Source organism: Pan paniscus, chromosome 4 (assembly GCF_029289425.2).
Source record: "Pan paniscus chromosome 4, NHGRI_mPanPan1-v2.0_pri, whole genome shotgun sequence".
NCBI lineage: Eukaryota > Metazoa > Chordata > Mammalia > Primates > Hominidae > Pan > Pan paniscus.
In genome coordinates this window covers 146,251,937-146,392,863 of record NC_073253.2, presented here as the reverse complement: position 1 = coordinate 146,392,863, position 140,927 = coordinate 146,251,937, and the positions used below count along the sequence as shown (strand labels likewise).

General features: G+C 49.7%; 3 protein-coding genes across 17 annotated transcripts; 2 read left to right on the top strand and 1 right to left on the bottom strand.

Moving 5' to 3' along the window:
• The first annotated feature begins 3,250 nt into the window (after positions 1-3,250).
• On the top strand, positions 3,251-60,028 carry ANXA6 (annexin A6). Of its 4 annotated transcripts, none has more exons than XM_003828996.6 (26): positions 3,294-3,456; positions 13,172-13,215; positions 20,865-20,955; positions 21,658-21,752; positions 22,314-22,427; positions 23,782-23,872; positions 24,769-24,848; positions 26,624-26,680; positions 27,972-28,065; positions 28,590-28,685; positions 29,873-29,931; positions 31,631-31,753; positions 32,921-32,979; positions 34,679-34,757; positions 36,774-36,855; positions 38,125-38,219; positions 38,876-38,989; positions 41,751-41,841; positions 43,304-43,383; positions 43,961-44,014; positions 50,490-50,507; positions 51,288-51,381; positions 52,584-52,679; positions 55,828-55,886; positions 57,441-57,563; positions 59,626-60,028. In XM_003828996.6, exons 2-26 carry the CDS (start codon positions 13,198-13,200, stop codon positions 59,683-59,685), a joined length of 2,022 nt encoding a protein of 673 aa, XP_003829044.1. In that variant the 5' UTR covers positions 3,294-3,456; positions 13,172-13,197; the 3' UTR covers positions 59,686-60,028. The 4 variants fall into 4 exon arrangements, with proteins under 4 accessions (XP_008952680.1, XP_003829044.1, XP_054968781.1 ...); XM_055112806.2 differs by having other exon boundaries at positions 3,456-3,613; XM_008954432.4 differs by lacking the exon at positions 50,490-50,507 and having other exon boundaries at positions 3,251-3,456.
• Positions 60,029-76,503: 16,475 nt separating this feature from the next.
• TNIP1 (TNFAIP3 interacting protein 1) lies at positions 76,504-131,142 on the top strand. 12 transcript variants are annotated; one of them, XM_055112797.2, is made up of 19 exons: positions 76,504-80,248; positions 96,007-96,178; positions 97,392-97,526; positions 98,941-99,026; positions 100,763-100,840; positions 104,185-104,376; positions 108,878-108,972; positions 111,181-111,304; positions 115,204-115,293; positions 118,175-118,240; positions 118,465-118,596; positions 121,920-122,048; positions 124,222-124,353; positions 125,436-125,561; positions 126,076-126,141; positions 127,303-127,494; positions 127,970-128,112; positions 128,694-128,807; positions 130,415-131,142. In XM_055112797.2, the coding sequence occupies exons 2-19, from the start codon at positions 96,043-96,045 to the stop codon at positions 130,422-130,424; spliced, it is 2,046 nt and encodes a 681-aa protein (XP_054968772.1). In that variant the 5' UTR covers positions 76,504-80,248; positions 96,007-96,042; the 3' UTR covers positions 130,425-131,142. The 12 variants fall into 12 exon arrangements, with proteins under 12 accessions (XP_054968772.1, XP_054968773.1, XP_054968774.1 ...); XM_055112798.2 differs by having other exon boundaries at positions 76,505-80,248; positions 127,970-128,045; XM_055112799.3 differs by lacking the exon at positions 130,415-131,142 and adding an exon at positions 130,341-130,392 and having other exon boundaries at positions 76,505-80,248; positions 128,711-128,807.
• An 873-nt stretch (positions 131,143-132,015) lies between these two features.
• On the bottom strand, positions 132,016-140,571 carry GPX3 (glutathione peroxidase 3). The gene is made up of 5 exons (XM_008954436.5): positions 140,255-140,571; positions 135,507-135,660; positions 133,982-134,099; positions 133,468-133,567; positions 132,016-133,084 (listed from the first exon to the last, which is right to left on the bottom strand). Exons 1-5 carry the CDS (start codon positions 140,339-140,341, stop codon positions 132,863-132,865), a joined length of 681 nt encoding a protein of 226 aa, XP_008952684.2. The 5' UTR covers positions 140,342-140,571; the 3' UTR covers positions 132,016-132,862.
• Between the last annotated feature and the right edge of the window lie 356 nt (positions 140,572-140,927).

The window sequence follows — 140,927 nt, the reverse complement described above, 5'->3', positions numbered from 1 at the left end:
CTGCAGTCTTGCTCATTTCAGTTGATGGTAACTCCATCCTTCCAGTGGCTCAGGCCAGGATCCCTGAAGCCATTCTTGACTCTTTCTCATCTCCCAACTGATCCTTCGGAAATCATGTTCAACCTTCAAATACATCCCATCTCCAACCACTTCCCCCACCTGCATTTATACCAGCCTGTCTCTTGCCTGGATTACTGCAAAATCTCCTAGCAGATCCCCTTCTTCTACTCTTCCCCCAACAGTATTCAGTATTTCCAACACAGGAGACTTCAGTGACCCTTTAAAAAATATGTCTTGGCCAGGTGCGGTGGCTCACACCTGTAATCCCAGCACTTTGGGAGGCCAAGGCAGGTGGATCACCTGAGGTCAGGAGTTCAAGACCAACCTGGCCAACATGGTGAATCCCCGTCTCTACTAAAAAAATACAAAAATTAACTGGGCATGGTAGCAGGTGCCTGTAATCCCAGCTATTTGGGAGGCTGAGGCAGAAAGAATTGCTTGAACCCACGAGGCGAAGGTTGCAGTGAGCCGACATGGCACCACTGCACTCCAGCCTGGGCAACAGAACGAGCCTCTGTCTCAAACAAACACAAAAGTCTTATCCAGAATATAAAAAGAACTCATATAACTTAACAACAAAAAAGACAAAAAATCCAATTTAAAAATGAGCAAAAAGCATGATTAGATATTTTTCCAAAGAAGATGTACAAATAGTGGCCAATGAGCACACAAAAAAGATACTCCACATCATTAGTCAGAAGGGAAATGCAAATCAAAAACACAATTATAGATGCCATTTCATAATGACTAGAGCACAAGTTTTTTGTACTTTTGTTTTTTTGAGACAAGTTCTCACTCTGTCGCCCAGGCTGGAGTGCAGTGGTGCAATCACGGCTCACTGCAGCCTCGACCTTCCAGCTTCAAGGGATCATCCCACCTCAGCCTCTCCAGTAGCTGGGATTGCAGGCATGTGCCACTACCCCTGGCTAATTTTTTGTAGAGATGCGGTTTCGTCATGTTGTCCAGGCTGGTCTCAAACTCGTGGGCTCAAGCAATTCACCCACCTCGGCCCTCCCAAAGTACTGGCATTACAGGCGTGAGCCACTGTGCCTGGCCGGGTACAAATTTTTAAAAAATAAAATACAAGTGTTGGCAAGGACATGGAGAAATTAAAAGCCTCATACATGACATGGCTGATGGGAATATAAAATGTTGCAGCCACTCTGAAAAAATGTTTGGCAGTTCCTCAAAAACTTAAATGTAGAATTACTATATGACCCAGCAGTTTCATTCCTAGGTAAATACACAGCGACAATTGAAAACAGGTACTCAAATAAGTATTTGTATGCAAATGTTCATTAGCAGCACTATTCACAATCAGCAAAAGGGGGAAACAATGCACTATCCATCAACGGATGGATAAACAAATTATAGTGTACTTATACAACGGAAAATTATTCAGCCATTAAAAGGAATGGAGTGCTGGACCGGACACCGTGGCGCATGCCTGTAATCCCAGCACTTTGGGAGGCAAAGGCGGGTGGATCACCTGAGGTCAGGAGTTCGAGACCAGCCTAACTAACATGGTAAAACCCCATCTCTACTAAATACAAAAATAAATTAGCCACACGTGGTGGTGCATGCCTGTAATCCCAGCTGCTCGGGAGGCTAAGGCAGGAGAATTCCTTGAATCTGAGAGGTGGAGGTTGCAGTGAGCCGAGATCACGCCATTGCACTCCAGCCTTGGCAACAAGAGCAAAACTCCAACTGAAACTAAAAAAAAAAAAAAAAAAAAAAAAAAGTAATGGAGTGCTGATACATGCTACAGTGTGGATGAACTTCAAAAACATGCCACATGAGGCCAGGCATGGTGGCTCACGCCTGTAATCCCAGCACTTTGGGAGGCCGAGGCAGGTGGATCACCTGAGGTCGGGAGTTCAAGACCAGCCTGACCAACATGGAAAAACCCCGTCTCTACTAAAAATACAGAATTAGCTGGGTGTGGTGGCGCATGCCTGTAATCCCAACTACTCGGGAGGCTGAGGCAGGAGAATCGCTTGAACCCAGGAGGCGGAAGTTGTGGTGAGCAGAGATCACGCCACTGCACTCCAGCCTGGGCGACAAGAGTGAAAAAACAACAACAACAACAAACAAACAAAATGCCACATGAAAGAAGTCAGACAAGAAAGGTTGCATCTCATGTGATTCCATGTATATGAAATATCCAGAATAGGCACATCTGCAGAAGCAGAAAGCAAATTGGTGGTTGCCAGAGACGAGGGGTAAGGGAAAGTTAGGAGTGACTGCTCAGTGGGTATACTGTTTTACTTTTCCGTGAAGAGAATATTTTGGAACTAGAGAGCGGTGGTGGATACACAACATTGTGTCTGTACAAAATGCCACTGAATTGTTGACTTTAAAATGGTTAATTTTATGTTGTGTGGATTTCATCTACCCAAAAATAATACCCTTTCTTTGCTCAATATCCTGCAATGGACCCAGTTGACTCAGAGTAAAAGACAGCGTGCCTTCAAGGGCCCCGGAGGTCCCACCTGATTGGGTCCCTCTTATCTCTCCTCTCCCTCCCACTCACTCCATTCCAGCCACACTGGCCCCCCTGCTGATCCTCGGAGGCGTCAGGTGGTCTCCTGCTAGGAGCATTTGCTCCAGCAGTTTCCTCTGCCTGGAACACTTTCCACAGGTATCTGTCCAATTCTTCTAACTTCCTCATCTTCTCCTTACCAATCCCCTGGGGACAATAATTCTGTTTCCTCCGTATTCTCAGTTTATCAATTTTTCCTGTTCTAGCGCTGGATTACAACTGTTGGTCTCCCTGCCTCCCTTCCCCTGCTTCCCAGAGCACGAAGAAGCTTGCCTCCGCAACCCACTATTTGTGTGACCTTGGTCCAGGAACTGGACTGGGCTCTCCTCCTGAAAGTGGGTAAATAATGTCACCGACCTAATGAGGCTGTTGAGGCATGGAATCTGATCAGGCAGATAAAGTGCCCCTGGCAAACCTCAATTTTCTGTTTCTCAACAAAGCTTTGGCGAGTTATAAGGATTTGCGGGAAAGTGTCCAGAACCGGGAGTCAGGAGCCCTGACTTCTAGCCCTGAAGGGCCGCGTGACCTTGGCCAAAGCCCCTAATCCTTCTCAGTCTCAGATCCGGGGGCTGGAAACTGAGGAGGTTCTCCCGGCAAGCCCCTCGGGCTAGTGACATTCTAAGATTCCAAGAGCTAAGGAGCTAGAGGGGTGGGGTGGAGGAGGGAGGCGGGCGCGCCGGATTGGCCTCTGCGCGCCACGTGTCCGGCTCGGAGCCCACGGCTGTCCTCCCGGTCCGCCCCGCGCTGCGGTTGCTGCTGGGCTAACGGGCTCCGATCCAGCGAGCGCTGCGTCCTCGAGTCCCTGCGCCCGTGCGTCCGTGCGTCCGTCTGCGACCCGAGGCCTCCGCTGCGCGGTGAGTGGGCTGAGGCTGGAGAGGGGAGTCGCTCTGGGAACCCCTTCCCGGGGGCTGCAGGGACACAAGAAATAAGCGCCCAGTCATCGGCTGATGGGTACCCCCCGCCAGGAGCAGGGACGGGAGGGCGCGGTAACCCGAGAGTGTCGCAGACTGGGTGTGTCTGGGGAGCGCAGCGGAGCAAATCTGGGGTCGGGGCGGAGAGGCGCGGGCGGAGGGCGCCCTGGCTAGGGGGAGGGGAGGGAGTCCCGGCGCTGCAGAGGGTCTGGTTGAGGGTCCTGGGCGCCGGAGCTGAGCCAGGGGCTGGTCCTGCCGGCCTTAATTTGGGGGGCTCAAGAGACTTTGAAGGTCCGGGGTTGGGGTCAGCTGGACGCCAGTCAAAGGACCCGCAGAGAAGGGTGTGGCTGAGGCCCAAGACTGAGAGCAGGAGCGTTGGACCCTCCAGCTGCTTATAAAATGGCTTGTGTGTGGTGTCGGGGGAGGGCTGTCTGCGTGCAGAGAGCTGAATGTCCGGTAGTACATACCTCAGGGCCTCATTGGACCCCATCCCCTTTGGGCCACTGCTTGTCTATGAATGCAGTCTCCCAACGGGGCTCCGAGGCCTCCTATGGTGAGGCAGGGGCACTAGGCTTCTTTCTGCTTCCCCTAAGCGGTCTAGGCCTTCCCAAAGTTTCGGGGCTTCAGATAATTCCCCATATACCAGCATGGGAGCAAAATACCCTGAATCGGAATCCCAGCCCCTGTTGCAGTGTGACTTTGGGCGGTGGCTTTCCCTCTCTGAGCCTGGATTTCCTTCCTCAAGTCCATAGTTGAGAAACTCAGTCTCTTTCAAAGGAAACAATGGCTTTGAAAACTGATTTATTTGTCAGCTGTATGGAATGATTGCAGGTTTGGGAGTCTTGATTATAGATTTGGGAAGCCTGGCACAACCCTTGTAGGCCCTACAAGGGGAAAGGACAGGAGGTCCTTTGGGACAACTCATCTGGCCACGGCTTCCTGCCTCCTCCTTCCTTTCCCTAGATTCTAGTGGGTCTTCTCTGACAATTCCAAATTTGGACATATGGCTCCCGGGTTTGTGAAAGGACTCTGGTTTCCCCCCAAGAGTCCGCCCTTTTCCCTCCATTATTCCTTCCCCCTTGCCCAAAACATGCTTGGGATTGCTTCCACTGACCCAGATGGCATATCCTGACCTGCGTAGCCCTTCATGGTGAAGTGAATGACCGCCCCAGTTTCAGCCCCTGTGGACCCTGACCTTCTAGCAGGCAGGCCCTGAGCCATGCCGAGGGCACTGGCCTGGGGTCAGAGGAAAGCTCGGTTACAGTCCGGATGTGCTGGGGCTTCTTGAGCAAGCCCTTTCTCTAAGCCTTTGTGCCCCATCTGGAGCAAAGTCTGCTGAACTGGCTGCCACTGCCAGTGCAGACATTCTAGGATTCAACTGTTATAAGATTTAGGATTCTGGGAGTTGGATGGGACTGGGGAGGGCAGGAGGCAGAGGCTTTCATCCCCCTCTGCAGCTGTGACAATCACTCATCCATCTTTCTTTGCCTTATCTACCCTTTGTTCCTAAGGCAGCATCTGCTGAGATACAGAAAATATTTGCAGTTTCTGGATAAGGGCCACAGCTGTTGCTGGGGCAAAATGTAGATGTGAGTGTGCAGAGGAGGGGCCAGGGAAGCCCAAGGCCTGGCCTCTTGAGACTGACTCCTGGGATGAAGTGGGGGAGACTGCAGTGCTGGATAGCTGCCAGTGACTGGCACATCCGCACTGCAGCATCCAGAGGGAGCACTGGGCCACCAGGATCCAGCCTCAGACCCAGCCCCTGCCCTGCCACTAATCAGCTAGGCGCCCTGGGCACACCTACTACCCCTCTGGGGCTTAGCCCCTTCCTCTCTACAGGGATAGGACATATACCCAGGACACCCCACTGGTATTAATAAAATGGGTTGGGTCTGAATGGCTTTTGCTCTACCATTCTAGGATTTTCTGGGGAGGCCCAGTGGAATCACCAGCCTCACCCCACCCAGCCTCTCCGATATACTTCCTGGGTGGCGACAAAGCACAGGATGTGGTCTCTACCATGATTCCTGAGCATGCATGCACCCCTTCTCCTGCCAATAGAGGGGAGGAAGTCGGAGGGGTGTCTTTATGCCTATAAACTTGCCTTGGAATCCAGCCTCATTCCCTTTCCTCCTGGAGTTGAGAAGCCCCCACAGAGACTGGCTATGGAGGAGTGACTGTCTGTAGTTTCCTTGGATGTCCTGCCTATCTGCAAAATGAGAATGAGATTGATACCTTCATGAGGCTGTAAGATGGCAGATATGAAAGTGCTGTGTTATCTCAAAAGGGTGTGGTGCTTGAGAAGGCAGGTGACCTGAGCCTCAAGTTCCTCTTCTGAAAAATCCCTGTCCTGGTGGTCCTTAAATAATAGCAATAAAATGGTAACCACTATTACCTCTCGAACCCTTAAATTTGCCAGGCCCCGGCTGAAGCCTTGCTATGTTAGACGCTGTTATTAATGCCTATTTTGCAGACATGGAAACTCCAGCCCTTAACAGTTTAAGGAAGAAATAATAATGACAAATGCTTATAAAATATAGTGCTTCCTGTGTGCCAGGTCTTCTTCTAAGCTCTAGACTTGTCTTAATTTTTTTTATCCTCATCATAACTCCTATGAGGGAGGTGCTATTTTTATCCCATTATTTTTTTAAAAAAAATATGAAACAGGCACAGAGAGGCTCAATACTTGCACAACACCACACAGCTACTAAATATCACCCTCAGGCTTCAATCTCAGGCAGTCTGGCTCCAGTGTCTATACTGTGAGACACTACTTTGCTGCCTCTCACAAAAGTGACCCACGCTGGGGTTCAAACCTAGGCTAGACTAGTTCCAATCCTGAGGCAGAGAGATGATCTCCTGAGGCCTCGTCCAGTCCTAGGATCAATGGTTCTGGGTCAGGAGAGGAAAAGACACTGCTCTCTAAGAAACCCCAGTGCGTCAAGCTGGGGGGTGTGCCCATGCACAGAGCCGGGGATGGCATTTACCCCAGCTTCATCAGAATCAAGGCTCCTGGAGGGTTATGGAGCGGGTCCTGGGTGTCTTCCTGCAGACCGGGGGAGAAGCCAGCAAGAAAGGGCAAAGAGGGAAGGATCTAGATTTTATAGGCCAGGGGCCTTCTAAGTGGGATGGATATACCCCAGGACGCACTGAAGATGATCTTTTGGGGGTACAGGAAGAAACTATTGGACTCCTTATTAAATGTACTTTTAATGTCATATTTTAAAGGTATATTTCTGTTTATCATGGTAAATACTCAATTTTTCTTTGGTTATGGGTTGTGTATGGGATCAAAATATATATATATATACTGCAAACTGCCATATGACATCACCTTATCACCAGCTTTGTGGGGCCAGGAGCCTTGTCTCATTTTCTGTTCAACCCCCAACTTCTACCAGTGGGCCTAGTTTGTAGGAGGTGCTCAAATAAATGTTTATGGAAAAACACGCCCCTGCTTGATGACTGATTTTCTTCTGATGTTGGGTAAGTGACTTAACCTCTCTAGTTTATCTCCTGGCTATAGAAAGAGGAGTAAAGCACAGTTTGAAAACCAATAGTAGATGGTTCCATTTGCTGAGGTCACTAAAGAAAGCATGAAAGCCACTTAGTGCACTTTACCCCCAACCATCCATAGGAGCCACGCCCTATGGGAGGGGGTGCAGGAAAGAGGCATATGCAGTAATTTTCTAAAAAGTGTAAAATTATGACTCATACAGATACAAAAATGATCATGTGCTGTTCTACTTATTAATCAATGACCACACCAGGCCGATGTTATAACCAGCTCAAAAGACACATTTGTATTGAAAGAACTGTGCAATTAGAGACAAAACTCTTTTTTTACCTGAGGGGGTGGGAAATCAATTGGACCTTTACAAAATAGGGCAAGGAGTATATATTAGAATTACTTTGTGTTACCATCAATTATTTGCAACTTACTGACCTGTAAAATCACTCAAAGACAATGAAAGTCTCGAGTCAGACAACCTGGAGGGTTTTCCTTTGAAGTACAGATTCTTTCCCATAATACCTTGGAGGCTAGCAGCCCTTACCTAATGGAGAAATGATAAATCCACAGCGGTTGACCAAAGCCAGTCAAATCAAGGTGGTTTCAGAGCACCCTAGGGGGGAATACCTTCTGGCTTGTTAGAAAAGGCGGCATTTGAATCCAGCAGATAACAGTGGTTCTCAGCCTCCTTGGCTGCCATTAAAATCACCTAGGAAAGTTTTTAGAAATTACCAAAGGCCAGGCCTCACCCCAGCAGCTGAGTCAGATTCTCTAAGGGCTGACCTTAAATCTTTGGTAGTTTTGAAAAATTCCCCAGGTTCTGTTTGTGAAGCTAGAATTGAAAAGCACTGGTATAGATTCTGGAAAGCTGGATTAAAAATGTTGGTGGAAGGCGTTCCTGGTTTAGCAGGGAAGACAGGGCAAAGAGGAAAGTGGTGATGGCAAAGAAGTCAGGAAGGAGAACGAATGGCCTCAACTGCTGAGCTTAGAGGCCCAGTATTAAGGGGCACCATTGGAGACTTCTCAGCAGAGGAGTGCTGTGGCTCAGGCTGTAGCCCCTCAGGCACTCCCCTGAGGCAGAGGTCTGGCTGGGTTTTTTTGCATGATTTTCCATATTATTTCTTTTTTCTTAAATCACCCTCCCACCACACCTGGTTTCACCCCCTTACGCTCAACATCTCCTTTCCCTCAAAAGTGCACTCTGTTCCTCCACAGCCCAAGCTACCTTTCGATGACAGAAATGCTTTTTCTTACCCTGGTGTTACTATTCTTCCCGGCATGCCCCTGCCTCCATTCCATTGAATCCAGATTTTGATTGTGCACCTCTATCAGCCTGCACCCCTAATATTTTCTTTAACTTTATACATGTATAACAAATAAAAATGGGACATAAAAGGGCAAGATTAAAACATTTGGAAAGTGGTGATACTCTTGTCCTGCACCCCAGTGGATTGTCATACCCATTACCCCACTTTGGAGACTACTGCTGTAATAATGACAATTGTGGCAACAGAAGTCACCGTTTATTAAACATTTAATCTGTACCTGGCCATGCTAAGTATTTTACCTGCCTTATTTCATTGAATCTTCACAAAAACCTTACAAGAGGGTCATTTCAGGATGAAGAAACTGAGGCAGAGAAATTCCATAACTTGCCCAAGTTACTGAGCTCAGAATTTTCATGGTCAGGATTTGAACTTGGGCATCGACCACAAAGCCTGCATTGATTCTAATGCCACATTGCCTCCATTGTAAATGTTTGGGCTTATCATAATAAAAGCCACGATTTATTGAGACTTTACTGTGTGCCACGCACTGTGCTAAGTGTTTTCCCCCCATTACTTCATTTATTTCTCAGTACCTATAGGTATTTCTATCTGCATTTTGCAGATGTGGAAATTGAGATTTAGTTTAAGTAACTTACTTTCATCACAAACTGCTGGGCAACATCTGTGCCTGAAGGCCCATGCCTTCACATGACTTGGACAAAACCCTTCCCCTATCCACATCTCTGTGGTTGGGCAGTGGTGAGCCGTTCCTTCTAGAGTCAGCCTGGAGCTCTCGAAGGGGAAGGAGGAAAACGTGATTGATTGCAGGCAAAAGGATGAGGCAAGGGGTGGCCACAGCAGCACAAAGCCACCCCGGCCATTCATTCTGCTCCTGTGTGGGTTTCAGGAGTGATCAGTCATGATAAGTCGTCACAGTGTATCTCATCTAGATCTGAGAGAATCAGGGTTCCTGGGAGGAAAGAGGCACAGGTCTGGAATGACCCTGTTTACTAGTCTTGAACAGCTCTTTCAACCAAGATGATGAATGTTGCATATTGGCGGGTGGAGATGGGGAGGAATCCTGTGGCCTGGGAGATGACCCTCCTAGGACTGATATTCTGCTGTGAAAATCCTGGGTTGAAGTCTCTAAAAGCCTCTAACTATAGATCCTACCAAAGAGGGAGTGATGTATTGTCCCACTTTAGAGATGAAGAAACTAAGGCTGAGAGAGGGATCTGGCTTGCCTGAGGTTACATGGGGGCAGACTGGGAACCAGAACCAGGGTCTTATTCTTTGGACTCTTCCTGGTGTCCCATTGCAGCCAAGACTCACAGTTGTGTGGGGGCTTGTTATGATCAAGGGCTGCTAGGCAGAGATGTTGGCTGCTTCCTGGGCCCTGGCAAGACACTTTCTCTTTCTGAGATGCCTTTACCCCGTCTAGAAAATGAGGGACTTGGAGTCATGGATTATTAAGGGCCCTTCTGGGATTCTGAAACATTAGATGTAAAATATTCAGCCAATTTGAGCAGTATGGTCTAGGTTGCTCTGGGAGGGATCAGAAGCCATCTTAAAGCCAGGGTAAATGGTGTGTTTATGATTAGCTCAGGAGCTTCCCAGAACCCTCAGAGGCGGGGCTGTGGAATCAGCAGGGGGACTGGCCCTCAGAACTGCAGTCTGAACATCTAGTTCTGGAAGGAGCTTGCTTTTTACATATGAACCGTGCACTCACACAAGGCACACAGAAACTGCTCTCAGAGCTGAGAATATTTTCCCAAACAGTAAGAGGCCCCTCCGTGGAGCCATCTCTCCTTGGAAAGGGGAGCTCCTCCAGATGGGCCTGGGCTGCAGCCAGCAGCTGAAATTGCCAGCAACAAGCCCAGAGGAAAGTGCTTCAAGGCTGGAGATGCAGGTGACAGGCCTCAGCCTTCCCTGTCTGTGTCAACTAACTTCCTGGGTCTCATTCAGTCCCTGGTTCTCTGCTAGCCTTGGCCTTCCTTCACTGTCTCCCCCTACTATCCCCCAGGTCAGAGGAAACCGAGAGCTGGCCTCCAGCCTCATCCCGGGGTAGATGTGGGCCCCCTCCTCCCCCCAACACACACTGGAAAGGGGGTACAGTTTCCATTTCCTGGTGAGAGCTGCACAGTTGTACCAAGGGGCCCCTGGTTGCCAGGGAAACAGCAAGGTTTCCTGAAGCTGAGCTGAGCTGAGCTGCATTTGCAGGCAGATCCGTCCTCTGCCTTCCACTCCCAACCCCATATGATGACTGTCCTCTGCTGACTGCAGCTTGGGGAACTCATAATCAGCCAGTGAAGACACAGAGGCAAACACGACAGAGGCCCTGTCCTCAACTTCCCACCAGCACAGTGAATATCACCATTTACTAAGAACAGGTCTCGTGCCTGGCCTCTTACGTGCTGCCTTTGACATAACTTAGGTCTTATCCTTCAACAACCCTACAAAGCAGAAAAGGGAAAGCTTCAGTTTTGTGCTTGAGATCACCTTGAACTCAAAAATGAGCAATAAGCCCACGGTCACATGGCTAAGATTTTCCCTAAGTCTTGGGGGAACAGGGAATATGTGGAGAACTGGAAGGCATTGAGCTGAAATGTCTCCATGATTTCTACTCTCCTAGTTCTGTTCCTTTTAGGTCTTACTGGGTAAATCTGATTGACTTTGTTATGTTTACTTTTTTTTTTTTTGAGTCAGAGTCTCACTCTGTTGCCTAGCCTGGAGTGCAGTGGTGCCATCTCTGCTCACTGCAACCTCTGCCTCCCAGCTCAAGCGATTCACCTGCCTCGGCCTCCTAACTAGCTGGGACTACAGGCACACACCATCACACCTGGCTAATTTTTGTATTTTTTCGTAGAGACGGGGTTTCGCATGTTGGCCAGGCTAGTCTCAAACTTCTGGCCCCAGGTGGTCCTCGCCGCTTGGCCTCCCAAAGTGCTGGGATTACAGGCATAAGCCACTGCTCCTGGCTTCTGTTATGTTCACTTTTAAAAAGCAATACATAGACATTGTTAAAAGAGATCAGGCCGGGCTTGGTGGCTCATGCCTATAATCCCAGCACTTTGAGAGACTGAGGCGGGCAGATCACAAGGGCAGGAGTTTGAGACCAGCCTGGCCAACATGGTGAAACCCGTCTCTACTAAAAATACGAAAATTAGCCAGGTGTGGTGCCATGCACCTGTAATACCAGCTACTCAGGAGGCTGAGGCAGGAGAATCGCTTGAACCCGGGAGGTGGAGGTTGCAGGGAGCTGAGATTGCGCCACTGCACTCCAGCCTGGGTGACAGAGCGAGACTCCATCTCAAAAAAAAGAGATCAAATTGCCCAGACCTGCTTAAAGTGGAAAGTAGTGGTCCTTTGTTTCTCTTCTCCTTCTCTTAAGAAGATTGTTAAACTTTCATCTGTTGCCCTCCTGAGTGCTCATTAGCCAGCTCCCTACCTGCTTCTCTTATACTTCCCAAATCAGTTACATCTCTTTTTGCATTTATTTTTACGTATCATATCTTTGTTCCTTCACTGTAGACCCTGTCTCCTGATATCCTCCACCCACATTCCTTATCCATTTTCAGTGAGATATGTGTCCTGTTTTTCTGTGTGTTCCTGTCTTTTTTTTTTTTTTTTTTTTTGAGACAGGGCTTGCCCTGTCACCCAGGCTGGAGTGCAGTGGTGCAACCTTGGCTCACTGCAGCCTCCACCTCCTGAATTCAAGCAATCCTCTCGCCTCGGCCTCCCAAGTAGCTCGGACTATAGGCATGTGCCACCATGTCCAGCTATTTTTTTTTAAATAGAGATCGGGTCTCACTATGTTACCTAGGCTGGTCTCGAACTCCTGGGCTCAAATTATCCTCCCACCTCAGCTTCCCAAAGTGCCAGAATTATAGGCATGAGCTACCACGACCAGCCTGAAAAATCCAGTCTTTACAGTGGCCTCAGACACTAGTCCCAGATCCTACATCCTACCACACCACTCCCTGCTACCACATCAGCCACACTGAGCTCGTGGTGTTTCCTCACTTGCACTGCCCCGCGGTGTGCCCCAGTTGCATTCGTGAGATCCTCTGACCCCTCCACCTGGGACTACACCCCTTGTCACTTTCCTGACCAAGCCTTGTCTTTTCTCTGTAGTTCTTATCTCAGCCTGATGAGTGCATTTGTTATTCATTCCCATTACAGCATAAGCTCTAGAGAAACAGAATTTTAAAAATCGCTCATATTTCTGCATGCACAGTGCCCAGAGCAATGCCTGACTAGGAGTAGGTGCTAAATGAGTACATACTCACTTGTTCAGGAATGACAGTCCTTCAGATATTGCAGCAGGTGGTTGGAAGCACTTTGAGTCCTATCTGCAGGCGGTCAAGCTCTGGGTTCTGAAGCCATCCTTGTTGACTTGAAAAGGGGGCATGCATGGTGCAGATAGTGTAGACTCTGGGATCTAGAAATTGTTGAATTCAGTTCTAAGCTGTGTGATCTTGGCTCATTTATTGTGATGCTCCAGCCTCAGTTTCCTCTCTATAAAAAAGGAGAATCTGATGTGTGGAAGGATTTCTGAGAGTATTAACTGAGACGGTGCTGAGACAGGTACCCTGCCTAGTCTGGAGGAGTCAAGGGGTCAGTGGTGGGTCAGTGCCATGCCCGCCCTCCCTTGGGGATCCGCGTCCCTTTCCCATACTGCCGTGAATGTCTGGACACCATCTAGTCTGTCCATTGTCTTCTGAAAAAAATGTGATTGGCCTTGAGCTGGGTCATTGGGTCTGATTTAACCTGAAGGGCTGGGGTCAGCTGGAAAACAGCAGAGGGAGGAAATGTAAGGGAAAGAAAGGGGATAGTTAGAGTTGGGGGGAATCTCACATGCTGTCTTTCTTCTCTACAGTGGATTCTGCTGCAGAACCGGAGACCATGGCCAAACCAGCACAGGTAAGGGGCCTCTCTTTCCTGAAGGTGGTACTCAGCTTTCTCTGGGCCTGGGATCCTCCTGGAGTCACTAGGCCTGCTACAGAGACCCCTGGTACCTTCAGCTTGAAAAAAGGAGGAAAGGTTCTTAGGCTTTGCTTGCTCCTGTTACAAGTCATGGCTCTTCAGATGCAGGTCACCATAATGTAATATAACCCACAATATCCTAAGCAGAAAAGGATGTGTATTGGCTTATCTGACAGAGAGGCCCAGGGCTTCAGGTCTGGTTGAATCCAGAGGTTTCCAAATGATAGTGTCAAGATTCTGCCTGTGTGAGCTGGGCTTCTTCCGGTGGCTTCATTCTTGGGTAGGTTCTTCCTTGCATTGGCATGGTAGTCATCAGCAGCTCCAGACTTCCATTCTGCTGTCTTGGCAGCCCAGGGAGAAAACAACATAACTCATGCCCAGTGATTCCAGGGGAAGGCCCAGGTCTGGTTCTCATTTGCTGTGCCTGAGTAACCTGTTCTTTCTTGGAGCAAGGAGGTGGAGTTGGTCCCACCTGAACTGTTTGGCCTGACGAAGGGAAATGGATACTTGAGAGGCAAAAAGACATCCTTGTTGACTCCTCTGCTCTGGATATAGAAATGTTCTCTGTCACACCCATTTGGGATTGAATTTCCTTGGCTTGGGAGACTCTAACCTCAGTCTCTCATGTCTGACCACTCTGCCGGGCAATAGAATTGGAGGCACCTGAGAACTTTTACTCCCATGTGGCTGAGACTGGGTTCTGGCCATGGTCAGAGGTAGGATTCTGACCTCGACTCTGCTCTGTTGAGGCTGGGCACGGTGACTCTCACCTATAATCCCAGCACTTTGGGAGGCTGAAGTGAGCAGATCACTTGAGCGCAGGATTTCGACACCAGCCTGGACAATATGGCAGAACCCCATCTCTAGAAAAAATACAAAGGTGGCATGTACTTGTAGTCCCAGCTGCTTAGGAGGCTAAGGTGGGAAACTCACCTGATCCCAGGAGATTGAGGTTGTGATGAGCTGAGATCATGCCACTGCACTCCAGCCTGGGCTACAGAGCAAGTCTCGAAAAACAAAAAACCCCACTCTACTCTGTTGGGGTTTGCCTGAGGGTGCTGTCTGTTGGCTGGCGTTGGAGAAAGCCATGCAGTCAGTGTGACGATGGGATTGGCAGGGAGAAGAAACTTGGGGATCTTGAAGAAAATCATGGGACTGGGCCCCGTTGTCCCTTACTCCAACCCAGAACTACTGGCCACAGAATGCACAGACAGAAGCTGTCTGTGAGGTCTTTGGGCCTCATGTTCCCCTTACGGAATGGTTGAATTCAGTAATAACAAAACTCCATCCATCCTTGACATCATGACTGCCCCCAGTGAACCTGGGCTTATAGGATATTCACAGTTTCTGAAGAGCACAGGATGTTATAGGATCAGTACCCTCAGAGAAGTCCTAGCTGTGGCCTTCCTCACAGCCACTGAGGAGTATACTGTGTGTACAAGTGGCCTCTCTGACCAGGAGGAGAAAATGTTACTGATTATGGGCAAAAATCCAAGGTGGAACTTTCACTGTTCTCCATTTCCTATGTGTAGTCATACTAGAGCTACTTCCTGAAAGGCATTTGAACTGCAGGATTCTAGATGATCCAAGTGGACAGGCCAGGCCCTGGAAGATCAGAGAGGCCAGGACCTAGGGTGCAGATCTTTGGACCTTGGTCCAGTGCTCCTGGGCCATGCCTTCTGCCTGGCTGATCTGTGGTTTCTTGTTGCCATGGACTAGGGTTCAGTAGACCTCCTGCAAGTGAGTCCCAGGGTGGCAGGGCCTTAGGGAACCCTCCTCCTATGGGATGAGTTGGCACCCTACATGCACAGTGTTCTGGTGGGGCAGTAAAGGAGCTCTGGGGCATGCAGGAGGGCACCCCACCTAGGTTGAGGAGAGAGGGGAGGCTGCCTAGGGAGAGCTACTCAGGGGAGGAACAAGGGGGCTGAGAGTGGTCTAGGCAGGGACAACTGGGACAGAGGCTAGAGGGAGAGCAAATGCAGCGTGCTCAGGGGAGTAAAAGTAATTTGGTATGCTTGGGGTGCAGTGGTCTGGGGGAGAGGTGAGGGTTGCAGAAGACAATAACAGAGAAATGTGAAAAAAGCCTCCCTGCCGTTGAGCTGAAGTTGTTGCTTCCAGTTATTAGCTCGGCTTTCAATTATTAGCTTGAATCTGGTGTCCTCCAAAACTCCAACACACGCACACATGCATGCATGTATACACACATGTGCATGCACACAGCAAACTGCTCCCTCTTCTCTGGCCTAGACACCCCCCAGTTCCTTCCACTGTGGTTATTGTGCTGTTCTCCCTATCTCTCCTTTTGGAAGAGGAGAACTTGAGGCCCAAAGACATGAAGAAGTAGGATGGTGCCATGGAAGACCCAGGAGGCATGGCGCTGTGGCCTCCATTTCACAGGGACGTTCTGGGTTTGAATGCAATAATGAACATAAGAACACCTTGAGGACAGGGCAGGATAGGCAGGTGCTTGTACCTAGGACTTCTGGGAGCTGTGGAGGTGAGACCTGGGTCAGCACTGGCCAAGGCAGCTCTCAGCTGGAGTCCTGGCCATGTACCTGTCTCTCTGGGGACATCACCTCTGCTCCCAAGAGGCCACTAGGACTCCTGCTCCAGCAGCAGCCTGGGTGGGGCCCAGCCCCCACAGAGCCCCAGGGCCCAGCTGCTCACCAGCTGGCACCAGGACCTGCTGAATATTTCAGGGTGGAAAGTCCCTTCTCTGCTGTCCCCTGCCTTGATCCTGGGTTCCTGCAGCCAGGAACCTGTCTGCCGGAGGTGTGACAGGCAGTCAGGGTGGGGTGGGTGAGGAGAAGCCTGTGTGGTTGCACAGGTGGCGCTTAGAGATGCAGAATTCATGAAGTTGGTGTGAGAATGACACGGTGGGAAGCCTGGGCCTGGATGATTTGAGGGGCTGTCTCTGTATCTCCAAATGTGACTAGTGCTAAGCCCCCCACCTTTGCTTCTAGTGGCTATGATCCTGTGGGGTCCCAGGACAACTAATCTAGTAGGTCATCACTTGGAAGATCTTATTAGTCCCGTGCAAAGAACTGTGCAGGAGCCCGAGCTTGCTGCTCAAGAAGCTTGTCTCTAAGTGAGCGTTTGGATCAAGGCTTGTGTAGGTCATTAGGCACCCTTCCCCCAGCATGGCACTTCAGCCCCTTCTCCAGACACTGCTGTGACCACCCACATTGTATGAGGGGGAGAACAGTGGAGGGGGAGGAGCAGCAATAGGAAATTGGGGTCTGCGTGCTGCCTCATCCCCCGCCCTTCATCCTGGGGACAGGCTTCCCTCTTCTCCGCATCCCTTCCCGGCAGCTTACAATCCCATGACTTTAGCGACTTTGGGCATCTAACTGTGAGCTCTGAAGAATCAGACTCTATCTTAAGTACTTGTCACCACCCACACACCCCTGCCCCAGCAGACAAGTTAAAATAGTTTCTAGATCCCACATATCAACCAGACAGGTATTTGTATGAAATACCTGTCACATGAACCATATGAAATCTGCTGCTATTTGACTGTTTTTAATCTACATACAAGGCAAGTTACATGGCTCAACCTAGTAAAGAATGCCAAATACTAGGGACAGGGTTGTGAGTGGTCAGCTGAGTTTAATGGATAAGGAAAACCACGCCAGGATGTTAGAGTCTTGCCCTTACCCAGGTCCTGACTTAGGTGTTGTGCCCAGGCCAGCCCAGCAGGGCTAGAGCTGCCCTTGCTAGTATTACAAGAGTCTGAATTGTTTATCCCCATCATCTTCTCCAGCCTCATCTCTTTGCCTTCCCCGCTTCTAGTGGATGATCTTAGCGACAGCCAGCATCTGCTCTGAGCCCTGCGGACTCTGGTCTGGCTTTCCCGAATGCCCCTTGCTTCCCTCCAGGTCTTTGTCATGTGTCTCCTCTGTGTGATGCCTTCTTCCTCTTCGCCTTTCCCCTCCCTACTCTACTCCTTGGGGCCAGCCTGTTGCTCATCCCTCAGGACTCAGCTTAGACGTCACCTCCAGAAAGCCTTCTCTGATCTGCTTGGAATATATTCGCAGTCATTCATCCATCCATTTATGAAACATATTCAGTGAGTGCTTGATTGCTCCAGGCCCTGTACTTGGTGCTAGAAATGCATCAGTGAGCAAGAGAGACACAGTCCCTGCCCTCCCAGAACTTCGAAAGGAAATATTTCCTGGGTCCCATGCTGCCCTTAGCAACGTATCCGCCACACTGTCTTGTAGTTGAAGTTGTCATGTATCTCTACCAGATTCTGAGCTCTTAGTGGTCCCTGGTCCTAAGCATCTACTTAGTAGACTCTCAGTAAATGTTGCTTGCTTGCTTGATTGAATGAATGAATGGTAGGGTAGCCCTAGCTGCCCTGGAATTGTGAGTATCTGAATGTGAGAAGCACTTAGGATGCTGTGGATTGGACAGCATTGCTGCCTTTTTATAGCCTTGAATATAGGGTCGAAATGGCATAGAGGCAAACAGCACAGGGCAATAACTCAAATGCTTCAGTATTCAAGGAGAGGGGCAGGCTGGCATGGTTGACCAGGAGGAAGCAGTGGGCTATATGGTGGTTGTCCCTTCTTATCTCCAGCTCCCACCCAGATGGAATCTGAGGGGAAGGGAGAGATTCGTCTGTTAGAAAGAGCCTTGGATTCCCTTCCCAGCTGGGCCTCTGACTTGCTGTGTGGTCTTGACATGTCACCTGCCCTCTCTGTTCTGGGTCTTCTGGGACACAGGTGGTAATAGACCTACCTTCCTCATTTAGTTCTCAGCTTGTGGTTCTCAAAGTCCTTTCCCTCTCTTATTCCAAGTGAGCCGTGGGAGGGACATCCTATGACTGAAGTGGATTGGAGGCTGGTGCTGCTGTGGATTAGGACAGGTTGGTCAGACAGGTGGAAGGAAAAACAGCCATGAATCATGGCAACAGGCTAGCCTGCAGAGGGCCCGGACAGACCCTGGAGGACCTGCCCCTGGTGGCATCTTTCAAAGCTTAATATTTCCACACTGGTCCCAGGAAGTCCTGGCATTGGAGACAGCATTGCTAGGGATCCAGTGCCAGGGAGGTCTTCCTTCACTGTCTTCCCCTTCGGCGTCCTCCGTCTCAGAGCTTGGGCCGTCATGGGTGTCTCCATCCATTCATTAACCCAGTCACAGTTACTTCCAGCCTGTATGCCAAGCCTGTGCTAGAGCTGGGGCTCCACGGTTCTTCTTAGGCAGAATGATTTGTCTTATTCACGACAGTCTCCATTCTCCATGGACTCAATAACTGAGTGGGAAGCTGAACTAAAAGGTCTTTAAGGATCCTTGCAAAGAAATAATTTTGAGCCTCTGAACCTTCTTGTTTCCTTTTTTTTTTTGAGACAGAGTCAGTCTCATTCTGTCGCCCAGGCTGGAATGCAGTGATGCGATCTGAGCTCACTGCAACCTCTGCCTCCCAGGTTCAAGTGATTCTCCTGACCCAGCCTCCTGAGTAGCTGGGATTACAGGTGCCTGCCACCATGCCTGGCTAATTTTTGTATTTTTAGTTGAGACAGGGCTTCATTACATTGGCCAGGCTGGTCTCTAACTCCCGACCTCAAGTGGTCTCCCGTCTAGCCTCCCAAAGTGCTGGGATTACAGGCATGAGCCACTGTGCCCAGGCACCTCTTGTTTCTCCATCCATCCCAGTAGCTAATATTGCCTGCTGTGCTTTTTTGATATCGCTGGACTGGAGGTGTCCAGAAAGAAAGAGAAAAGGATTTAAGTGAAATTCCTGGAGGACCCCAGTTGTTCCGTGTTCTTGTTCATTTTATTCATGTGGCAAAAACTTGAGTGCCCCCTTTGGTCAATCTCTGTGCAGTGGGCAGATGGATCTGGTATCTGCTCTCAGAGGTTTCTGGATCAAACTGCCCACCGGGGTGGAGAAGGCAGCAGGAATTTCTCAGGCTCTGGCCGTGAGGTCTGAAGTAAGGCCAAGGGGAGCGCTGGCGGTAAAGCCCCCATCCTGCGCTCACTGAGCTCCTTGCAAGGCGCCGTGCTCTGGGTATTCGGCATGTGTTACTCTTTAAGTCTCTGCCCAGGGGCGTGATCAGGCTGCAGGGGATTCCCAGGTGGCAGGAAGAGAGCTGTGTTCCTTTCTGGTCAGAACTTTAAATAGTAACTCCACGCCGACGCATGCATACCTCAGAGGAGCCAGCCTCTGCAGACAGAGACCAGAGAGCATCCAGAGGCCTGGCCGGGGTCCTGCAGTGCAGACATTGGGAGGCACGGAGACGGGGAGACGGGGAGGCGGTCCAGGACTCACTCTGCTCCACCTCTGACTCCTTGAAGGCAAGATCTATGTGGACCACCCTCAATTCCCTCTTTTTTGGATTCTTTCCTGATTCCCCGCAGCTGGATCAGCCTCTGCTGTTTTCCCACATTACCTTATTTTTGTCTTAATGTATTTACTACAAGCTTTATAGTAACTGATGTGCTTGTCTGTCTCTGCCACTGGGCCAGGAGCTCGTGAAAGACAGGAATTGGGTCCCCTTTCTCCCCAATTCCTCAGCCATTAGTGTAGGGCCTAGCACAAATGAAGTGCCTTGTCACTGTGCTGTGTGCTCGGTGACAGGCTCTGGCATCCTCCACTCTGCCAGCTCTCGGCTGCTCTCCCAGACCCCCCACTTCTCAGTGCCGTGTAACTGACCCACATCTGACTTCTCTGTGAACCAGTCCCATTGTGCATTCAGGTTCAGGTTCGATGTCTAAGATCCCCTGGCTCTCTGCCGCTTCTCTCCTTCCCCTCAAAGACCAAGCCAGCTTGTCCTCAGATGCCAGTTCACAGCGCAGTTTACTGGGCCCAGAGGGGCAGCGCCTTGTCTTGGCATTGAAATGAGAGTGTCTCTGGGCCCCCTGTGCCCAGGACCCCACCCTCAGTAGCTGGCACCTGCAAGGTTCCTGGAGCTGGAGAGCAGAGCGGGGCTGGAGAGCAGAGGGAAAAGGTCTGGGTTTTATGTGACCTCCCACAAGTGGCTCTTCTTTGGGCTTGGCTTCCGTGATAGAAATAATCTTAAGAGCGTCTACAAATGGCTACACTAATGACATTCACAGAGGTGAAAGTGTAAACATAAAATGCCATAAAAATATGAGGGGCTGGCTGGGTGCACTGGTTCATGCCTGTAATCCCAGCACTTTGGGAGGCCAATGTGGGAGGACTGTTTGAGGCCAGGCATTCAAAACTAGCCAGGGCAATAGAGTGAGACCCCATCTCTTAAAAATATATATATATATATATATATATTTGACTCTTGCTATTCTTGCAGGGATCATTTTCATCTCCTGTACTCAGCCAGGCTTTTTTACCCTCTCCTGGATGCTTTGGAAGGTGGTGCAGGGCTGCAGGCCTTGGCCAAGCCCCCCTCCCTTGGGGAAATGGCACTGTCCTTTGGGCGGGTTGCAGCAGGTGGTATGGGAAAGTCATCCACACCGCTCCCCAGGGTGTATGTGGCCAGCACTGGATTTTGCAGGGAAAGCAGCTCAGCCTGGACCAGGGTAGGCATCTGACCTGAGGTTGGGGCTGGGAGCTTGCTCTCAGTCCGGGGTTGGCAGCTCACCCTCTACTTTTTTCTCCACAGGGTGCCAAGTACCGGGGCTCCATCCATGACTTCCCAGGCTTTGACCCCAACCAGGATGCCGAGGCTCTGTACACTGCCATGAAGGGCTTTGGTGGGTGCCAGGCTTCATGGGAGCTTGAGGGGTATCCCCCAAATGTAGACACAGCCCAGAGCCCTTCTGGTGGTGGTGGTAGGGTCTGTGAAATGGTGAAGTGCACTTATTCATTTTTTTGGTCTCCTCTTTTTATTAATTTTCATGATGTTATAATAAAATGTTTCAGAAAAGTATAAAGAATAATAGAAATTTCACCCATAGATTTACCACCAAATTTAAGAACTAGTGCTTCATTAGCATAGTTGAAGTTTCCCTGGTAGATCCCCTTCCTGATAATGCCGCCTGCTGCCTTTGCTCAGAGGCAGCCACAATCCGAAGGTGGTGCTTATGTTCTTCTTTGTCTTGTGGTGGAAAGAACCCTGTACTGGGTGTTAGGATACCTGGGTTTTCTAAGCCAGGTTCATTGTGAGACCTTGGACAAGTTCTTGCCCCTCCCTGGGCCTTAATTTCCTGATTTGTGCAGTGAGGAGCTGGATCAGGGGCCTTCTGAGCACAGATATTGTGTGTGCTGTGTCCACTTTCAGTCGTGACTTAATAAATCCCCATGACCCTCTGCCCTGACACCAGCACCTGATGAGTGGAAGGCTCATGCTGAGGCCTGCAGGGAGCTACTAGGCCTGTGTCCAGGGAAGGAAGTGGCCCTGGTGGGCTTCCTGGAGGCAGGGTGGGTAGGATGATGATTGCTCTCCCCTATTCCAGGCAGTGACAAGGAGGCCATACTGGACATAATCACCTCACGGAGCAACAGGCAGAGGCAGGAGGTCTGTCAGAGCTACAAGTCCCTCTACGGCAAGGTAACCACAGCAACCGGAGGGCCCATGGGGTGCGGGTGGAAGAATGATTTCATTCACCTGTGTGCTCGTTCAGGTTATTTCCTGGATATGGCACTCCAGGTTAGCCTGTGGGCTGACACCTTACCCTGCTCTTTTTCTTCTCATCAGCTGGGCGTTTTTCAGCCTTTAATACACCCACAGCACCTGCTGTATGCTGGGCTCGTGCAAGGTGTTAGGGCTGCACTAGTGAAGAAGATGGGTGAGGTGTCAACTCTGTGGACTGCCAGATAGTGAGAGAGATACACAGTAAACGAGGAAACAGACAGTGGTGGGGAAGTGGCACAGGGCTGTGAACCTGACCCTGCATAGCCGTTTGCTAGCAGCATGACTTGGAGTAAGAACCCTGTTGTCTCTGAGCCTGTCTCTTAGGGTTGGTAACAGTACATACCTCCAAGGGTGATGATTTAATGAGATTACTTAGCCCAGCACCTGCCAGAGTAAGTGCTCATTAAGTGTAATTCTTACCGTTGTAACTACTCTTCCTCTTTCCTCTTCTATCTCCTCTTCTTCCCCACTCGCCAGGACCTCATTGCTGCTTTAAAGTATGAATTGACGGGCAAGTTTGAACGGCTGATTGTGGGCCTGATGAGGCCACCTGCCTATTGTGATGCCAAAGAAATTAAAGATTCCATCTCGGTAAGAAGTGGGGGTGTATGTGTGTGTTGGGGTGGGGATGTGGTTAATGGGAAGATTCTGGGCTCTTCCAAAAGCAACTGGTGAGCCCCATACCCACCCAGCACATGTGTCCTGCTTCAAAGACACATCTAAATGTATCCCAGAGGAGCATCCCGATCCGCACACAGAGAGATGCAGACAGATGTCAACATGATGCAGACCCCCTTACCAGGAGCTTGTAGTCCAAGGATACAGGTTATAGGGACATGGAGACAAATTGTGTCTAACACTCCTGAGGCCAAGGGCACACTAAAGGTAATCAACATGACCCTGGGCCAAGGGTTGTTTGAGAGGGCATCTTAAAGGATAATAGGATCAAGTTAAGCCCCAAAGCCCAGAGAGGATTTGGTGGATAGGAGTGTCAAGGTCATTGCAGGGTGTAAAAACGGCAGGAGTTGTGGACCTGTGTTTAGGGTATGAAGAGTAGTTCAGCCTGGTTGAGGTAGAGGTAGAGAATTGCCCCCTAGGAAAAAGAGAGGCAAAGCCCTTTAAGTGTATCTAGCACTTTACAGTCTATAAAGTGCTATGATCTTTGTCTTCTATGAGCTATTAAGCATGAATTCATTTTATAAACTGATGCACTTAGCAATGTGAGATTATTATCTTCTCAATCTCCCTGTGAGTTTGGCAGAGCAACTAATATCATCTACATTTTACAGATGAGAAAACTGAGGCCCAAAAAGATAGTTTCTGAAGAGAATTCACAAAGCTGGAGGAGGCAGAACTAGAACCTTTGTGTTTTAGTCCATTCTCACATCGCTATAAAGAAACACCTGAGATTGGGTAATTTATAAAGAAAAGAGGTTGAATTGGCTCATGGTTCTGCAGGCTGAACAGGAAGCATTGTGGCTTCTGCTTCTGGGGAGGCCTCAAGAAGCTTCCAGTCTTGGCAGAAGGCAAAGAGGGAGCAGGCATCTCACATGGTGGGAGCAGGAGCAAGGCGGGAGGTGGGGAAGTGCTACATACTTTTAAACAACCAGATCTCACAAGAACTTATGATCGTGAGAACAGTACCAAGGGGATGGTGCTAACTATTCATGAGAAACCGCCCCCATGATCCAACCACCTCCCACCAGGCCCCACTTCCAACATTCAGGTCTACAATTCGACATGAGATTTGGTGGGGAAACACATCCAAATCATATGACCGTGTCTTATGAGTCTCAAGGCAGCAGTTCCCGATCAGTGCCTAAGAGCTGGGTAGGAACCTCCTGAGTCCTGGGGTGTCATAGCTCTGGCCACTCCCTGATCCCAACCTGTGTCCCGTGACCTCCCATCCCTGCCCTTAATTCATGCGCTCTTTTTCTACCCCCAGGGCATTGGCACTGATGAGAAGTGCCTCATTGAGATCTTGGCTTCCCGGACCAATGAGCAGATGCACCAGCTGGTGGCAGCATACAAAGATGGTGAGATGGGCAGGAGGGGCCACTTAGGATCTTCAGATACAAAATGAGGATGATTGCAACAGTGGGGACACTAAGATTCTAGCCATCTACCTTCTCTTCTCCTTTCCTCTGATCCATTTGTCCACCCATTTATCTACCCAATAAGTACTTGCTCTGTGCTGGGTGATGTGCTAGGTTCTCAGGATAAAACCAAAGGGGTCCCTCTCTCTTAGACCAATGAGATAATGAGATAATGAAGGAGACACACAATAAACAGGTAAACAGATAAACACAGTGATGATGGATTTTAGCTAAGTGTTATAAAGGAAATAAGGTAACAAGAATCAAACTTTTACCAGTGAGGTCTTGGGAGGAAATGAGGAACCAATTGTATAAAGAATGGTGAGAAGATCCTTCCAACAGAGGTCATGGCAAGTGCAAAGGCCCTGAAATAGAAATGAACCTGGTAGCCAGTACAAGGCTAAACAGGTAGAGGACAGGGCAGGATCACACAGGGCCTGCAGGCCAAGAGAGAGATGGTGTTTTATTCTGAGTCTAATGAGAAGTTGGGGAGTATGATGATCAGATATGGGTTTTAAGACAGCCATCCTTGTTGCCGTGGGTTGGAAAGGAATTGAGAATAGAGGAGGAGAGAACCATCAGAAAGCTGTAGCCACTGTCCAGGTGGGCCATCATGGTATAGGTGGGCTAGAGAGAATGAACAGATTCCATTTCATCATATCATGGTCAGTACGAAGAGCTGTGAAAATATACCCTGGGTCTTGCCATGATGGACGTGTAGACTGGGTTTTGGAATTCTTAAAAATATCTGATCATTTTGGGGGGCAGCAGGGCCCTTTATCCTGGATCGCTGAGGTCTCTGGGGATGAGACTAGAGCTTGCGTTCCTTTCTGCAGCCTACGAGCGGGACCTGGAGGCTGACATCATCGGCGACACCTCTGGCCACTTCCAGAAGATGCTTGTGGTCCTGCTCCAGGTTGGTTCACAGCCTATTTTTTTCCTCTGGAGCTTGGGATAGCTTTTATCTGGCTCATCTGGGTGTAGATCTGAATGTCCAGGGTCTGGTCAGCTTCCCCTGGTTTGCACAGGCAGGTGTATTTGGCTAATCCTCTTTCTCTTCGGCACACAGTCCTCTCGTGCCCAGGAGTGTCTTCTGCTGTGATTTTCTCCCTCTCTCCACACTCGCTCCTCCCGCTCCTCTCTGGGCCTCCTTCCTGCCATTGCTTCTGCAGCTGCACATGCAGCATTTCTGGACCCCAGCATTCCTGCGGCTGCTGTGTGGAGTCTCCCACATCCGAGCCTTATTGCCTCCTCACAGCCTGCCCAAAGTATATCACAAAGAGACTATTAGGAGGCTACAAATTGGTGTCTGTGGCTGAATTCAACCTGCCAAGTTGGATTTTTTGTTTGTTTCTTTTCCCATAAAATGTGTTTTAAGAAAGAAAGCAAAACAAGTTTGAGTTAGTTGCTAACATTTAAAAATTGTGAGATTTTGCTCAAAAACCAGATTTCTGGATTATTTTAATGTATTGAAAGTTGCGGTAGCAGCAGACCTGCATTCTGCACGACTGCAGTGGGCTGGAGAGCATATGCGTCCTGCCCGTTTCACCGTGAATGTTATCTACCTGGCTCTGTAGGTATCTCTGTGACCACAGGCACGATGGGAACAGGCATTGAGATGTCTCAAGCTCAGCTCCAAGGACCAAATGGTTATGAAACTTTACATATAAATTAAGCCACCACTATGTTTCCTCTTTCTCCCATTTCCCTTTTATACCAGCTCCTCCCAACTCTGTTCCTCTCATTGCCATAACAATCCCATATTAACCAGCTGGGGAATGATCAGGAGAAACCTCAGGAGTGGGATAGTGTGACCTGTGCCCCATTTTCAAAGCTGCTTGTTTTGGAGAGGAGTGTCCTATCCCTGTATCTTGGAGTCAAGCGTTTTGTATCCTCAAGGTTTGACACTAAGCAGCAGCGCGGCACACATTGTAAGCTTGCCAGCTCTGTCTTCTGCTCAGTCCCAAAGAGAACCCTGGGGGTTCGAGATCCTGGAATGCACAATCCAGGGGGAAGAGGGGATGGCCATAGACCTCACCAGGCCACCTGCAGACCTCTGCCCACGTAAGAAGGAGTTGAGTACTGCTCGCCCCTCTTCCCTTTGTGCATCCTCCTATGTGTAAGCTTCCTCTATCAGATGGGGCAAAGGGCATGGGCAGAACAACAGAAGCACCATTAGGATTTGGTGACTTTGTAGCTTGTGAGCTCAGATCTTGGGACCTGAGTCCCAAATCCTTATTGGTGAATTCTTTAAGTTAAGGTATAAGAGCTCCTGATAGAATGCAAATGTTCAGATCCTTTGCCCCTGTGGAATCATTGCTGGAGGAGTGTCATGGGCCATGCAGGATCTGTGGCAGGGACCCTCGAGAACCTGGGGCCCTGTCCTCAGAGAGGTCCTCAGGGCAAGGCTCTGCCTACCTCTGGGCTGGGGACACCTGGAAGAACCTTGGTTGTTCTTGGGACTCTCCTGTGTGGACCCAGCCCTGACGAGGAAGGGAAGGGCCAGAGGGAGGGTCCCTTTGATTGGCTCACAAAATAGATACTGTGGTCTTCATGCAATAGCAGTCACTGCTTCTGGACACATCTGGGCCACCAGGGTTTTCCTGTTTTCCCTGTCTCCACCACTGGCATCCAGGCCTCCCTCCTGACTTTGCAGTGTTTGAAACACATATTCTTTGTATTTCTGCCCAGGGAACCAGGGAGGAGGATGACGTGGTGAGCGAGGACCTGGTACAACAGGATGTCCAGGTAAACAAGCACCACTGGAAGTCCCTGAGGCACAGCAGAAGAGCCTTGCGAGGGGAGAGGTTGGGGCCCTGGGAAGGGCTGAGGCACAGCAGAAGAGCCTTGCGAGGGGAGAGGTTGGGGCCCTGGGAAGGGCTGGAGGTGAAGTCATTTGCATCAAATACCAGAAATAACCCAGCCACAGCTGTCATGTATACCGGTGCTTTGTTGAAGAAAGGATATAAATTATCTTTCAAAGGTATATCCCATATGTAATATTGGTATATTGGTGAGGTGTATTTTGGAGCTTTCTTTATTCATTCAGTTGTTAGATATTATTGAAGTAAAATATCTAGCATGTGCTAGGCACTCTGCCAAGCATTTAGAAATCACTAATGAACAAAATCAAGTGGTACCGGGAGAGACAGGCATACATTAATCACACAAACACCTTCTCTATCAATATACTGTACATTGCAGGTGTTTTGAGTACCCAGTACATGCCAGCAGCACTACAGGGGCTGATACAGAGAATGCTATGACATAGTCCCTGTTGTTGAGGAGCTCATGCAATAGTGTGGAGATAGACATGTGAAGAAATCATTATCATATACAGTAGATCAAAGTGATAAAGAAGTAGAAAGCTATGGGAACCTAGGAGAGGGAGGAAAGGAGGGAAATAGAACTGTGCCTGGGGGCATCGGGAAGTACTTTGAGAAAAAATGGAATACTTAATCTGGGCCTTGAAGGTTGAGTAGGAGTTTCTCCAGAAAGAAAGGAAGAAAGACATATAGGTATAGTCATGTACCACATAATGATGTTTTGGTTAATGATGGACCACATATATGATGCTAGTCCCATAAGATTATGGACCAGATATGTGATGCTAGTCCTATAAGATTATAACCCCATATTTTCCCTGTGCCTTTTCTATGATTATTTATGTTTGGATACACAAATTCTTGCCATTGTGTTGCAGTTGCCTACAGTATTCGGTAAGGTAACATGCTGAACAGGTGTGCCGCCTAGGAGCAATAGGCTATGCCATGGAGTCTGGGTGTGTAGTAGGCTATGCCGTCTAAGTGTGTGCAAGTGCTCTATGATCTTCACACAATGGCAAAGTCGCCTAACAATGGCAGTTCTCAGAATGTATCCCCATCATTAAATGATGCATGACTGTTTTATATGCAAAGGTCTTCAGGCTACCAATTACTCGTGTGTTCAGGGATCAGGCAGCAGTTCTGAGTGGCTTGGTCAGTGTGTCCTGTCTCCTGAGGTTTCCTCTTTCAGTCAAGTGCCACCTCTTCCCCTTCAGGACCTATACGAGGCAGGGGAACTGAAATGGGGAACGGATGAAGCCCAATTCATTTACATCTTGGGAAATCGCAGCAAGCAGCATCTTCGGTTGGGTAAGCTCCAGAGAAGACCTGAAGCTGCTCCCTTGGGTTGATGCCAATAATGCCTTTCTTTATCTCTTTTCTTTTCTTTACCACTAATGGAACATGATACCTACTGCATTCCCAACCCAAACTTTAGTCCTGAGTTTATTAGGTTGGTGCAAAAGTAACTGCAGTTTTTGCCGTTTTTAAAGGAATGGCAAAAACCGCAATTACTTTTGCACCAACCTAATATCAGACAGCAGTTTGTATAGTCCCTCAGCAAAGTCATTAACAGGATGCTTGGCCTTCCATCTCAGTGCCAGTCCTGTCTCCATGTTAGGGGATGAGACACAGTCTCTCACCAGCTATGAAGCTCATCTGCACAGCGCTGGTGACATGCGTGACCTCCCAGTCGCCTCCATCAGAGCACCAGCCCTAGCTTCATGGTGGACAGTCAGGTCCTGGCCACTGTGCCCCCCTGCTCTTGAAGTCCTCATTTCTTCTCGGGGGTACAGAGGCACTCTCAAACCTCCCTGTCTCTCTGTCTGACGCAGTGTTCGATGAGTATCTGAAGACCACAGGGAAGCCGATTGAAGCCAGCATCCGAGGGGAGCTGTCTGGGGACTTTGAGAAGCTAATGCTGGCCGTAGGTATGTCCTGACATTGCATTCCTGGGGGCTTTAGGGGATTCTGGAACACTGGCCTAGGAATAAGGGGCTGAGAATGGAAAGGGGAATTACATGGTATAGAATTGGGAAAGAGAAAACCAGGTAGGCCGTGAATTCTAAAGGTTTCTCCAGGGCAGCATGGCTGAGGCTGGGGAAGAGAAGGGGGTTTGAGCCTCAGGTACTGACTTCCTCCAGCTCCCTTCTCCACCACTGGCAGGGGGACAAAGATCTCTGAACTTGGGTTGAGGATAATGATGATCATAATAGTTGACTTTTGTGGAGCGTCTAGTGCGTGCCAGGCACTGTGCTGAGTGTGTAATCTTTAAAAAAGACCCAGCAGTGGCCACTGCCATGATCTCTATTTCACAGATGAGGAAACTGAGTCTCACCAGGCTGATCATTTGCTGAGGGGTAGTTTTGTAATGAGTTGGGGGTACTGAGAACGTGAGGATGTGAGGAGCTGGCTAGTCAGTGGTGGAGCCAAGATTCAAACCAGGGCTTCTCCCAAATGGGCTTGGAGCAAGTCACTTCTGCTTGCTAGACCTCAGTTTCCTCATCTGTTAAGTGGGGTGCGGGGTGGGGGGTCAGGAAGGATGGATTGCCTTAATTGCCTCCCCAGAAGCCCTTGCAATTCTGGCATTCCAGCAGTTAGCATGTCTGAGTCAGGGATATGTTGTGTGTTTGTATTTCTTGGGGGAAACCTGCAGCTCCTTCATCGTCCCTGCCAGAGCCATCCCCTGCCCTCCCTGTTTGAAGTAGTCAGCCAGTGGGACTTACAGTGATTCAGTGGGATTCACAATGATTCAGCTGCCAGTACCTTTCTGGTGTAGCAGGTCTAAACAAACACCTTTTCCTCCTTCGCCCCAGACCCTACCCCTACCCCAGCTCAATTCCCTATTAAAACCAAAAGGACTAGAAAGATAAAGGCGGTCTTTGTGATGGACTTCAAAAGGATTATTTCAGCAAGATTATTTCCTGTTTATTCCCTGGGTGTGCGGTAAAAGTGGGTTGGTCTGGGGTGATCTGGGGCTGTGAGCTATCAGGAACCGTGGTTCTTCCTGTATTGAGCTAGGTGGCCCTCAAGGAATAGAAACAAAGAGGGAGTCAGGCCATCCCATCCCCCTTCTGAGGCAGCCAGAATAACTCTACCTCTTCCTCCCTCTTCACAGTGAAGTGTATCCGGAGCACCCCGGAATATTTTGCTGAAAGGCTCTTCAAGGCTATGAAGGTGTGTGGTGGGGCTGATGTGAATGGGGTTTGGGGAGAGGACTATTGGGACTCTTTGACAAGTCCTTGGGATCCAGTGGCCAAAGAGAGCCCTTCAGGGATGGCCACAGGACTGACCCTGGTGAAGGTGCTCTGTCCCAGGTGAGCTGTAAAGCCAGGAATGCTGCTGGTCACATGTCCTGCCACCTGCATACCTGCCTGACGTCATGAGTCAACAGATGAACTTAGGGTGGCAGCCTGCACCTGATCCCTCCAGCCAAATGGGTTGGCGGCTCGGACTTTGAAGAAGTATTAACCAGAATGTTTTTATACAGCGTATGTAGGCAAGACCACTTTGACCTTGCCTGCTAAGACTCATGATGCTCACCCTGTGACAGTTCCACTCTGGGTGTGTTTCTGAGAAAGCTTCCCAGGCTTTTACACATATGACGCACAAAGAAACTGGTATTTTTGTGATGCACTGGAGGAAATGAATGCAGTTATTTGCTGCCAGAGGCCAGAGGCCTGAGGCCCGAGACCCAGGAGCTTGGGCCTTCCTGGCCCTGGTTGGCCATTCCGAAAGGACAAAGTAGACTGTCGGCCATTCTCTGCCCACCAGTGTGCCATAATGAGGATGGGCAGCTCAGCCCTAGAGAGATGTTTGCCTGTATGCATGAATTCATTAAGAATGCCCATCACAAGGCTGAGTGCATGCAGTGGCTCACACCTATGATCCCAGCACTCTGGGAGGCCAAAGTGGGAGGATCACTTGAGGCCCAAAGTTCAAGACCAGCCTGGGCAACATAGTAAGACCCTTGTCTCTACAAAAATAACAAATAGAACTAGCCAGGGACTGTGGCACATACCTGTAGTCCTAACTACTCGGGAGGCTGAGGCAGGAGGATTTCTTGAGCACAGGGCCCATGGGTTTGAGGCTTCAGTGAACGCAGTGCTATGTGATCACGCCACTGTACTCTAGCCTGGACAACAGAGTGAGACCCTGTCTCTTCAAAAAAAAAGAAAAAGAAAAAGAAAACTTATAACAGTATTGCTTATATTAGGAAAAAGCTAGAAACAACCCAGTGACCATCAGGAATAGTACGGTAAAAAACTAAATGCACAGTGGTATATTTGCAGAGTTCCAAAATGTGTAAATCTAAGTGTATTGCTTAGAGTTACAAAGCTATGGTAAAATTATAAGGAAAATCAAGTGTGGAAATTATACATGAAGAGAGAAGAGGTTTATAACAGTGAGAGGGCCGGGCATGGTGGCTCATGTGTGTAATCGTAGCATTTTGGGAGGCCAAGGCAGCCCTTGAGGCCAGTTCAAGACCAGCCTGGCCAACATGGCAAAACCCCATCTCTACTAAAAATACAAAAATTAGCCAGGCGTAGTGGTGGGTACCTGTACTCCCAGCTGCTCAGGAAGCTGAGGCAGGAGAATTGCTTAAGTCTGGAAGGCAGAGGTTGTAGTGAGCTGAGATCGTACCACTGCACTCCAGCCTGGACAAGAGTGAGACACTGTCTCAGAAACAAACAAACAAACAAACAAAACAGTAAGAGGAGCATAGAGAGAGCTTCAATGGGAATGGCAATGTCTGCTTCTTTTGCTCTAAATTTTAACTTTTTATTATGAAAATAGGATTTTCAACTAAGCTGGGAGCTATCAGCACTCTAGCCTCCTCTCAAGTCCATGTTCCCCAAACCCACTTGTCTTGCAGGGCCTGGGGACTCGGGACAACACCCTGATCCGCATCATGGTCTCCCGTAGTGAGTTGGACATGCTCGACATTCGGGAGATCTTCCGGACCAAGTATGAGAAGTCCCTCTACAGCATGATCAAGGTCAGCAGAGCTCATGGGGGCAGAGAAGGGAGCAAAGAGCTTTTTGCCAAGACAGAGGGCTTGGGGACTATTCCCAGGAAAAGGAAATGTCCTAGGAAGTGGGAGTCTCTTGGACATTCCAGGAGCTCCTGCCTTGTGGCTCATTCAAGGAATTTAAGGATATTCAACAGAAAAGCAAGTGTTAGGGGTGTTTGTGAGTGGTAAGGTTACAGAAGGAGGCAGGGGCTGGGTCATGAAGGACACGCAAGCTGAATTAAGTGCGAGGACTCTGCCCCAAGGGCAGTGATAGTTCAGTCTCCTGGAAGAAGCCTGGGAAACACTGAAGAACACAAATGAGGGTTAAAGGGGAACCTCTGGCCTGGGCCGGGTGATTGCTGATGACTCTGGGACATCTGGCCCCTGAGGCTTTATCAGGAGACATATGTAAAGCTAGGGGTTTTCCCTTTTTTTTTTTTCTTTTTGGATGACTGAAATAAAGCTTTATGGGGTGACAGAGAAAGAGATCCAAGTTGTGTTCTCCAAAGTATGTTTCCAAAGGGTAATTTTTTTAGGTGTTATGTGCAAAATGTTCTATGGGAAAATAAGTTTGTAACAAACCACAATAAGCAAATATAAATAAGCCAGTTTCTTTACCTCAGAACTTCTCACAGCCTTTCACATTTTGAAGTCCATTATGAAGCCCCAAGAGGGATATGGAATATACATCTATATGGATATGTGCATCTGTGTAATATATATTTGTTTGATTTTTTGCATTTCCCAATATTTTTGCTCATGGAACCCCATTTCCATGCATATTTCATGTGGAAGGACTGGGCTGGGGACTGTCTGGTGGCAGTGCGGTGCTGGGGCACTGGCTTGAAAGGGCAGCGAGCATCTCTTCTCAACTCCGCATATTGGTAGCAAAGTCATATTGGTAACTTGAAATTGTCCATTGCTAGAAGTATTTACACCACAGAAATAGGCAAATGCTATAAATTAGGGCTTCCTCCAACCTGCCCGCTGAGAACCAGTTATTCAATATTAACCAGCACAGGAGGGCCAGGGCTGCTATGAATAAGTGTTCATTCAGCCTTCCCCTCTTTTAGGCTGTGCAGAACCTTCACCTCCTTGTCTGAGAGGAGCCCAGGGCTGGGTGAGAGGTAACCTTTCTTTCTTTCTCTTCAGAATGACACCTCTGGCGAGTACAAGAAGACTCTGCTGAAGCTGTGTGGGGGAGATGATGAGTAAGTGGCTTCTTGGCCCCTGGCTGGAGGGCATGGCCTTGGGGTGCCAGGCGGGGACTCTCCTGGCTCGCATCCTGATGGGTGGATTGGATGAGCTGGGGATTCCCCTGAGCCAGGAGCGTCGCGCAAGTGAAAGGCGGCTTTTGCTGGTAGCTGCTGTGCTTGTGGGTCTGTGTGTCTGAGAGTGTGGGGGTCTGAACGTGAGCGTGGTCTCCTGTATATGGAGATGTCTGCTCTTGTGAACTTGGAAAGTCAGTCTGGGGTTGTGGACCAGGAACCGGAATATGAGCATCCAATCCCTGCTATTTCATAGCCATTTCTCGGTTTCATCACCTGTTAAATGGGAAAAGGACACATTCCTGCTCTGCCTACTCATTTATGCAGCATATTTGTGTTAAATGCCTTCTGGGTGCAGACCCTGTGAGGAAGCCCCTGATGAAGGCCACAGCGCAGAAGGGTATAGACCAGTTTCCAGAAGGGAGCAGTCCTGTGCTGGGGAGAACTGGCTGTGCCACGTAGAAAGCATATATAAAAGCACACAGAGATGCCCTAGCCCAGACCAAGGGGAGACTCTTTGGAGATACACGGTGAGACCCAAGGAGGAAGGGGAAGAGCCAGGTGAAGAGGGTCTGGGGACAGTGTTTGGGTGGCGGAAATCACCTATAGAAAAGCCGAGGAGTGAGAAGGAGTGGCCTGATTCATTCATATGTCCGAAGTCATGCATTTATGGAGTACTAGAGAGAGAAATAAGGCAGAGAAGTGGGAGGGCCTGGGGGCCTCTTCCCAGAATGTTAAATTGGGACATTACTTGACCAGATTTGTGTTCGAGAAAGGGAACAGGCTGTGCTCTGATTTCCTTTCTCTGGATCTTATAAAGATCCAATTACAGAAGGGATGCAAGAATTTCCTGTGAACCTTTGGTAAGGACCATAGGGGTTGATGCAGTTCAGCAGATATTACTGAGCTCCTGATGCATCCAGGCACTTTGCAGGAGGAGATGTGGGGCTGGCATGGCCATAGCTTGCTCATTGGCCTCTTTGAGAGGGGAGAGTTGGATAGAAGCCATTCAAATTCTAAGGAAGAAAGGGGAGGCTGAAGGATTGGAAAAATCCTATCCTGCTTGGACTCTGCAGCCAGGAAGGCTGCCCTTAAAAGCCAGCATTGGCTGGACACAGTGGCTCAACGCCTGTAATCCCAGCACTTTGGGAGGCTGAGGCGGGCGGATCACCTGAGGTCAGGAGTTCAAGACCAGCCTGGCCAACATGGCGAAACCCCATCTCTACTAAAAATACAAGAATTAGCCAGGCGTGATGGCGGGTGCCTGTAATCCTAGCTACTTGGGAGACTGAGGCAGGAGAATCACTTGAACCTGGGAGGCAGAGGTTGCAGTGAGCTGAGATCGTGCCACTGCACCCCAGCCTGGGTGACAAGAGCAAAACTCCGTCTCAAATAAAAATGAAAAATAAAAAAGGCAGCATTGCAGGGGGTCTCAAGAGATGGAAGGTTCTCAGAAATGGAGGGAGGACTCTGGCGAATGGAGGAGGCATAGGCTGCAGAGAAAGAAAGCTTAATGTGTGTGCGGTGTGTGCACGTGTGTGTATGTGTTGGGGTGTGTGTGTGTGTGTGTGTGTGTTGGTGTGTGGAGTGTTGCCCGTGATGACATTCCTTCCTGTCCTCTCCCTAAACCCCTCCATTCCAGTGCTGCTGGCCAGTTCTTCCCGGAGGCAGCGCAGGTGGCCTATCAGATGTGGGAACTTAGTGCAGTGGCCCGAGTAGAGGTCAGACCTTCCCCTCCTCCTGCTTGACCTCTTGACCACAGCTTCTCTGCTTGCATCTTCCTGCTGCTCTGGTTGGCACCCAGCTGCCCCCTGGCGGCCAACCCGACACGTTGATTCTCACATCTGAAGCTTCCTTTTCTCCCTTGGAGTGGTGAACTGGTGGAGGGGCGCACCTGGTTTCTGCATTAGCTTCTGACACGCTGGAAAGGGTTCTGGCCCACTTACTAACAGGGCTTGCTGAAATGGAGACCTGGCTGGTTCCATGGAGGGGCCTGTCCCGCCCGGAGTCGAAACAGTGGGCCTCAGAGACATGAAAGCTGAGAACAGATGGGCATCCCTGGGTGTACTGGAGGATTTCAGGTTGTCCTCCTGAGCATCCTCAGACTGGGGGTCCACAAAGGACAGGAATGAAAGGTTTCACTAAAGTACTTTAGGCAAACCATTCCAGAGACTGCAACACTTGGTCCACACAAAAAAGCATGGGACCTTGGAGCTCTCTGTTACTTATTCGCTGTGTAACCTTTGGAAGGTGCCCCCTCCCTCTGGGCCTCTATGTCTCCATCTTTAAAGTGAGGGGTTAACATGGCAATCTCGGTAATCTCTTAGGGCTCTTGAGCTCTGATGTTCTAGGACAGTGTTCCCCAAATGATAAGGCAAGAGATCTTTGCAGATGATTGTAGGTGATGTGAGAAGTGAATTTAGTTTGGCAGGGTTGAATAACGCTGAACTCCGCAGAGTGAATGAGAAAGGCACTCCTTTCCAATTTCATCAGCGTTTCTGATTACGTCAAAGAGGAAGTCTCGGTTTGGTGCCGCCGTCTCTGCAACACTTGCTGATTTTCCTTTTTCACAAAGAGAAAGCTGAGAGAGCTCGCTTTAAGTTTCAGAGCTTCTGGCAAGTAGAGGCATCATGTTAAATTTCATGGTATTTCACCTCTTTTGTTTTTATTATGTTGATTTTTGTGGTAAATTGTCAGTTTATGATACATGGTATCAACTTCCTAATTCATGGTAGTTATATAAAATTAATTTCATCCATTCTTTTTTTTTTTTTTTTTGAGACAGGGTCTCACTCTGTTATCCAGGCTGGAGTGGCATGATCATGGCTCACTGCCGCCTCCCCAGGCTCAGGTGATCCTTCCACTTAGCTTCCCAAGTAGCTGGGACCTCAGGTGGACACCACCACACCTGGCTAATTTGTGTAGAGACAGAGTTTCACCATGTTGCCTGGGCTCATCTTGAACCAATGAGCTCAAGCGATCCTCCTGCCTTGGCCTCCCAAAGTGCTGAGATTACAGGCATGAGCCATTGTGCCAAGCCTCACTAATCCACTTAACAATTATTTTTTGAGTGTGCCTATTATGTCAGACACTGTTGTAGGCACCTGGGATATATAACAGGATAAAACAGATACAATTCCTCGCCTTTTGGGAGTAATTTTAAATGCACTTCAAAAATTGATGCATTTAAGTAGACAGAAAAGAAGTTGAATTACAGAAAACCATTAAGAGATGGCATAGTGTGTGTGCTAATTTGGAATAGTGAAAGTCCTTTAGGAGTGACTGAAATTTGGGAAACTCTGTTCTGGTATTTCAGAACTTTTCTGCTGCCTTTTCAGGGGGAATGACTCTTTAAGAGGCAGAGGGGGCCTCGGGGGCAGGGTAGGATTCAGAAGAATTGGGGATGCTCCGGTGGAATAAGCAGCCAAGGGGCACTAGAACCGAGGCAGATCCTGCGGCAGGCGGGAGCCTAGCCAATTTCTCTTGATCAGGACTTGCCCTGCTCCCAGCCCTGAGTCCCTCTCTCCCTCTCTCTATATCTTTCTGTCTCTTTCTCTCTCTCTCTCTCAGCTCTCGTGCAGGGTCTGTCTGCTGTGGCTTCACCTCTGCCTCTTTCCCCACCCACGCCGCTTGGTTTGGGCTCATGGGGTGAGCTTCCCACCCTCGCATGCTGTCTTTCAGCCTGGTCCCCAGGGGGGCCTTCGGACACCTGCTGAGTCTCTTTCTGCTTCTCACAGCTGAAGGGAACTGTGCGCCCAGCCAATGACTTCAACCCTGATGCAGATGCCAAAGCGCTGCGGAAAGCCATGAAGGGACTCGGTATGGGGGATGGGAAGGGAGCAGTGTTGGTCTCCAGGGCAACAGGTGTGTTGGGTTTGGCCGTGGGCTGGCAGGGGATGGAGTGAGGTTTCAAATTAGAGTCTGCAGGATGAGGAAGGCTTGATCTCAAGTTTCCACCCTCCTAGCTCCCAGAGTATAGAGAGGAGGGGCGGGAGAGGGTTCATAAGGAACTTGGCAGAAGCCCTTTCCAGGGACCAAGGTGTCCCCCAGCCTCCTGAAAGCAGTATCCTGGCACTGAAGAAAGTACCAGGTCACAAAATTGGCATGGTGCCCTGGCTCTGCTGCTGACTCACCGTGTGACTCTGGGTGAGCCTCTCCGCCACTCTGGGTCTGAATTTCCCTATGTGTAAAATCAGGGCTGTGGACCCTGGAACCCAAGAGCCCTGATTCTGTGGTGGGAGTGTGCCCTGCTGGGCAGGTCTTTCAGACCTATATTTGGCACCAATGGGAAGAGTACTGCACCCACAGGTTCAGATCAGCTGGGCCTGTGCTCAGAAAGTCCAGCCTGGGACAGGCCATCTAGGGTTTGGCTTTCTTTGCCTTTCTGCCCCATCTGTCTGACAGCAACTCCCAGGAGGCTTTAGGTTAAGTCCATCACCTCCTGAGCCTCCTTTCCATGTGTCTCATGGGAATGATGATACCTGCCAAGCTCTCCTGGGACTGTAGGATGCTAGAGGTAAAAATGCCATGAAAGACCCCTGTGCTGGATCTGTGGTTGATGGCATTAATCTGAGAAGCAGGAAGTGGTATCCTAATGCCTTCCAGAGTCAACTTGCTGTAGTTAGAGGGACTCAGGGTCCAGCTTCCAGAGAGCTGAAGAGAAAGGACATAGAGTCGCTAACAGGACTTGGACTGTCAGGGTTGGAAGGATCCCTTGGTGACTACTCCAGCCTCTTCATGTTACAGATGTGGAAACCAAGTCCCATCAAGGGAAGGGGACTTGCCCAGGGTGGGCAGCCATTGCCAGAGCCAGAACTAGAACTCAGAGGCACTGACTCCCAACCCAGTGCTCTCTACCTCCCAGCTGTCCTTTTTCCTCAGCGTGTCAAAAGGAAAGGGAGGGAGGAGTCCAGCAGAAATCAGTGGCCTGAGCCATAGGCAAGCGGACTGCAGGGACTCAGGAGCACATGGCCACCTAGCCAGGCTTCTACCCTGACAAAGATCGACGAGGGGCCATCAGTGGGCGGTGCATGGGGAAAGCCGAGAGCCACAGGCCTTCTTCTGAGGCATGTGACTTTGCTGACTCAGGGACTGACGAAGACACAATCATCGATATCATCACGCACCGCAGCAATGCCCAGCGGCAGCAGATCCGGCAGACCTTCAAGTCTCACTTTGGCCGGGTAAGGACCTCCTCCTGGGCTCTCTGTGCAACATGCATGCACCTTGCCTGATTGAGCTCAGCTTGTCCCCATTGGTTCTGCACAGTTGGGCACCAGGGTCTTCATGGCAGAGGGACTCTGTGTGGTCATATGATCTCAGAGTGTCTCCAGCACTGGGTTTGGGCAGACATATCTTTCCATGCCCCCAGTTCCTTGTGATGGGCAACACTTGTGTGAGTTGCTCAGTGGACTCAGAGGCACAGCATGGGGCCAAGATCAGGGCTGTGAGTTGTTTTCAGTGTGCTTTGGGCATCTTGCAGTTCCTCTGCACAGACAGAGCTGGCTTCAAGGCCCCAACTGAGTGTCAGGGATTATTGCACATTGGTGGCATCTGGCTTAGGTTGATGCGTTTCCCCCTGAGTGGAAACAGTGTCCTTCAGCTCTGCTGCCTTCCCGTTCCTGTCTCCTGTGTCAAGGAGAGTGGGTCTTCCTCCTGGTTGTTTTTTCCCTACCCTCTTTGGCTTCATCTAAATAATAAGTGCAACATCAGCAAAGACAGACACAAGCTTCTATGATCCCTCATGTGGAACCCCTGTTTTCTCTTTCCATCTCCCCCATCCTGAGTCATGTGTGGGCAAGTGCTGATGTTGGCATGACTGTGGCTCTGCCCTTTGCAGGACTTAATGACTGACCTGAAGTCTGAGATCTCTGGAGACCTGGCAAGGCTGATTCTGGGGCTCATGATGCCACCGGCCCATTACGATGCCAAGCAGTTGAAGAAGGCCATGGAGGTACAGTGTGGCACCAGGGGGTCTAGTGTCTGCGGGTGCCGGTAGGGATACAGGTGATCGTCATAAGCCCAGGTGGATTAGCTGTAACTTCTTGGTAGAACTCCTCCCATACTCAGTTCAAACTGGCATAAACACAAAAGGAGATGCTGGCTCCTATAACTGAAAACTACAGGACTAGCTCTGAGTCCAGAGACTCAAATGACGTTCTGTGGACCCTTGGCTCACCCCTGTCTTGGCTCTGCTGTCCTCTCTTCTGGCTTCACTCTCAGGCAGCCTTTCTCCTCATGGTGGCATATGTCCATCCCGCCAGCTAGCAGCTCCAGCAGAAAGAGTTCCTTCTTCCTAGGAGCTCCAACAACAGGCTTGGCATTTACTCCAAGTTGATTCAGCTTAAGTCACATGCCCACTGGTGTCAGAAGGGTCTCATGGAGCCGCTGGAGGAAGTGAGGTGGGTCTCGAACGAAAGCACCAGCAGTTGGAGTCTGTACTCCAGCCTAGACCTGCCACTCACTCACAGTGTGACTGGGCCATTCCTTACACTTCCCAATCCTCTGTGCCTTCATCTGGGAAATGGAAATGGTCACCTCTGCCCTTCAAACTAGGACAGGTCAATCAAGGTCACAGGTATGAAGGGCATTGTTAACTCCGAAGACCTGACCCTACATTAAACAAGAAAGCATTATGTCCTGGCCCAGAAGTTGCTAGAACTGCTTTGCTTCCCAAGGTACCAATTGTACTAATGGCTACTGTTTATAAAGAGCATATGGTAACTATCCCAGGTTAGGTACATTAGTTCAATTAGTTGCCTCCTCAAGCCACAAGGCAGGGCTCTTATTTTGTCCCCATTTTACAGATGAGGAAACTGATACTTGGAGGTTAAGTTGCTTGGTCATGGTGATAGAGCTATGAAGTAGCAAAGCTGAGGTTCAGACCAGTCTTTCTGACTCTAGAGCCTGTCTTGACAACCGCATAAAACCAGTAGTGCTTTTGGCCCCTTGCGCATTAAGAGGAGGGCAGCAATCGGGAGCTAGAGGACTTTATGGAAACATTGCCTAGGCTAAGCAGATTGAGATGATTGTTTCTTAAAATACCTAAGCCAAAAAGCAAACGATCTAAAGACACGGGGTTCAGAAATAGAAGAGATCGATGAGGTAACCCAACTGAATCCTTTCCATTTTCAAAGTTTCCAAGTGGGAAACAGAGAGGCTCAGAGAGTCAGTGAGTTAGGGGGAGACGAGGGCTAGACCCAGTCTCAGGACTTTCTTGATTGCCTCACCACACACCTGCTTCTAACAAAGAAATGATTGAAGATCTCAATCAGGATGAATCTCCTAGGATCTGAGAAGGCAGGACCATTAGAGCACTAGGCAGTAACCTCTTTGAGGACAGAGAACATGTCTTGCCTCTTGCCTTTCTCTTTTTTTTTTGAGACGGAGTCTCGCTCTTTCGCCCAGGCTGGAGTGCAGTGGTGTGATCTCGGTTCACTGCAACCTCCACCTCCCAGGTTCAAGCGATTCTCCTGCCTCAGCCTCCTGAGTAGCTGGGATTACAGGCGCACGCCACCACGACCAGCTAATTTTTTTGTCTTTCTAGTAGAGAAGGGGTTTCACCATGTTTGCCAGCATGGTCTTGAACTCCTGACCTCAAGAGATCGGCCCTCTTCAGCTTCCTAAAGTGCTGGGATTACAGGTGTGAGCCACCACGCCCGGACTTTTTTTTTTTTTTTTTTTTTGTAGTTGTAGCCCCAGCACCTTGCACAGTGGCTAGCACATAATAGGTGTCTTAACAAGTACCTGAATGAGTGAATTAGTCATTGACTCATTCAGTCAATCAATCAATCAATCTTGCCTGCCTCCTCTCCTCCCTGATAGTTTCCCTGCTTCCCTGTGTGCAGATCTTTGCATGACAGGTCCCCAGCCTGCCTTAGTCCAGGGCATGTAATGCCTCAGTTCATAAATCACTCCTCAAATCCAAGAATAAACAAATGTAAGCCAGCCATGATGGCTCATGTCTGTATTCCTAAAACTTTGGGCTTGAGTCCAGGAGTTCCAGACCAGCCTGGACAATATGGTGAAGCCCTGTCTCTACAAAAAATACAAAAATTAGCCAAGCATGGTGGCATGCTTCTGTGGCCCCAGCTACTTGGGAGGCTGAAGTAGGAGGATCACCTGAGTCTGGGAGGCGGAGGTTGCAGTGAGACATAATCATGCCACTGCACTCCAGCCTGGGCAACAGAGCAAGACTCTGTCTCAAAAGAAAAAAAAATTTAGCATTTTATCTTAAGCACAAAACTTTTTTTCTTCTAACAAAATAATACATGTTCACTGTGAAGACTTGAAGAAATATAGAGTAAAAAAGAAGAAAATAGCAATCATCTGTGATCCTTCACTCACACAGAGACCAAACTGCTAGTTAACACTGTGAGGCATGTGCGTGTCCTTCTGTTCTCTTCCAATACTTACAAGTAGAAATTTCTATTCAGATGTTCATGTGTATATGTGGTGTTATACACACACGCCTATATACCTTTTCTGTTTGGGGGGCTGGAAGGCAAAGCAGTTCACATGGGAGGTTCTGGGGATCTTGAGAGGCTGGCATAGTCAGCCTTGGTTGTGCCAAGGTCTTGGGCCTGGGGGCCATGTCTGGAGGTGAGGAGAAAATCCAGGAATGCTTGGCCTGAGCTTTAGCCGTCCAGGCCCCATGGACCTCTGCACAGGAGGTCAGAACTATGGCTGAGATCATCTTTGCCTTGACATTCCAGGGAGCCGGCACAGATGAAAAGGCTCTTATTGAAATCCTGGCCACTCGGACCAATGCTGAAATCCGGGCCATCAATGAGGCCTATAAGGAGGGTGAGTTTGGGAGGCCTGGGCCCAGATGCTGGGAGAACAGCCAGGCCCCCCAACTTCCAACCCCAGCCCACAGCTCTGCCCAGGACTCTGGCCTGTGTCCTTTCCCTCAGTCCTTGAGGATTTGATAAGCCTCTTGGGTGTGCCCATCCCTGTGTCTGGGGAAAAGACAGGTGTCCTGGTAGGACAAAGGCCTGGAGGTAGAAAAGGGCTTGGCTGGAAGTGGGAACAGAGAACATTCTGGCCTGCTGGAGAGAGGGAGGGCGACTTTAGGGGTGTGTAGTCCATGCAGTTCTACAGGGCCCCACAGCCAGAAGGGCCCCACACTTGGTTGCAAGCTATGCTATCACTGTCCAGAAATTCTTAATTTTTAAGCAAGTGGCCCCATATTTTCATTCTGAAGAATCTTGAGTACCAGTCAAAAATGTTTAAATCGGCTAGGTGCAGTGGCTCACACCTGTAATCCCAGCACTTTGGGAGTCTCAGGCAGGCGGATTGCTTGAGCCCAGGACTTCGAGACCAGCCTGGGCGACATGGCAAAACCCCGTCTCTACAAAAAATATAAAAATTGGCTGGGTGCGGTGGTTCACCCCTGTAATCCCAGCACTTTGGGAGGCCGAGATAGTGGATCACTTGAGGTCAGAAGTTCAAGACCAACTTGGCTAACATGGTGAGACCCCGTCTCTACTAAAAATGCAAAAATTAGCCAGGCGTGGTGGCATGCACCTGTAGCCCCAGCTACTCAGGAGGCTGAGGCAGGAGGATCACTTGAACCTGGGAAGCAGAGGTTGCAGTGAGCCGATATCATGCCACTGCACTCCAACCTGGGAGACAGAATGAGACTCCATCTCAAAAAAAACAAAAAACAAAAAAATTAGCTAAGTGTGGTGGCATGTGCCTATAGTCCCAGCTACTCAGGAGACTGAGGTGGGAGGATCACCTGAGCCCAAGGAGGTCGAGGCTGTAGTGAGCCTTAATCATGCCAACTGCACTCCAGCCTGGGTGACAGAGTGAGACTCTGTCTTGAAAAAAAAAAAAAAAGTTTACATTTTTTATCTTATAAGCAGCTTTAAAATGGCAGAATTTTTGAGTACAGGAGTGACATAGTCAGAGCTCTGCTTTTGGGTTTAGCAACTGCCATGCAGGAGGGAAGGTAGAAGAGAGAATGACAACAGAGAGGTGACTTAAGAAGCTGTTAAATATTAAAGGCGAGATGCAATGGGACCTCAACTGGGACAGAGCTGAGGGGATGGAGGGGAGGTGATGGGTTGATGGGAATGCCCATTGTCTTACAAAATCAGCAGGAGGATGGCTGGATGCCCCCATGAGCCAGTTACAAACCCTTTCATCCCCACCTCCCCCTGCCAATACTGCCCTGGCTCAAGCCTGAGTTTCCTGGACCTCCCTCCCCGCAACCAAATCTTTCTTGGCCAGCAGCTACCCACACCCCCTTTCTCTGCCTCAGACTATCACAAGTCCCTGGAGGATGCTCTGAGCTCAGACACATCTGGCCACTTCAGGAGGATCCTCATTTCTCTGGCCACGGTGAGTGAATTCGTGGGCCCCAGGTCGGCTTGCCCATCGGGAGGCCTGGGAGGAAGGGAAGGTTTACTGAGTGGAGGGCACAGGGGAGTTAGAAGTGCACTCCTGATGGAGAGGGGGTGTCTCCCCACTTGCCTCCTTAGAGTCCCACCGCCTACCCCTGTTGTTCCCTTGTCAAAGTTGGCGTGGTACCACCTTCTCCAGACAGTCCTTCCTGGTGGCCCTTGTCCTGGCTTGTTGGGCCCCCAGCTCACAGGACAAAGCCATATGGGTGAACCTCTCCTGTGTTGTTACCTGGGAGCTTCTGTCACCATCTCTTGAATTCCCATAACCAAAATGGCAGACCCTCATTGACAGTTACCGAGAGCTTGCTGTGTGTCAGGCATTGGTGCTAAGTGCCTTGCACACATTCTCAGTTAATGACCACAACAGCCTACCTTATAGAGGCAGGATTTTCGTCCCTGTGTAACTGATGAGGAAGAGCATTCAGAGAGGTGAAAATGAGCAGGGTGTGTGGTGGTACAGAGATGGAGATGGGTCGATGTTTGGGGACTGAACTTTCTTGCTGCTCCTGCTGCAGGGGAATCGTGAGGAGGGAGGAGAAAACCTGGACCAGGCACGGGAAGATGCCCAGGTAAGACCCCCAGCCCACCCCAGTCACCTCTGCCGGGTGTCCCTGAGATGTAGGTCCAGCTTATGCGTGTCTATGCCGGGCCCTGTCTGTGAGTGAAGGCTCCTGGCAGGGGCGTGGTTGGTTTGACTGGTTGATACTTAGACTGTAGAAATGAGGTTTAGAAGTGTGGTGCTGGTATTACTGGCATTTCCTAGGTGAATAGCAGGACCCTCAGAGCTGGCAGGGACCTGCAGATCACCCAGGTCAAAGCCCTCATGTTACAGTGGGAAAATGGAGGTCCAGAAAGGGCAAATGACTTCTGAAAGTCACACAGCAAATCAGTGGCCCCAGTAGAATTGACCCCTAGAGAGCTGGTCTGGGAACTTGCTGAGAAGAGGGCCTGAGTGCTAAAGGCCTCAGTTTATTTTCTGTAAAATGGGACCGAGATTGGAGGGAGTGTCCTGGGACGAGCCTAGAAAGTAAGTTCCTCAAGGGCTGGAATCTTCATTTTGTTCACTGATATATCCAAAGTAACACATGATCAGTGCTCAATAAATATTTGTTGAATGAATAGCAGGGAAAAGGGTTCTCTAGGAGTCTCTTGGCTGCTCTGCCTCAGCCCTGCTCCTTAGCCTAGTGAGCTTGAGGTCTGGAAATGGCTTCTTCTGGAGGTTGGACAACCCCAAATTCATTTTCCCTGAGGGTTCTATGGCTGGGCAGTCCCTACTGAGGCCAGTGCATTGTCCCCCACTGAGCTGCACCTTGATCCCAGCACCCAGTAGCCTGACCCAGGTCCATGTCTCCATCTCTTCTGACTGCCTCATTTTCCCACCCCCAAAAGCTGTGTCCAGGGATGTGGGGCACAGACACCACAGACTTTTATAGACATCCAGCCCCCTTATTTTATAGTTGGTGAGTTGAAAAGAGCACTGATGGATTGAGAGTCAGGGAACCAACTTTTCTGTTCCCAGGTCCCATAACAGAAGTGTGGTTTGCTACAACAGCATCTGAGCTAGAAAAATCTTTAGCTGGAAACTGACAGTTACAGAACTGTAATTATAATTATTAGAATGCATACTATATATTGAGAACGATGCCAAGATTATTCTATACGTTTTTATGTTCCCCCTTTTTACTAGAGGAAAATGAAGCTCCTTAACCTATTCAATGAAATAGTTTCTAAGTGGTGGTGGTTTTATTTGAACTCAGGCTTGCCTGATGCCAGAGTCTATGCTTAATTCCATTTACAGTAATATCTTCCAAGACCCAGTAGAGTTAAGGTCCCCTGCAGCTTCCACATCAAATAGCTGTTGTTGTCCAGTTGTCCAACCCTTGCTTTGGAATATGGTTGTCAAAAGCTGCAGGGTTACATTTAAATGTATGGCATTTCAGCTACATTGTGGGCACATGGATGGGGGTTAGGCTGAGAACCCAGCCAGACACTAGGGTGGCTTGCTGAGGCCACATTTCATTCACTCATTCAACAGACGTTTATTAAGTATTACTGTGAACAGCCTCGTGTGCTGCTGAGAGTTTTTTAAAAATCTCAGCTCTCACCCCAAATCCATCCTCCAACCCTGAATTGATCTTCCAGGGAATGCTTCTGCCTGGTGCCTGGTTTGCCAATGAGGCTGTGCTTCCAATTGCCGCTAGCAGGGGGCAGTGGTGGGCCTTGCTGACAGCTGCTTCGCAAAGGAGAGAAGTGGAGAGAGAGAACCCGGGTGGAAATAGCTAAGGGACCCTTGAGCGAGATCCCTGCCCAACTCGGCTGCTTCTCCAGATTTAGGATGCTAGACCCAAGCTCATTTTCTTATAACTAGCAGTACATTCTTTTATAGAAACTAGAAAATAAGGAGAAGCCAAAAAAGACTCCATAACCTAATAGTAATAAGCATTGTCAGTATTGTGGCATACATTATTCTAGTTGTTTCTCTATGTATATATAAAAGTGGATTCTTTATTTCTGACAGTTAAAAATTAATACTATGTGAATATTGTTGCATTTTTAAATCAACGATATCATTTAATGGCTATATACTGTTCCATATCTGAATCTACCATGTTATCTAACCAGCCTTCTTCCTAGTAGCAAACTCTTTTATCACATTCATGAATTATTCATTAGAATGAATTTCCAGAGATGAAATGGAAATGTGGGAGCAAAATGTATATAAAAATTAAGGGCATTTGATAGGGCCGAGTCAAGCTCCCCCTTAGATAACGCACATGAGTACTTGGCAGTTTGTATTTGCCTGTTTTACACTGCCTCCCTGGCGGTCTCTCACTCTGGATGTCTAGAACACCCTCAAGCTCTTAGAAGTCTGGGACTGTTATTAACCAGTTGAACATATGTCCAGTTTCCAACTGTGGCCCCACAGTGATTGTTAATTGCTTTCCCTTTCACTCTGTTGTCCAATTAGAGCAATAAATTATAAATAATTATTATAGACCCACCATGAAATGAAGGATTGTGGTCATTTTTAGATAATCAATACTCAGACTTTTTTTTTTTTTTTTTTTTAGACGGAGTCTCGCTCTGTTGCCCAGGCTGGAGTGTGGTGGCGCAATCTTGGCTCACTGCAACGTCTGCCTCCTGGGTTCAAGCAATTCTCCTGCCTCAGACTCCCAAGTAGCTGGGATTACAAGCTCCCAACACCATGCCCAGCTAATTTTTTTGTATTTTTAGTAGAGACAGGATTTCATCATGTTGGCCAGGCTGGTTATGAACTCCTGACCTCAAGTGATCCGCCCGCCTCAGCCTCCCAAAGTGCTAGGATTACAGGCGTGAGCCACCATGCCTGGCCCAGGCTTTTAAAAATATAACAGCTTTCTTGAAATAGAATTCATTTACCCCACTATTGACCCATTTAAAGTGTACAATTTGGTGGTTTTTAGTATCTTCACAGACTTAATGCAACCATCACCACAATCAATTTTAGAACATTTTTTCACCCCCAAAAGAAACTCCATACACATTAGCTGTGACTCCTCATATCCTACTAACCCCCCAGCCCTAAGCAACCACTAATCTACTTTCTGTCTCTCCAGATGTGCCTCTTCCAAACACCTCATGTCAATACAGTGATATTAATACGTGGCCTTTTGGACTGGCTTCTTCACTTAAGAAAACACTAACTTAAACACTATGTTAAACACTTAACAGTGTTTTCAAGGGTCATCCGTGTTGTAGCATGTTGGTACTCCCTTTTCATTGCCAAATAATATTCTATTATCCATTCATCAGCTGATGGACATTTGGGTTATTTCCACCTTTTGGCTATTATGGCTAATGCTGCTCTAAACATCTGTGTACAAGTTTTTGTGTGCACATATGTTTTCATTTCTCTTAGATAGAATTGCTGGGTCATATGAGAACTCTAAGTTTAACCATTTGAGGAACTGTCCAGATTAATTTTTGCATGAAGTAGCTAGGCTAATAAGAACAAGCTTTTGTGGTGAATATTAATTTAGTGTCCCACCACTTTTTTTTTACATTACAGATATTATTATCTTAAAGATGCTTTGAAAAACCGAGTATGTCTAGGGTTCTCTGACCTGCGTAAGTGAGAACAATTGGGACTTTGGATTCTTTTCTGTTAAATTTTTTAAACATGTCCCTCTCTCTCTCTTTTTAAAAATGATACCATTTTATTTAGCATAAGTTTTTACAAATTTTTGATAAAATACATATAAACTTTACCATATTAATCATTTTATATATTTATTTATTTTGAGATGGAGTTTTCCTCTTGTTGCCCAGGCTGGAGTGCAGTGTTGCAATTTGGCTCACTACAACCTCCACCTCCCGGATTCAAGCGATTCTCCTGCCTCACCCTCCTGAGTAGCTGGGATTACAGGCACCTGCCACCACACCCGGCTAATTTTTTGTATTTTTAGTAGAGACAGGGTTTCACCATGTTGGCCAGACTGGTCTCAAACTCCTGACCTCAGGTGATCCACCTGCCTCCGCCTCCCAAAGTGCTGAGATTACAGGCGTGAGCCATCATGCCTGGCCAATCATTTTAAAGTATACAGTTCAGTGGCATTAAGTACATTCACATTGTTGGGCAGCTGTCACCACCAGCCACCTCCAAAACTGTTTTCGTCATGCAAAACCAAAACTCTGGACCCATTCAACAGTCACTCCCCATTCTCCCTTCCCCCAGCCCCTGGCAACCACCATTCTTTCTATGTCTGTGAATTTGACTGGGGACTTCATGTAAGTGAAATTATACAGTATTTATGCTTTTATGACTGGCTTTCTTTACCTAGTATGATGTCTGCAGGGTTCAACTAGGTTTTTGTTTTGTGATGTTTGAGATAGGGTTGAGACCCAGGTTGGAGTGCAGTGGCACAATCTTGGCTCACTGCAACCTCCACCTTCTAGGCCCAAGCAATCCTCCCACCTCAGCCCCCCAAGTAGCTGGGAATAACGGCGTGCGCCACCATGCTCAGCTAATTTTTTGGTAGAGTAGGGTTTCTCCATGTTATCCTGGCTGGTCTCAAACTCATAGGCTCAAGTGATCCTCCCACCTTGGCTTCCCAATGTCCTGGGATTACAGGTGTGAGCTACTGTGCCTGGCATAGGTTGTTTTTAATACAGAAAAATATTTTAAAAACCAGAAGCAGCCCATAATCCTAGTAGCCTTGATAACTCTTATTTAACATTTAAATTTAAAATGAAATAATATATTTGCATCTTTAAGAAATTTTCAGGAAGAATAAAAAAAATGCAAAAGCTTTCCCTCATAGTCCCTCTCCTCAAAGGTGTCTCGACAGTTTCTTAAGTACTTCCCAGGAAGTATGAGAAAGTGAGTGTCTATTTTTTTTTGAATCTAGATAAAAGAAACACTATATTACACAAAAATATGCTATACTTTACTTCTTTACTTAATTTAAATGGAAACTCTCCTTATCAGCATTGTAGATAATCTTATCCTTTGTAAAAACTGCATGGATTGTTTCCATTGATTGGATAAGTCATAGCCTGTTTAACAAGTCAATCTCAGGATGGTTTACAGTTTTTCTCTAGTACGAAAAATGCTGACCAGGTGCAGTGCCTGTAATCCCAGCACTTTGGGAGGCTGAGGCGGGTGGATTACCTAAGGTCAGGAGTTCGAGACCAGCCTGGCCACCATGGCAATACCCCATCTCTACTAAAAATACAAAAAAAAAAAAAAAAAAAATTAACTGGGCTGGTGGCATGCACCTGTAATCCCAGCTACTCAGGAGGCTGAGGCAGGAGAATCGCTTGAACCTGGGAGGTGGAGGTTGCAGTGAGCTGAGATCGCACCACTACACTCTTTGGGAGGCCAAGGCAGGAGGATTGCTTGAGGCTAGACTGGACAACAAAGTGAGACCCCTTCTCTACAAAAAATTAAAAAATTAGCTGGATGTGGTGGCACACACCTGTAGTCCCAGCTACTCAGGAGGCTGAGGCAGGAGAATCGCTTGAGCCCAGGAGGTCAAGGTTGCAGTGAGCCGAGATTGTGCCAATGTACTCCAGCCTGGGCAACAGAGTGAGACCCTGTCTCCAAAAATTAAAAAGAATGCTGCAGTGAACAGTCTTGTATTCTATCGTGGAAGGCTTTTGCCAGTATACCTGTAGGGCAAATTCCTAGCAATATAATTGCTTGATCAAATGGCATATGCCTTTTAACTTTTAACGGACATTGCCAATTATGCAATGAAAAGAAGAGGAAGGTTTCCAGAGTATAGGCTATTGTGAAGTTTATAAAGAGTTCAGTCTATCCAATAGAATAAAGTCCGCAGAGTTTCTGGGGGAACGGCGAAAGCAATACGCAGCCTAGGTACACGAGCCTGGGTATTTTGTTCCCAGGCTCTCCAAGTCACAGCTATTTGCCTAACAAAATAGTGTCCTAACCACAGAATTTTGCACTCTGCATAGTGCAGTGATTAAAAGTAACCCTTGTAAAATGACTTTCCCATCACTGTTTGCTGTGTGCCTCCAGGCAGGTCAGCTCCCCTTAAGGCCTCAGCTGGCCAGTCTTTCCTGTCTGTAACATGAAGGCTAAAATTACATGTCTCTTGCCTTGGAACTCTGAATATGCTAAAGGGTGCAGAGAACTTTGCACTGCTCACATTTACATCTCAGTGGTTCTGTAAGGAAGTGGCAGGGATTATTTCCACTTTCAGACAAAGAAACAGGCCTGGAATCTCCTCTGGGTTTTGGGGTGCGAAGGGCAGAGTTCCCCATTTCTGTGTCTTTCTCTTACCCTTCAAGTGAACACGTTTTTAGTTATTGCCAGGCCTATCCGCATTCTGAGCTCCAGCCCAAAAGGTCATAGGAAGGTATTTTTATCTTGTCCCTACCCCCCTTCCTTTCGCATCCCGGGTTCTCTCAGGTCTCTTGGGACCTCTCCCACTCCCAGCCAGGCCCCTCACCCTGCACCCCAGGGCCCCAGCACCAGCCTCCCCAACCTCCTCTGACTCTCGCCTCCCTTCTCTCCCTCCTCTCTCCCCTCCCTGCTCTCAGGTGGCTGCTGAGATCTTGGTGAGTGTCCTGTTCTTCATTTGGGTTTTAACGGCCTCTGAGTAAAGTCCGCCTTTACTGGGCCGAGCGGGGCAGTATCGAGCAGTGATTTGGGAGCTTGCTGTGCGGCTTCTCTCTCTCCCCTTCAGGGCCCTGCTTGGTAAAAGATAGGCCAGGCAAGTGTTTCCCAAACTTCAGCTAATCATCTCTGGCACGATTTGTGCTGTGTAACCACCAGCTATTAATACTGATCTTTAAATTGACTCACTTTTAAACCCAAAATGAGTTAAGGGGAATTTACTATCAGTATAAATAGAACTAGTAGCTAGCTAGAAGACAACCATGGAAACACTAATATGCAGTGTGATCGGGTGTGTTTGCCCTTGACCCCGCTTGGGGAAACACTGGCCAGGCCATCTTCTCTGCATATGACCCCATACACACTTCCCAGAGGGGCTTGCAGAAAGGTTGAGGGATGGAAGGGGAACTCCCAGTTGCTATGCTCAGAGTCTATGTGGGTCCTCCTAGGAGCCCCAGCCCCACGGTCCTGAGGCTAGGATGGAAGTACCCAGTGCTAAGGCCATCTTTGTCAGTTCACAGGGTCCTTGTGAACTGGAGAGGGGAGTATAGAAGCCATTGTGCTTGAGGAAGGAAGAGGGGACCAGTCTCGGCCCCCTTGGATGGCTGGGTGAGCCCAGCTTCTGACTGCCCTCAGCCCAGGCAAAGACATGAAAGTGAATAATAACCAAGGCTTTCTCATGTCTCCCCTCCCAAATCCTTGCTCCAACTGGGGCTCTGCAGGAAATAGCAGACACACCCAGTGGAGACAAAACTTCCTTGGAGACACGTTTCATGACGATCCTGTGTACCCGGAGCTATCCGCACCTCCGGAGAGGTGAGGCCTGACCTCCTCCCTTCCCAGCTCAGCAGGAAGATCCCAGAATCTCATGAGAGCCTCTCAGCTCTCTGTGGCAAGAGGAGCCCGTTGCCCACCCACCTCCTCCTTAACCCAGCAGTAGCGTGTCATGGGTGACGGCGACTCTGGAGCCCTGGGTTCTAGTCCTGGCTCTACCACTTATACCTCACCTTCTTTCTCCTCCTTAGGGAAGCAGGTGGGATGCCCGGGATTAGGTATAGCAACTGGATTTCACCTCAAAGGCCAACTCTGATTGGTAGTAGCTGCCTAGAGTGCTGTGTTAAGGATTCTGGGGTCCCGCGTCATGATTCACTGGCGATGCCTGCCAGGAGCAAGGCAGCGAGAGGTGGTGGTGGCACAAGACCCACATAGACATCTTTGAACCACAGGCTGCCACATGCTCAGGGCACACCTGTATGCAGTGGCCCTGGCACTCGGTAATCATGAAGTGTCCTGCACTGAGACATTTACATTTTAATGTCTGGCACTACATTAAATGTCTACATTTAATGTCTGGCACTTCTCAGTATTTAAGGTGCTTTAACATAGTGGCTAAAAGAATGGACTTGGGCACTGGACCGCCTTGATTTGAATCCCCCACTTAACAGCCATGTGACCTCAGGCAAGTCACCGAATCTCTGCGCCTGAGCTCCCTTACGTAGGAATCAGGGTTTTAGCTCTACCTGAGATGATTGTTGTGAAGATACAAAAAACATAACACACATAAAGCACTGGCGCAATGCCTGACTCAGTGAGTGTTTCCTGAGTGTTATCATTGTGTCTTCATCCCAAGCGGACACAGGAGGAAGAGGAGGCCCAGAAAGGAGAGAGATCACCCAAGGTCCCTCAGTGAGCTGGGGCAGAACCATGACTAGGACCCGTGCTCCTTTTACTACCCCAGCCTGGGTTCCCAGAACTTGGCCGAGGTTCTAAGACCGTTGGCCAGGCACGGGGACTGACGTGGGACAGATTTGGCTCTGAGCCCACGGCAGCCTTGATGTCAGAGCTTCTCTATCGGGATGATCTTTCCCAATGCATTTAGGCCTGGGCTGTGGCCATATTTGCTGCCCTTCCACTTTCTCAGGCACAGCCTGTGGGAGGCACTGGGTGGGGCTGAGGAGGGGTCCTCCGCCTCCTGCACTGAAGCTCACCCCCACCTCTGGGGCTTCTCTTGTGGCCAGTCTTCCAGGAGTTCATCAAGATGTCCAACTATGACGTGGAGCACACCATCAAGAAGGAGATGTCTGGGGATGTCAGGGATGCATTTGTGGCCATTGGTAACTGGCAGGGACTAAGGGAAGGGCTGGGGGCACTGGGAACTTGAACAGATTCTCTGGAAGAATAGAACGTTGGCAGCCTGCGAAGCTAGTACTGGAAAGTAAACACTGTCACAGTTCGCCTCCAGGGGTGCTGCCAAATGTGTGATTGTGCAGGAATGTCATGAGGTCTGTTCGAGGCTGCAGGAGAGGGTGAGAAAATAACTGTCGCTAGGGAAGGACCAGGAAGACTGGGGCAGGCAGGGGAGGGGGCACGCTGTCCTGCACAACTAGGGTGTATACACACACACACCACACACACACTTGACACACACACCTAACATATACAAGACACATACTATACACACACACATTCTCACATGTGACACACACATACATAAAACACGTTACATATGCATGTGACAGGTGCACACCACACATACACACATCACACACAGAACACATTATATATACACATACATGCTACACCCCCACAAGACACTACACTTACACACACACCACTCACACACTGTGCACACATGACCCATGCACACCACATATACGCAGCACATATGCACACACACACACATACAAGACACATACACGCTAGATGCAGATGACACACACACAGACCCTCGTCTCCTCCCAGTACCTGGCTTTTTGGTTATGCTTATATAATTTGAGCTCTTGACTTGGAAAAGGTTTTTCCCTTTTGGATCTTAATTCCACTGTGTATAAATATGGATGAGTGGATATGGGTTAGGGCTGAAGTTATTCTCATTAATATTCATCATTAGTGGTATCTTGTTTCATTTGCTATAAAACACATTGCATCAATGCACTTTTAAAAAATCTTACCAAGAGGTGTCCGTGGAAGATTTTCACATAATTGCCTTCAATTATAAAACACATCTTGATTTCAGAGACACTAAAATGTGGGGGAAAGGTGTGTTAGATTTGGGTGAAGTCGAGGTGGTGGTAGGGGTGTTGTTTAGCACGTGATGGGCCTTTACCACCCAGGAGCAATATCTAGGAGGCGGGATAGCCCGGCGAATAAAAGCATGGAATCCAGGTTGAATCCCTGCTCTGCCACTTACTCACTATATGTCCTTGGGCAGGTCACAAAACCTCTGTGTCTCAATTTCCTCCTTTGTAAAGTGGAGATAACAACAGTGCCCAGCCCATAGGGTGGATTTTGTAAGGCTGAAATTAGTTAATTATATGTAAAGCACTTGGAACGGTGCCTCTTGGCATGTAATACTCACTGGACAAGGGTTAGTTTGTATTTGTATTGTCGTTTCCCACCAAGCCCTGCGCAAAGTTAGTTGCACGCAGGTTTAGTTACATTCTCATCAGGTGCTCTTAACCAGCTTATTTTACAAAAGAGGACACTGAGTTCAGAGAGGCTTATAGCAGTAGAACCAGGACTCAAACCACAGGCTGCCTACCTCCAAAGCTCATGTTCTTAACACCAGAATAATTAGCCTTTGGAGACACTTTCAGATTCCTACCCTCCTCGTGTATTTCCCTCTTCCCTTTCCCCTCCCACCTTGAACAGGTATACACGTGCAAACACACACCACAACACACCATTTCACACTCCTCCATCCAATGGCAGGCATCGGGGTCCCCTGTGACAGATGGACAGGCTCAGTTTTTAGGAAGGCTTGTGGGGTTGGTTACAGAAGAGAGAAGTTTCTGCCCAGCGTGCTTCTTAGCCAGACTGATAAAGCCCTAGGTCTGAAGTCAGGGAAGGCTTCCTGGGGGTGATGTCATGACTGGGGACATGGACATCAAGTACAGCCTTGAAGGATGGGATTTGATTTAGAGAGATAATATAGTGAAGGGCAGATAGGAAATGCATCTATCCAGGAAGGGCAGAGAGACACAGGAATTTGCAGTTTGTTCTGGGAATGGGGGAGCAAGGGCCATGAGGTTGCAAAGGAGGCCAGGAGCTTTGACATTCAAGCCAAGGAGCTTGGGATTTGTTTGGGAGGTAGTAGGGAGATATGTAAGGAGCTGGAGACGGGAGGTGTGTGATGTGATCTTTCCCACGGGGTTCCTGAGCCTGTTGCAGAGGAGTCTTGCTTGACTCTGCCACTGGGATACGCAACTCCAGCCTCTTGCCGTCTGTTCTCATTATATCCAGAGTCATTCCAGCTATAGTACTGGTGTCTGGTTCCTCCTTTTTAAGCTGTCTGAGACACCTGTGCGTGGGCTCTGGAGCCTTGCAGTCAAGCAGCTGTGAAGGGCTAGAGAACCCTAGGCTTTGAGAAAGGGCGGGGTTGGTGAAACCAGGCAGGCATTATCTGCAGCCAGGGTAGGGAGCAGGGGCTGCCAATCCTGCAAGATTGTTCAGGCCCTGGGGAAACACTCAGCCCCAGGGATTTGCATGGTCCCTTAAATTTTACCAACGGACAGTCATTCTTTGGAGCAATATTTCTCTAAATCAGTAACTCTCAAGCATTAGGCTGCACCAGAGTAGGGTGGCCAACCATTCTGATTTGCGCAAGGCTTTCAGTGCTGTTAGGTTGGTGCAAAAGTCATTGCAGTTTTGCCATTGAAAGCGATGGCAAAAATTGCAATTACTTTGGCACCAACCTAATAAAACCTGGAGTGTCCCAGGCAAACTAGGACAAGCTGGTCACTCACCTCCAGAGTTTCAGATTCAGCATCTCTGGAATCTGAGGCATGAGAATCTGCCTTTCTTCCAAGTTTTCAAGTGATGCTAATGTTGTCGGTCCAGAAACCACACTTTGAGAACCACTGCTCAAAATCTTTCCAAAATCTGAGTCTTTAGGGTGGAGCCTAAACCCTGAGTTTTAAACAAGCTTCTTGGGTGATTCCAATGCATTTAAAAGTTTGAGGCCCCGTGCCTTGGGTTCATGAGGAGTTAATTACCTTTGAATCCTCTCCTGACCTTGGTTAGCTGTAAGCACCTTAGAAGGAAGAGAGTTGCAACCAATTGAGAGCCAGGCCTAAGGATGGGCCAGAGGAGGAAGCATGGGGAAGGGGAGCAAAGGTGTCGTCTGAGCATGACCCTGGGGTTGACAATGATCTGCAGACCCATGCAGGGATAGACGAGGTGGGGAGATGGGGGAGGCCGGTCCAGAGTCTGGGTTCACAGCCTCTGACCACGTTCCCCGCATCTCTCTGCTCTTCCTACCAGTTCAAAGTGTCAAGAACAAGCCTCTCTTCTTTGCCGACAAACTTTACAAATCCATGAAGGTAAGAAAACATGCTGGCGTTCCTTTCCCTTCAAGCACTGACTTACATACACACACAAACAAACAGATGTGCACCATCCCCCAGATCAGGATTCCTGGCAGCTGTTTCTTCCCATTTGACATTTATTAGCATCTGCCCTTGTCTGGCTCTAGGATGGTATTTCCCAGTTGGGGGTGATTTCCCCCGCCTTCCCCCTCCCCGGAGGATATTTGGCAATATCCAGACACATTTTTGGTCATCACAACTTGGAGATTGTTGCTACCGGCATCTGGTGGGGAGAGAACAGGGATGCTGTTAAACAACCTCAGTGCAAAGGATAAGCTTGCGCAACAAAGAATTATCCAGCCCCAAATACCAAGGTTGAGAAATGTGCTCTGGAGGCACACAGGGCTGGGTAGGACACAGTCTCTGCCCTCTCAGAGCTCACAATCTATCCGGTGACACAGGGTCTCCTATGACAAATAGTCATCAAAGGTCACAAGTGCTCCCCTCTGAGTCTAGGCCTGCCCTTCCGGGAGAGCCCAAGCCACACTGGCCACCCTCTCAGCCACTGGAGTCTCAACTGCAGACAGCCTGGGCAGGTGGGAGGGTAGGAAGGAACCTGAGACCCTCACCCTACAGTCTCCAAATGTGACAGCCGTTCATTGAGCATTCACTATGTGTCAAGCCTGTGCCAAGGGCTTCATCTCTCTGACCACAGCTGACCCTCATGGCAGTCCTGTGAAATTGTGGTAGCATCCTCATTTGATAGAGGAGGAAACTCAGGACTAGGTAGGGTAAAACGTTGCCCACATTTACATAGCTCCTAAGAGGCAGAGCTGGGACTCGAACCTAGCTCTGACTCCTGGGCTGGTGCTTGTCGCTCCCTGGGGGCAGAGGCAGCTCTGGCTGCCCACACATTCCACGCCCTGTGCCTGCTCCTTGGGCCCGGTGGTAGTTTCCTAGGGCTGGTGTAACACATTCCACAAATTGGGTGACAACAGAAATTTATTCTCTCATAGTTCTGGAGGCCAAAAGCCCAAAATCAAGGTGTCGCCTGGGTTGGGTCCTCCTGGAGGCTCTGGGGGAGACGCACTCCCCTGCCTCTCCTAGATTCTGGTGGTTGCCAGAAGTCCTTGGTGTTTCCTGGCTGTGAATGCATCACTCCAGTCTCTGCCTCTGTCCTCACCTAGCCACTTTTCTGTGTGTATGTCTGTGCCCTCCCTCTTCTTCTAAAGATATTGGTTATTGGTTTAGGCTTCAATCTAATTCAGTATGCCTTCATCTTAACTAATTACATGTGCAAATACCTTATTTCCAAATTACATCATGTTCTGAGTTTCCAGGTGGACATGGGGACACTATTCAACCCACACACGTCTTTTTTGCATGTCAGTCTGGCCAGTCCTGGGCACAGGGGGATTTTGGTCGGGACTGTTTGCAGAAGACAGAGGTGGAACATCCGCCCTGTTTTTGGAAGGAACAAGGGAGAAAGGCAGATGGGATACCACTGTTTCTTGCCTGACTGGGCTCTATCTCTCCCGCCTGTGTCTCCCTCCTGCCTGGCTCCACCAGGGTGCTGGCACAGATGAGAAGACTCTGACCAGGATCATGGTATCCCGCAGTGAGATTGACCTGCTCAACATCCGGAGGGAATTCATTGAGAAATATGACAAGTCTCTCCACCAAGCCATTGAGGTAAGGGGAGGGGCTAGAGGTTAGCAGGAAGGGGGTGAGTGTCAGATCCGTAATATAAGATTAGAAGTCTTTATTCCCATGGACTTTTTTCCAGTGGGCTACCGCTTAGAACAGCCAGGATATTGAAATGAAAGGGGGTCTGTATTGCATTGTTTATACCGAAATCAATTCCAAAAGAATCAAAGGTTTATAATTAAAGATTTCCAAATAAAACAAGAGCCCATTTTTTGCTTTTTTTAAAGCAACATTATGGAAATATAACTTACATATCATGGGCAGGCGTGGTGACTCACACCTGTAATCACAGCACATTGGAAGGCCAAGGCAGGTGGATCACTTGAGGTCAGGAGTTCGAGACCAGCCTGGCCAACATAGTGAAACCCTGTCTCTACTAAAAATACAAAAATTAGCCGGGTGTGTTGGCTCATGCCTGTAATCCCAGCTACTCAGGAGGCTGAGGCAAGAGAATCGCTTGAACCCAGGAGGTAGAGGTTGCAGTGAGCTGAGATCACGCCACTGCACTCCAGCCTGGGCAACAGAGCAAGACTCCATCTCAAAAACAAACAAACAAACGAAAAACTTACATATCATAAAATTCACCTGTTTTAAGGGTACAATTCAACAGTTTTTAGTAAATTTACTGAGTTGTACAACCATTCCCATAATGCAGCTGGTTTCCAAACACTTCTATCATCCCACTAAGCTCTCTCATACCTGTTTATCTAGTTCCATCCCCAGCCATAGGCAACCACCAAGCTACTTTGTGTCTCTGTAGATTTGCCTTTTCTGAATATTTCATATAAATGGAATCACCTAATATGTGACCTTTTGTGTCTGACTTTTTGTTTGTTTGTTTGTTTGTTTTTGAGACGGAGTCTTGCTCTGTCGCCCAGGCTGGAGTGCAGCAGTGCCATCTCATCTCACTGCAACGTCCACCTCCTGGGTTCAAGCAATTCTCCTGCCTCAGCCTCCCGAGTAGCTGGGACTGCAGGCATGCATCACTATGCCTGGCTAATTTTTGTATTTTTAGTAGAGACAGGGTTTCACTGTGTTGGCCAGGCTGGTTGCTAGCTCCTGACCTCAAGTGATCCACCTGCCTTGGCCTCCCAAAGTGCTGGGATTACAGGTGTGAGCCACCACACCTGGCTGCGTCTGACTTTTTTGACATATGGAGCTTATATTTTTGCTCTTTGAGATCAGCCAAGATCTTAAAGTCTGATGCTTGGTTCTACTTGGCTAACGAGACTATGGGCATCTCAGAGGCAGTCTCTTACAGATTTAGTAGGAATGTAAGTAAATTGTTGGCACATTTTGATACTATATTATGTTTTAAAATCATACATCAAAAAATACAAGGACAAACAAAATCCCGAAAACCATGTCTCATAACAATGATAGGAGTCCCTCAGAAAGGAGATCCATACCATACCATGGGTCAGGAAGTTTGGCCTCCCCAGTCTGAACGTATGCCAGACCACTGTGATGTGTGGTGAGCGTGATGGTGTTTGTACCCATTCCCAGCAATGGCTTGGCAGTTAGCACTCAATGTTGTTTGTTCAAATAAGAAATCACCTAACACGATATGCCAAGGGCCATGGGGGAGGGTATCAGCAGAGTGCCAGGGGAACCAAGGGAGGCCAGAGTTCACTCTGCCTCCTGACGCAAGAGAGTGGCCAGGGTGCTTCTCAGAGGAGAGGGCCCTGCTGGCAAATGGGATTGGGGGTGCACAGGGGCATGCTGGACAGGGGAGTGACAGGTGGAGAGAGGACTGAGATGCTCCTGGGGGAAAGGAACAGGTGAAGCTGCAGAGCTCTGCACAGGTCAGATCCCAAAGGGCCTTGAAGCCAGGCCGAGAGCTTGCATATCTTCCTGGGGATAAACAAAAGGGACGTGGTCACATTTATGTGTCTGGGAGATCCCAGTAGCCTACATGTGGTATGGGATCCTATGTTGGTCATGGAGAGAAGCCGAGGGAGATGTCCAGACAGATGGGCAGCCGGGAGGAGGGGGCATTGAGACTGGAAGGACTGTTTTCACTCACTCTGCTCTCTGCCTCTGCCAGGGTGACACCTCCGGAGACTTCCTGAAGGCCTTGCTGGCTCTCTGTGGTGGTGAGGACTAGGGCCACAGCTTTGGCGGGCACTTCTGCCAAGAAATGGTTATCAGCACCAGCCGCCATGGCCAAGCCTGATTGTTCCAGCTCCAGAGACTAAGGAAGGGGCAGGGGTGGGGGGAGGGGTTGGGTTGGGCTCTTATCTTCAGTGGAGCTTAGGAAACGCTCCCACTCCCACGGGCCATCGAGGGCCCAGCACGGCTGAGAGGCTGAAAAACCGTAGCCATAGATCCTGTCCACCTCCACTCCCCTCTGACCCTCAGGCTTTCCCAGCTTCCTCCCCTTGCTACAGCCTCTGCCCTGGTTTGGGCTATGTCAGATCCAAAAACATCCTGAACCTCTGTCTGTAAAATGAGTAGTGTCTGTACTTTGAATGAGGGGGTTGGTGGCAGGGGCCAGTTGAATGTGCTGGGCGGGGTGGTGGGAAGGATAGTAAATGTGCTGGGGCAAACTGACAAATCTTCCCATCCATTTCACCACCCATCTCCATCCAGGCCGTGCTAGAGTACTGGACCAGGAATTTGGATGCCTGGGTTCAAATCTGCATCTGCCATGCACTTGTTTCTGACCTTAGGCCAGCCCCTTTCCCTCCCTGAGTCTCTATTTTCTTATCTACAATGAGAGAGTTGGACAAAAAAATCTTGGCTTCCTTTCTAACATTAACATCCTAAAGTATGCCTCCGATTCATTCCCTTGACACTTTTTATTTCTAAGGAAGAAATAAAAAGAGATGCACAAACACATAAACACATTTCCAGTGAGGGCCTCTGTCTTCTACCTAGAGCCTGCAGCCTGGATTTTCCTCATTAGAGCTTGAGGTTGTAAAGTCTGTCCAGGAGCGAGTTACGTCTTTAAATTCTTGCAAGGTGTTTCCCGGGAAGCGCACAGGAGAATCTGAGTTTGCAGCAAGCCTGGGAAGGCTAGCCCAGCCCTGCTCCGGGCCTCAGGTTCCCCCTCATCCCCTCTCGCTGTCTGGACATTTCTGTATGCTCTTCATCCATTTCAACCAAGCCCAAACTTCCTCTTTTGAACTATGCAAGGGTGCCCGATGTGATCTTGATCTGGAGAGGTGCATGGAAAGTTTCCTTCATGCAGGTCACTGATAAGCAAGTAGGCGCAACTGCAGTTCCTCTGCCTTCCCTCCCCCCAGCCCTACTTCTGGTCTGTGGCTTTAGTCTAAGATTGTCCAGTGACCATGGCATGGGGCTGGCTGCTGGCTGCTCCCTACCCTGGCTGACCAGACTAGTTTATTGCAGGTTAGCGCGTGTTTGTTTTCTTTTCTTTTTTTTTTTTTTTTGAGATGGACTTTCGCTCTTGTTGCCCAGGCTGGAGTGCAATGGCGTGAATTTGGCTCACTGCCACCTCTGCCTCCCAGGTTCAAGCGATTCTCCTGCCTCAGCTTCCCGAGTAGCTGGGATTACAGACATGTGCTACCACACCTGGCTAATTTTGTATTTTTAATAGAGATGGAGTTTCTCCATGTTGGTCAGGCTGGTCTCGAACTCCCGATCTCAGGTGATCCACCCGCCTTGGCCTCCCAAAGTGCTGGGATTACAGGCGTGAGCCACCGTGTGCGGCGCATGTGTTTGTTTTCATAGCTGTGAAGACAGCAACAGGCAGGTGAGAGAGTCTGGTCTCGTCCCTCCCTCACTTGTGACCTCAGACCAGCCATTGCCCTCACTGGCCTCAGTTACTCCATCTTTATAGTGGGGGGTTGGATCCAACAATTTTGAAGAGCTCTCTCTTAATCTCTGACATAATGAGTCTGAAACAAAGAAAAGTTACCTTACAGTGTCTTTACTTCCTTTCTTCTGGGCTATGAACTCAAGTGCCTTGAGGGCCAGCTAAGAGCTTTTTGGGATATTTGTCTAACTTAATCGAACTGTTACTGAAAGATAAATTAACAAAATGGTTCAGAGTTTTGGATTAAGACCTTTGTAACTAACTGACCGTCAGCACAGGAGCTTCGGTTTCCTTCTCTGTAATACAGGGCTCCTCATTCCAATTCCACCTATCCTGTAGCCTTGTGGGAATAAAAGGAGGCACCACGTGGAGGTGCTCGGCAGGGTGCGTGCCTGGCTCGGAGTCAGTCTCACTACCTGCCCCGAACCAGGCTCAGTTGTAGGGGCTGAAAGGTGGAGCCCATGATGCTTTATGGCTTTGATTTCATGAAGTCCGTCAGCTGCAGATCACAAAGGCATTTGAACCCAAAAAGCAAAGTGCCTTAAAATATATACTGAGGGAAATGGGCTTGAGGCAGAAAGGAAAGAAGAGTGGAATCAGGGAATAGAAGTGAGGAGAGCCCATGGAGCTGAGGGGAACACAGAAGAGGAGGCCTAGAAACCAGGAATGAGGACAGCTAAAATCGGGCACTAGCTGTCTGATGCCTCCCTAATGCCTCAGCATGCATTTTCCACATAATTTTCAGTTAAGGTAGTTGCATTCTGGTACTGGTCGGTAGCAGGAAGGAAACCCTAAGAGTTTGTGAGGTGAGGTAGACAAGATGAGAAGTGACAGTTTGTCTCCAATTAAGGAGGACTTTAAATGTCAGGATTTTCTCTGATAACCTAGGGGAAGCCTTTGGAGTTCTTGAGTGGGGAAGGTGTGCGTCTAGCTATGCTCTGAGGACAAATGTAGGAAGGCAGGGTGCCATTTGGGAGCCTTTTGCAACGGTCCTACTAAGAGCTAGGTGCCGGCTGAACAAACCACATTTTTTTCTTGGAGTTGTAGCAGAGGAGGAGAGTAGCCACTGTTCTGAACCAGAGCACCCCATTCATGCATGCATGCAGTTTACACTTAATGAGTGGCTCCTGTGTTCCATGCCACGTGCTAGGTGCAAAACATACAAACCAATGTGGTTCTGGTGCTTAAGGAGCTTCCACTGAGTGTCCTTCCTGCTCAGCTCTCTCCAAAATGACACTGGAGATTGCTTCTGTGGCCAAAGTTTAATCGGGAGAAGTGATGGGGGCTAATTTAAAACTAAAAGGAAAGAGAAAGCAGAAGCCCAAACCGCTGCTGTCTCAAAGTGGGAGAAAGGGAGGCTGGCTGTGATGTTCTAAGGGTAGAAGGGGCCCTCAGAAATTCTCACCTCCCTCCCTCACTTGCAGATGAAACAACTGTCACTTCCACAGAGAGGAAGCAACTGGCCCAGGGTACATAGCAAGCTAGCAGCAGACAGAACTGGAATTGCCATCCCGGCCAGGGCCGGTGCTTTTAGAAGCACCCTGTGTTTTCTCCTTTTGTCGTCACCTGTGGAGGTGGGCTTCAATACTCTCTAGCTCCTCACTGCTCCCCCTCCTGCCTTGAGCCTTGCATTTTCCCTTTAGGGCAAACTGTTACAAGCTCTGAACTGGGATGGGCCAATCTTGGTCTTTGGGGCCACTAGGAAATACCCGAAGGAAGTTGCCCATTGGGGGGTGGGGGGTGCCCTTTTAACCTGAGCAGAGAGCAGCTATTTAGGAATTGCCACTCAACCTCCTGCCCGTGGCGGTGGTGTGGGAACCGCTGGCTGTTTAAAGTTTCCCTATGGCCAGGTGCCGTGGCCCGTGCCTGTAACCCCAGCACTTTGGGAGGCCAAAGTGGGCAGATCGCTTGAGCCCAGTTCAAGACCAGCCTGTGTGTAGCAAAACCCCGTCTCTACAAAAAATAGGGGAAAAAAAATGCTGGAGGTAGTGGTGTATGCCTGCAGTCTCGAGAGGCTGAGGTGGGAGGATCGCTTGAGCCCAGGTTGCGGAGGTTGCAGTGAGCCATGATCGTGACATTGCACTCCAGCCTGGACTACCAAGGGACACCGTGTCTCAAAAAAAAAAAATCCCCCTATATTCATGGTGCCCCAGCACAGCTGCAAGCAATAAGTCGCCACCAGAATAATCCCACTTGAGAAGCTTTGCCTCCATGGCCATTACTTCCTTTGCAGTATTATAGGGGTGATCACCCTCTTTTTACCAATGAGGAAACTTGGGCTCCAAGTGGTGAAACATACTGCCTGAAGACATAGACAGTACATCATGGATTGACTCACTGGAAATGGTCTTAGAGATGGCCCCAACCAACCCTCTCGTTCCACAAGTTTGGTAACTGAGGCCCAGAGACAGGATTGTGACCATTGTATTAGTAAGTGCCAGATCTGAGGCTAGAACGCAGCTGTCCTCATTCCAGGCTCTGCTGTCTCTGTTGACACTTCCTCCTTTACCTATTGATGAGGAAGCCAGACTGAGCTGAGCATGGGAGGGAGAAGGGTCGGGTTGCCCAACCTGAATTTCGGAACCCAGAAGCGGTAAAACAGCGCTCTAACATGCCTCTTCATTCCCCACCAGAACCTGGGTTTCCTACAGATTTCCCCACTTTAGGGTTGGAGTGAGGCAAGTGGGAAATTGTAGTTACATAACTGAGCCCTCTGCTCAGTGGTTAAGTCTGTGGAGGCAGGCAGGCCTGGGTTCAAATCCCATCCACCACTATTAATAGAAGTAAATAAGTAACTTGACCTGTCTGTACTGGCAATGCACGTTTGTTTCTGAGCACACTGTCTAGAACATACGAAGGACTCAGTAAGTATATCAGCTCTTTATTATCAATAATAGGCAGGATTCTATTTTAGAGAAGAGTAATCAGGGTCGGGGGGGGGAGTCTGATGCTCTACACTATGCCTGCTACACAGAGAGCTAAGTGGGGAAAGATTATTAGAAAAATCTCAACGAGACCAGGCTCAGTGGCTACACCTATAATCCCAGCACTTTGGGAGGCCGAGGTGGGTGGATCACCTGAGGTCAAGAGTTCAAGACCCGCCTGGCCAACATGGTGAAACCCCATCTCTACTAAAAATACAAAAAAAAAATTTAGCCGAGTTGCGGTGGCGGGCACCTGTAATCACAGCTACTTGGGATGCCGAGGCAGGAGAATCGCTTGAACCCAGGAGGCGGTGGTTACGGTGAGCCAAGATCACACCACTGCACTGCAGCCTGATTGACAAGAGCAAAACTGCCTTAAAACAAAAAAAGAAAGAAAAAGAAAAATCTCAACCAAGCAAGGGACACTGAGTGCAGAGGCGATGAATTAACCACAGGGAGGACTAACAAAGGCTCCTTGGAGAACGGGACATTTGAGAGCACCTCAGCAGATGGTTAGAGAAGCTCTTACATTAGAAACCACTGAAGGAGGGAGGGGTGTCCAGGCAGAGGCAATGGCTGAAGCAAAGGCGCAGAGCTGGGAAAGGAGAGGTGCGTGGGAGTGCTGGGGCCTGTCACCCGCTGTGCGAGGACGCCCTCTGGGAAGGTCACTGAGTCCAGGCTGAAGAGTATGGACTTTATCCTCCAGGCACTGGCTAGCCCCTGAATGTGCTAGGGAGGGAGATTATATGATTAGAGATGTCCTTTAGAAAAGATATCCCCAGGGACCAGCATGGAGGAGACAGGACCAGCAGCTGGGGTCCCTAGGTGTGGGGGGGATGAGGACACAAGCCAGCACAGAGGATGCAGAGATGGAGAAAAGAGAAGGACACTGGGGAGCGAGAAAACAGGGAAAAGGGCCCTAAAGTGCCATGGGGAGTGAGCGGGGAGGAAGCAGATGTGAAGCCAGGTTCCATTCCCTAAGAACTCAGAGAAGGACATGAGGACAGAGGTCCCTGATGTAGGCTGTCCCACTGCCCTCCTCTCAGCTAGGTAAGGACTGACAAAACCCTAAACAAGAGCTGTCTGGGAATGTCCCCCCACCACACAAACAGGCCCAGCTGTTAAAATTTCCAGAACATGCATTTCCTTCTGTGGGATGGCCCCACCCCTTCCTCCCAACTACCACCATCTGCCTGTTGTGCTGCCAGCTGCAGGCAGAACCCCTCCCTGGCCGTCTTGAAGGCCATGGACCTTGACCTGGGAGGGCCTGAAAGGAAAGTAGGGAGGGTGGGGAACTGACATTTCCTTCCCCCACTTTCCCATTTGCCTGCTATCCACTCAAGGCCCGTAAATACTGCTTGTCACACAGAATTACAGTCACTGCCAGCCATACCCACAGAGCACACAGTAGAATGAGAAACACATTGCTGGTAATACAAAGGAGTGTAAGGTATTCTGCTGGTAACACATACAGAGACACACATTGTTGACCATACAGAGAAAATAATTTTTTTTAGTTTGCTGATAACAACCAAAAATACAGACATTGTGTGTGTGTGTGTGTGTGTGTGTGTGTGTGTGTGTGTGTATTGCTGTCCACATGGGAAGCACCTCGCATATGTATCCTAATTTGTTCTTCACACACACTGGGGCATGTGCACACTCACACTTTTCTTAGTGCATAGCCTTAGTGTGCCCCACACACCTCCAGAAATCAGGAGTCTGCCTGTTGTTGTGTAAGCCCATCAGAGGAGGACAACCAACCAGGCCGTGTGGAGGGCAGACTTCGAGCCCAACAGCCCTGACTTGAACTCTGATCCTACTTGGCATCCTATTCTGGGAGACAAGACTAGCTCCCCGGAGAACCAGGCAGTAAATGAGATCAAGCCTTGGAAAACGAGTGAAGTCCCCGGGGAAGGCTTTCTGGATACGGTGAGGCGCACAGCGAGTGAAATTTAAAGAGGTAGCAGAGAAAAATTGATTCTCCTTCAAAAGCATGGATCCCATTCCGTTCACTTTTCCAGGAGCATTCTAGAAACTGGTGGTGAAGGGGTTAACTGTGCCAGCTACCACATCCCTTGCCCCCACAGGGCTTTGAAAAACCAGAGTGCTGGGATTTGCCCAAGGTGAGTCAGGGTCACTACCTTCCTGCTGCCTTTGGCCGTTCCCAGGATAAAACTCCCCTGGTTGAGTGAGATGGAAACCTAAAATGAAACCTTGCTAGAGTCCCGGACTCAAGCCTCATTACTGTCACCTTTGTCAGCAGCCGCAGCGCCAAATCTATCGTCACCATCATCACTTCTCCCTGAAGCCTGGTCTCCCGTTGGGGTAGGAATGTGCTGATTTTGCTTGGGCAACGCACCCTCTCACTGGGCCTCAGACTCAATTTTCCTACATTGGAGGATACTTTAGAGGCAAAATGAGATTAATTTCATGAGCCTAGCACAGTGCCTGGTACCCTGGGAATGTTCAGGTCCTATTACCTGCCCTTCTGTCTTTCCCAGTGTCCTCTCCTCTTTTCTCTCTCCCATCCCAGGGTCCAGGTTAATTGCAGTGCAATATTTGCATAGACGTGAGACCTCACCCGGGGAAATTCCCCCTGGTGACCAACCAGGTTTCCTTTCTGAGGTCAGGCCACATCATCAGACACTGCTCCTTCCTCTCCGGCTTGCCACTGCCACCGCTGGCTTTCGCCCCTGTCATCTGGTGGGTTTAGATCCTGGCACACAGATTTAGGCTCATCCTTTGACCTTGGGCACTGTCCAGAGGGTGGGGATGTGGAGGCTGGGCTAGGGACCCAGAGCAAAACAGTGAGGGGATAGATATTCAGGGAGAAGAGGAAAGGGCAGCAGGTAGGTGGTGGATAGGAAGCCTGGATTGCAATTTGAACTCATCAGTAACTCCCTGGCTGCCCCTGGGCACAAGCCTTCCCTTCTCTGAACCTTAGTTTCCCCTTCTATCCAGTGAGAAGATTGGTCAAGATAATCTCTAAGCTTTGTTCCAGATCTGATAGACTAAGAAGCCACTTCCTTTGCTTCCACTTCCTTTGGCAGCACAGTGTTGCAACATCTGTACTTGGATCCCCTTCCTTTGACAAGAATCTTGCAACATGCCACCCTGTATTAGTTTCCTTGGAAAGCACAATTTTGCAAAAGGCCTCCCTGAATCCCATTTTTCAAATGCTGATAGAATGACACATACCTCCTCTCCACTTAGTGGCTTAGCTTGCGTTTTAACTTTTCCTTTCACACCCATCATACATACTGTTCTGTGACTCCCCAAAAGAGGGATTCTCTCTACATTCTGAAATTTGTTGTCCCTATCCTGGTATTGAGAAGTCACCTTCCTGATACGAAAAGAAGGAACAAGTTGGGAGACCACAGTGACTCAACGACAGTAAGTTCCTGGGATCACCTGCATCAGAACCAGCTGTTAAAAGGGCAGATTTGTCTCAAAAAAAAAAAAAAAAAAAAAAAGGCAGCTTCTAGGTCAGTGGTCGCAACTTTGCATCTCAAAATCACCTGGGGGAGCTTTATCAATACCCATGCCCAGGCCACACCCCCGGAGATTCTGGTTTAATTAATCTGGGGTGGGGCCTGGAGGGTCTGCGTGTTTAGAAAGATCCCCAGGTGATTTAAATGTGCAGTCAGGATTGCAGGTGATTTAAATGTGCAGTCAGGATTGAGAACCCCTGGTCAAAGGACACTAAAGTTAACAAACCCATGGTCTATAATATTCTCTATGAAATTATCCTAATGGATGCCCTTTTGTGCACACAGCTGTGCTCAGTGTTATAAATGGGCGAAGAGAATTTACTCCCTTTTACAGATGAGGAAGGTGAGGGATGGCGAGAGGAAGTACTGATGAGGCCATACGGTGAGTCAGTAATAGTGGCTGGCCTGGCACCAAGCAGACGCCTGTGGCCTCAAAGTTTGAGGCCTGTCCATTTACTCACAGTCTGAAAAAGGGTGCTGCCAGCTCTTCAGACAGCTGTTTGCAACCAGGGTTACCCCATGTGCATCAGTAAAATAAGAAGGGATATTTGTGGATTTAACACCTGCCTCTATCACTAACAAGTCAAATCCCCTTTCTCAAGACATATTTCTCACTGTCCCCAGATCTCTTCCTGAAGTGCCAGTTTGATCAGAACATTTTTGGCCACAAAAGTATTTTGTTAATGTTAGTGGAAAGACTCCTATGCCCCCCCCCCACATTGCTTATAGAATGGAGGCGACATTCTTTTCTTTTTTCTTTTTTTTTTTTTGAGACGGAGTCTTGCTCTGTCACCCAGTCTGGAGTGCAGTGGCATGATCTTGGCTCACTGCAAACTCCACCTCCCGGGGTCACGCCATTCTCCTGCCTCAGCCTCCCAAGTAGCTGGGACTACAGGTGCCCGCCACCGCACCCGGCTAATTTTTTGTATTTTTTAGTAGAGATGGGGTTTCACCGTGTTAGCCAGGATGGTCTCGATCTCCTGACCTTGTGATCTGCCTGCCTCGGACTCCCAAAGTGCTGGGATTACAGGCATGACTCACTGTGCCCGGCCAGAGGCGACATTCTTTAGCCCAGTGTTCAAGGCTCCCGAGGTCTGTCTGCCCAGTCTCAGCTCTCTTTACATGTGTATCCCCAGTCCTCTACTCTCCCCAACGTCGGGGACATTGTACACATCAGCCCCACTCGATGGGGTTCTAGCATTTCATTCTATGACCCACTTCCTTCTCCTTCTCTTCTTCCCTCCACAAGCATTCATGGATTGCCTGCTGTTTGCTAGGCACTGGTGAAATTGTGACAATCAAAGAAGAAATAGTCCCTGACCACATGGGGCTTATACTCCAGAACGAGTTTTCTCTATGGACATGTTGAGAACACTGTTGATGTGTTGGGTTGGGTCATTTTTTGTTATGGGGATCTGTCCTGTGCATGGTAGGCTGCTTGGCAGCATCCCTGCCTTCTGTCCAATAAATGTCAGTAGTATACTCCCTCCTCAGTTGTGACAATGAAAAATGTCTCCAGATATTGCCAGTTGTCCTGTGGGGGCCAAAATCATCCCTGGCTGAAAACCATTTTTCTCATCAGATGCTAAATTAACTGCACCAATAATCATTTTATTACAACTAGTTGCAGAGAGAGAGAAAGGCAGGGCTTGAAAATGCAGAACAAGGGGCCTGCTGTGGTCTGGAGGGGAGTGCAGGAGTGGGGAAGGTCAGGGAAACTTCCCAGAAGAGGCACACTTAAGTTGAGACAGAGGAAATAAGCAGGCATTGGCCAGGTGAAAGGCACAGTGGAGGGGAGGTGCTGCAGCCAGGGGCCAAGGAACATGCAAGGAAGCCAAAAGAAGCAAAAAGGAAGACCAGGCACGGTGGCTCACGCCTGTAACCCCAGCACTTTGGGAGGTCGAGGCGGGTGGATCACGAGTTCAGGAGTTCAAGACCAGCCCGGCCAACATAGTGAAACCCTGTCTCTACTAAAGATACAAAACATTAGCTGGGAATTGTGGCACGCACCTGTAATCCCAGCTGCTCAGGAGGTTGAGGTAGGAGAATTGCTTGAACCTGGGAGGCGGAGGTTGCAGTAAGCCGAGATTGTAGCATTGCACTCCAGCCTGGGCGACAGGGTGAGACTCTGTCTCAAAAAAATAAAAATAAAAAAGAAAAAGAAGCAGAAAGGAGCTGGCACATTTGAGGAATGCTTAGGGGTGGTTAGAGCGGGAAGGGATGGTAAGTAGAGGCTAGATCATGAAGGGCCTTGGAAGAATTTGTCAGCCATTGATAGGCACCCATCCAAAGGAGAAGAAGGCAGATCTGAGCTTTAAATGAGAGCTGACTGACAATGCAATGGGCTACCTGTAAGGTAGTGAGCTCCCCATCATTGAAGTAGGGTGGCAAAACTTGGCTGACCACTTGCCAATGGTTGGGGGAGGATGTGCTGGTTCTGGGTAGGCTATTGAGCCAGTAGACATCTGAAAAACTATGATTCTATGACCTCTTCTAACTGCCTGTCCTCAAAGTTCAGATAAGCAGGTAACTTCATTGGCTTGAGTGGGACTTTGCAAAAATCATAGATTTGATGCTTGGGTGACTCAGAGAAGTAAACGCATCCTCAGTATCTACCAGTGAGTTCCTGACAGTGAGTTCTACCTAGCTGCCTATATGTGAGCAGATAATTCTCACTTTGGATTTGGAAGATCCAGCTGAGAGTTTTGGCTTCTCAAACTCTACGGGGAGTATCGGGGAGTATCAGGGAGTTTAATTAAACTGCTGCCTTTAGGGATCCCCTCGTTAGAGAGTCTGATTTCTTAGCTCTATGATGGGGTCCAGAAATCTGCCAAATCCTGGGCTAGGTCCTAATGGCATGAAGAGTTTCTATTCTTGGGGAACTTTCAACAGAATTGATGAACCAGGAAACTCACAGAGTCAAATTCATTCATTCCCTAAGTAAGTATCAAATAGCTTTTATGAGACTGGCTCAGTCCTGTCCCTACGACACCAGCAGCAAGACCAGAGATGTCAAAATGGGTGAGGTAGGGCTGGATAATTCCGTATCAAAAGAGTGGTCCTGTGACAGTTTCCTTGTGTATACCCAAATTTTGCCCTCTTTTAAGATCCAGTATAGGTCTCATCTCCTCCACATCCTCACGGGAGACATTACTTAGATTTGAACTCTACTTGTGCCATTTATTAGCAGTTGTCTTAACCCACTAGGAGCCTCATTTCTTCTTTTGCAGAATAGTATATCAGTCTTAGACAGTTCTTAAGAGACATGCGTGAAATAATTCATCTAAGAGCACTGAGTACTGTGCCTGGCATATGATAAGCTTAAATATTAGCTCTTAGTGTTTTTATTTCCTAACCACCTAATGGCAATCCGCCTTTATTCATCTTGATTTCTCCTTCCTCTGAACTTTTGGACTTCCTTAACATGTCAGAATGGGAGGTCCCTTAGTGGTCATCTAGCCTGATATTTTACATTATAGAAGGAGAAGCTGAAGACCAAAACTTGCCTAGGGCCATACGGCAGAGCCAGGATTCAAAGTCAGCTCTACTGATTCCCAGTCTGAGGGCATTTTCTTCCTCAGTGTCTATCCCCTGGCCTGAACAGAGAAGGCAGCTTCAGGGAATCCATGCATGGCTGGAAGGGGGAAGAGGTGAGAGAAACTGATTGCTGTCAGCATTTCAGCAGGGAGAGCTCAGAGCCATTCTCTTCATAGGATGTGCCAGCCAGGTATTCTAACTGGAAATCCCAGCTCATGTCGCTCCAGCTCCTTGAACGTCCTTAGCCCTTCAAGGTCCCTTTGCCATCTAAGATTCCATGGGCAGGAACTGGTCTAAGCCAGGCTCTGTGAATTTACAGAGAATATGTAACTATAGTGGACTTTAAAGTGCAAATATTGTATATAGGGGGAAAATTGTAATCCAGGAACATTAGGGCTGAGCTACACATATTTTCACCCCCTGCAGAGAAAAGGGTCTATGTACAGGAGAACATCATCTTTTTGCCCCTGGTCTAGCTCAAGGGTCAGTATCATTCATACAACTGCACTTTCTGTGATGATGGAAATATCTGTGCAGTCTGGCATGGTAGCTGCTTGCCACGTGTGGCAATCGAGCTCTTGAAAAGTGGCAGTGCCACTGAGGGGCTGAGTGTGGTGTGGGAAAGAGCACTGGACTAGGAGTCAGGAAGTCCCTCTATTTACTCATTTGGAAATTTATTTCCCCTGTCTGGCCTCCACTTCCTTGTCTGTAAAGTGAGGCCATTGGGCTAGGAGATTTAGCATCCCCGTGTAATCCTGATCTGAAGGGCACAGATGCAGTTGGATGGGATTCAATGGATCCTTCTCCGCCCCCACCTCTTATTGCTCCTCTCCTCCTGCAGAGGCTGCATGTGGCCCCTTGTGACCTGGACCTGTTTATTTCTCCAGGTCTACCTCTGTCACTTCCCCCAATCTGCCTCAAATCCCTTGGTCTACTCAGACTGAACAGTTCATGGAATATATTCTCTCTTCTCTTTCTGTTCTCAGAATATATTCTCTATTCTCTTTGAATATTCTATTCCCTTTGTGGAGAACACTCTTCCTTATCTTCTTTCTTGGCTACTTTCAGGTCTCAGTTTAGGTGTCACTTCCTCCAGGAAGACTTCCCAGATCCCCATATCCTGACCAGATACTCTTTTGTCCAGGCTCCCAAAGCCCCCTGCATTTCTCCTGCCAAAACACATCTTTCTTGTACTTTATTGTAATCTCCTGCTCATTTACCTGTAGCCCCCAGAGCAGTGCTATCCAACAGAACTTTCTATAATAATGGAAATGTCATATATGCATGTAGTCTAATGTAGTAGGTGCATGTGGCTGTTGAGCACTCGAAATGCAGCTTGTGCTACTGAGGAATTGAACTGTTAATTCTATTTAATTTTAGTTTAATCTACTTAATTTATATTTAAATAGCCCCATATGGCTCCTCAGAGTCTGTGAACTCTGAGAAGGCAGGAAGCGGGTCTGATTAGTCCACTCTTGTACCCTCAGTGGTCCATAAATGTTACCATAAGAATGAGGAAACTCTGGAACCAGGAATGGTGAAGAAAGGCCACACCTCATCCAAACGGCCCTCTTCATCCCCTCCCCAGGCATATTTTCAGGGGATAAGGAACAAAGACTTTATGTTTGTAAAGCAGTCAGTAGTTTACAAAGGATGTCTACAAACTATTATTTTTATTTCTAAATTTATTATTATTTCTGAGACAGGGTCTCACTCTGTTGCCCAGGCTGGAGTGCAGTGGCGCCATAATGGTTCACTGCAGCCTCAACCTCCTGGGCTCGAGCAATTCTCCCACCTCAGCCTCCTGAGTAGCTGGGACTATAGGCAAGTGCCACCACGCCCAGCTAATTTTTGTATTTTTTGTGGAGACAGTGTTTTTACCATGTTGCACAGGCTGGTCTCGAACTCCTAGGCTTAAGCCTGCCTCAGGCCTCACATAGTGCCAAGATTAATAGGCGTGAGCCACGGTGCCAGCCCATCATTTTATTTTAATTACCATTAAATGGCAAGAGTCAGGCAAAGCAGGACTCATTAAGCAGGAGATCACTGGGGCTCAGGATGATGAGGTGACTTGTTCAGGATCTCCAGCTGGTCAGTGCAGAATTCCTTGGGCTGCGGTTTCTAAGGCCTTACTTGACATCAAAATGTGACTCGGCATGCACCAAGGAAGGAGTGGGCCCCTTCTTCACTATGGATGGAGAAGCCTCAGAGAGTCAGTGGCAACAGGTAGGATAGGAACGGGGTGGGAGGATGTGGGCTGGGCATCTGGCAGTTTCCTCAGGGCCCTGAGCACTGGAATCCCCCACCTTAGGTGAAGGAGGAAATGGAGGTCTTCAGGACAATCTAGGGAGGCCAGGCCAGGTTGCCCCAGCCCATTCTCGGGTGCCTTTTCCCAGCCCAGCTGAGGAAGCATCAGGCTTCCAACTCTTCTCCCCAGATCCCCCCCAACCCCAACTCCCTGGAATTCACAGCACGGGACAGCCAGTCTGGGAAGTGACAGGTGGAGGCTGACAAATAAGGGCCCTCTGCTCTGCCAGCGGGCAGGATGGGGCCTCAGCTGGGCCTTGCGGGGCTGCCTGGTGGTGGCTCCTCCATCTCGGGGAATTCCCCTCCTGCCTAATAGTCAGCTCAGCCCAGCCCTCCTTCCTGCAGAAGCACAGTGAGCCGAGGAGCCTTCATAGGGACAGCCGCCCCTGGTGCACACACCCTCGTATTCTCCTGCCCTTCCCCAGGTGAGTGACTAGATGGGGGCCGGTGGGCCAGGACAGGGGAAAGGACCCACCGCACAAGGGTGCTGGGGCAAGCAGACACCCTCAGCTCTGTGCCAAGAGCCACCTGGCCTCCCATGTCCTGCCAGCCAGGGTCTGCTGCTCCCAGCCCAGCTTGCTCTTCCCACCCAGGTCTTGGGCTCCCAGCCCCTGCTCCTCACCCAGCCTCCTTCTCCACTGTCTTCTCTCCCCCATCTCGTTCCTTCTTCCTGCCCCTCTTCTTCTGGCCTTGCCTTCTTGGCCAGTCTTTTTCTCTCTAGTTGTTACTATCTTTTCCAAAGGGAAAAGCAAAGCCTATTTTTGTCTTATTCCCTCAAGAAAAGGGAGGTATGCAAGTGTGAATATGGATGTGGGTGTTTGTGTGTGTGAGAATGTGTGCCTGTGTTGTGTCAGATCCCTGAAGCGTGTATGTGTCTGTCTGTGTGGGTGTAAGTTGGTGACTGTGTGTATTTGTGTGTGTATCTGTGTGTACAGTGAATTTTTGATGGAGAGGGTACAAGTGTGTGTTGGGCACTTTAGAAGTCTACAGCTAGATAGGAAGAGGCCAAGAGTTGGCGCTGCCTCCAGGGGAACATAGTGGAGGCTGAGACCCTCCTTAACACTGGAACAAAAGGATCTCTTGCTTCTCTCCTGCCTGCTCTGCTTCTAGGGCCGCTGGACTCTTTTGTGGTGGAACCTGTAACAGAGAGCCCAGGGCACAGGGAGTGGGCCAAGGGCAGGCAGACACAGCTGACGCAGCTTCCTCTTTGATCACTTAGAAAATCTGGGCTAAAATTCTATTTAATTTTAGTTTAATTCTACTTATTTAAATAGCCCCATATGGCTCCTGAGAGTCTGTGAGCTCTGAGAGAGCAGGAAGCGGGTCTGATTGGTCCACTCCTGTATCCTCAGTGGTCCATAAATGTTACCATAAAAATGAGGAAACTCTGGAACCAGGAATGATGAAGAAAGGCCAGTTCATCCAAACGGCCCTCTTCATCCCCTCCCCAGGCATCTTTTCACAGCCCAGGGAAGTCCCTGGCTAGAAGAGGCAAGGAACAGAGGCCAAGTCTGACGGTGGCTTCTAGGCTACAGAGGAATGGAGGGAGAGCGGGGAGGGGCCATAGAAGAAGAGGGTGTGGGAGAGGACAGGGAGGAAGGGGGGTGGGACTGAAAGAGGATTGCTCTCAGGGCCCTGTTAGGGCTTCCCGGGATTAGGAAATGCTCCGGTTTTGTGGGTCTAACTTCCTGAGAGGCTGGGCCAGGCTGGGCCTGGCTGACCTGTTCCCACTTCCAGGAGGATGACAAGGGGCAACCCTGGATGCAAGCCCAGATCCCGCTTGACACCCTGACCTGGAGACGGAGAGGCCAGGGGGAGAGATGCTGGAGTGGGGAGACCCAGGGCTCCTAGGAACTGTGGGAGGGACCTGGCTAGGCCACGTATGTGACGAGGCTGGGAATTTCCCCCAGTGTCACTTTGCCCTTTCCTCTCCTCCAGTGGTGCCCTAGAAACTGAAGTGTAACAGGCCAGCCCAGGGACACAGGGAAAATAGTTGGGATAGAGAAGGGGGAAAAGGGGAAAGAGCCTGGAGAAAAGTCAGCAGCAATGCCTTCCAGGCCCAGCTCCTCAGAAGACAGTCTGATGTCTAGGGCAAGCTGCTCCCCAGCTCCAGGCCTTGGGGTCCTCCTGGGAAAAGGAGAGAAGCAATCCCTGCTGCCTCATAGGATTGATGATCATAATGATCATCGCTACCTTTCACTGAGGCCAAGCCTTGTGGCATTTGATTGTCACCACCCTCTGAATTGGGCACAGTTATAGCCTTCATGTCATTGATAAAGAAACCAAGGCACAGAGTTGTAAGTGGCAGGGCTGTGATTTAAGCCCAGAGGCCAGAGCCCACACCTTATCCTCTGCATGACGGTCTCTTGGGAAATGGGCAAGTTGTGGGTATGAAATGGTTTCATTCACCTTAAGGTGCTGAATGAATGTGAAAACTTCTGAAGATACAACTACCTCCTCATGCAGGTATTTGGGAGCTGAATAGAGAGAATTAAAAATGTCTTCTTAGGCTGAGGAGAGAAGCTGGGACCATGGACCCTGCTCATTTATTTACTTTTTACCAAAAACTGCCACAATTGCCTAGAACAATTTTAGTCAATATCATGTGCTTGATGTGCATTCTCATTTAACTATCACCAAAATCTCTCTTTAACATACACATACACCCAGCACCAAAAAGTACCTAGAATCCACTGGAGGGTTTTACACTCCTGAGATTGCCTCAGGTTATGGATCTAAGGAAGGGACCCAGGGCTGCTCTTTTCCTAGTTCATTAGCTGCTCCCGAGTTCCATTCTCCCCTAGCCAAGGCCCTGATTCACTCATTCTCCTAATGGAATGAGGCATGTTCTTGTTTGATTTAGATGCTCCATTTCCTATCAGTGGGGTATGTGGAAACAGCACTGTGCTGGGAGAAGGATACTTGGGTTCTGTCCTATGTATGAATCACAAACTCAACGTAAGACCTCCCGCAAGTCCCTGCCGCTCTCTGGCCCTTGGTGTGGCTCCAGCCCTACAATGAAAAGACTGGGTTGATCATTTCTTTCTTTCTTTTTTTTTTTTTGAGACAAAGTCTTGCTCTTGTCCCCAGGCTGGAGTGCAATGGCGCGATCTTGGCTCATTGTAACCTCCACCTCCTGGGTTCAAGTGATTCTCCTGCCTTAGCCTCCTGAGTAACTGGGATTACAGGCGCCCACCACCACACCTGGCTAATATTTGTATTTTTAGTAGAGACGGGGTTTCACCATGTTGGCCAGGCTGGTCTTGAACTCCTGACCTCAGGTGATCCGCCCGCCTCAGCCTCCCAGAGTGTTGGGATTACAGGCGTGAGCCACGGCACGCCCTGCCTGGGTTGATCATTTCTAAAGACCCTTCAAGCCTGGCACTCTGAGTTCTATGTCTTGCTAGCTGGCAAGACTTTGGAGCATGATGCTTAAGAGTGTTAAGCGTTTAAGAGCCTGGATCTTCAAGCTCTGGTTACTTGCTGTGCTGTAAGACCTTGGGCAAGTCATCTAATACCTCAAAGCTTCAGTTTCGTCTGTGAAATGTGGATGATAATGGTGCCGACCTCATAAGCTGGTTGGGAGACAAATTATGAATAAAAGCGCAGAGATAGCACACAGCAAATACTCCATACATGTTACCTTTTAATGCTTTTATTATGCAGCCTCCACCCCTCTTCTGGAACTTGGTCTAGAGTTAAGTTGGTTATAGATGGATTTTTCATATGTTTTTTATTACCTTCAAATGCGTATTTGGGTCTGACTCTGTAGCTACCTCAGTAGGGGTGGTGGAGGAGGGAGTAGCAGAAAGGAGATTGAGAAATTGCGTGCTTTAAAACAAAACCAAATAAAACAAAACAAAACAAAGGCAGTTTGATTCTCCTTCTGGGTGTGGCTTTGTGCGAGTGCTTGTCATTACTCTGGAAGAACAAGAGGTTGCACCTGCCTGAGTCACTCAGCTCCCAGCGTCAGGCCCAGCTTCTTGACTTGGAAATCCCCTTCCAGACCACAGGGTAGCAGACAGTGCCAGGCTAGGGGGCCTGTCTCCCATTCCTGCCATGCTCCTAGAGGCTAGGGTCTCACAGAGGATGTGTATGGTGGGATGGCGCCTGGTGAGGTTGCATTGCTGAGTTTAAGAGCCAAGTTCTACCCAATGCATGCAGCCCACATCTAGACACCGCTATCATTTCTTGAATGCCTACTGTGTGCTGAGCCTTGGGCTTTATTTGCATTGTCCAATTTATCCTCACGATTCACATGAGGAATAGGTATATTATCCCCCATTTTCCAGACAGAAGCCTGAGGCTTAGAGGGGCCACCCAGGTAGTAAGTGGCTGAGCAGGGATTGGAATCCCATTAGCTCAATTCATAGCCTGTGTTTATGACAGTGGTGTTTTTTGCAAGGCAGTGAGAAAAATCATGTCATTGTGAAGACAACTTGGTACAGTGGACCAAGCACACAGGACTGGAGCCAAGGCCCTGGATTCCAATCCTGGTTGTGTCACTCAATGTGTGTGGCCTAGAGTAAGTCCTTTTCTAGACAGAGGACTCAGTTTACCTATCTGTCAAATAGGGGTTTGTTATCTATGGGCTCCATGGTCTCTAACAGGGTGGAATGTCCTGAAGACAAACCAAGACTTCAAAGAATGGAAGAGGTGGGGGCAGTCACGACTTTATAAATAAATGAGTTTTCTCACAAATTGGAACTGTTAAGAAAAAGGATCCAGAACTAGGAAATCAGACAAAAAGATGACTGAGTGCCATTTTTTATGTCAAGCTTGAGAATTCCCAGCGGACACTTTGAGAAATGAAACTGTCTGCCCGGCTAAGGCCAGACATGCTATAAAAACAGCTGAAATAGTGTGGAAACAAAATGCAAGTAATTAGAGACCAGCCATTTTTAGGTAGATTTTAGTTTTCAGTGGGTAGAGGGTGGGGGTGGAGAAGATGTGGGTTGGGAATAGGAAGAGAGCACTGCCCGAAGAGAATTGGGAAGTACAGGCACAAAGAGCAGGAAGAAAACTGGCAGGTGCGGACCTGATGGGTGGAGACGATGCCTGGGAGCTGCTATGTAAACCAGGGCCAGGATTCCCAATTTCTCTGTAGGATCCCCCAGTGGTGAGACTCAGTGGTGCTTTGGAGTTTGCATCGCTTCCTCCCTCCCTCCTTTCTGAATCAAGGCATAAGTGTAATTCTTTTCATAATTAAACTAGAATGAATATCGTTTTGAAGATCTGATAACACCGTTGAATTAACTGAAGGAACCCTAGGAGGTTACAAAGCCTTATAGGAGAATCCCCAGATTAGGTATATAATTTGGGCAAGTGTCTGTGTGTGTGTATTATTGCGAAGTCACAGTTGATTGATGGGTCTCTCTTCTGTAAAATGAGGGTGTGTATTAAACAGTTCCCCAAATCCTTTCCCCTAATTCTTTTTGAGGATGAGGGCCTGTCAATGACTAAGTTTTCAACAGTACCAGTGAAATGGGTCTTTTGCAATAGGTTTTTCATAAAGCTATATTTAGTTTAAAGAGCTGTTCTTTATTCCAAGGTTAGACCTTCCACTTTTTGGAATTAAAATTTAGCTTTCTTTCTTTTTAAAAATAAAAGGATAAGCTTTTAAAAAGCTTTCCTACCCTTAAAGCAAGTTTATGTTCCTTACCGGTCTAGGAAATCCCAGTCTGTTGGGATTATCTAGCCCACATATAAGTAGGTGGGGTGGAAGGCGGCCTCTGGATTTGCCCACCCGGGTTTGAATCTTGATTCAGCCCCTTACTGAGGTCATCTAACCTTTTTGTGACTCAAATATTATTTAAGAAAAGGTAGTAAAACCCACCTCCCTAGCGTGATTGTGCGAAGAAAATAATGCACGCAAAGCATCTACAATGTCTGGAGCAAAGCGTTTACGATGTCTGGGAATCCTTTACAATGTCTGGAGCAAAAAATGTTCGCGGTAGAGTCTTTATGGGTCTTTTCAGCTCGGAATTTCTATAGCTTCGTTAAGAAGAGTCCTGGAGCGCCCTGGACGGAACTCTGGGGGCCTGAGCTCCAGCTCTGGCTTAGGGCCAAATGCTTACGTGCCTTTTGGCAGGTCCCCTCCCTGTTCTAGCCTGTGTTCCCCTCGGCACAAGGAAGGGGCTGGGTGGTCTCTGTGGCTCGCCTCCGCTCTGAAATTCCGGCTTTCAAGGTGGCCCCAGGCCTTCGACAGGGGCTTCCGGCGCTGGGAGTGCGGCAAGGCGCCGCGCAGGCCCGGGACGGTGGCCCCAGGGAAGTCGCTCCTAGAGGGGAAGGCCGCCGAGGGGACGAGAGACACCGCGGGCCCCCGGAACCGCAGGCAGCCGGTGTTTACCTCGCTCGGTCCCACCCCTGGCGGCCGCGGGCCCGCCCGGAGCGCGCGGCGCGATTGGGCGAGTGGCCTGCCAGTCTCCGGGGACTTTCCCAGGGGTGGGGCGGCCCGGCCGGGCCCCCGGCACTTCCTCCTCCTCGGCCCGGGTGCCCTGCCCCCGTCCAGGAGCCCCTAGGAGTGCTACGGGGGGCCGGAGCCTTGCCCGGGCCGCTGCCCCGTCCCTGGATTCGGGGCTGGACGCAGCAAGCGGGGCGCTGTGTCCCCAAGCTCCCCGTCCTCGGGTAAGCCGGCCGGCCCGGAGCGGGGATGGAGGGGAGGAAGGGAGGCCAGGCCCAGATCGTCCAGAGCCTCGGTGGCGGCGGGGAGCGAGCTGGGGAAGGTGGCTTGTGCACCCAGGCCCGGCGCGCGGGGTCCCGGGGCGTCTCCGCCAGCGGCCAAGCCGGGCTGAGCCGCTACTCCCTGCTTGGCGCTGGGTCTGGTGGGGGGCGCGCGTGCGCACTGCGCGGGGTAGCACGCCTGGGAACGGCGTGGGGCGGTTGTAGAGAGCGCAGACCCTCCGGGTGCGGGCGGCGCTGCGGCCCTTTGGGTGTCTATCCTGTGGAGACGAGTTGCCTACGCGGCGTCAGGAGTTTCGTATAAAGTTGTGGAAGCAGTGTACATATTTCACGAGGAGGAAAATAATAATTTTTATTGGGCGCTTTCCAAGTGCTGATCTTAACGCTGTACGTGTATTAGACTCATTTAATTGTCACTTCCATCCTAAACATTAATATTGTTATTATCTCCATTTTATACTTTAGGAAACTGAGGTACTTGGAGCTTGAGGTCACACAGCTGTGAGTTGCAAAGTCAGATATGAACTCAGGCATTTGGCTCCAGAGTTCCTACTATACTATTTCTGTTGAACATATTTTGTATGCACATTGTTGGAGACATTTGTGTGCATGTGCAGGATGGATGAGTTTCCAGGAGTGCTTCTGGGGATGGAGTATGAAGGCTGAGCTTTCCACTGTAGGACATTTGTGTGCACGTGTGCATTGTACATTCATTGTGCGTACAGGAGCAGATGGGAATTTTGTGCGACTGGGTGAGAGATTGTGTTTTGGTAGGGGGAGGGAGGGACTTTTGTGGATGATGCAGAAGAATCAGCAACGTCCTTCCCCACCCCCTTGCAGAATGACAGTGCAGGGAAATGTGTAGATTCCTAATGCATCATTTTTTTCTCACAGTACCGTCAAAATGGGATTTAATCAGCACTTACTCATTTTCCAAACAATGGGGTGTGATAGAGGGGAATTCGGCATCTGATGAGAGGTCAGAAAAGGGGACTCAGAATGTTTTTAAAAAATCCTTGACAAAGGAGGGTAGAATTGTATTAGGAGGGTAGAATATTAGTACAAACTCAGCATCCCCGTGGTGGTCTCTGTTTTGCAACAGAAGAAACTGAGGCAGTGAAAAAACTGATAATGCTAATAGCTTACTATGTGCCAGGCACAGTGCTTACATTCCGTATCTCATTTAATCTTTTTTTTTTTTTTTTTTTTTTTTTGAGACAGAGTCTCACTCTGTTACCCAGGCTGGAGTGCAGTGGCACGATCTCGGCTCACGGCAACTTGCCTCCCAGGTTCAAGCGATTCTCCTACCTCAGCCTCCCGAGTAGCTGGGATTACAGGCACTTGCCACCATCCCCGGCTAATTTTTTTGTATTTTGAGTAGAGACAGTTTCACCATGTTGGCCAGGCTGGTCTCAAACTCCTGACCTCAAGTGATCCGCCCGTCTCAGCCTCCTAAAGTGCTGGGATCACAGGTGTGAGCCGCCCCACCCGGCCTCACTTAATCTTTCTAACAACTCTTAATTTTCAGATGAGGAAACTGAGGCCCAGAGAAGGTTAAGGCTTTCCCAAGACTAGCAACCCTTGAATCCTGGACCCTGTTCCCTTTCCCCTGACCAAGGCTGCTGTCCTGGCTGTGTCCCGGGAAAATAATGTGATCAGGGACTGGCACTTAATGGAAGCACGTGATCATGCCCCTCTGGAAGCTGCCGCTGGGAGTGTGCAATGTTCTACACGCTTATGTAACCACGTTTGTCTCCCAGCCTTGGGTGTTCCATGGGTATGGCATGGCACTCATGCTGAAGGTTGATGCCTGCCCCTGGATACCCCCACCAGGTTTTTCGGGGCCCCAGGAAGCTGTGGGGTCTGAGTCATACCCTTACCCCCACTGCTGCCTGTGACTTGGGGCCCGGATGTCCTGGTTGGGTCAGGCCGACCTGATTTGAGAGAGGCAGCGTTGTAGGAGGTTGTTTGTCTGCCTCTCTCTCCAACCCACTGGTTACTGTTTTACTCCTGTACCCGCTGTGATTTGGCCACACCATGCTGGCCTGCTTTTCCCCCTCCAGCAAGCCAAGCTTGTTCTCATCCTTAGGCTTTCCATACATGCTGTTCCCTCTGCCCAGGACATCTTTCCCCGTTTTTCCCATGGCTGGTTTTTCCTTATCGATCAAGTCTCAGCTCAAATGTCAGCTCCTCAGAGGGGCCTTCCCTGATCTTTTTATGCAAAGCAGCCCCTTTTTTCACTTTCTGTCACATTACTATTTTATTTTTCTCATATGTGTATCATGCTATGAAAGAATCTTATTTGCGAATGAGAAAGCATATGTATAGAACTTAGTGTCTGGCAAATTGTTATTTTTAGTGTTTATTTGTTTACTGTCTTTCTCTTTTCCTAGAATAGAAGGGGGTGAGCAGGGACCTCCTTAGTCCTCTCGAGTGTATTTCTGTAGCGGGAGAAGAGTGCCTGGTGGATGGCTCTTCTGAGTTTGTTCAGTGAATGAGTAGAATAATGGCACATTTCACAAATGAGGAAATTAAGGCCTAGAGATGAGAAGGCAGGAGGAGAACCAGAGTGCTCTCCTAGCGCTCTCCCAAGCATCATTTCCTGATGACTCCTGTGCCCAGTGCCGTGCAGTGTTCTTGATGCACAGGTGCGTAAGGAGCTGGCTTTGCCTTCCAGGAACTTTTGGTCAAATGGGGAGATGTGCTATGAGTGTGACCTGAAAGGCATTGTGTGCCCGTAAGTGCCAAATGAGTTGGACTGGCATAGGTATAACTGGAGTGCAGAGTAATTTGGGGGCACCAGATGGTTGGGGGGGTCTTCTGGAGGGAAGTGACTTCAAGGTCAGACCCTAAAAAAATGACAAAGTGCAGAGTGGAACCTGGGTCTCTTCTGGAACTTAGTAGACTAGTCAGAATAACTGGAATCAGCCTCTCCTCGGTTGGGAGAATTGACCAGTTGGCCTGGGAAAGACCCTAAAAGATTTTGATACCAGACATAGAAATGTTGATTTTTCTCCTTAGCAGCATTGGGAAATGGTCAGAGCAGTTGGTTCACAAACATGAGCATGCATCACAATCCTGGGGATGGAGGTAGAGGGTGGTTGTTAAACACAGATTGCTGGGCTGCAACTCCAGAGCATCTGATCCAGTGGATGGTGGTGGTGCCAGTGCCGCTGGTCCGGGCTGCTCCTTGAGCACCCCGGGTGAAGAGCACATGATTCAGTGCTTGGCAGACCTGGGTAGGTGCCGTGTCTGTCACTCTGGGCCTCTGCATCCTCACCTGTCAGCTCTGTATGACGTCAATGCTACCTCCTAGAATGGTGGGAATTAATGGGATAGTGTGTGGCAAGCACTCAGCACGGGCCACCAGTGTGGTAAGCGCTCGGTACAGGGTCGCTGCTATTATCGTTAATGATGCTAATCATGAGGCTATTGACAGGATTCCAGTAGAAGATGATGAGACTGGTTTGATTTTCTGTGCTCTGGATAACTTGCTGCTAAGGTTTGAATGTGTCCCCCAAAAGTTCATATGTTGGAAACGTAATCCCTCTGCTTCATGAATGGATTGTCAGCTCTGCCCTCATAAATAGATTAATGTCACTATCACGGGGTAGGGGGACGGGAGGTTAGTTATAAAAGAGGCCAGTTTGGCTAATACACTCTCTATTTCAATCACTCATTTTCTCCTTCTGTCTTCCACCTTGGCATGACCCTTGTCAGATGGTGGTGTCATGCACTTGGATTTCTCATCATCCAGAACCATGAGCCAAATAAACTTGTTCTTTATAAATTACCCAGTCTGTGATATTCAACAGAATAGTTGCAGAAAGCAGACTAAGACACTTGCCTTCAACCCTCTGCCACTTGTGGTCCATGCTGTGTCCCCTCTGGATGAGTTGTCCTTTGCTTTGTCTCAAACATCTGTCCCTGTTTGGAGTGGCGGAAACTCAGATGTGGGTGGGGCTTTGAAGACACCTGGCTTGCATTCCCTCAACAGCCCCAGTGCCCCTCTGCGTGACCCCGACCCCTGGGATCAGGGCGCTTTCCACCTCGTAGGCAGCCCCTTCCAGTGTTATTCCAGACTTCTTTCTTTTGTGGGCCCACATCAGCCCGGGTTCTTCCTTTCTCACCTCCATCATTTTCCCTCATTGCTTACCTGACCACTGTGAGGGAGGGGGAGAGGTTGAGCAGTAGCATGGTGTGGTAAGAGAGTGCACAGTGGCCACCAGAGGACGAGGTGTGCATTTCTTCTGTGCCACTGCTGTCCCATGTGGCTGTGGGCACGTCTGTTCGCCTTTGCCGACTTTGGTTTCCCAGCTTTAGAATGAAAACGTTTCACTCTCTGGCATCTCAGGGCATTCTCTTCCAAGTCTTAAAAACTCTATAACAACCAATGATTGGGTCACCCTCTCTTTGGCTCTGGCAGCTCCTGGTTTCCCTCTGGGCCAGGCCTTGCTGTGCCTGCCCTCCTAGATTCTTGCTGCTATGCCCCCACATGCCTGCAGTGCCTGCCCCTCCTATCCCTGGCCGTCTGTAGGGAGGGTATCCAGGCATCCTCCAGAGAGTTGCCACAGGAAGGCACAGGGCAGCTGGGTCCCCTTGTTTTGTGGGGGAGCACAGCTCCCAACCCCCAGAGAAAGACCTTGGCAGCCACCATGACCATTGCGGGAAGTTCTTGATGATTTTCCCATGACTGGCCCAGGACAGTCACTCTTCAGATTGGAATGGATGACTGGCAAGCAGCAGCTGGCTGTTTGTCTGAGGGCTGCTCTGGGCAGAGCTGAACTCTTCTCTCCCAGGGACCTCACCCTGAGGCTGTTCCTTGAGAGGCAGGAGCTCTGTGTCCTTGAGCACCTACACAGTGGACAAACCGGGCAGCCCAGGCAGGGGTGTGTGTGTGGGGTAAGTGGGTGTAGGTGTGTGGGTGCTGTGGGAGTTGTGTCACCAAGGAGTCACGCTGAGAGGCCAGGGCAGGTATGGGACTGCCCTATGAGTCAAGGGCCTTTGGCTCAGTCTCCACCCACTGGGCAGAGCATTGGCCAGGCTCTCTGTTGGCCTTCAGGCCACTTGTCCTTTGCCTTCGCTATAGTCAGCTTCAGCAGCAGACTTAGGAGCCCTGGTCCCTCTCCAGCCCACTTCTGTCTCTGCAGGTGCAACTCCTGCGTGATCTGGTCCCCAGGAAACTGGCAACATAGACTTTTAGAAAATATTGTCCTAAGCACATTAACACAGGAACAGAAAACCAAATGCTGCATTTTCTCACTTATAAGTGGAGCTAAATATCAGGTCCTCATGGACATAAAGATGGCAACAGTAGACACTGGGGACTGCTAGAGTGGGGAGGGAGGGAGGCAGAGTTGAAAAACTGTTGGGAACTATGCTCAGTACCCAGGTGATGGGATCACCCCTACCCAAATCACGCAGTATACCCAGGTAGCAAACCTGCACATGTACCCCCCGAATCTAAAATAAAAGTTGAAGCAGAAAAAAAGCAAAACAATACAGTAAAAAGAAAAAAGAAAAATTGAAGGAGTCTCTCAGATATAGAGGGTAACACGCAGGCACCTACATGCTCACTCATCTGGTTTAAGAAATAACACATTTCCAATCACTTGAAATTTCTCCTTCATCAGCCACCAACAAGAAACAAGTGTTCTGAATTTAGTGGGGTTTTTTTCTTGCATTTCTTTAAAGTTTTTTTTTTAATGTGTGCATCCCTAAATAATACATAGTATTTTTTTATGTTTAAAAATGTTATTTAGGCTGAGCGTGGTGACTCATGCCCTACTGGCACTTTGGGAGGCAGAGCAGGCAGGTGGATCTCTTGAGCCCAGGAGTTTGAGACCAGCTTGGGCAACATGGCCAAAACCCATCTCTGCAAACAATACAAAAATTAGCTGGGTGTGGTGGCGCATGCCTGTAGTTCCAGCTACTTGAGAGGCTAAGGTGGGAGGATGACTTGGGCTGGGAGGTGGAAGTTGCAGTGAACTGAGATCATGCCACTGCACTCCAGCCTGGGCAACAGAGTGAGACCCAGATTCATTCATGTTCGTATCTCCAGCTGTGGCTCATTCTTTTTTCACTGCTGTATAGTATTTCCTGATAGGAAATTGCCACAATGTATTTATTGATTTTCCTCTTCATTTTAGGTAGCTTTCAGCTTTTTCTTGTTAACACAAGGCATCTTTGGCTTTTATCTGAGTACCTCAGCCCCTGTCCAGCCCCTTTTCCTTCCTAGCTCCTTGGCAACCATTACTGCTCCTGTCTGGGTAGCATTTTAAGGTTTGCAGAGAACTCTATGGTTCCTACTTGGTCCTCATAACATTTCCATAGGGAGAAACAAGGAAAGTGAGGCCTGCCCAGGGTCATTCGAGAAGGGATCATAGCCAGGATTTGAATCTGTGAAACCCTCTTTCCACCATATTTTGTATAAGAGGAATTCCCCAAAATTGGCATCTTACCTCTTGGAGGCAGGGGAGTTACAGGATTAGATAAACTCTGGTTTCAAGCTATCCTCCTGCGTCTGTCTCTGGAGTAGCTGGGACTACAGGCATGCACCACTGCACTCAGCTCACTGAAATTTTTTAGAAAAATATTTTAAAATTTCCCTTTAAAAAAAATTACCAAATAACACATGATTATTGGGGAAAAACCCCCCAAAACTCAAGCAGTACAAAAGATATAAAGTAAAAAATGACAGTTGTCTTCTCTCTCCTTCCTTTCCCCTTCCTCTGTCCCTACTGTATTTAAAAATTAATTTTATAATTGTATAAGAACAGGACTAGATTTCCCATGTAAAGAGTTAAAATAACATAGGTAAAATAAAAGTTTCTACAGGTCCTTCTGTAGAGCAGTCTACTAGCAGCAGTTTGGTATGTATCCTTTGAGACTTTTTTCTTTTCTTCTTTTCTTTTTTTTAAGAGACAGAGTATTAGTCTGTCACTCAGGCTGGAGTTCAGTGGCATGATCATAGCTCATTGTAGCCTGAACTGCTGGGCTCAAGTGATCCTCCCACCTCAACTTTCCGAGTAGCTGGGACTCCAGGCATGTGCCACCATGCTCTGCTAATGTAAAAAAGTTTTTTTTTTTAATAGAGACTCTATTCTTGCTTTTTGCCCAGGCTGGTCTTGAACCCCTGGCCTCAAGCAATCCTCCCACCTTGGCCTCCCAAAGCACTGGGCTTCCAGGCCTTTTTCTGTGCACATTTAAGATTCCGTATGTATACACACACACACACACACACACACACACACACACAAAATGTGTTTTTGAAAAAAATAGCATCCTGTTACACATATAAATCTGCACTTTGCTTTGTATTTTATGGGCATCTTTCTGTATCATTGCCAAGCAATCTACCCCATTCTTTTTGATGGCTGTATAGTATTCCATCGAATGAATGGTGGTTTGTTTAACCAGTCCCTTCTTGATGGACATTCAAGAATAGCAAAAATGTCTATTACAAAGCATGTGGCAGTGCATATTTTTGTCCAGCTTCTGTGTACTGATGCAAAGATCTCTAGATTCCTAAATAGGGGATTACTGAATCATTCAGTTACTTCTGCCCCCTTAGGTAACTCACACCTCCTCAAACACCCTTTTTTTTTTTTTTTTTTTCTTTTGAGATGGAGTCCCACTCTGTCTCCCAGGCTGGAGTGCTGTGGCATGATCTCGGCTTACTGCAACCTCCACCTCCCGAGTTCAAGCGATTCTCCTACCTCAGCCTCCCCAGTAGCTGGGACTACAGGCACCCGCCACCACACCTGGCTAATTTTTGTATTTTTAGTAGAGACTGGGTTTCGCCATGTTGGCCAGGCTGATCTCGAACTCCTGACCTCAGGTGATCCGCCCGCCTCGGCCTCCCAAAGTGCTGGGATTACAGGCATGAGCCACCACACCCAGCCCTCAAGCACACTTTTCTACGTGAGAACTTTGTTCTCACCAGTTAGGCATACATGCAGGTTGTTGTCGTTGAGAAAGGACATTCTTCAGTAGGTGACTCAGCTGTAAGAAAAGCAAATGTATACCCAGGCTCCCTCAATAGGAATATACTACCTAAAAGGGTGGAGGTGAAAGCCTGCATTTGGTCAGGCAAACCATGCCTGGAATGTTGGGTCCAGTGCTAGAACCAGCTGGAGATAGTGTGGGGTAGAGGGTTGGTGGGGGACTGGAGAGGGGGCAGTCCCTGTGTGGAACAGTATAGAGAAGCCTGCAGGTTCCAAATGTCCTCAGGGCTGGCTGTCATGCTGAAGATGGGCATCTTGTTCCTTATTCCAGGGGACCACAGAGGGGAGAGAAGGGCCGGTGGAAACAGAACTGGGAGCAGCCTAACTGTAGCCAGTGCTGGCTGCCCCAGGAATTGTTTTGGGGAGGAAGTTGGTGAGATCCGGATTGCTAAAGTTGGCCAGCTGGAGTCCCTGGGCTCCTCAGAGGACTGGGTAAGCACAGGATGGAATGTCCTCTGAGCTCCCTTCCAGCCTGAGATTCTAAACCCTGTTGACTGCAGGTGATGTGGGGCAGATTGCCACCTGGTTGCATATAAAGCTAGAGACATATAAAGGCAGGGGCTAGGAACTTGGGGCACGTTCTGGAGAACTGGAAAGCAGGTCTGGTTTCCCACCTCTGAGCTTCAGCCTGCCACCTCTCCAGGCAGTGTAGAGCAGTGGAAAGGGCACCGATGTTGGAATCTGACAGATTGAGGCTGCATTATTTGTTCTACCACTAACCAGCTGTGTATTCTCAGGCAAATGACTTAACTTCTCTGAGTCTGCTTCCTCATCCATGTAGCTGCGTCGACTGGTTTCCTTGCTGGAAAGTGTGGATGATAATTTCCATATCTGTGTGGCAAGAAGAAAATGAGGTCATGTGCGTCATGATGCGGCCCAGCACCCGGCATACGGTAGCGCCTAACGAACTGTCACCCTCTCTCCGGCTTAGTTAGGTGCTCTCCAGTCCTCTTTTGCAGTGTGAATTCTGGCTCAGGTGTTTAGCGCGTGGTGTGTAACCTGGGCCTCGGAGGCTGAGTGGAGACAGTGGGGCCTTCTTTGTGGGTGACTCGGGAGGGGAGGATGAAGGACATGGGAAGATGTGTGCCATGTTGAGGAACACAGATCAGGTGTGGCCAGAGCCTGGTACAAGTTAGGCAGGAGGGGAGGACCTGGCACAGGGCTGCGGAGGTCAGCTGAGGGTCTCTGACTGCCCTCGGGGAGGGGATAGCACCTATGAAAGCTCTTATGGGAGGACTGATGGGTTAGGGAAATCCACCTGGGCCTTAGAAGGGATTGGAGCTGGGGAGTGGAGCCTTCTTAAGGTTAGAAGGTTAAAGAAAGTAGTGCTAATAAATTTCAGATTCTGAAATGTTAGAACTGGAAGGGGCCTTAATGATTATCCAGCACAACCCCCCATGTTTTTACTATTTTTGCAGCTCCCTCTTTTTAGGTAACTGAGGCCTAGTGAGGGTTAAGATGTTCGCCCTAGTGTACCTTGACTAGATCCCACAGTTCTGGCGCCCCAGCTGTTACTATATGAGACTCTGTGTCTGCAGCCTCATTGTTGCTCAGTTGATTGCAAGGATGGAGGAGTTAAGTCTGGGCTCCTTGTTGGTGAGGATGCCAGGGTGCGGTCCTTGAATACACACTGTCTCAAGTATGTGCTGTGTCCTCACTCATGTGTGAACCTGACAGCCATCAGGAGAGCCCAGCCTGGTCCTTTTCTCTTTTAAATTAAAGACCTTATTTTTTATAGAGCAGTTTTAGGTTCACGGCAAAATTGAGAAGAAGGTACAGAGATTTTACATATACTGCGCCCCCCACCCCCAACAGGCATAGCTTCCCCCATTATCAACATCCTCCACCAGAGTGGTAGATTTTTTACAGTTGATGAATCTACATTGACACCACTGTCACCCGGAGTCCATGGTTCACATCAGTGTTCCCTCTTGGTGGTGTATGTTCTATGGGTTTGGACAAATGTGGAATGGCAGGTGTCCACCATTACAGTATTGAACAGAGTAGTTTCACTGCCTGAAAAATCCAACCCGGCCTTTGATGGATGGACCTGAGGCTGCAGTTTCCCCAGCCTGGAAATTGGTTGGGGAGGACTGGAGGTCATCATAACACAAATATGCGGACAGTTTTTTGTTTATGTGTGCAATGTGATATCATGGCGTCTCACTTCCTTTCATCCTTGGGTGGAATTGCAGGATATTGCCCTTTACAGCAGAGGAAATGAGGCTCAGATTCCCAGTTGTTGGTGAGTGTGGCATCGTGGTTCAAGGGCTTCTTATAGCTACATCTTCACTAGCTATGGTGTGTCCAGGCACCCTGCTTAACCACAGTTAAATGGTGATATGCAGGTCACTAGAGAATAAGTGGAGGCCAGAACCTAGCTTACTGAGCTGACGGAAGAGCCTAAAATCCCATTAAAGGAGGGAACAAATGGGGAAAGCCTTGGCCCTTAGATAAGCTGGGCACAGTTGTGGGGTTGCCTCAGCCTTTTATTAAGCACCTGCTGTGTGTCAAATGCTGAGCTAGTTACTGTATACTCTTATTATTTTGGAAATCTTATTATAAAACAAAGATGTGTTTCTTGTTAAATCAGATAATCAGGAAGTATTGCCTAAAGTAGAAGGTGAGAATTCCCTTCCAACTATACACGTATTGTTTCATTTAATTTCTTTGATCTTCTATCAGGTAGGTTCTATTATTACTCCTGCTTTACAGATGAGGCACCTGAGGCTCAGGAAAGGTGAGTGACTGCTCCAGGGTTTCACAGCCCACAGGGTGGACAGAGCTGAGGCTAGTGCAGGTGAGGCCCCCTCTCAGGCCTCGTGTTCACAAGGTTGGCCTTGAGCACTTTCCCTGTGTGGACCTTTCTTCCTGCCTCCAAGGCAGCGATGTTTCCATGGTGCTGGCTCTCTCTCTTTCCTCAGCTTGCTGCTAGCTCCTGAGACTTGGGTCTTCTTGATCCTGAGGCCAGCTTTAGCCATCACCCGGTTTCTGTGTGGCCCATGCTCCTCCCCTTGCATGTGAGGGAATGAGCCCATGGTTCCATACACAGCAGAGTAGACACTAGAATAGACCTCTCTGACGTTCTGTTCTGTGCCGTCTTTCCTGGAGACCCCTTCCCTATACCCCCTCTGCCAGCCCACCTGCCAGCATCCCTGGCAGCCCTCACCTCTGCTGGGGAGGTAGATGTTGGCCCAATGACCTTCCACCTCCCTGTACCAGAGATTTGCTTACACTTTTCCCTCTGGGCCAGGGAGGGCATCACCTGCTCCAGGGTTGCAGGGATAGCTGGCCCCAGGATGCAGCCAGTGACCAAAGGCATTAAATTGGGCTGATTAAGTCCCCAAGCTGGACTTCAGTTTCCTTATCCATCAGGCAGGTCATCAGCCCTGCCTTCTTCCCAGGGCTGTTGTGATAATCAGATGGAAAAACAATGCTTGGGACACTATGAAGTATTTTGCAAATGTTAGTGGCTATGCAAGTGAATATCATTTGGGGGGTCTGGGACCACCACCCTACCCAGCCACCAGAACACGGCTAATGGGAAGATAATCTGACAGACCAAAGCATTTCAGAGCAAAAGCTAGAATGTAAATTTAATTCTGAATGTAGTCTTTATCATACCCCTCTCTTTCTGGGGTAAGGCTGAGAGTTGAGCCCTGGGGACTACTGCCTCCCTGCCACCCACAAGTGCTTGCCTGCTAGTGGGTGGCTCCTTCGGTTTCAGCAGCATCACTTCCATCTTCACACTCTGTGGTTGTTGCCTGACCTGCCGTCTGTCTGGGCCCCTTTCTGCCCCCAAACTGGGCCTTTCTGGTTCCGGCGGGCAGCCCCAGGGCCCCTCTGGGGCAGGCTGTGGAGGCCCCGCTGGCTGAGGTCTTGTTTTGGAAGAAAGTCTGCGCTGGCTGCTTCTATACCACCAGCTGTTTCTGGTTTGGGCAGGCGGGGCTGGAGTCCCACTGCTGGTGGAGCACCTGCTGATTTGTAGTTTGTGGAACCAGGCCAGGTGGAAAGAGACTCCGAGAAGATGTGGTGGGGGCCTGTGGTGTGCCATGGGATTGCTGGGCAGGAAGGGAAATGGAGGATGGGCTGTGGGCAGCCTGGAGGGAGAGCAGGGATCTTCTGGTCCCAGCTCCATCCTGACTCCTTTGTGACCTTGGCCTTCCCTGCTCAGGGCCTTGCCTTGCTGCACTGCCTGTGCCGTGAGTGAGAATCAGATGAGCTCATGCCCGAGGACTCCTGGGCTCTGAACTCCAGATACTGCCACATGGAGGGGAGTGGTCAGTGCTTCCTTTTCCCCTTTGAAAACATCCTTGTGGTTTGTGGACAGCAGAGGGGAGTGCATGCCATCATCATGTTCGAATGCAGCCCCTCATCCATTGAGTGTTTCTGGGTGCATCTCTCTCCCACCTGATAATGCAGGATTCGCCTCATTGCCCTTGGAGAGTCCCCTCCAGCTCTGTCATCCTGAGAATGAGTCCTCTCTCTGGGAGAAGTTATAAAAAGCTCACTGATCAGAGGGAGAGTTCCCGTCTGCCCAGTGGTCATCCAGGGACTGCCGCTGACCATCTGGGCATGAGGTCAGCAGAACTTGGAAATTCCCTGTTTCCCTCTTTGTCTTTCTTTCCTCCAGAAGTCCAGGCCCTCCAGGGGCGGCTCCTCTGATCTCCAGAGAGGGTTTTCCCACAATAGGATATTTCTCCTGCGTCTCCTCTGCCCACTGCCTTTCTTTCTCCCCAAGCTCTGCCCCCTGAGGCTAAAGTAGGGGAGCATAGCTCTGTCTGCCCACTTTTTGTTTCCCATGAACCCCTTTCCCGTTGACTCCCCAGCGCCAAGAGAAACTGAGTGTTGCGTGTTTTGGAGGACGTGGGGTGGGTTTCAGTTCCCACATCCTGCATCCTGCTTTGTCCCTTCGCCTTACATCTGGGCCTCTCTGAGGGAGCATGGCTGGCCCAGCCTGGATTCTAGAAGTGTCTGGGCGTCCAAGTGCGTCTGGTCAGTGGGTCAGGGTTAGGCTTTCTCTGGGATGTTGGACATGGCCTTGCAGGAGGCGGGGTCAGGGTCAAGGGCTTGTTCCCTTCAGTCTGACTTCTCTGAATTCAAGGTTTACCGAGGCCCTACTCTGGGCCACTCTGAAGATACCCTGGCACACAGGATGGACTTGCTCCCTGTCCTCATGCAGCCTCTAATCTACAGGACAAGGCAGACATTGAATAAGAAATTCCCCATGCCTTCATGTGGTGTTGACTGTGAGTTCCATTTAGGGTGCATGCATAGTGGTGGACAAGAACCAGGACACTGCTGCCCTTGTCATGCAAGGTGGCTCCAGGCCCCTTCTAGCCCTCTGTTTCACTGTTCTTGAACTCCAAGCGGCTCTCAAGGAAGGCCCACCCTCCTGTGCTCCCGACAGGAATACAAAGATGTGCAAAGTACGCTCCTGCCTCAGGAAGTTCCCAGCCAGATGGGCAATGCCCGCACCAGTCAGACACATGCTGTACCAGGCGGCAAGCCTCGTGAGGACAGAGGCAAGCAGAGGGGAAGGACCCCCAATGTCTGCCAACATTTTTGAGTACTTTACTATGTGCCAGTTCCAGTGCTAAGTGCAGCCCCCACACTGTTTCTTAGTTCGGTGGAAACATCTGCGCTTTGTGCTATGCTGTAGAACATTGACCTTTCAGGTTAAAAACAAGTCACCCCTAAGCCGGGTGATGACTTGTGATGGGAGTGTGGGTAGCTGTCCTTTGCCTCTCAGGCTCAGCAGGGCGTGGGTGCCTCCCACACGGTGTATTCATCTTGTATCTGTCAGTCTTTGGGAGAAGGGGTCCTTCTCATCAGAACTTAGTTTTTCTTTCTGGCCCATTCCATCCTATGGACGCTCTTGGACAAGACCTTATTGGTTCTTATGCTGCAGGGCAAGGGAAACTGCCCAGAGGTGACCTGATAGCATGGTGCTGCCCTACAAACAGATTTGAACTCCCTGTCTGCCCGTCTGGCTCTGTGTCCTGGCTGTGTGAGTATGGTGGGGGTCAGAGTCACAGCAGGCAGGGCTGACTTTGCATCTTGGCTCTTATTGCTGGCCGGGTCATCGTGGCTGAGTTACTTAACCGCCCTGAGCCTCAGTTTCTCCCTTGTAAAATGCAGATGAGATTAGTATGCATGTTAGAGTTACTGTGCAGCTCCTCCAAGATTGTATATCTGAAACATTTAATGCAGTGCCTGACAAGGAGGCGATTCAAGCATGGTGGTGTTGCTGTTAATCCTTTCTCACTCTGATCTTTCATTTACATTCTGGGAGCAGGGTGGTATGGTCGTAGTCACCTGGCAGCGCCAAGGACCCACGGAGCATGGTGTGTGGACTTGGGACGGTCTTTGAGGATTCCTGATGAAACAGTTTTTGTCTTGGGGGTGGTGACCTTGGGAGAAAGGTGCCGAGCCCCCAAACCCTTCTGAGGTCCCCAGTGAAGGCCTTGGCCCTTTCATGCTGGAGAGCTATTTGGAGGGCTGGAGGCTGGCTCGGTGTTTCAGCCTTAGGGCCTCTGCCCTTACTGTTCTCTCTGCAAAGAATGTTCTTCCTTCAGATGTCTTCATGGCTAGTTCCCTCACCTCTTTCAGGTCTTGGCTAAAATAGCTCCTTATGCTTGGGGCCTTTTGTGCATAGACTTTTTGATTACCTGAAATATTGTGTTCCCCACCACCCTCCTCTGTTTTCACCCCTAGACTATAAACTCCATGAAGGATTTTTGTCTGTTTTGTTTGCTGATAATTCCTCAGCACCCAGACTGGTGCCTAGCACGGAGTCGATGCTCAATAAGTAATTGTTGAATGGATGAGTGAATGGACAGAGAGCTTCTCTACTAAGTCACAGAGTTAGGATTCTAAAATCACCTTTCCAACTGGTTTCAGTGACATAAAGCAGATGAAACTGAACAGATTACTAAAAAAAAACCTTGGTGCTCAAATAGACAGTGGTTTGATGAAAAATTCTTCTGTTCCTTAGAACTGCAAGGGACAGACCATATATGATATGAGACTCACGGAGGAGGGTGACAGTGTATTAAATATTAGTCAGGGTGTTTTTTTCTTTTCTTTTTTTAAAGAAGATGATACACATATAAATGGAACTTTGGACTGGGTTGACTTGCTTATCCCTTAGGGTACAAGCATTTCACTTTACTGAATTAACTTAAGACTTTCATTTCCCTCCCTCAGAGAGGGGAAGGGACTGCCCACAATCCCATAGTAAGTTAATGCCTAGACCATTAATTGAGTAAGTGTTTATTGGGCAAAATTCATAGCTAATACTGTGGTAGGCTCTGAGGATGCAATGATGGGTAAAACATATGGGATTCCTGTTCTTCTGGACCTCACAGACAGGACATGAACTCAGATTTTTTTTTTTCCAAGTCCAGGTTCTTTCTTGTATCCCACATTGCACCCTACTGTTTATTTGGACTCCTGTTCCAAACAAGCCAACAGTGCATTGAGGCTGCTAAGAGAAACTAATGCCATTCTAAGGTTATATTAATAGAGGCAGAGTGTCCAGATAAAAGGAGGTGACTGTCCTGCTTTACTATAATATGGTCAGACCAGCTTAAAGTGGGGGACTGCCTTCTGGGGCATTGACAGACTAGAGCTTCTCTGCAAAGGATGCCCCCATGGCCTGGCCAGCCTGCTGATATGCTGCTGTTGTCCTTACAGCCAGGCGGGCACCACGGCAGGGGCTGAGCTACCCTCATGGAAGGGAGAGGACCGTACCGGATCTACGACCCTGGGGGCAGCGTGCCCTCAGGAGAGGCATCCGCAGCTTTTGAGCGCCTAGTGAAGGAGAATTCCCGGCTGAAGGAAAAAATGCAAGGGATAAAGATGTTAGGTAAAGCAGACCCTGTCCCCTCCCTGCGAGCGCCCCTCCCTGCAGACTGTGATGCCAGTCCCTCTACTAGCAGTGGAGAATGAAGCTAGCATATGCCTCTGCCCAAGTCATCCCCTGTCCCTCCTGGCCCAGCGCTGGCTCCTGCCTCACAGCTGTCTCTATGCACCATGTAGCATGGTGACAGTATTCCCAACCCTGATTCCTCAGCACCCGGAAACCAGGATGACAGGACTCAGGTCCAAGAGGGAGGTGTGGGCTAAGGGAGAGGGGGCTGGAAGGCCCAGTTAATGGCCATGGAACTAGAGTGGCCTGCTCTTTCTGGGGCACGAGAGATGGGGAGAGCCAGCATGACCAGGGCAACTGGGGCACACGTTCCCAGGTGTTGGAGCAGGGAGCAGAGCTTGGCTTGAAGCAAGGAGGTGGTAGGTCCCTCAGTTCTCTTCTCCTGGCTCTTGCTCAAGCCATCCCCACTTTAGAACAACCCCACCTCCCTCCACATGACCGACGGGCCCTGTGCATCAGCACCCAGTTGCTGTGCCCCCTTCTCCTCCAGACAGGGCTTTCATTGATTTCCCCATCCAGAGGGAGCTCTCTTTCTTCCACACTCCTGAAACTCTTCCTTTGCCTTGCCGTGCCCTTCTCTAGTCTCATGTTTTAGAGGGGAGCATAGCCCCCTGATTTTTAAAATGCTTTCTCCTTGCTTGGCAGATCCTTGCTTGGGATGGCCGACTGGGGAGGGAGGAGTGGTTTCCCCATCTCCGCTTGTAGGAGAAGGAAAATGGAGGCCTAGAGGGCTGGTTGGAATTATCCAAGGTCTCCGCCCTGCAGGCAGCCCTTTGCCCTGGTGGCTCAGGCTGTGGGTAGCCCATAGGGTGGGGGAGCCCCTGGCTTTCTGTGGAGTCCCCTGGCTGGGTGTGAAGGGAGTGGGGCAGAAAGAGAATGCTGGGGGTGGGGGGAGCCGAGGAGTTTCTCATAGATTCCTTCCGCTCCTGTGTCCCCCGATTGCTGGGCCCTCTTCCTTGCTCTAGCCTGTTTCTTATGGTGGACCAGCATGGAGTTTGTCCCACTTGGCCCACAGAGCAATGGTGAGAGTGAAGTCCAGGGCCTGGAGCCTCAGAAGCCAGGCAGCAGCAGGGTTAGGGGCCTGGGACGAGGAGAAGCAGCACACTGAGCCGAGTAAATGCTTTTGCTTCCTCTTCCCCAATAACTCTAGGGGAGCTTTTGGAAGAGTCCCAGATGGAAGCGACCAGGCTCCGGCAGAAGGCAGAGGAGCTAGTGAAGGACAACGAGCTGCTCCCACCACCTTCTCCCTCCTTGGGCTCCTTCGACCCCCTGGCTGAGCTCACAGGTATAAGAGGAGTCTGGGTACCTCTGACTCTCCCTGTACCCCAAACTGCCCAAATCCTTCACAGTGAACTCCCTTCTTATGCCAAAACCCACATTCTCTCGTTTATCCTTAGGTCACAGGCTACCCTTCCATTCATGTTTTGGCTGCCACATCCCCCAGAAGGTCAGATTTGGAAGGGACTTCAAAACAATCTTGTTAAAAATAGCCAGTGACTCAGCACTCCTGAGGCCCCAGCAGACATGAGTAATAGATACAACAGTTGACTACATTGCAGTCCTGTGGCCTTGGGGTCTTTATCAGCATATTTAATATTTAATGAGCAGCTACTGTGTGCTAGGCATCGCGCTCCAAGCAGCTACTCCCTGTCACTTGGAGCTGGCATATGAGTTGGAAGCTCCCTGGTCGTGCCCTGTGCGTCCATTTTACAATTAGGGAAGCTGAGGCCCAGGGAAGAAGCTGGGCTTGCCTGTTAGCCTGCTGCAGTGTATTTCAGATGTAAGGTTACGTGTGCTGCCCATTAAAGGAAAGGGTGACTGTGACTCGGGGTTGAAGTCCCATGTATGGTAGAGGCATTAGCATGTGTACAGAGTGTGCATTACTCTGGCATGTCTCCAAGTCCAGGGTAAGGTCTGGGACCAGGATGGAAATGATCCGCACCTCAGCTGGACTCAGATGCCTCCTGCTGCAGCTCTACTGTATGGTATCTGGCCCAGGCCAATGTGACAGCCTTCTGTTGGCTGGTGGTTGCATTTGCTGAATGGACAAATGGAGGAAAGTGATGGTCTCAGAGTCCACTGTGCTGCAGTCAGTGGGCATTTCCAGCCTCTGCTTGTCTATTCAGCAATGTTCCTGAGTTCCTGATTGGTGCCAGGTCCACTCTCACAGTGAGAAATGAAGCTACCTTCAAGGAGCTCCCTGCAGCAAGAACCACAGGAAGTCAGGGAGGGAGGGCCAAGTCTCAGTCCTGAGTTTGCAGTTGCTGGCTATGTGGCTGTGGGCAAGTTGATGACCTTCCCAAGCCTCAGTGTCCTGACCTTTAAAATGGGGATATGGGGCTTTTATGAGAATGGCTGGGATAATAGATACATAAAGACTTTTCAAATTGTAAATCATTGTCTTTATCATTGACAATGTCTTTATCATTGCTGTTCAGGGCAGCAAGGAGCAGCAGCCAACTTGGGATTTTCCCAGTAAGCCCAGGGAGCATGGTCTCTCTGCTCAGGCTCTGCCCCGTCACTCCAGGGCAGGCCATTTTCTCAGACTACCTGGCCCTGATGAGACCACCTCCCATTCTTCCACACTCGAGTGGGGAATCCTGTCTGAGAACCCTTTTGTCAAGGGCTGTCCTTGAGAGGGTGGTACCTGGGCTTCTCCCCTTCCCAGTCAGTTCATCTGTGCTTTCTTGATTCTCCAGGAAAGGACTCAAATGTCACAGCATCTCCCACAGCCCCTGCATGCCCCAGTGACAAGCCAGCACCAGTCCAGAAGCCTCCATCCAGTGTAAGTTTTATTTGGAGTCATGGGTGGAGGTTGCCTGGATGGACCTCAAGGTCCTACTGACAGATACAAGAACATGAAGAAAGAGGGTTGAGGTCAAGAAACTGTTCCGTCTCGCTGGGTGATATTGGGCAAGTCCATCGCAAACTCTCTGGGGCCTCAGCCTCCCCATTTTGAAATGAAGGTCATAGTTAAAACTTACCAGGAAGACCCTGGTATGTACAAGGAATTCTTCTCACTTACTAAGTTGTATACTGTTAAGTATCACTGAGTGTGCACAGTGCTAGGAAAACAGACAGATGTGACATGGAGCTCACATTCTCAAAGAGGGCTCAGAAACTATCTTCTACAGGCTGGGCACAGTGGCTCATGCCTATAATCCCAGCACTTGGGGAGGCTGAGGCAGGAGGATTGCTTGAACCCAGGAGTTTGAGACCAGCCTGGGCAGGATAGTGAGACTCCATCTCTCTAAGAAAAAAAGTAGTCAGATGTGATGGTGTATGTCTGTGGTTCCAGCTACTTGGGAGGCTGGCTGAGGCAGAAGGGTCGCTTGAGCCCAGGAGGTCAAGGCTGCAGTGAGCCATGTTGATGCCACCACACTCCAGCCTGGGTGACAGAGTCAGACCCTCTCATAAAAAAAAAAAAAAAAAAAATCTACAGATTTGGCTGGAGAAGTTTTGCTTGGTATCCTACAAGGGATTGCATAGTTCAGCATCCTTATCCTACAGATCAGGTGCAGGGAAAGAAGGACCTGTTTTGAGGTTACATGGGTAATGGGGAAAATGTAGATGGAGGAGGGAGACTTTCTAGGGCAGGGCCAAGAGCCAGAGGTGAGTTCTTGGTGGCCATGAGGGTCAGCTGGAAGCTGAGCACTGACTCCTCTCATCTATCCTGCCCCTTTCTGCGATGAAGGGAGGCTGCAGACCAGGTTTAACGGGACATGGAAATCCCAGATCCCAGAGCTAATGGCTGGTTCAGGTGGGCCATTGGCGTCTTGGTTGGTTGAATGACCAGTAATTCTACTAGGAATGACGGAAAGATGTGAAAAAATCTGGGATTTCTTGGCCGCCGTGGATTTGGTTGAATCCTGAAATAGTCTCCAAATTTGGTGAATCATCTCTGGGACTTTTCTCAGATCAGTTCACTCCTCTGGGATCTCCAGGACTGGCTTGGGAAGGCCAGCACAGGACCATGCTTGGTGGTGGCTGTAACAGCTGCCATCTGTGTTCTGGGAAACCGATCAGAGACATCTGGGCCTAAGGGACAGCTCTGGGGCCATGGCAGGAATGCTGGATCTGCAGTCTTGGGTTCAATCCCTGCTTTTGCATTAACCAACTGTATACTGTAGTTTCCTCATCTTTCCAAAGAGGATATAACCTTCTGACCCACTCCATGGGTCACTCTGAGAAATAATGGAGCTCATGAAAGCATTTAGAAAGTACACGGCCTTAAAAAATGCAATCCTACAGTGCTGCTGGTTCAAGGTCAGCTAGTCCCACATCTCCCTTCTACAAAAGAGGATTGGCCATCGAGGGGATATGACCTCACATTATGCAGAGGGCTATGACAGGCTTGTCGAGAATCCTGCTTTGTGATCTCATGTGAGATGATATGTAACGGTCCCTGTGTACTCAAAATGGGAAGAGATTTTGTCCCCCTTGCTGCTCTCAGCCGCAGGGCCGCAGAGGAGGGCTGAGCTGTTTTTCTCTCGGGCAGCACCTAACTTCCTTTCTGCACAGGGCACCTCCTCTGAATTTGAAGTGGTCACTCCTGAGGAGCAGAATTCACCAGAGAGCAGCAGCCATGCCAATGCGATGGTGAGTGGATGGGCAGGACCCCGGGCTTGACCTGCTGCCCTCTTTGTGTCCTGTCACTTGCTACCATGTGAGAGGCACAGAACCTGTTCAGATCCCTTAGGTACCCTGGAGTCACTTGGGGATACACGAGGGGCAGGAGCAAGGGGTGCTTCTCGCTCACATATGCAAATTCCTGGGCTAGTGACTTCCCCGACTTGGAGCACACGGGCACCCGACCGTTGTGAAAGCCTGGGCTCTTTGCCAGCCCTGTTGCCTTCTGCCAGGGGCCAGGCACCTCCGCACACTATGACTCAGCCCTTTGGGTCTGTGGGCTTCCAACCCCGGGGGAGAAAGAAGGGTCAGGAAGGCCCAGGGCCCTGTAAGACAGGTGATTTGCTCTTTGTGCAGACTCTTGGAGCACACAGGAAGGAGGTTCAACTTTCCACTTACACGCATGCGTGCCCACACACACACACACACACACACACACACACACACACACACACACACACACTCTCTCTCTCTCTCTCTCTCTCTCTCTCTGTCTCTCGTACAGCTCTGGAGCGTCTGCCCAGCATCCTCATTCCACACCTTATAACACTGGCTGCCTTTTTCCTAACTATATCTCCTTCTGTTCTTTCTTAAAATGGCAGACTTATTGAAGAACCATTGTGAAAAGTCTGGAAGATTCTTTAAACGACTTAAATTTCTACCTTCTCCATTCTCCCTTCCTTCCCACTTTTAAGTTTTTTTCTTTAATTGTTGTTATGTGAGCAATAGGTGCTCTAGCCCTTCACTGATATATTGATCCCTGCTGCCTCCCTTCACAAAGGTTTGGCTGACAAATATGCTTGTGTTCACTGGTTGCCCCATGTACCTGTCAGTGCCCAGTGCAAGGCCCCCCCAGGTGGCTGTCTAGCTAACTAGCATGCCTTCAGTGTTGAGAGGCTCACCACTGCCTCAGGCAGCTCTGAGTATTGGAAAGGCTCTTTATGTTCTGTCGCCTGGAACCTTCTGTCCCCTTGTCCTATTCTGTCCCTGAGGGCTCTGAGATGCTGGCCATGGAGGCAAGATCCCCTGCTCAGAAAGTGTTTCACTCTGACTTTGGACCGATAACTTTAACTGACGTAGTAAGTTCCTCATTAGCTCTACAGTGTGCCTATCTCTGCTGAGCCACTTGAGCCAAGACAACACAGCCTCCCTGTGCTCTGAAGCTTGTAGTCTGGAGAAGTCGCAGGCATGGGAAGCATCGCATGAGCCTTAAATAGAGCAGCATCTGCTACCTCAGCTCCTTTGTGGAAAGAGGCAGTGGGGGAATGGATGCAGAGTTGAAACAGCAGCATTTCCTCTTGTTAGAATGCGGCACACTGACGCCATTACACAGGTGTTCAGGGAATGCCAAGTTGTGGTTATAGTCATTGCCATTCCTCCAGAGTTCAGAGAAGTGGGAGGTCAGTGCAGCAGAGCACTGGATGGCGAGTCAGGAAACCTCAGTTCTCATTATACCTCTGCCACTGACTTACAGGGCAACTTTGGGCAAGTTCCTCCTCCCCATAGCTTGGTTTCCCGGCCGGATCTCTGAGGCTCCCTGTAGCTCTGATGTCCTGTGATTCCCATAACTGTTTCTGGGAGGCTGCTGGAGGAGCTGAGCCGTGGACAGGGTGGGAAGGATGAGCAGAACTTGCAGAGGCAGAGAGGACACAGAGAGGACACATGCAGAGACACCAGACCTGGTGTGTGTGGGTTCAGGCAGGGTAAAGTGGGGAGCCCAACTGGATGCTGCTGTGGATGGGACCTGCAGCTGTAGGGCCTTAGATGCCCAGCAGGGGAGCTGGGCCCAGTGCCGTCTGCAGTAGGGTAACACTGCAGGTCCTTGGGAGTGGAATTGGTGTAACAAAGGCAATGTCTTTGGTAGGAGTATTCCAGATAGACTAGAGAGAAAGAGTCAACTATCTGGCCCACGGTGTGCTTTATTTCTTACATACTGTACTAGTTTGGGACTTTCTGAAATAGCTAAAGCTGTGGTTCCTTAAACTGTTTTGAGTCTTGGGTCCTCAGAAGCTGATGAATGCTTGGACCATTCCCCAGAAGACACATGTGTAGGCCAGGCATGGTGGCTTACGCCTGTAATCTCAGTACTTTGGGAGGCCGAGGTGGGTGGATCACCTGAGGTCAGGAGTTCAAGACCAGCCTGGCCATTGTGGTGAAACCCCGTCTCAACTAAAAATACAAAAATTAGCTCGGTGTAGTGGTGCACACCTGTAATCCCAGCTCCTCAGGAGCCTGAGGCAGGAGAATCGCTTGAACCCAGGAGGCGGAGGTTGCAGGACGTATATGCAGATGTCCCTTGGTAAACATGGGAGAGTGGTTCCAGAACTCCCTGAGGATACCCAAAATCCATGGATGCTCAAGTCCCTGATGTAAAATGGCATAGTAGTTCCCTATAACCTATACACATCCTCCTATATACTTTAAATCATCTCTAGATTACTTACGATACCTAATACAATGTAAATGCTAAATTTTGGTATACTGTATTGTTTAGGGAATAATGACAAGAAAAAAATTCTGTACATGTTCAATACAGTTTTTTGTTTGTTTGTTTTGGGACGGAGTCTTGCTCTGTTGCCCAGGCTGGAGTGCTGTGGTGCGATCTCTGCTCACTGCAACCTCCGACTCCCTGGTTCAAACAGTTCTCCTGCCTCAGCCTCCCAAGTAGCTGGGATTACAGGCACGTGCCACCATGCCCAGCTAATTTTTGTATTTTTAGTAGAGACAGGGTTTCACCACTCAGGCCGTCTTGATCTCCTGACCTTGTGATCTGCCCGCTCAGCCTCCCAAAGTGGTGGGATTACAGGCGTGAGCCATCGCGCCCGGCCAGTTTGTTGTTTTAGAAGATTTTTGATCTGCAGTTGGTTGAATCCATGGATGCGGAACCCATGGATATGGAGGGCTGACTGTGCAGTGATGTCCCTTTTCTGGGCTTGTTACTGTCAGGGGTCAATTCATCCTCCTAAGAACCCTGTGAGGTTGAAGGGAGGGAAGGGTTGTGCGGACATTTGGTAGATGAGGATGCTGAGGTCCAGCAGACAAGTGACTTACTGTCAGGCACTCTGCAAGGCCCAGTGTGTGGGAGGATGGTGGCCCCACTGCTGTGGAGCCACCAGTGGCCTGTGAGTCCTGGGTTCTGCCCTGTGAGTCAGCCCCAGACAGGGAACCTGCATAACTGGAGAATTTCCCGGGGCTGAGCTGGGGTCACAGGGGGAAACTGAGTCATAAGAAATGAGGAAGCAGAGGGAGAATGGACTGGCGGCGCCTACTCAGGCCTTGGTGAAGAGTGGGCCATGTGCCCTTTCCCTCTCCAGGCGCTGGGCCCCCTGCCCCATGAGGACGGCAACCTGATGCTGCACCTGCAGCGCCTGGAGACCACGCTGAGTGTGTGTGCCGAGGAGCCGGACCACGGCCAGCTCTTCACCCACCTGGGCCGCATGGCCCTGGAGTTCAACCGACTGGCATCCAAGGTGCACAAGAATGAGCAGCGCACCTCCATTCTGCAGGTGAGGCGCGTGGGGAGGGCGGCCCGAGACAGGCAGGCGTGCTTCCCCCCGAGCTCTTCCCACCTTCCTGCTCCTGGGAATCCACTGGTACCATGGGGACTTCTGAAGGCTGTGTTGTGGGCAGACTTCGGGCTTTTTGTTCAGGGTGATGAACAGGATAAGGAAGTTGTGGGGAGGGATGGGAAGGAAATGGGGAAATACGGGATGGGCAATGCAAGTGTCATGGTTGGGGATACCCCCAGCAGTCCTGCCTTTATTTCTCATGTGCAGGGTTGGGGGATGGGAAGGGAGGGAACAAAGGTCAGCTCCTTTCATAATGCCTCTTTCCCCGCAGGGTAGGCACCCTCATTATCACCACTTCACAGGTGGGGAAGCAGCTCTTTTTTTGCCCAAGGTCACCCAGCTGGTAAATGGTGAAGTTGGGATTGGAACCTCGATCTCTCGCATTCCAAAGCCCATACTCTTGACCACCATCCCAACCTGCCTCCCCTATTGAATTCCTTTTGAAAGCCTCCCTGTGCTGTGGGGAATGGCCAGATTTCCTTGCTAGGCCAGGCCAGACCTTGGAGTTATATGGTCCTTGGTTCCAGTAGTGACCCTTTATTGCTGTATGACCTTGGACAAGTCACTTATCCTCTCTATCCCCCAATGTTCTTATCAGTAACATGAGCTAGGAGTGCCTCCATGGTTAGACTGCTGCATTAAATGAGGCCATGTACATGAAGCACCCAGTGCAGTCCAGAACCTAGTCCATGCTGGAAGAGAGGTCCCCATTCGGAGTTCATGACGGGCATCCACACTGGGCAGGGGGTCTTAGCCTTGCGGGCTTTAGCAGCCGGGAAGTGTTCAGTTATAATTGGTGACCATTCTAAAGATGGCAAAACGGAGGCTTCTGAGGGACTGCTCGTGATCTGAGTGCCCGCCACCTTAGTGACAGAGCCATGACTTGAAGCCTCCTTACTCCCTGCAGACTCTCCTCCCAGGCCATTCTCTGATCTGTGGTCTCATTCATGTCAGCAGGCACTCAAGTGCCCCGCTGATGGCAGAAGGGGGAGTCCCCCTTGCGTGACCTTGGTTGCTGAGGGCATGAAGGGCAATCAGGTTGGAGATGCAGCATGAGGAGAGGTGTGGGGGTAGAGGAGCACGGAGGATGCCCATCCCACCTGGAGGGGAGGGGTGTGTTGGGAGGTGAGGCTGAACGAGAGGCAGAGGCCTGGAGGGCCAGGCTGAGAGAAGGGAACCCCTTTAAGATGTCAGTGAGGCTTCAAGGTATCCAGGCTGAACCCTGGCAAGGTGAGCCTGGCACAGTGCCTAGGCCGTGGGCAGGGTAGGAAGGTGCCTGGGGTGAGAGCACTTTGCGCATCCACTTTTCAGCTTTGAGATGGGGATAGATCCTAGGCCCCTTAAAAGGGGTCCTGCCAACCTCTGTTATTTTTTATTTCAGTCCCCTCCTTGTTTATTTCCTTCTTAGCTCTTATCATAGTTTGTAATAATTTTATTTAATGCATTTTTTCTTATACTCTTTTTTTTCTTATACTCTCTGCTAGAAGGTAAGCTTGAGGGGGGCAGGCACCATGTCTGTTGTATTCACTGTTGCGTCCCAGTTTGTGGCACTTCATACACACTTGGTGAATGAATGAAAGGACAAAATAATAAATGATCAAATGAACTCATAGCTTAGCTCTCGTAGCACCTTGGATGGAAGGTGATGATCTTTGTGACCTCTGATGATTCTATCCATTGGCCGGTTTGCACCCAGGGCATTGGCCCAGAGACTCCAAGGAAACAGCTCTCTAGACTGCAAGGGTAGGACAGCAAGTGAGGCCTTGTCCTGGCCTTCCCTTAGGGACTAGGAGCAGGCCATTCTGTTCCCTGGAGGCCTCGCCCAGAGACATGGCATCTCGGGTATTTTTACTGCCTGGGTGGAGGTGTATTGATCCAGTTCCTCCTCATTCATTCATTGATGTGTTTCTTGGTTCACTAAACAAACATATTCAAGGTTAGGTATAGCATAAGGCTCTCTGCTAGGCATTGAATGGACTCATAACAATAATTTTTTGATTTCTTTTTTTTGAGGGGTGTTGGGGGACAGGGTCTTGCTCCGCCACCCAGGCTGGAGTGCAGTGGTGCGACCACAGCTCACTACAGCCTTGACCTCCTGGGCTCAGTTCTCCCACCTCAGTTCCCTGAATAGCTGAGACTACATGCATGCGCCATTATGCCTGGCCAATTTTTTAGTATTTTTAGTAGAGACAGGGTTTTGCCATGTTGCCCAGACTGGTGTTGAACTCCTGGGCTCAAGTGATCCTCCTGCCTCAGCCTCCCAAAGTGCTGGGATTACTGGTGTGAGCCACCATGCCCAGCTGGTTCTCTGTTTGCTAAGCCTCATCTCCCTCATTGTCCAGCCACCTCCAGTTGAAGGCTGTGTCCTCCATTCAGCCTTCCCAAGAGTCTCCTATGTGAGTCAGAAATGAAACAACTCTGAAATCTCCCTGGATTACACAACAAAAGTTTTCCCTCCTATTCTGTGTGGCAGGGGTTTGTTTCTGCTCTACACAGTTCCTTAGAGTCCCAGGGAGACAGGGGCCCAACTTTCCGGTGCCCTTTAGAATACGAGGCATCCACATCAGCCCCTGCTACCAGGAAAAAGAGACTGGAGAATTGTGCATAGGCCAGTCCAGGAGTGATGCTTGTCCCTTCCACACCTCTTTTGTTGGCCAGAACTAGTCACATGGTTGCATCCACCTGCAACAGGCCTGGGAGGTGGAAGGCAGCAGATGGCTGTTTAGTGAATGGCCCTGGTCCTGGCCCAGCTCAAGGGCTGTCCCCTCCTTTGGGCACCATCTCTCTCCCTTCTCTGATCTTTCATCACAGGGGAAAAAGACACCAGTGTGGGGTCTGCCAGTTGGAGTTTTACTCCCCGCCAGTGATGAGTCTTAGCAGCTGTGCACCTGTTAGACTGTATCATTTTACCTGGTTTCCCTACCTTTAACATAGAGATGAGTTACTTAGCTTTGAGGAAGTTGTGAGGCACCAGTGAGGCAGTATATGGAGAAACACCAAGCAATGTACCTGGCACAGGTGAGGTGCTCAGTGAGGATCTGTGGAAAGATTGAACAACTCTGTGCTGACACTGTATGTTAGCATTGCTAGTCAGCACCTTCCCTTCCCCCCAGCCTGTGAGGTCCTGAGTCTGGCGACCCCTCTTCCATGCCCCCAGTTCATAGAGCTTCCAATATGAGTCCCCGCACATAAGCAAGTGGCTGATGGTTCATGGACGCTTCCACTCTCACTGTCTCATCTGTCCCTCTCAGCAGCCCTATAGAGGAGGCAGAGAAGAAACAGTTGTCCCTGGGCTAGGTGTGATGGCTCATGCCTGTAATCCCAGCACTTTGGGAGACTGAGGCAGGTGGATCACTTGAGGTCAGGAGTTTGATACCAGCCTGGCCAACATGGTGAAACCCCGACTGTACTAAAAATACAAAAATTAGCCAGGCATGGTGGCACACACCTGTAGTTCCAGCTACTCAGGAGGCTGAGGCAGGAGAATCTCTTGAACCTGGGAGGTGGAGGTTGCAGTGAGCTGAGGTCATGCTACTGCAGTCCAGCCTGGGCAACAGAGTGAGACTCTGTCTTAAAAAAAAAAAAAAAAAAAAAAGAGAAACAGTTGTCTTTCTTTTGTAGAGGAGGAACCAAGTGTCACAGCCACATTGTGAGGGCGTGAGGGCATAGTGAGGTCCCGACTGAATGCCCTGTCTTCTGGTTTTCCCCTTGGCAACACTGGGCACCTCTCACACCTGCAAATTGATGTGTCTTTCAGCCCCCCTAGGACTCGCCTGCTCATTTGTCCATTTGCTCATTTGGCTGTTCAGTCATGTTGTTCCTTCCACAAACTTTGAGCTGGGGGCTGGGGATCTGGCAGTGAACAAGAGAATGGTTAGGGGTCCCAGCCCTCCGGGAGCTCAGGAATTAATTAGGGGTAAGGGGGGTAGATATTAAGAAAATAGCAGCACAAACAGTTCTTTAGCTTTATCTGCCACAGGTGCTGAGAAGCGTAAAAGCGGGGGGCTGTGAGCAAGGATAACGGAGTTAGCCTAATGTAGCTGGATCAGGGAGTCAGGGAAGACTTCTCTGAGGAGATGGGATTTAAACTAAGACTTCAAAGAAGAGTAGAAGTCAGCTGGGGGAGGCTGGTGGGGAATAGGGGTCCCGGCAGTGGGAGCAGGGATGAAGGAGAAGGGATGGAGCTGTCTGTCTTGGAGGAGCAGAAGGCCCCATGGCTGATACTTGGTCAGGCTTCTCCGTAGTTGGCTCCCAAGGGAGAGGACACGTGGGTGGCCAAGTGGCTTAGCTCCTTAGAGAGGGATGGGGTGAGGCCAGGCAAAGGGGATAAGGAGTTGGGCCCTGGGGTGGCTACAGGCCCCCCACCATCCTCTAGCTCAGCCTGCACCTGGGAGGGGCCCCTCCTTCCCCTCACCCTGTCTGTTCCCCTGCCCCACAGACCCTGTGTGAGCAGCTTCGGAAGGAGAACGAGGCTCTGAAGGCCAAGTTGGATAAGGGCCTGGAACAGCGGGATCAGGCTGCCGAGAGGCTGCGGTAAGTTCAGGCCCCTCAGAGAAGGGGTGAGGAGTGGGGGCTGCAGGAGGAGGGGCTGGTGCGCAGCACTGATTTCTGGGTTGAGGACCGGGGCTCTGAGGCCCTGTGCCCAGAGCCCTATTTGGAGGTTACGTCTCTTGATCCTTCTCCTTGGCTCTTTTGGTATTTTCTCTCTGGCCCTTTTGCCACCTTGGGAGGTGTATAGAGTGCCTTGAGAGCTTCAGAAGAAGGTCAGCATAGATTGTACTTCCTTCCTCCTCCAGCACTTGCCTCTCTCCCCTGTTAACGGTGAACTGGCTGTCCAGAGGACTCAGGACTTTGCTGCCTCCTGCTGGTCACCATCCCAACCTGCTCTGTCTTCCTGAGAACATGAGAGCTCCCCCACTGGACTAGGGGGCTTAGACTTAACTGAGGGTTGAGGGTCAGGGAAAGGCATTACAAGTTTATACGCCTTCCCTTCCTTCCTTTGCAAGATTCTGAATTGACAGGTCTTAGGCAAGACCTAGGAGCCTGCATTTCACCAGGAGTCTCTGTGATTATGAACGAGGTAGGCACAGGATCACGCCTTGGGAAACACTGATCTTGACTGTCAGAGCTTGACAAGCCCTTGGAGATCATGCAGACAGACCTCTCACTGTGCAGAGGGGAAACTGAGGCCCAGGGAGAGGCAGGGACTTGATTGGAGTCTTACAACAAGAACTTGGGCCTCCTTGCTCTCCATCCTGTGAGTGGCCACAATTCCTGCCTGCACTGTGGTCCTGGACAGTTTGGGTGATGAGTCATCTGGAGGGTACCAGCTGGGCTCAGGCACATAGGAAAGGCCCGTGTTACAGACAGGACTTGCCACTCTGTTTTTCCCTCCTCTCCTGTTTCTTATTAGAATCAACAGAAAGAGAAGGAATATAAACTTCGTAAGTATGGCCACAGAAGTAATGTTTAACTACTGAGCCACTGGCTATTTTGAATCAGTGTGTAATTTATTTGCTTTTGGATGGCCAAGGATGCACTTTTGGGGTTTTTATAGCCCTAATGACCCCATCCATGGATTCAAAAACTGAAGCTGGGGAAAAAAGTCACGGATTAGAAGGCAAGAATGCAAGTCTCTGCTGTATGACCTTGGGAAAGTCATTTTACTTATTGGTTTTTCAAGCGGAAACTCAGCTGGCAAATAGAACATAAAGAAATGGTGGCTGGGCGTTGTGGCTCACACCTGTAATCCCAGCACTTTGGGACGTTAAGGCGGGAGGATTGCTTTGAGTCCATGAGTTTGAGACCAGCCTGGTGAAATACATCACCACCCCTCCCCCAGCCCCAACAAAAAATACCAAAAAAATTAGCTGGGTGTGGTGGTGTGCCTGTAGTCCCAGCTACTCAAGAGGGTGGGGGTGTGTGGTGGGGGAGGTTGGGGGTGGCTGAGGTGGGAGGATTACTTGAGTAGGAGCAGTCGAGGCTGTGGTGAGCCGAGATTGGGCCACTGTACTCCAGCCTGGGTGACAGAACGAGACCCTATCTCAAAAAAAAGAAAGAAGAAACATTTTAGTCAGACCTGAATCCACATCACTAATTTTACGATATCCTCTATCACCTGCCTTATTAGTTACTTAGAATTTTACTTTAATTTGATTCAACTTTTTAATTAAAATTATAAAGGAAACTTTAACTAGAGTAAATGGAAAACAGCATTACCTGTGATAAATAGAAGATAACTCTAAATACAATGAAAGTGAAAGGATGTTAATAAATTCAGGCTAAGGATCATTGCACATTGAAGGCTCTGGGCCTGCAGCCTGCACCTTCTGTGTTAACGAGGGAAACTGGCGAGTAACTAGAGAGGTGCCCAGGGCCTGTTAGCACCAAGCTCGCATGGTCTACACAAGAAATGTGAAGATAATTGGAAAGGGTGTCACTTTCTCACTAGAATGTGATCCAGGGTTATTTAATGCAGTGTTTGGATATACTCTGAAGGTCTTGTGTGCATAGAAATTCCACAGCTGGAGAAACCCTGCCATTGACAATCAGAGACCTCCACAGATTGAGAGCAAGGTAGCTGAAGATGCCCTTTTTGGTTTTCCAGGAGGGCAGGTTTCAGGATCCTGCAGTACTCCCTGGGGCTCAGCTGCAACTCATGCGATAGTGAGCATTAAGGAGCCCTGTAGGTTTCTTAACTCAGGGTCAGCATTGTGATTTCTCTGTTTACCTCCATCCCAGGGAGGAAAATTTGGAGCTCAAGAAGTTGTTGATGAGCAATGGCAACAAAGAGGGTGCGTCTGGGCGGCCAGGCTCACCGAAGATGGAAGGGACAGGCAAGAAGGCAGTGGCTGGACAGCAGCAGGTATGTGGTCAGAAATTCCTTCTGTAGCATCCTTGGTTGCAGGTACTCAGCCTCTGCTTACCACCTCCAGTGACAGTGAGCCTCCTCCCTCCTGCAGCCAGTGCCAGTGGTAGAAGGTTCTAGCTGTTACGTGTTTTTTTCTTGACTTGGCCTGACCTCCATGCTTAGAGGCTGCTGGTAGTCACTGTGGCTTCGTGGGCCTCATAAGCCTTCTCTTCTCCTGGCTAAATAGCTCCAGTTCCTTCAGCCATTGCTCATAGAAGGTGGTGTTGAGTCGTTCGCTCAGTCTGGGTGCATTCTGTAAACACATTCCAGTTTGTCAAGGTCTGTCTTAGAGAGTGGTTCCCAAAAGTCAGTTTAACATCTTTGATATTCCTGGCAGAATTAGGTTGGTTGAGCAAGCTCCCTTGGATTCTGCTAAGCTCCTGGGATTGTGTCTCTGGAGCCTCTGAAGTGGAGAGGGGAGGGTGTTGGCTAGTGTCTGTGTGGTCTGGTGATGCTGCAGAGCTGGCCCACTCCCCTATCCTCTAGTCCCAGCACTGGCCACATCCAGGTCCCAAGCAGGAGCAGACTCTGCACCCCTTTCCCAGTCGTTACCATTCCCCTTGCTGCAGAGCTGAGTCCCAACTCTTTACCAACATGTTTTTACTTCACCCTTTAATGGGGTTTAATAGCTGAACAGTAGGGCTCAATGTCTTTAACCCACCGTACACCTATGCAATAGTAGTAATTACCGTAATGGCTTAATTCCTTAATTCCTTATTACTATATGACAATGTAGAGTTTACCCAGGACATGCAAATCTATTATCTTATTTGGGCCTCATCTCTACCTATAAAGTAGGCAAGGCTGGGACTAGTATTCCATTCTATAGCTATGGCCATAGGTTTGGAGAGGTCAAGTAACATCATGTAATCAGGATTTCTGTGTGACCTGCTATCAGGCAGATGTAGGGTACGGCCAGGGAAACATGCTGATAAATGGTGAAAGTCTGCTCTTCCCTGGTCTTCCGAATCCCAGCCCATGGAGATCCTCTTTTCTTCCCTTTATTCCACAAATCAGATCCTGCCTTGTCTGCCCTCTTGTGGAAGGGACTTGTAGACTCGGCTGTTCTCCCTTGGGTTCTCTGAGCTGCCTCAGGTGTGGAAGTCCCTGGACAGGTCTCTTTACTTTTCCTGTGCCCTTTAATCTCCACTCATCTTCCTTGAAAGCCCCGAGCCAGATGCTCTTCCTGCCCTTCCTGAGAGTGGGAGCGACTTGCCCTTGTGCCCCAGGGTCACCTGTCTCATTAGAGGCATGTGTTACAGAGGGGCGACGAGTGTGCCTTGGAATTGCACGCAGGTGGAATACTAGCTCCACCTTTTACCAGCACTGCAACCTTGGATAAGTCACATAAGACTCCTAGGCCTCAGTTTCCTCTGTAAAATTAAGATAGTAACACCTGCCTCAAGGGGTGGTTGTGAGGCTTCAGTGATGCAATGCTTGTAAAGTAGGTTTAGCGTCGTAAACAGTGAACGTTAGCTGTTGCTCTTTAGGGGAGATTTGGGGCCAGCAGCCAGCTCTGCTGACTCCACGTGGACTCCTCTCTCCCTCGCGGAGGTTCAGGGTGCACCACCCTAGAGCCTGGAATCCACCCTCTTCCTCCTTCCCCAGTAACTTGTTGACCTTTTTGCTAAGCACAGCTCCCATCCAAGATGCCGCAGATTTCAAGTGGGCAGGCCTGTCTGTCCCCTTTCTCAAAGGGGGTGACCTTCCTTGGAGGGCTCCCCCTCACCTTGCTCCTTGGTGCTATGGTGTGCTTACAGGCCTGAGCCTGTAGGGGGCAAGCTCTGCCCCCAGCCCTACCTGAAGCCCCTTGGGGATGCAGTGTGGAGAGAAAGAGAACGCTGGAAAGAGAACGCTGAGAATAGAGAGAATCTGACTCCAGGATGATGGCAGACAATGTCAGAAGTCCGGATGGGGCCTGCAGACCTTCTGTTTGAGCTTCTCATCGCATTGAAGCCCAGAGAAGACGAGGGTCTTGGTGTCCGTCACAGAGGGGCTTGGAGATAGAGTCGACACACACCCTCCGGACTACTGGCCTTGTCTGCTGTTTCACCCCAGCACTTGCTATTTTTTTTTTTAACCTTTAAACCTTTTTATTTTGGTATAACTAGACTTACAGAGGAGTTGCAAAAATAGTCTAGAGAGTTCCCCTATCCCCTTCCTTTACTTCCCCTAACAGCAACATCTTATAGAACCCAGGTTAAATGATCAAAACTAGGAATTAATGGCATGTACTACTTAGTAAACTACATACTTTATTCAGATTTCACCAGATTTGCACTCATGTCCTGTCGTGTGCCAGCATGGAGTCTGGGATCCCACATTGCATTCAGTTGTCTTTTCTCCTTCATTTTCCTCTAGTCTGTGACAGTTCCTAGCTGTTCCTTGCTTTTCATGACCTTGAAACTTTTGAGTTGTACTGGCCAGTTATTTGTAGAATGTTTTTCAGTATAGACTTATTTGCTGTCACGATTGATGCCTCACAAGTGATTGGATCTCATGAGGAGATTGAGGTTATGTGTTTTGGCAAGAATCTCACGGAGGTGACGTTCTGTGTACATCAGAGTGTGCAGAATATTTCTCAGTCCAGCAGACCAGGGGTACATGATGTCAGTGTTTTACTACTGTTAACCTTCATCACTTGGCCAAGTGCTGTCTTTCAAGTTTCTGCAATCAAGTGACCAATTTTCCCTTTGTAATTAATAAGTGTTTATTTTTGAGAAGAAACTTAGAGACTATGCAAATACTCTATTTTTTCTTAAACTTTCACTCACCGATTTTAGTGACCATTGGTGGATCTCCACCTGCAGCAGTTATTACTGTAGTAATGGAATGGTGATTTCATATTTTCCTCATTCTTCCTACACTTATTAATCAGAATTCTTTTGTAAGGAAGAGCTGTCCCTTCTCCCCCATTTATTTATTTATTCAGCTATTTTGTTCTATCAGTATGAACTCAAGAGTATTTATTTCATACTGTGACTTATAATCCAATACTATTGTGATGTATTTTGCTGTTCAAAGTGTTCCCGTTTTGGCCATAGATGTTTTTTTCAGGTTGTCTCCTGTGCCCTTTTGACATGCTCTTTTATTATTATTGTTATTAGTATTATTCATTTGAGCACTTCCTTACTTTCCATCACTATAAGATGCATCAAACTCACCTTATATTTTATCTGCTCCACCTTATATTTTATCTGCTCCAGCCCCTCAAAGCAGCCCTGTTTCTTTTTAATAAAAAGAAAATGGTATTTAGAAACCAACCGAGCACTAGGTTTGCTCAGTGCTGCTGGATGTCTCTGCTTTAGCCCCTTACAGAGGACAGAGCTGGGAAACATCTATGTGTATTACACAGATCTTTATTTCTGCATCTTTCTAAAAATGTTTTTAAATAAACATTTTGTATAACTTTAACTTTTGTAAAAGTTTTATAAAACATATATGTTTTATAGAATGAGTATATCTATATCTATATCTGTCTGTATCTATATCTCAAATGTCTTACCTTCCAGGCCAGAGAGTTTTTTGGCTGATGTGTGTAGGGAGTGAGGAGAGTGGCTGGTAGTACCTTAGAGGTTGTACCTAAACAGGGAGAATGACCGTAGGGAGGGGAGAAGGGAAGGGGAGAGGGCCTGGCAGCCACCCTGAGTCAGGGAGGGGGAATCATCATCTTGTAGACTTCTAGAAGGGGACGTAGTCATGACTGGGATGGTTAGTGGTGTCCTGCTGGGTGGAAGGAATAGGGAGACAGAGGGCTGGGGCCACTTGGGTGAGGGGTCTTAGAGGAGCACCGAGACTGGGTGAGATAATTTGTATTGAGGTTTTGGTGAAGGCCCCTCTGTGCTTCTCCCCAGGCTAGTGTGACGGCAAGTAAGGTCCCAGAGGTGGTGGCCTTGGGCGCAGCCGAGAAGAAGGTGAAGATGCTGGAGCAGCAGCGCAGTGAGGTAGGTGGCTGAGGTGGCAGTAGTGGGAGGATCCCTCTTACCTCTCAGGACCAGCAGCACAAAGGCTTGCCCTGGCCTCCTGGCTCTGGCAGGTCCCAGGTCACCATGAGGAGTTGGCATGGTGACCACTGACCCACCTGCCCATGGATGAGGTCTGACTCCTTGCCCTGGACTGTCCTCTCTTGATCAGTCCCTTTGCCTACAGTGGTCACTCTGAGGAGGTGGCATGTGGGGCATGGCCTAAAATCATTGGGGGTAGAGTTTAGGCAGGCTCCTATGGTAGACCTTGGATGGTGGAAAGAGGTTGTGATAAGTTAGGCAAGTTTTAGCATCACTGATGAGGAGTGGAGGGACCCTTGAGAGATGGTTTAGGGAGGACCCATCATGGAAGGAAGGGATTAAGGCCGCTTCCCACTAGCCTGGAGGCTCCATGAATTTACTGTCAAAATTTTTAAGCTACCTTGGCTGGGTGTGGTGGCTCATGCCTGTAATCCCAGCACTTTGGGAGGCTGAGGCGGGTGGATCACCTAAGGTCAGAGGTTCGGGACCAACCTGGCCAACATGGCGAAACCCCGTCCCTACTAAAAATACAAAAAATTAGTGGGCATGGTGGCACATGCCTGTAATCCCACCGACTCAGACTGAGGCAGGGAGAATTACTTGAACCCGGGAGGCTGAGGTTGCAGTGAGCCGAGACCATGCCACTGCATGCCAGCCTGGGCAACAGAGCAAGACCCCATCTCAAAAAAAAAAAATAGCTACCTACCTCTATTGGTGTAGCTACTTTGCAGATATTTTGAGACTCCCATTTCAAGAATTTTCTTAGGCAAGAATGAAAAGGACCAGCCAGCAGCCGAAGCCTGCCACAGAATACTGAGTGGATTCCTAAACTCCATTAAGGCGATGGCCAGGTCTTTAGGTAGTTTAAATGTCCCCCAGTCCCACTAAGGTGCAGGAGCCAGTTCGTAAGAGGCTCTTAGTTTCCCTCTGCTGCCAAGAGAGAAGCCACGCGGCAGAGTCCCTGTGCTGCAGTCCATTCCGTCTCTTCCCATGGATCTCACATGTGTTCCTCCCCCTCCTCACACCCCCAGTCTAGTCCAGTCTTTCCAGACCCGAGGTCGAAGTGCAGCTCCTTTTTGGTAGACACTTGTTCTGTCTGTTCCATCTAGCCCCTCTCCACACAGCCCAGGTGCTTCTCTAGAACCCTGAGCCTGCCTCCCCTCATCCTCCCGCACATTTGAAAGCTTCTTGATGTGCATATTAGTTTTAGATTTCTTTTTGTATTGTTATAAGCATCTTTTTTTCTGATTTCAAAAGTGATATAATGCTCATTACAAAAAGATCAAGAATACCACCTCCTAGAGAAAACCACAACTGATTACAGTTTGTTGCATATCCCTCAGTTTTTTTCAAAGTAGAATAAAATTATACATATACGTGTGTGTATATATATGTATATACACACACTGCTTTACAGATTATTTTTTCTTTTCTTTTTTAAAAAATTAACTGGGTCAGGTGTGGTGGCTCACACCTGTAATCCCAGCACTTTGGGAGGCTGATGCAGGAAGATTACTTGCAACCAGGAGTTTGAGACCAGCCTGGGCAACATAGCAAGACCCTGTCTCTACAAAAAATAAATTAGCTGGGTGTGGTAGTACACACCTGTAGTCTCGGCTACTCGGGGGAGCTGAGGTGGGAGGATCACTTGAGCTCAGGAGGCTGCAGTGAGCCATGATCATACCACTGCACTCCAGCCTGGGCCTGCCTCCAAAAAAAAATTAACTGCCTTTGAGAGTATCTATTCATATCTGTAACGTATGCTATATTCCTTTAATTCTTAGTGATTTTTTTATCATATACAATGTTTTTGAAATTGGTATGGATCCTTATGACTTATCTTAAGGGGCAAGGCCAATACTCCTTTTGTTTTATTTAGTTGATGATGTAGGGTTGTTTTTCTTCCCTGAGGAATTGTTATATCAAGAGTATGGTGGATAGTGTCATCTTCAAACTGAGGAAGTGTGTTAGGTGCTTTATTTTCTGTTTTCTTTTTTTTTTTTTTTTAAGACAGGGTCTCACTTTGGTTGCCCAGGCTAGAGTGCAGTGCCATGATCTTGGCTTACTGCAGCCTCCACCTCCTAAGTTCAGGTGATCCTCCCATCTCAGCCTCCCGAGTAGTTGAGACTATAGATGCGTGCCACCATGCCCAGCTAAATTTTGTATTTTTTGTAGAGATGGGGTTTTGCCATATTCTCCAGGCTGGTCTCAAACTCCTGAACTCAAGCAATTGGCCCACCTTGGCCTCCCAGAGTGCTGGAATTATAGGCATGAGCCACTGTGCCTGGCGGCCTATTTTCTTATTTTCTTAACAGCTGCACATTGTCTGTTTATACTATCGTTTCTTTAACCTATCTTCTGTGCTTAGATTGGCCTCTGGATTTTTTTGTAATACAGGTATTGCTGAGATGATTAGCCTTGTGTATATATATTTGCACACTTGTGTAAGTGTTTCTATTGGTTAAATTCTTCAGAGTGGAATTATTGGGTTAAAGTTGATGAAAATGTGAAATTTCAATACATAATCCCAGACTGCCCTCCAAAGAGGTGTGTGTGTTCCATAATTATTCACCAAAATGATGTAGTTTCCATGTCTTAGTGTTAATCTTGCTTTCCTGGCAAGGTAAAATGCAGCAGTGGATGAAGGTGGATGGCTTTGAGCAACATTGAGTTTTCGAGAGGTGAGGGATGGAGACAGTGTCTGTAGCCACTATTCACACACACCGAGCACACCTTGGGACGCTGGTGTACATGGGGCAGGAGATGGCTCTCCTTGTTCCTTCTCTGCTCATCTCCTGCTAACTCCAGTCTCTCCCCACAGCTGCTGGAAGTGAACAAGCAGTGGGACCAGCATTTCCGGTCCATGAAGCAGCAGTATGAGCAGAAGGTAATGTGGGGTTCCTGGCCACGCCCACAGGGCATGCCTGGTCTTCATCTCGCTGCCTCTTTAGCAGCTTTGAACCTTGGGGAGTGGCCACACTGAGCCCCAGTATGGCCCAGAGGAGAAGTTGGGGGCAGTGTTGGAGGGCCCAGGGGCAGCCAGGCCCTGCCCACATCCTGCAAGTGCTCTACATCCTTGCCTCACACACTCCTCTCTGCCTCTGAACCCAGATCACTGAGCTGCGTCAGAAGCTGGCTGATTTGCAGAAGCAGGTGACTGACCTGGAGGCCGAGCGGGAGCAGAAGCAGCGTGACTTTGACCGCAAGCTCCTCCTGGCCAAGTCCAAGATTGAAATGGAGGAGGCAAGTGTGACTGCTGGTCCCTGCAGAGTCAGTTCCCCTCCACATTAGCAGAGAGTTCTGTGGAGCAAACAAGCCAGGGGCAGGAGTCAGGAGACCCGGGGGTCTAGTGCCAAAGAGCTAGGTGACCAAAAACACAGGCACGTTCCTTCCCTGCACTGCAGTTTCCCATCTGAAAATTGAGAAAGTTACATTAACTACAGCTTTTCACATTTTCTTGTTTTTATTCAGAACTTTTTGTTCCATTAAAATTGTAGGGAATGGGGAACTGTACAGGGAAGCACACCGTATAAAAGATCTAAGCAGGTGGCCGGGCACGATGACTCACAATCCTAGCAATTGGGGAGGCCGAGACGGGTGGATTACCTGAGGTCAGGAGTTCAAGATCAGCGTGGCCAACATGATGAAATCCCATCTCTACTAAAAATACAAAACTTAGCCAGGTGTGGCAGCAGGCACCTGTAATTCCAGCTACTCAGGTAGCTGAGGCAGGAGAATTGCTTGAACCTGGGAGGCGGAGGTTGCAGTGAGTCAAGACTGCACCATCGCACTCCAGCCTGGGGAACAAGAGTGAAACTCTTGCTAAAAAAAAAAAAAAAAAAAAAAAAAAGATCCAAGCAGGCCTGCTGTATGGCACTTGGTGGGGTGGGATGCTGCTAAGTGTTCAGCATAGTGATGGTGATTTGTTGGGGAGGGGCTACAACATGAGACAGAGCTTCATTTATCCATTCATCCAGGCATTTGTCTTCAGAGCCTGTCTCAGGCATTGTGCTTTGGCATAGAGTCCACAGGAACAGCTCAACCCTGCCCTCGCTGGGAAAGAGGTGCCAGACAACTAATTACAGAAGCAAATAAAGTAAAAGTGTGTTAAGTGTTTCAGAGAAGGCCGGGTTGGGTGGCTTGTGCCTATGATCCTGGCACTTTGGGATGCCGAGGTGGGAGGATTGCTTGAGGCCAGGAGTTTGAGACCAACCTCAGTGACATAGCCATACCTTGTCTCTACAAAAATTAAAAAATTCACTGGGTGTGGTAGTGTGCACCTGTAGACCTAGCTACTCAGGCTAATGTGGGAGGATTGCTTGAGCCCAGGAGTTGGAAGCTTCAGTGAGCTGTGATTGTGCCACTGCACTCCAGACTGGACAACAGAGTGAAACCCTGTTTCTCTAAAAGAAAAATGTATGGCCAGGCATGGTGGCTCATGCCTGTAAACACAGCATTTTGGGAGGCCAAGGTGGGCGGATCACTTGAGGTCAGGAGCTTGAGACCAGCCTGGCCAACATGGTGAAACCCCGTCTCTAATAAAAATACAAATATTAACTGGGAGTGGTGGCGCATGTCTGTAGTCCCAGCTACTCGGTAGACTGAGGCACGAGAATCGCTTGAACCCGGGAGGCGGAGGTTGCAGTGAGCTGAGATTGTGTCACTACACTCCAGCTTGGGCAACAGAATGAGACCCTGTCTCAAAAAAAAAAAAAAAAAGTACTACGAAGAAGAAGTTACAGAGATCAGAGAGTGGGCATAAGTGAGACCAGATTCTTTCTTGGGGGGAAACAACAGGTCCCCTGAAGTAGTAGTATCTGCCCAGTCATATGTATGAATGAGACCAGCCAAGGCCCATCAGGACCTTGGAGCAGCTTAAAGAGGAAAGGCCACTTGACTGCCAGACTCTTGGGAGATTTTATTTATGTCACCATGTTTTCCCCTTCATGGGAACTGGGCATGGTCTTTTGCCTAGCTTAAAAATGGACATTTTCAACCTGGATTGCCTTTCAGAGTTCCTCCCGTCAGCATGGGACACCAGGGGCCTTATTTGAGCAGTCAGCCTACGTCTGTGACACCCCCTTACCTTGGAGGTGTGGTAGGGAGAACACTTCTGTCTTTCCTTATGAGTGCACAGTCATACCTGGTGACTCGCAGCCAGACATCCTGGCTCTTTGGCCCCTCTCCCTTGCTCACAGTGGTAGGTGAGACAAATCCCTGGAATCTGAGGGCTCTTCCCTGTCAGCTACAGGGAAGGTAGGACGTTTCATGACAAGGCGTGGCCCTGTAGATAAGTATGTATTTCGGTAAAGCCCATGCCCATCCGGGAGCCTCTTGATGGGGAGTCCAGAACGATTCCCAGGGAGGTCTGACCAAGCCTGCCCTCTGCAGTCCGTACTGACTACAGGTCACACAGGGCTGGGTGAAAACTAACCCCTGCGACTGGTCTCTTAATCACATGCTGTGAATACACAGTTATGAAATGTCCACACGCTGCAGAGTGAAAGTTTCCCTGGACTACCTCCCACTGCCATGATCCCAGGCCCTCCCTAGAGGGAACCACTGTTACCATTTTGGTGCATCTGTTTCCAGACCTTTCTCGCAGATATGTACACATAGGAATATATAGTTTATTTGGGGATGTGCCTGGTCTTTCCACTGCACTGTGCTGCCATCCCCTAGTTTCAACACCTCCTTTGACATGGAAGGAGAGAGAGCAAGGGAATAGGAAACCTGGGTTCTAGCCCCAGCTCACTGTGTGGCCTTGGGTACGTCACTTCCCCTCTCTGGACATTTGTTTCCCATCGTATTACAGGGCTGGGGCTTGATGCTGTCTAAAGGCCATCCCAGTCTTGGCTGGCTGTGGCGAAGCCCTGCTGGTTCCGTAGAGGGTATGGAACCGCCTCCTGGAAGCCTTCCCTCAGCTGTGGTGATCTTTCTTTTAGCCCCACAGTATTTTGTTTCTTTCTGGAGGAGCACTCTCTGCCTTATGTCACAGTTCTCTCTGGGCGTGTCATCTCTCCTCTAGGCTCCAAGGCTGTATGAGCTGCAGTGTCTGTTAGGGATTATCAGTAGTTTATCGCTTTCTGTGGATCACGGAAGACCCCCATGTGAATCTGGTCAGAACTATGGCTTTTCTTTCTAGCAGATTACACACAGACAAAATTTTGCATTCAGTTTTGGGGCTCACAGGCCTCCTGAGGTCTCTGTGTGACTCACATTAGGAACCCCGTACCTGTGACAGGTAGGTAAGCTTAGACAAGAGAGGGCTGTGGCAGTGCCAGGGGTCTCAGCTGCTTAGTGGATGAACTGGTGTCGGAATCCAGGGTCTTTTACTCAACTGAGCTACTGCTTTTTCTTTTTTTAATTATTATTTTAAATTGACACATAATAATTGAGGGCAGGACCGGATGGACACTACTGTACCGACCCCAGGTGCTTTGCATGTGAGCATTGTGAAGTGATGGCCAGGGGAGAACGTAAGGGCTAGGCCAGGCAGGACAGAGAATCCGAGGCTTCCTGGAGAGGCCATCCTAGCCAGCTTACCAACCTTGTATTCCCTGCAGACCGACAAGGAGCAGCTGACAGCGGAGGCCAAGGAGCTGCGCCAAAAGGTCAAGTACCTGCAGGATCAGCTGAGCCCACTCACCCGACAGCGTGAGTACCAGGAAAAGGAGATCCAGCGGCTCAACAAGGTGGGTGCCTTGGCCCGGGTCCCTTGGCTGGGGTCCCTTGAGTCCAGCTGCAATGCCCACCCCATCACTGGCACCCCCAACCATTCAGCTTAGGAAGGGTAACCCCCAGTCAGTGAGCTGGCATCCTGTTTCCCGCCTGCTCTGTCATTGCCTCCCACACTGGGAGTGACTCAGCCCTTGAATTAGCCTGTGTCACCCTTCCCTCTGGAGGTGCACTCTTCCCCTTGTGCCTCACCTGCCCACCCTGCTTGTCAGGGTTTGCTTTACCCTCACTTGCTCAGCAAAGCCTTCCCAGAATCTCATTCAGGTTGCCCTGGTCTATGCTCCTGAGGTACCAGCAACTTCTCTGACACTCCTTCTCATGGCTCGTCATCACTTATTTAATTCTGTCTTCCCATCTGGTGGTGGGAGGTGCATACTTTCACCAAGGTGTATACCCTGGGCGCCTTGTACAGCGCCTGGCATCAAGCACATGTTCAGCAAACACTGATGGGAATGGAGGAGCACGGGCTGAGGGGCCCGCCCTTGTGCAGTGGGATCCAGGGAGATGGGGCCCCCAGGGTAGAGGCTGGGGAAACCAGAAACCCTCTGGTCTGAGCCAAGCGGAGTGGTCTAGTCCCAGCTTAGCCTCTCCAGCCTCTCCAGTTCAGTTTTGCCATCCGAGCCCTGGTGGGAACGGCTCTAGTTCTGCCTGCTTTCCAGCACGTTTCAAAGATGCAAGCTGACAGGAGGGAGCTTTGAAAGGAAACATTCTCTGAGGGCCTGGAGGAGTTAAGTTCATGGCTCAGCTTTTCGTTTCATGCTAATTGTTTTTCCTTTCCCTCTGCCTCCTGACCCTGGTGACAGTGGACTCTGGCATGAGTTGAGCATTCCTAGGCCTGCTGGGGAAACCCTTTCTTTTTGGTTTTGGTGTTTTGTAAACACTGATTATGCCAAGTCTGGGGCCCTTGACCTGTTTCCAGAGAAAGAAACGTGATCTGTCCTGAGCTGGGGGACTTGGGGCTCTAAATCCAGGCAGAGAATTGTCCATGATGCTGATCATAAAGATGACCTTGGAGGTTTTCTTGGCAGAGCCAGGGACAGACACCATGTGGATGAGTAATGCAGGGCATGTGGCCTTCTTTGCTCATGACCTAGGCATCTCCCTGTCGCTGGACCTCAGTCTTTTCATTTAAAAGTGGGGTGGAGTAGGAAGATAAAGTGGAGCCATAACTTCCCCTCGGAGCATCCTGAATACTCTCGGTCCTGCAGTTTCTTTGGGTGTCTAGGGGAGCTGAGGAGACCAGGTGGAAGCCCGAGTCCAAGTTGGGCCAGGTCTCTATCTCCCCTCGGTCCAGGGAGGCCCATGGGTGATGCTGTCCTGGGGCCAAAGTCCAGGGTGCCCAGTCTTGAGACATGTTCCAGAGTTCTGAGTAACATGTTAACAGAGTTAAAGGGGAAACACAGTTAACTGAAACCTTTAAGAAGATGTGGGCACACTGTTTATATAATCTATTGTGAACATGATAGATTAAGAGTATTTTTTTATTTTCAAAATGTTATTTGATGATATTTCAGCCCATTTTCAGTGTTAGAAAGGGAAAATATTAACTAAGCAGAAATTAAATCCAGTCTTCTCTATGTACATAAGTGTTGAGGATGGAAGGGGTGGTTTGGATGGGAATGGGTTGCTGAAAGTGAAGAATCTCAGGGCAGGGCAGTTGTTGGGGAGACTGAAGCCTCCCCCGGAGGACTTAATCTTCCTTCTAGGTCTGGGTGCTAAGAATTGAGCCACACATGTTCAGGGAAGGGGAGGTTTCCCCTTCTGCATGACAACCCCAGTTTAGCCTGCTGGGTAGGAGCATGTGCTGGGCTTGAATCTGTGCTCTGCCACTTACCAGCTGTGTGACCTTGACCTTGGACAAGTCCCTTCAGGTCTCTGAGCCTCAGTTTTCACATCTGTAAAATGAGGATGATGATCATAGTCTTTTCTTCATGGCACTGTGCAGAAGATCCAATGAAATGATATGTGTAGAATGCAAATAAATAGGGCAGCATTTATTAAATAGGACTGGTAGTGGTGGCTATTATTAGTATGATTATTATTAGGAAGGAGGTCCCTGAGGATGACCCCTCCAAAGGGCCCTGATTTCCAGGGGTTCCTGCTGATGGTCCCATCTTTTCCTGATTCCAGGCCCTGGAGGAAGCACTGAGCATCCAAACCCCACCATCATCTCCACCAACAGCATTTGGGAGCCCAGAAGGAGCAGGGGCCCTCCTAAGGAAACAGGAGCTGGTCACGCAGAATGAGTTGCTGAAACAGCAGGTGAGGCTTCCGGGAGGAAATCAGGTGGGAGGAGCTCTGTGGGAGCTGGAGCTTTCCTGAGGGCCCAGACGGCTTGGAATCACATGGAACCTGTAATTAGTAATCCACTTTCTGGCCATTGGCCAGGGCCCCCCTCTGGCTCTAGGTTTATCCTTTCCAGCACCATAACCCTAGCTTAAGTCGTTCCTCTACCACCTTTATGATTTAGCCATCTCTATGCCCCACACGTGCTATTATTTACCTAGTATTTAAAAAATAAATTCTAAATAAATGAATTTAAAAGGGAGCTTTATATCACTGCTGTAAATGGAAAAAAACATTTATTATTTGTCACAAGTAGAAAGTAACTGTACGCAATAAACAATAAAAACAGAACAATGTTATTAAACTCTAGCCGGATACTCTTGCCAAATGAAGACTCTGAACTGGAGTTCTTTTCTCCTTTATTTAAAGGAGATTGGCAGGTGCTAAAATGGTATTAAAGACCTACTAGCCCTGAGGGACACAGAAGGATTGGGGTGAAAGAAAGCGAAAAGGTTGTGGCTCTCCCATTGTCTCTGTGCTATTTAATCCTCCTAAACCTCCTTGAACCTAGCCAGTGTCTCAGCTGATCTGCACTAAGGATGTGAAACTACAGGCTAAGAGACAGAGGCAGGCCCCACCCAACCCACCTCTGCCAGGGCACCCTGGAGCCCTAGCAGAGTTTGTAGGGTCTCTGCCCTCAGAACCAGCAGATCCAAACTCTGGTCTACACCACACTCTGGTTCTGTGATCACTGCCCCTGTGGGTCTCAGCGGAGTGAAAGGATTGCACTGGTTGATGGCTTTCAACGTTTTTTTAAAACCATATATCCTTTGTTCAAATAAAGTCCTACCTTGAAGCCCAGAATGTAAGATAGAGGGACACAGAACTACTCTGTTTGAAGTTAAGGTGGAGGCTGGAGGTGTACCTGTCCCACTCCCCATGGCGACCCCCAGCTCTGCCATCTGTGACCCCAGCAGGAGGCATGGGAGTCTGGGCCTGAGGAGAAATCCCCACTCAGGACCATCCCCCTCCCTCTCTTCACCCTCCCTCCACACCAGGTGAAGATCTTCGAGGAGGACTTCCAGAGGGAGCGCAGTGATCGTGAGCGCATGAATGAGGAGAAGGAAGAGCTGAAGAAGCAAGTGGAGAAGCTGCAGGCCCAGGTCACCCTGTCAAATGCCCAGGTAAGAGTGACTGGACCCAGGAAGGGCAACTGGCCTGTCCTCGTGGGGAGAGGGGGCATGGATTGGAGGGCCCTGGTGAGGCTGGATGTCAGGACCCTCACTGCCTCTCTCCAGCTCTGCAATCATATTTGAGCTCGGCAAGGCCCTTCCCCTCTCTGACTCTTTCTTTGTACAATTACGAGGTTTACTCTAAGATACCTCTACCTCTGACTTTCCACAGTCAGTTCTGGGCTTTACTCTCCCAGAGTGGAACTAAAAGATGTTAGCAGAGAAGCAGCGAGGTTCACGTGAACCCTCTTGACCTGTGCACAGACCACTATGACAAGCAGGTGGCCTGCAGCAACAGCCTGGGCTGTGCTCCGCCCTCAGGGCCCTTTCCCGGGGCTGGCCCACGCACGGTGGCCCAGAGGGAAGCATCAGCCGGTCAGTCCTCGTGGCTGGTTAGGCCCTGGATCCAGGCCTGGCCAGAAACCACCTGTGCCGACAGTCTTTTCTCCCTCCCTTCTTCTCTCAGCTGAAAGCATTCAAAGATGAGGAGAAGGCAAGAGAAGCCCTCAGACAGCAGAAGAGGAAAGCAAAGGTGAGGAGGCTTGAGGGAGGTAGCAGCACTGACATCCTCTTACCTTCCTCATGGAGCTAGCCTGATGGATGCACAGTGTGTGCTCCGGCGTGGCGACATCCTCTGCTAACTAACTGATGAGTAATACAGGAAAAGCCTTAGAGCAGTTTTGGTACAGAGGCAGTGCCCACAATGCATTAGCTGTCATCACTGTTGACATTCTGTGTCCAGGTAGCAACCTTCCTTGCCCATGTGACTAGCCTTCTTTGGCCGTGTATGAGCCTTCCGTGCCCATGTATCCAACTTTCTATGCCCATGTTCCAGCCCTCCGTGCCCATGTACCAGCCTTTTGTGCCCATGCCCAGCCTTCCGTGCCCATGTACCAGCCTTCCGTGCCCATGTACCAGCCTTCCATGCCCATGTGCTCAGCCTTCCATTTCCATGTATCAGCCTTCCGTGCCCATGTGCCCAGCCTTCTGTGTCCATTTACCCAGCCTTCTGTGCCCATGTATGAGCCTTCCATGCCCATGTGCCCAGCCTTCCATGCCCATGTGCCCAGCCTTCCGTGCCCATGTACCCAGGCTTCTGTGCCCATATACCAGCCTTCCGTGCCCATGTTCTAGCCTTCCGTGCCCATGTACCAGCCTTCCGTGTCTATGTACCAGCCTTCCGTGCCCATGTACCTAGCCTTCTGTGCCCATGTACCAGCCTTCACTGCCCATGTAGCAGCCTTCTGTGCCCATGTACTAGCTTTCCGTGCCCATGTACCAGCCTTCCGTGCCCATGTACCAGCCTTCCATGCCCATGTACCAGCTTTCCATGCCCATGTACTAGCCTTCTGTGCCCATGTACCAGCCTTCCGTGCCCATGTACTAGCCTTCCATGCCCATGTACCAGCCTTCTAGGCCCATGTACCAGCCTTCTGTGCCCATGTCACAACCTTCCATGCATGTGTACCCAGCCTTCCATGCCCATGCAGGCTTCCATGCTCATATATCCAGCCTTCTATGCCCATGTATCCAGATTTCTGTACCCATGTAGCAGCCTTTCATGACCACATACCAGCCTTTGGTACCCAGGCTGCTAGCCTTCAGAGAGCTAACATTCTATTTAGAGGGTGATGAGATGGGTGTCCTGTGCAGCCTGTTGCAGGCCAAAGCCAGACGTCAGCCTTTCTTGCAGGCCTCAGGAGAGCGTTACCATGTGGAGCCCCACCCAGAACATCTCTGCGGGGCCTACCCCTACGCCTACCCGCCCATGCCAGCCATGGTGCCACACCATGGCTTCGAGGACTGGTCCCAGATCCGCTACCCCCCTCCCCCCATGGCCATGGAGCACCCGCCCCCACTCCCCAACTCGCGCCTCTTCCATCTGGTGAGTCTGTGTCCCTCCCTTGCTCCAGGGCACACACAGAGGCTGCCCCAGACACCTTCCAGAGAGGAAGGTTAAGTGAGGGGTTCAGAAACTGCATCCTTCTGAACTAAACAGCACCGTGGTGGCAGGTGGGTGTCCAGGGCCTGGCTCTGGGCTGCTACCCAGGGGCAGGGATCTGGCCACAGTCCCGCAGGGCTGCCCCACAGCTGTTCAGGGTCACTGGTCTAGGACGGAGAAGGCTGAGTAAGAGTGCAGGGTGGGAAGGAGGACTCCCTCCAGGCCCCAGGCCATGGGTATCAGAGTTTGGGTTTGCTTTTTCTTATAACTTCCACATGTAACTAGATTCCAGAGCCTCACCATGTTTCTCTCTCTTTCCTTTCCTTTCCTCTCCCCTCCCCTCCCCTCCCCTCCTCTCCCCTCCCCTCCTCTTCTTCTCTCCTCTCTTTTTTTATTTTCTTTTCCTTTTTTTTTTGAGATGGAGTTTCACTCTTTTTTGCCCATGCTGGAGTGCAGTGATACGATCTCGGCTCATTGCAACCTCTGCCTCCCAGGTTCAAGCTATTCTCCTGCCTTAGCCTCCCAAGTAGCTGGGATTACAGGCATGCACCACCACGCCCGGTAATTTTTTGTATTTTTGGTAGAGACGGGGTTTCTCCATATTGGCCAGGCTGGTCTTGAACTCCTGACCTCAGGTGATCCACCCGCCTTGGCCTCCCAAAGTGCTAGGATTACAGGCGTGAGCCACTGCGCCTGGCCTCTTTTCCCTTCTTATCATTCTTCTTCCAAAGATCTGCTGTCACTTGTCCCATTTTCCCCAGTCCTCTGCCACAGCCCCACCTTAGGCATCCCAGCTCTCCCCTGGACCATTACAGAAACCTCCTGGCTGGCCTCTTTTTCAGCTTCTCCCATATGACCCTTCTTGGTACACATCTTTAAACACCAGAGTATATAGTATGGCACTTAAGAGATTGGCTCTGGATTTACAAAGACCTGGATTCAAATCCAAGCTTAGCCATTCTCCTTGCTGGATGACCTTCAGCAAGTTATCCCCTCTGAGCCTCAGATTCCTTACCTGTGAAATGGGAGTGCCAGCCTGGGTTGTTATAAAGATTCAATTATACTTGACTAATACAGATTTAGTATTGTCCTGGCACAGTAGGTGCTATTGTAATTTTTGGGTGTGATTATTGATTATTAAGCACCAGTTTTGTCGCAGCCGGAATACACCTGGCGTCTACCCTGTGGAGGGGTTCGAAATCCAAATCAGAGCTCCCAAGTGATGGACCCTCCCACAGCCAGGCCTACAGAACCAGGTGAGCCCCTAATACTGAGTCTTGGTCCTCCCTGGGGGAGATAATATCTTATCTGCCAGCATTGCCTGAGTTTGGGGGTGATGTTGTTAGTTTCTGATCTTGGTGGAGGAGAGGCCCAGCTTTCCAAAACAGTGTTGAATGGAGAGTAATGGCAACCACAGAGTGAAGGGGGCTGAAACCATTCATTCTAGTGCATTATCTAATGCCAGGCATTGTGCTAGGTGCTATGGATGCCTAGAGAACAGAAGCAGATACAGTCCTTGCCCTTATACAGCGTAATGTCTAATGAGGGAGGCAGAAATGAATAAACAAACACCACACAAACAGGCTGCACTCAAGTGCCCTAAAGGAAGAAGAGCCGGTTTCTGTGGGAGCAGATAGCAGAGGAAGCCGACCTAGACCGGGGGCAGCATTTGAGTTGAGACTCTCAGAATGAGTGACACTAGCTAGGTGGAGAGGTAGGGGTGGAGGATGCTTTTGCAGACAACATGACAAATGCAGAGGCCGTGGTGGGAGGAGGGGAAGTAGGGGAGCTGATTTGAGGATCGGAGGGAAGACCAGCGTGGCTGGAGCCAAGAACAAGGTAGGGAAAGAGAGGGGCAACGCAGGGTTCAGGACGTAGCCGGGTCCTGACCGTGCAGGCCTGTGGAGCGTGGTGGGAGGCCTGGGTCTTATCCTCAGCATAATGTGTAGTCACTGGACATTTTTAAAGCAGAGTGGCGTGACCATATTTCTGTTTGAAAAGCTCCCCTGACCATGGTGTCCACCATGAAAGGCTGAAGAGCCTGGAGCTGTGTCCACTCGTGAAAAGATTGGGACCTTAGCGACTGCCATTGCTCCCTGTAGAGCTCTCATGGGGCACAAGGCACCACCTCGCCTGTGGGACTTCTGGGAACAGAATTATAACTAGTGGGTGGGAATGACAGGGAGGCCAAGTCCATCGCAACATGAAGAGGAACTTTCTAAGGGACACAGTTGTGCAGAAATGGAGCCAGCTCTGGGAGGTAGCGAGTGTCCCTTTGCAGGTGTGTGAGTAGAGGCCATGGGACGGACACCTTGGAGGGGTTGCAGTTTGGAGGATTTGGTGATTGGAAGAAGGGATTGGGCTGCTCAGTCATTTTCTGTTTTTCCCTGAAGAGCCCTACAAGTTCAGTGGAGCCCCTTGGAGGCTGCTTTGATGAGTGGTAGAGATTGGTATAATGGGAGGGGCTCCCTCCCCAGAACTGCTCCAGGATTTGAGATTAGGTTCAAATCCTAGCCCCACTACTTCCTGGACCTGGAACTGTGAGCAAGTCATTTAAAACCTCTTAGTGTCCCAGTTCCCTCTTCTACAATGGGATAATAACCTGCCTTCTTCATAGGGCTGGGTGAAGATTACATGACCAGCGTACCTAAGGTACTTAGCCCTGGCACTTGGTAGCACCCAGTAACCCTAGCTGTTATTTTCACTGTTCCTGCATTGCATTCCATAAGAGACTTTGAAACTCGCTCTACCACATAATCATGAAGTCCTCAAAATTTTTGTTTATTTAGAGTCTCCAAAAAATGACCGTGAGGGGCCTCAGTGAGACCAGATTGTGTCATTTGGCTCCACCTTCATCTTGCAGAGCCAGCTGATCTCAGATTGCCGAAAAACTAGAAGCCACTTGCACAGTGTGGCCAGAGCCTCAGCTGGATGAGAGGCTGAGATGGGTGGCCAGCTTGTACACCAGTCCCTGAACTGAGCTGTTTACAGGACTGGGGAGGCTCCACCCAGAAGGCTTTCATTTGTACTCTGCTGGGAGTGACTGGGAAAAACTCCTTCCCTGCTGCTGAGTGGAGAGAGGCCTCATCCGGCTTTGACCCGCCATCCGTTGCAGAAGCCTCCAGGAGCAGCAATCCTAAGAGTGGGATGCAGCCAAGACCCCCTTCCTTCAAAACCTCCCGGAAGTGGTTTCAGGCCCTCTAGTTGCCATGACCAATTTGTGTGTGTGTTTAATTTTTGCTTCAAGCTCTGTAGCAGGACCTGCCCCACGCACACCCCTACCCCTCTGTGAGGAGTTGTGGGACGTGTGGGTTTGTCTCCAGAACAGAAGAGAATGATGGATATTCTGGCTCTGGGGCCCTCTCCACCACCACTCACAGTAGCCTTGCTGAAGCCATCACAGATGGGAGAAGGCCATGCCAGCCACGTCCGCCGAGGGGCGCCAGCCTGAAGCTGCCAGGCCCTGAGGTTCAGACCCTGGACCCCATAGCTGGAGGCCTGTGGTGCCAGAAGCCCAGATTAGGGTGGCTGTCCATCCCTGGATAGCTATTTGCACGAATCATGGACATAAATCCAAGTTGAAGAAGATCAGCATTCTGACTCATGTTCATTTATGCGCTAATGTTCCCCTATCAACCCCCTGCTTTCCTGGGTCCCTCCTTCTGTTCCCCTTTTCTTCCTTTCCCTGAGATGGTCACCATTACTCTTGAGTAATGGTGACGTATCAGGGCCTCCCTGAGGGTAGGGCAACCAGGGGCAGTGGAAGGAGCCTAGGCCAGGACTCAGGGGACTTGGGTTTAAATTCCAGTCCTGCCCCTCACTCATCAGGAGACCTGGGGCAAGGTGTGGCCCTTCTGTGAGCCTCAGTTTCCTCATCTGTCAAACAGAACACCTCAACCTTAGCTGATTTGGAGAACTGTGGGAGGGAATGAGAGTAGATCAGAACTGGTTTTATAAACTCCAAATGCTGAGTGAGAGAAGCAGAGTGGGCCAAGGTAGGAGCCAAAAAGAGGCTGGAGTGCAGTGGCTCTTCACAGACTCAGTCACGGCACACTATAGCCTCAAACTCCCGGGCTCAAGGGAGCCTCCCACATCAGTCTCCCAAGTAGCTGAAGGAGTGCACCACTGCAGCTAACTATCAGGTTGTTGAAAAAGTAATTGCAATTTTTGCCCCTTTTTTGTGGCAGGGGGGCCTCCCTCATGAAGACGCCACCCCTGATAGGGCTACATGGCCCTTGCAGTCTTCCTTGGCTGATCTCAGGGAGAATTGTGGGGTGGGGAGGTAGCCTTGGATTTTGCCATATGGTGAAAACCGCAATTACCTTTGTACCCACTGTAAAAAGTTTTTGTTGTTGTATTTGTTCTTTTCTCATCCTCCCCCCTTTACCCTGCCCCACCTTCTCCTCCTCACTTCCCACCCAGGCGGGGGCGGCCACCATTGAAGAAGCACCACACACAGTAGGCTCAGCTGCTGCAGAAAGGCTTTTACTGGGCAGACGGGGTGAGTCTCAAGCCAATGGACCAGTGAGGGGTGAGGGCACGTCCTCCGAAGGAGCAGGGGTGGCATCCCTGCCCAGGGGCCTTAGCCTGAATGCACTAAGGGCTGGCCCCTCAGACAGGCTCAGGGGAGGTCCGCCCACAAGGGCTTTGGGCCCCTCCCTCATGAAGACACCACCCCCGACATGGGGTACGTGGCCCTTGCTGTCACATCTGCCTTGGTTTATCTCAGGGAGGTTGATCTCTCTCAGGGAGAACTGTGAGGTGGGGATGTAGCCTTGGGAGGGCCCTTCAGGAAGTAGGAGTGGGGGGTTGGGGAGTGTGGTAGACCCAGAAACTTCTGGGGACGTCAGTCATAGTTACTAATATTTGGAGGCAGTGGGAGATGCTGGCCCCAAGGTTGAGGTATCAGTTAGAGCAGAACAATTGGACCTAGAGCTGGTTTTTCCTTTGGGTTTAGGTGTAAGTGAACTATTATCATTGGAGTGGAGAACTGGAGAGAAAGGGTTGTCACTCTCCAGCACTACACAGCTGCAGGCACACAGATGGTACACATTCCCAGAAAGACACATAGGTAGACATGTGGCTGTACACCCATGCACACACACACAGTCACGCATACCTGTAGGCATGTGTGTAAACACCCACATGCCTGGCAGTACACACAACTGTATGCATCCATTTGTGCCAGGCTGGGGCCTTGAGTGATAGGAAAGGGGTCTGTGATGGGTAGATAGTGTGGTTGGAGACACGGATTTCTTCCTGAACAAAGTCCCTCCCCTACATGGTGGACATGGGATGAGACGGCCTTCAGTTACTTCCTCTTGACCCCCAGGGCTGCCTGCCGCCTCATGTAGGACAGGATGTCCATCTTGACGTTGCTGACCGTGGTCCGGTGGTGCCAGCGCATGATGGGTATACCATCTGGCCCCACCAGGAACTTCTCAAAGTTCCAGCGGATGTCGTGAACCTTCATGGGTTCCCAGAAGAGGCGGTCAGATGTACCCAGGAGCTCCGAGGTGGGAGGACAGGAGTTCTAGAGCAGGGATGAGAGGAGTGTCAACCTTGCTTGAGGCCCCCTGACCCTCTTCCTTCCCAGGCCTTCCTGGGGTGGGAGAATAGCCTGGCCCTGAGAGAAGAGCCCCAGTTTGGGAGTTAGAAGACTGCCAGCGCCAGCTGTGGCTCTAGAAGATTGTGAGACCCTTAGTATGTTCACTCTGGGTCCTTCTGGGCCTTTCTGTAAAATGGGCCAATGAGACCCTAGTCAGGGTCTGCAGAGCCCTCTAGTTGGAACAATAGTCAGGTGCCAAGAAATTCCCCAAGAGCCCAGGAGCAGGGGAGGTGGCATGGGCCCTGACGCTGTGGGCTGGAGCCAGGAGGGGCTGCAGCCCCAGCCAGCACAGGTGGCAGCTCACTTACCTTTAGGAAAGTGTAGAATTTCTGCTCTTTCTCTCCATTGACATCCCCTTTCTCAAAGAGCTGGAAATTAGGGACAAAGCCTCCACCTGGTCGGACATACCTGTTGAGAAATGTTCTTAGGTGGGTCCCAAGGAGGTGGGCACAGGGCTCAGAAATGAGAGGAAGGGACAGAACAGGGGAGAGGGTGTTGGGGGTCTGGATTTATTCTGCAGTGGGCAGCAGGAGCCAGTGAATGTGCAGTGGGCATAGGCATAATGTGAGTCCACGGTCTTCCTTTCCAGCCTGGTCCCTTTTCAGTGTCCCCCAACCTTGGTGCTCCCTGCGGATGCACATCACAACCAGTTGTCCCTGTCCTTCTCCCTCTCTTGTCCCTTCCCTTCCCTCATTCCACTGGGGATCCTAGAAGAGGAGAGTGGTTCTTGGTGGCCGATAAATGTCCACCATGAATTGGGGTTGATAACAAGACGTGGGCCATGTGAGAGGAGCTTTCTCAGGATGCTGAGTGAGTACTCACTTGAGGGTAGGAAGGATCTCTGAGTTCTCTCCTGGTTCCTGTTTTCCAAATTGGTTGCAGGGAAAGCCCAGAATGACCAGACCGAATGGTGCAAGCTCTTCCTGTAGTGCATTCAGTTCTGGGCCAAAGAGAAAGAGCAGACATGGGAGTATCCTGGCGAGGAGCCCTGTCTCATCCACACCACTCCCCCGGCTCACCCACTGTGCCGCTGGAACTACTGAGGCCCGAGAAAGGGAGGGACTTGCGCAAGATCACCAGTGAGTTCACGGCAATGCTGGGACTCAGGTCCTATCCTCTTGACTCTAATCTGGATGGATTGGAGGTTTGGAGGACAAGAATAATACCCTTCCTCAAGTCAGCTGTCAGTCACCTGCCCATTGCCAAGGCCCTCCACCTGGGCCAGCTAGAGCACTCATTCAGGACCCTCAGGATTGAGTTTCCTGGAGCAAGAACTATCCATCCCTGGATACAAGGCAGAGAACTTCTTTGGGGTGAGGTTACAACCCTCCCATAATCTTTGGCAAATCAGGAACACAGATGAGGCCCTGGCCCAGCTCCCCAGTTTCCTCAGTGTCCCCTGGTCTCTTTTGCAGCAGCACCCAGCCTATCTCTTGCCCAAACGCACTCTGCTCTGTTCCAAGGCTAGAGAGAAGCATCCCAGACAAAGCACTCACAGCCACTGGGCCACGTGACCGCCGTCCTTTCACTTCCGGGAATTCGCCTGTGATTGCCAGGCAGAGCATGGAGGGTCAAATTGCCCTTGCCTCCCTGACCCCCTGCCAGTAGACTGCTCAGCCCCAAAGCGTTTTCCCCTGGGTGCTGTCGCTTGCCTTTGGTTGCCTCTTCCCCTAGCCTCTGTATTCTACCCCAGCTAGGGAGAAAGGAGTAAGCATATCAGGAGATCATGAAACCTGGGCCAAATGCCCCATTCCACCGCTAATAGCTTTGTGACTCTGTTTTAAGTTGTATCTTCGCTCTGAGTCTTGGTTTCCCATCTGTAAATTGAGAAGAGGGGAAGGCTAAACTAGATCATCTTCAAAGTTTATTTTAGAATGGGCATTAGAAGTGTAGCCTGCTCCTTCATCCCGCTACACCACGCATACACTCAGGGACCTCGAGGCAATTGCCTGCTTTCCAGAGAGCTGCCAAGAGAAGCACCAAAGCAGATGGGGCTGAGGGAAAATGAGATATTCTCAGCAAGATGGAGCTTCAGTTACCATCTCATGCTCCAGCCAAAGGGAGCTCTAAGCACAAACCTAATCTCTATCCCTCTGCCTTTAGGGTTGTTGAGGTGCCCAGAGATGAAGAAGGATAACTAGGAATCTCCTAGAACATGTCCAAAGGCAATCAGACCTCAGGCTTATATAATCATCTTCACAAAACCACGGAACACAGTGGAGCTGAGAAAAGGGGCTTGGACTCTCGTGATTGCCATCACCCTTTCCCCCATGCACCAGAAAAGCTCCTGTGATTGAAATATGCCATACAGCCCCAAATAAAGCAGGGAGGAAGGGTGGGCTCTTACCAATGTACTGGCCCGTCAGGCCTCAGTAGCTGGCCACGTTGACAAAGAGGACGTATTTGCCAGCATACTGCTTGAAGGGGATGTACTCCTCCCCATCAATGGTGAGGGCTCCGTACTCGTAAATGGTGCCACTTATGCCACCATGGCAGTCCATCTGGAACACAGGCCATAAAAGGAGCAGTTAGAGCTGGAAAGGAACTTGGACATCTCTGTTTTCAAAAGAATGAAAGATCCCAACAGGGAGAGTGACTTTCTCAAAATAATCACCGAGAATTGGAACTGGACTAGCACTGACGTCTCCTAATTCCTTGTTTAAGATAATGATTATGAAAGCACGTAATAAGTGCTTTTCAGGTACTTAATATTAAGTGCTTAAAAAGCACTTATTAAGCACCTAATAAGCACTTATTAATATTAAGCACTTAATAAGTGAGTGCTATGGAACCCTGGAGAATGACTTATTTTGCTAATTACTTCCACATCACATGTCAATTTCAGAACATTTACTGGGCTCTCAGGGAGACTGCCCTAAAGCTGATGACTGGGTTCCTAGACGGGCTGATGGAGACTGGTTGGGTGGCTGTTGGAATAATCCAGGCAATTGAGGATGAGAACCTGAACTAGGCCAGTGTGAAGGAAAAACTGAACAGAGAGGAAGAGGCAGTATGGACATGGTGATTCAGAGGCTCCCAATCTGCAGGACAGGAAAGATGAGGCTGTTGTTACCAAACAGGGAAGCAGGACTGAGAGCCAGGCATGGGGGAAAGGGCTGTGGTGAGGTAGGGAAAAGCAACAGTACCTGCATGTGTTAATGTTCCGGGTCTGAGCAGGCTGGTGATGACTCTTATGCCTTCCTCCCCAGCTGCTGCTCACAGTCAGCCTCCAGGACAAGGAGGGACAGAGTGCAGTGGACTGTGGGCTGGGAGACCTGGGCTCCATGTCCCTCTGCCATTAACTCCCTGTGTGGTCTTGGACTGCCCCTTTCTTTTCTTCGGACCTGAGTTTCCTCATTTGTAAAATGAGAACCTTGAACTGAACCAACTCTTCAACCAGGTCAACCATGATGGCTTGATAGGATCATGATCAGTGGGAGAGGGGGGATTGGGGCCACTGCTGGCTAGTAGGATGTGGCCTATGAGCCTACTCTGCCCGTGACACAGACAACAAAACTCTGAGACTACTCTTGAAAGGATGTCATTGCATCATTGACACAATTTGGCAGGTGGGCTGGTCGTGATGGGAAAGGAAAAACCTTGAAACCATTTTATAAGGTGGTCTTTAAGGTCCTTTGTGGCCCTGATATCCTTTGAGAGGTGGGCAGACAATAAACAAATGGAATGCAAAGTAGCATTATAGACCAGGAGAGGGCAGAGACAGGTGGCTGGAGTTAGAGAAGCAAATTCACTCCCTCTCTTCCCCTCAATTCTGGAGAACTTGCTGTTGAGGCAAGGTACCTGGGCCTGACCAGGTGAAGGGAGTGATATATGCTGGCAGGGCGTGGCCCCAGTAGAGTGCAGAAGAGCTGCCTCTGTCATGAAGCAGGTCTGCTGAGCTGGGCGAGGCTGCGCTTCCTCCGCCAGGCCATTCCCTGGCAGCTGAAAGCTCTCTTCTTGGCTCTGGTGCAAACTTCCTGCTTTACATGAGTCTAATATTCCACATCCTGTGACTTTTGGTGGGTGCTGGAGGCAGGCCCAAGACCTAAGATCAACATTCCTACTGCTCCTGGGCCTCCTCGTTCCCAGCCAGGGCCAGTTCCGCCTTAAAATGCAGACAAACTGGGGCACAACAAATACACCCTAGACCGCCACAAAGATCTAGTGGCCAGAAAGCCAGGCATGTCTATAGCCTCTCCACTTTTTTAACTCTGCCATGATCCAAAAATGAACTCTGAGACATGGAGGAAAAAGAGATTACAGGTTGTCCTAATAATGGGAACTTGTAAACAGAAGGACCAGCTTCTGGGCACAGTTTCAGCTTGGGGGTGTGGCAAGGAGAACCCTATTTCATTAGGTTCTATTTTTTGCTGGCTGCGTGGCCCTGAGCAAGTCACTTACACTGTCTGGGCATATGTCCAGGGAGATAAGCATGCTGCTGCCCAAAATGGTTGTGGGAATCTGCTGGCAGAGCAAAACAGGCCTGGAGTCTCTTGGAACGAAATCTCATGTCAAGGGATAGTGGAGGTCAGAAGGTGGCCCATGGGTGGAGAGCCACGGCTGTGCTCACCACTGATCACTGCAACTCAGTCCTCTATGAGCCCCCTTCCCTTCTCTGGGCACGTGGAATCCCAGAGCACCGCATCTGAAACAGTGGCCAGAGGAGATAAGGGGAGAGGCCATGAGGGTGCCTGAATCCTCCCACAGCCGGGCAAGAGAAGAGGGTTCCGATGGCTTGAGAGTTGGATGATGGGACTCAGCCAGGACTCTGGCTGGCTGGGGCTGCTGGTCTTGTGTCTTTCTCCTCTCCCGTCTTATCACTCCTATCAATATGATGCTGTGAGAAGTGGTCTGGGAGTCAGGAGACCTGAGTGCTGGGCTTTGCTGTGTCTCTGATGCCATGTGACCCCCTTTGCTGGGGCTCCAGCTCCTCCATTGTAAGATGGAGTCAGGTTCAGGGCTGTCTTAAGGGCCCTTTAACTCTGTCAGCCTGTGGTTCCATGATTCTCTCTGCCAGGTTTAGTCACCTAGAAACCAGCAGTTACTAGGATCCCGTGCACGTCAGCAGTTGTCACTCTTTCCGGCTTCTGCAGTCCTTTTGTAGAGACAAGGAGCGTGGGCAGCCTGAAGTTGGACTGGGGAGGTGACGCAGCAAGAAGAGGAGGACCTGGTCTCTTCCCTAGCATCTCCCTTTCAATTGGTAGGAGGAAAACACCTCTCTGGGGCTGAGTCACCTTTCATCCATTCCATTCTCCACATGCCCCATAACCCTATCTCTTTACCCTGGGGTTGGGGGTAAGGTGAGTGGTTGGGTCCTAACCCAGAGCTAAGACATCTGAACTCTAAGAACTTGGGAGCAGAGATGGGCATGCCCAGGCTTTCGTTAGCCAGCAAGTCCTGACTGGTTGTATGTGATATGATCACACCTCACCCTAAAACTTTTCTAGACCATCCCCATCCTATTCTCTGTGAGTCCATTTATCCTTCCCCAGAGTGCTGCAGAGAAGACACAGCTATGATGAGTTATTCATGGAGTCCACGTTCTCCCCACTAGCCTTCTTGAGGCGGGGCCCAATTGTATCTTCTTTGACCCTTCCAAAACTGAGAGGTTGGGACTGACTCCACGGTGCTGGCCTGTCTATGGCCCACCCCAAACCTCAATGTTGAAAATCGATCCCATTCCTGACCTGGAAAATGCCTTCTGAGTTGGGGATTATGAACAGGGATGGATAAAAAGGAGGGGCCTTGGACGAAGTGGCTTCACATCCATTTAGACTGACTCCAAGGAGAGGCTGATTAATGGGATTTAGGCTGAGGACCAAAAAGGGGTGAGTAACATGGAAGGAACCCTGTGCTTCCAATGGGCTTCCTGAGAAGTGGACAGAATTTTGGAAACGGAATCCTAGACTCATAAGATCTTAATTAAAGTGAAGACCCAGAGGATTTTAAAAACAAAAGCTCAGAGCTTGCAAAAATGTGAGTTATGCATGTTGGGAAGTTGGAGACAGAAATCACTCTCTCTGAGTCTATCCCTACACCTGGCTTCTGCCTCCTTCCCCACCCACTCCCACTCCCACTCCCTGGGTAGAGGAGAGGTCTACAGAGCCCACCCCAGTACATACTGTCAAAGGAGATAAGCATGCTGGGTCATCCCACTCCTGGCCTCAGTATCCCCACTCCAGGTATGGGCCACACACCTGCTGGAAATAGACTGAGGCTCTAGAGAATTCTACCTCTTCTTCTGAATTAGCAGTCCCCAGCTTTCTCCAACTACCAGGTTTCCTCAGGCTAATGAGGACAGTGGGTCCTGGGTAGTGAGGCTGCCCCAGGGGAGGAAATTTCAGAGAACAACTTGTGGATTTTTCAGCTTCTCCAAGCATCCCCTCTGAGGCCCTCAGCTTCATTGTGCCCCATGCACTCCCACCCCCAAACTCCCCCCTGCAGATGGAGAAACGGGGGTCCAGGAGCAGGTAAGGACTCAGGGTCCTGAGTGTTCTGCACTGTCACTCCAGAGCTCTTTCTAGCACAGATCTCTGCCTCTTCTACCAATGCCCTGAATCCAAGTGGCCATTTCTACCTGCCTGTATCATTCTTGGGGTAGAAGAGCCCCCCACAGCAGTTCTTCAGGACCAGGACCACCCAGCTGCCTCTCTCCTTTCTCCTTGTCTCTCTCCCTGGGAACTTGCACAGCCCACCCAGACGCTGGGCATTTTTTTCTGTGACGCCCTCCCTCTTAGGCCCTACTGAAGGGGAGCAGCTCAGGCACGGAGGTGACATAGATGTAGCAAGGCGACCCTCGAGGTGGCAGTGGGGAGAAAGTGCGAGCTCGGGGAGAGAGACCTTCCTCCCTTAGTCATTCTGCCCGCCTGAAGCACCAGGTCTCGGCTCTCCAACAGATGGAACTACGAGACGACGGCGGTCGGGGGCGGGGTCCCGGCGGCGGAGGGGGCGGCAAAAGGGGTTCAGGAGGTCCCTCGCACCTGGGGATTGCCCATCTGGCGGGGAGCCTGGGAGAAGGGGTGCATTGCACTGAGCGCTGGACACCGAGGGGGGCTAGGTTTTTTCTCCCGGCCCCCGGCCCGGAGGCTCACTCACCTTCGACTTCTCTTGTCCCCGGCTCTGCGAGACGAAGCCGGCCAGGAGCAGGGAAAGCAGGCAGGACGCCTGCAGCAGCCGGGCCATGGCGGGGTGGGGGCACACTCAGGGTCGCCTGAGCCGCTGCCTGATCCCTGGCCACCGTCCGTCTGAGGTGTCCGGCGCTCCCAGCCACCTTTCAAGCCCTCGGGTGTGACCAATCCGCGGCCAAGCCGGGACCCTTGCAGCCAATCGCTAGGCGGCTGGGATTTCAGGGGCGGGCGCGACTTGCCCTCAGCTCCCCACCTCCCCGTCCCGGGGCGACAGTGACATAAGCAAATCTGGGCAGAGAGGTGGAAGTCAGGTCCCTGTGGACGTGGGAGGCGGTCCCTTCCTCTTTTGGCTCCAAAGTGCGAAAGGAGGCAGACACAGCGGTCTCCATTACAGCCAGGGCAAGGGGGCTAATAGCTCCCAAGAACTGATGGAAGTCTCCATTCTGGGAAGCATTTCTTATTCCTATCGAGGTTTTAAAAACACCTGGCGATGGTCCTCTGGAAATTGAGGGTTTAAAATTTCAGCAAGATCTGAAGTTAAACTTCCAGAAACATTTACTATATATAGGTTTAGTGCTTAAGAAACAAAGAGTGGGTGTCCTGGGATTTTGAAAACCCCATTCTGGGTAGGGCATTGGGAC

Bases quoted from the DNA above. Each gene is read 5' to 3' on its own strand.
- ANXA6 (XM_055112806.2), top strand. From the start codon at position 3,550: ATGGGTACCCCCCGCCAGGAGCAGGGACGGGAGGGCGCGGTAACCCGA. The intron at 28,066-28,589 runs GTAAGCTCCAGA...TGTCTGACGCAG, and splicing joins CAAGCAGCATCTTCGGTTGG to TGTTCGATGAGTATCTGAAG. The intron at 34,758-36,773 runs GTCAGACCTTCC...TGCTTCTCACAG, and splicing joins GTGCAGTGGCCCGAGTAGAG to CTGAAGGGAACTGTGCGCCC.
- TNIP1 (XM_055112796.2), top strand. From the start codon at position 96,043: ATGGAAGGGAGAGGACCGTACCGGATCTACGACCCTGGGGGCAGCGTG. The intron at 108,973-111,180 runs GTAAGTTCAGGC...CCTCCATCCCAG, and splicing joins CAGGCTGCCGAGAGGCTGCG to GGAGGAAAATTTGGAGCTCA. The intron at 115,294-118,174 runs GTAGGTGGCTGA...CTCTCCCCACAG, and splicing joins TGGAGCAGCAGCGCAGTGAG to CTGCTGGAAGTGAACAAGCA.